At 42.9% G+C, this 142,038-nt stretch overlaps 6 protein-coding genes, 1 long non-coding RNA gene, 2 other non-coding genes and 1 pseudogene across 10 annotated transcripts; 5 read left to right on the forward strand and 5 right to left on the reverse strand.

The window, feature by feature from the left end:
- Window positions 1–2,181: 2,181 nt before the first annotated feature.
- On the reverse strand, window positions 2,182–24,144 carry Pnldc1 (PARN like ribonuclease domain containing exonuclease 1). The gene is made up of 19 exons (XM_074071123.1): window positions 23,214–24,144; window positions 22,754–22,811; window positions 22,365–22,438; window positions 20,220–20,259; window positions 19,505–19,628; window positions 19,120–19,208; window positions 17,361–17,461; window positions 15,151–15,227; window positions 14,815–14,958; window positions 14,210–14,279; window positions 11,991–12,076; window positions 10,674–10,729; window positions 8,127–8,179; window positions 7,644–7,697; window positions 7,440–7,482; window positions 5,952–6,051; window positions 5,310–5,485; window positions 5,072–5,170; window positions 2,182–3,928 (listed from the first exon to the last, which is right to left on the reverse strand). Exons 1-19 carry the CDS (start codon window positions 23,287–23,289, stop codon window positions 3,865–3,867), a joined length of 1,584 nt encoding a protein of 527 aa, XP_073927224.1. The 5' UTR covers window positions 23,290–24,144; the 3' UTR covers window positions 2,182–3,864.
- Window positions 24,145–24,876: 732 nt separating this feature from the next.
- On the reverse strand, window positions 24,877–29,101 carry Mrpl18 (mitochondrial ribosomal protein L18). Of its 2 annotated transcripts, XM_020158612.2 has the most exons (5): window positions 28,883–29,101; window positions 28,424–28,598; window positions 25,820–26,051; window positions 25,346–25,397; window positions 24,877–25,236 (listed from the first exon to the last, which is right to left on the reverse strand). In XM_020158612.2, the coding sequence occupies exons 1-5, from the start codon at window positions 28,932–28,934 to the stop codon at window positions 25,169–25,171; spliced, it is 579 nt and encodes a 192-aa protein (XP_020014201.1). In that variant the 5' UTR covers window positions 28,935–29,101; the 3' UTR covers window positions 24,877–25,168. The 2 variants fall into 2 exon arrangements, with proteins under 2 accessions (XP_020014201.1, XP_020014202.1); XM_020158613.2 differs by lacking the exon at window positions 25,346–25,397 and having other exon boundaries at window positions 28,883–29,099.
- A 690-nt stretch (window positions 29,102–29,791) lies between these two features.
- On the forward strand, window positions 29,792–38,047 carry Tcp1 (t-complex 1). Its single transcript, XM_020158616.2, has 12 exons — window positions 29,792–30,008; window positions 31,300–31,385; window positions 31,590–31,718; window positions 32,524–32,621; window positions 33,021–33,131; window positions 33,486–33,667; window positions 33,954–34,080; window positions 35,169–35,344; window positions 35,725–35,848; window positions 36,155–36,347; window positions 36,493–36,656; window positions 37,290–38,047. The coding sequence occupies exons 1-12, from the start codon at window positions 29,945–29,947 to the stop codon at window positions 37,504–37,506; spliced, it is 1,671 nt and encodes a 556-aa protein (XP_020014205.2). The 5' UTR covers window positions 29,792–29,944; the 3' UTR covers window positions 37,507–38,047.
- On the forward strand, window positions 32,793–32,930 carry LOC141416630 (small nucleolar RNA SNORA29). Its single transcript, XR_012441260.1, has one exon. It is a non-coding gene; the product is annotated as a small nucleolar RNA SNORA29 (small nucleolar RNA).
- LOC141416575 (small nucleolar RNA SNORA20) lies at window positions 35,908–36,039 on the forward strand. The gene has a single exon (XR_012441225.1). It is a non-coding gene; the product is annotated as a small nucleolar RNA SNORA20 (small nucleolar RNA).
- Window positions 36,902–50,846, reverse strand: Acat2 (acetyl-CoA acetyltransferase 2). The gene is made up of 9 exons (XM_020158618.2): window positions 50,689–50,846; window positions 49,960–50,094; window positions 46,511–46,692; window positions 44,848–44,965; window positions 41,755–41,898; window positions 40,215–40,337; window positions 39,415–39,569; window positions 38,272–38,382; window positions 36,902–37,887 (listed from the first exon to the last, which is right to left on the reverse strand). Exons 1-9 carry the CDS (start codon window positions 50,741–50,743, stop codon window positions 37,717–37,719), a joined length of 1,194 nt encoding a protein of 397 aa, XP_020014207.1. The 5' UTR covers window positions 50,744–50,846; the 3' UTR covers window positions 36,902–37,716.
- On the reverse strand, window positions 41,905–44,652 carry LOC109683000 (cytochrome c oxidase subunit 7B, mitochondrial pseudogene; annotated as a pseudogene).
- A 4,927-nt stretch (window positions 50,847–55,773) lies between the features above and the next one.
- Window positions 55,774–85,097, reverse strand: Wtap (WT1 associated protein). Its single transcript, XM_074071144.1, has 8 exons — window positions 84,846–85,097; window positions 77,028–77,065; window positions 74,336–74,391; window positions 71,009–71,067; window positions 69,688–69,815; window positions 64,376–64,554; window positions 58,183–58,337; window positions 55,774–57,043 (listed from the first exon to the last, which is right to left on the reverse strand). The coding sequence occupies exons 2-8, from the start codon at window positions 77,055–77,057 to the stop codon at window positions 56,475–56,477; spliced, it is 1,176 nt and encodes a 391-aa protein (XP_073927245.1). The 5' UTR covers window positions 77,058–77,065; window positions 84,846–85,097; the 3' UTR covers window positions 55,774–56,474.
- LOC141422597 (uncharacterized) lies at window positions 62,016–67,080 on the forward strand. Its single transcript, XR_012447276.1, has 2 exons — window positions 62,016–64,209; window positions 64,465–67,080. It is a non-coding gene; the product is annotated as an uncharacterized lncRNA (long non-coding RNA).
- Window positions 85,098–114,972: 29,875 nt separating the features above from the next.
- On the forward strand, window positions 114,973–128,109 carry Sod2 (superoxide dismutase 2). Its single transcript, XM_020158620.2, has 5 exons — window positions 114,973–115,131; window positions 115,354–115,556; window positions 120,308–120,424; window positions 123,110–123,289; window positions 125,153–128,109. Exons 1-5 carry the CDS (start codon window positions 115,109–115,111, stop codon window positions 125,296–125,298), a joined length of 669 nt encoding a protein of 222 aa, XP_020014209.1. The 5' UTR covers window positions 114,973–115,108; the 3' UTR covers window positions 125,299–128,109.
- Window positions 128,110–142,038: the final 13,929 nt, after the last annotated feature.

Below are 142,038 nucleotides of genomic sequence, written 5' to 3' on the forward strand. Positions count from 1 at the left end.
GAAAGGCAGCCTTCATGGTGAGAGTGTGACTCTCAGGAGAAATGGGCTCAGAACTAGCCTGGCTCCCTGGGAATGTGTCAGCCTTGGTGGACCAATGATGCAGAGCTCAAGCTCTAGCCAGGATTTAGAATGTCAGCAAAGGATGTCAATGCATGTCTACGAGGACCAGATGAGACACACATGGTCTCAACAGAGGCCAATGTGGAAGGACAGAGGACCAGGTGCCCCTTCCCTAGGTGGGAACAAAAGCTACCCTATTCTCCCCAGAGTTGAGATCACGTCCACAGAAACATGGAAAAGAGAGACAGAGGAAAGAGACTACAGAGAGACTAGCTTTTAAACCTCAAGGCACTGAGCTAACTTGGGGTTTTACCCACAACCTAGAGGAAATGGGGGCTTCCAGGGAGTCCCATGTCACAGCATGGGGGTCACTTCCAGTAAGGCTACTCTGCTTCTCTAGATTAGACCTGTCACTCTGTGTAGTGACACGCATTGTGTGCATTTCCTTCATAGCATTTGTCACAGTTTGAAATGACTTTTGTGTTAATGCGGTGACAGTTTGCTCCTGTGGGCACAGAGCCTGATGGTTTTGCTTTTTGTTGTTCCCAGTACTGGTCACTGCCTCACCATGGAGTGCTCACTCTGCACCTGTTGAAGGGAGTAAATCAGTGAGTGGAGGATGGGAAGTTGTGAGCTCTATCTGTCCACAGACATCCACGTAGCCCCATCCTTCATCTCAGCCAGCAACTTGTCGAAAGCCCCTTCACTCACACCACCATGACTCTTACTTTCTTCTTGGCAGAGGGCGCCAAGACAGAGACAGGGAAGGAAGCATCAGGAGCTGGGCTGGGGATGGGGGAGGCCTTAAGTCCAAGCAGTGGAGCCCCTTACACCCGAGGGACCTCCATCACACAGGCAGCTGAGGCCACAGGCCCAACTCCAGAAGCAGCTCTGCAAACACCTTCCTCACCTGCTCAGCACTTCGTACACTTCTGAGAGGTTGGACACACGTGGGAAATGCAGTTCCTGAGGTTATGGAGAACAAGACATTTGGGCTTGTGCACATCATCTGCTTCACGGCTTACCAAGTGGCCACTGAAGTGACCTGGAAAACACCGACTCCCACAGCACCTCCTCCTCCTCCTCCAACATCCTAACTGCCCAGTCCTTAATTACAGTGTCAGGGGACCAGGATCCTGTGGCTTGCTGGAAGGGCTCCTGATAACCCAGGATGGAAACAAGGGCCACCAGCACAGCCCACACCATCTCCCTTAACAGATGTGGTTAAGGGATTCTGTAAACACAGGATTATGAGGCACTGGATGGAGGCCCATGCTATAAATGTAGAATATCAGGCATTCCAGGGAGAAGAGGGCCTTGGGACAATGCCAGGACACCAAGTCCTAGGAGTTCATGAAACCTGGAAATACATGAAGCACAAATGCAAGATCCTCTGTGGGCAAAGCTGCACGAGGAAGCTGTTCCCACTTCTGTGACTCCCTTTAAGTAATAATGTAAGTGGTGCAGTCCCAGCAAGAGTTCAGTGCATTTTCTCCCAGTTTTAAGTCCACTGAAATAAATTTTAAGATAAAAGGTTATACAGTGGCATCTAATACTCTTACAGCTTAGGCATAGAATAAATTTTGTGTGCCCTTTTTCCTCTTAAAAATGGTATATAGCCCAGCAATAGTGGCTCACACCTGTAGTCCTACTCAGGAGGACAGCAGTTCAAAGCCAGCCTGGGAAAATAGTTCACAGGTGCACATCTTAAAAACATCCAACACAAAACAGGTCTAATGGGGGGGCCTCTGTGGTAGAGAACCTGCCTAGCAAGCAAGCATGAAGCCCCGAGTTAATTTAAAAAAGCAGCTATACAACTTTTTAATATGACTGTGATCACTCATATACTTGTTATATGTACGGATTTTTTTCAAAATAGCATGTTTCTCATTTATGTGGTCATAGTGTAAAAATCCTTCATGTGTAAGAAAGTATGAGAAAAAATTTAAAACCTCCCTGAGATACATTTTCCTGCATTTTGTTAGTCTTTTCAAAGGATAACCTAGACGGAATGCACACACCTTTCTTTGCCCACACAGCAATAGTCCTAGGTGTTAGAGGAGGGCACAGCGACAAAATGGACCACCATCCCCTACATTCCAAAGTAACAGTTCAGGTTATTTAATGAGAGGTTTAATTAAATCTTGGTGGTATGGTGCAGAATCCACAGGACTGGATAGAAAGGCTGACCAGATCTGCCTTCCAGTCCTGCTAATGTCCGTGAGGGTCACAGCAAGAGGGAGAAGAGGCAGGCACAGCTTGGACTGTCCCGAATGGCGACCAGCAGCAGGGAAGTGAGCAGGGCTGGGTGGAGAGAGGAGGATGGAATTCTGTCAGGGTGGGGCAGGGAGCTGGAGTTTCTTCCGGTGGGGACACTCACTGCCCTCAAGGTACCTTGGGAGGGAAACACTCCTTCTGCTGTGTGGTGTCTGTAGGACAACCCAGGAAGGCTCCACAGGACACCTGGGGCAGGAGAGGGATGCCAGCTAGAGGAGTTGAGTTGTGCAAGCACAGGCCTGGCAGTGCCCAGTCTTCAAACGTGAAGGTTTGACAGCATCAGAGAAAGAAGAGATGTCCAGAGAGTCAGAGCATCAGGTAGGAGCAGAGAGATAAGAAGTGTCTTGCAGACTGGTGTGGATCCCAGAGCACCGAGGAGCTTGCTGGGTCATTGGTGGGCAGCAGACAGAGCCCACTTGTCCAAATGTGTGTCTGTATGGAAGGGAAGAAGGACCAGAGCCAGGGTAGGGGTGAAATGGCTGAGGAGGAAGAGCGTGTGGTTTCTCAGATCTTTGGGTTTTATTCACTTAATGATAAGAACAATGATCAAACGGGAAACACAGACAGGCATAGTGAGAGGCAGTGAAGAACAGGGGTGGGGGAACAGCAGCTCAGTGGGTTCATGACAAGAAGACCTAGAGCCTGCTCAACAGGCAAGACTCTTGTTCCACGATGAGGAAGGGGGAGGAGCTGGCAGGGCACGAAGCAACATCTGCATCCCTGAGCATGTTCTCTGGGTCCAGATCACCAGCACCTAGGTGAACTCATGCACAAGACTGGGCTTGCCACTTGGGTCTACAGTGCCTCCAAGGACACAGCCTGCCTCCCCCCCGTCATCCCTCTGGCCTTCCCTACTGGAAACAGTGACACATTGTGGGTTGTGTGCTGCAAAGGACACAACCTTCTGGCAGCGCCGTGCACCCGACACCCACAGTCGGCTGTCAGTAAAGATTCACTGAACAGAGAAGAGGTAAAGTCACCACAGTGTCTTTTTGTCTCGAACTACAGAAACAGTCACCAGTGCTAAGGTGCTTCCTCCTGGAAAACAAGGGTCCTACAAGGACCACTGACCATTTTAACAGCTTAAGGTATCTATCAAAAATGTCACCACACTGATGCTTTTCTGAAAACAATGACTCTGGGAGCAACTTCTCAGGCCTAAGACTCCAAAAGCCCGTTGGCTATTTTTCTCCCAGAAGTGACATAGCCTTTTGTTCACCTGGTGTGCAGCTCCTGTCATAACTGTTTTAGACACTCTGGAGCACTGGCTGAAACCCTCAGAGGTTGTGACTTCTCCCTGTTGCTTACAGGAAGGAAAACTTCAGCCACACACAAAGGTAGCAGGTGTAAGGATTTTTCTGGAATCATTGATAGTATTTACAGAATTTCACATTCAAAACATAACACATTTCTAGTAAGGAACATAACAGGTTCACTGCAAACAGTATGATTTATATAAACAAAACCCAGGAGGGCTGTCCCAGGAAGGACTGGACACAGGACGAGGCTGAGGGAGACTGGGTGCTCTCAGAGGCTGGCTCTTCCCAGGAGAAATGCGAAAAGGGCCCAGGTGGTGACTATGCTGCAGACTCTGTAAGACAATGACACAGGTCAGGACCCTGGATGAGGCAGAGTCTGCCTGTGGACCTGGCAGCTGACAGCAACCGACACAGGCTTGCCTTTATTTCTTCCCAACTTTGTTCACACAAAGATCCTGCCTTTCGTTAATTTTCCTGTACCAACACTGGACTTCTGCCTCTCAGGGTCAACGGCTCTGGGACACAGACAGTCCACCTCCTCTAGAGATTCAGCTCAGAGGGTGGCAGGACAACGGTCTGCCGAGGAGTGGTTTTCCCCTCCACAATGCTGTGCACTGTAGTTACAGCTGCTCTAACAAGCATGCTGGAATCTTTGTAAAGCTTGTAACTGGCAAGTCCGTCTTTCTAGTCACTCAGGCCCTAAACCTTGAATGCACACTTGACCCCCTCAGGTCTGTCCTGGCTCCTCCCCATCACTGCTGAACCAGGCCATGGGCACACTGTCCCTGCTGCCTCACTTGCTTCTTAGTGCTCCTTGCCCTCCACCTCCTCTACAGCTTGGCTCCACAGAGAAGAAAGCAATACTTTGCAAATGTGAGTCGACTCTTCTCCCTCCTCCTCCCAAATTTCTGTGACCTCCAGGAAAGAAGCCCACAGTCCTCCCTGTGCTGCCCCTATGGTGACCTCCAGGAAAGAAGCCCACAGTCCTCCCTGTGCTGCCCCTATGGAGCTGGGATCTGGCCCCTTACTTGTTCTGTTCAAGATCAGTGGCCTTCAACTCACGAGGTACCTCCTGCTCAAGGAAGTAGTAGAGCCTAGCTTGCTACTGCTTCGCTTAGTCCTTACTGAGCCGCTCTTCAAGTCCTTTGAGCGGCACCTTCCCTCTAGGCTGGGTCACCCCCACCCTCCTCCCTTTTGATAAACACTTTCATCTATACTATGTACACTGTGTTCATTTTCTCCCATTAGCATGTGAGCAACACAGCACGGGGCCCTCTGCTCGCTGATGAATCCCCAGAACCCACAACAGGACCCAACACTGCAGAGGCTCGGTATTTGTGGAATGTATTGAACCTTTGGCTCAATACACTTGTCAACAACTCCTTGACAACCAACACCAGCCAGTAATTGGGGTCCGAGTCAGACCAAATGGGGGCTGCACAGACAGAAGGGCAGCCTTGCGCTCGGTCACTCACTGTAACATGCAGGTGATGTTAGGGGAATGTCTCCAGTACCGGTACAGGGAGACCTGCAGGGTTGGGTGGCACCTATACTCCTTCAAGACACTGCGGGCACTGTGAAAAGAAGTTTGCCCAGGTCAGCAAACAACCTGACTGCTGCAGCTGGGCTCAGAGCAGTGACAGCAAGGACACAGTGGGGAAGGGGGAAGGGGGAAGGGAGAGGGGGGGCTCCGAACCGAACCGAGGTACCTACTCCTTAAACTTATTGGTCAGGAGCAGGAACTGGCTCTGAGTGAGCCGCCTGACATCGAACTTGCAGAGATTCTGGAACTCACGATAGACTTGCTGCTCACTGGCCCCAGGCCACCTCCTAACAGTGAGGATGAGGACAGGCGGCCGGATGCTGGGATAGTCTGGGCCAGAAAAATTCTACAAAACATGAAGAACAAGAGAGATTTCTCCCAATTCTTACTGATGTCTCACACAATTTGAAAATGCTAGAAGGAACTAGGAGAGGCTTTGGTTAGGGAAAGGGGGGCAGAGGGAGAAGAGGGAGGGAGGGGAGGAGAAGGAAAGGGGAGAAGGAAGAATGGAGGAAAAGAGGGAAAGAAGGAAGGAGGTGGAAAGAATAGGGAGGGGAAAGGGGGAAGAAGGGATGAGAGGCAGAGAGTCAGAAAGGGAAAGGGGAGGGGAAAGAATTGGGTAAGAGAAAGGATGGGAGGAAGAGAGAAGTCCATGTGGGTTTTGACAAGAGACATGCAAGAATAAAAAGCGTAATGGGGTGTGAAGCCCCTCTCCAGCTCTTACTCTATTGGTTAGAACCAATCTAGCATATCCCAGGGAGCACCAGACTGCCACCCACTATAAACCTCTGAGCAGAACAAAACCTACTCACAACTTTAGGGACCGCAGCTCGGATAAGATTCACTTGGTTCACGTAAGGAGCCAGCATGTCAAGGTACAGAGAGAAGGAGGGCTCAGGCATGGGACCATTGCTACATGGACAGAGAGAAGGCCAAAGCATTCAGGCACACAGGCTCTTGGCCATGACGAAGGCCCTGGGTACAAAACGGGAAGGACAATGCCCCAGGCCCCTCATCCTTCTCCCCTCACAAGTGTTGGGCCATGTGAGTGGGTTTCCCCCACATACACAAGCAAAGCACTCAGACCAAAAGCTTCTAGAAGGTCACATGTGTTGGTGAGAGACTGATGAAGGTCATCCACTGACCACACAGGCAACAGACTCAGAGGAATGAAGCCACTGTGCAGAGGAAGCAAACTTCATCGTTCCTAATGTGAGGTCACCCTTGATTCCAAATGGCCACCTTTGTCCACAGCCTCTTTCTACCACCAGCCATCACTGTTCGGGGGCCACCCCCTAAGAAGCATGGGCCAGGCAGCTAGTCAGGCCAGGGAAGCCACAGACTTCTCTAAACCAAGGGTGGGCTTTCATGTCTTGAGGATTGAAGAAACAAAGTATATAGGTCCCAGACTCTGAGATGCTCTGTGCTGGTAGCCCCTTCCCTGCTCAGTACACACCACCTACCAGTGGGAACTTGAATGCTGCCAAATCACAGAGAAGGGGAGGTGGGCTGCTAGACTGCTCATCTGAGTTATAAGCCACAGATCAATGTGGCATGCAGTATTTGTATTTATCATATCCACTGCCCAAATGGACAAAAACAAGTGGTACCCAAGTTAGCAGAGAACACTCTAAAAATGTGTTTCTGAGTCAGTTGTAAAGAAGCAGGTTACAAGGGCAATTAGCTCCAGCCCCAGATCTGCTAAGTCTTATGGAACAAATGCACACCCAGGACAGTGCTATAGAACACACGAGTCAATCATGCATGTGACCTTCGTGTACCAGTGCTGGAGGGGCAGGGATGCTGCTGCCACGGGGAAGGGTGTTTAAGATTCCAATTTGGGGCTTAATGAACCTCTTCACAGGGTGTCACTCCCAGCCTAAAGATAGGAACCCCAGTGATGTATCCTTCATCAGCCTGACCCCTCGTCTCCTCCCTCCCTGTTATCTATGAGAATACATGTATACAGCACATAACGCACCAACGGGACATTCTGAAGCAGGTTAGACCCCAAGTCAAACCGTACCGCTTGAGTCCCTGACAAAAAATTCACATTCTCCCATTGCCAAGACAGCAGCGGGATGCAGGACCCACCCAGGCAGGAGGTGGGGGTGGTAAGAAAGGGTCCCTATGGAGGAAGACCACTTGTCTGCAGCACTGTGCTGGCTGCTGCCCTGGCAGGAATGAGATATCCACACACATTTTTCCTTTGGAGATTGCACATTTTCCCTTTGGTGTCCCTGGGACCTAGGAGGTCCTGCCTACTCATAGTGTAACAGGATGAAAGAAAGGACACTCACCTGTGTACCCTCTGTAGGAGCAAGTGAGCCACTTTCAAAAGAACTGGAAAAAAAAGCTAGAGATATAACAGATCCCAAGGCCTTATGGAAGTATGCAAACTCAGGCTCCAGTGCAACCCAATGGGAATGAATCAGAACCAGGGATGGCAGGGGCTTAACACAGCAGACGACAGAGTCTCGTTCCAAAGGAACAGCAATTCTTACCTGACCCGCAGAGGAAGGCGTCATATGCTGCTTCATGAGGGCACTTTGTCTTGGCTGAAGCAGTTTTCCGTAAGTAGGAGAGACACCGAGCAGCCATTAGAAACAGGGCCTGGGAAAGAAGTCTCTCTCCCCACCCTAGTTCAGCGGCATGCATGATCACCAACTGCTGCATGGCCACTCTCCTCACTCATAAGCCCGGTTCACCCTGGTCCTCCCCACAGAGAGAGGTCAAGAGCTTCCACACAGACCACAGACCACAGACCACATCAAGGAGGAAACAGACGGCAGCCTGGCCTCGCACGTGCCCTTGGATTACGTACCTAGAAGGTAGCAATGTGTGGAACACAGCCAGGAAGGCCGTGAGTAAGCACTGTGCAAACCTGCACAGCCTGCTGCCTGGGGGACCAGGTTGAGGAAAAGCCTCAGTTTGCCCCGAGAGTACTTTGCCAAGGGCTCCAGGAGCCAGGGCTCATGGGAACGTACCGTATTTTTCACACTGCCTTGCATGAACAATCTCTGGTCCAGAATTCAAGTTGCTGTTAGAGAAGAAAAATAGGATAAAGAACAACTCATGAAAAATCATCCCTTCTTGCTCTCCCCTAAGCACCTTAAGTTATAAAGATATGTCCATGGCATGAGATTTTTTTTTTTTTTTAAAAAGGTACAGGACAGATAGGGTCTTGGTGATGAGGCAACAGGGGTAGGGAAGGACCAGCAGGCAAGAGTCCCCCACTGGATCACTTTGGGCATTTAGTAGATACTTAGCCTGAACCCAGGCACTGAGACACACAGAAAGTCTCTGCCCTCTGAAGCTTGCCATCTAATGGCCTGAGCAATAAAACACAGAGATGACCTTATCTGTGAGACGTAGGCTTCCTGAAGCTGGTGTTCTAAAGGACAGTCCCCAGCCACAGGAACGAACATGGCTGAAGAAATGCAGGGAGGACAGGCATTTCAGGTCGAGGGGAGAGCAAGCAATAACAGTGAGGAGCAGAACGGGTCCTTGTCAGGGAAAGTGTGGCTGAAGGGTCAGGATGGATAGAGAAGGAGCTCCTATAACATGTGGGGGCTCCAGGGAGCACCAAAACATCAAAATAATGGCAACGTTTTGAAAAGATCACTCAAGTGGCAGCATGGGAAATGGAGTAGGACAGACACAAGCTTACCAGTGAGCTACGACCATGCCTGGAATTGAGACGCTCAGGCCTGAATGATGGGGGCGACCCTCAGGATGTAAAGAGGCTTATGGAGTAACATCAATTGGACATGACTGATTGGATAGGTGTGGGCAGCTCAGCCCTGAGGCCACTTGGCTCTGGGTGTGGGGGATGGTGACACCATCCAATAATAAGAAAACCTCCACCGCATTTGCTTTCCAGGCAGCTTTCAAACTCCTGTGTGCTGAGCCTCCCTAAGCCTAATTTTCTCATCTGTGACTACCCTACAAGCCAGCTAAGAGGGCTACAGGGATCAATGGCAGTTAGGGCAGCTAACATTTAACAGATGTGGACCAGGTGCATGGCCCGGTTCTAGTCCTGCCATGCATAACTAGCAGCATCCGGCTAATTATGGCAACCTCCAGCAACACAAGGTTATTTTCTCATTTCACAGATGGTGAAACTAAGGCACAAGGAGATTCATTTGCTCAAGGTTACAAAACCACTGAGGGGAAAGCTGGGACTTAAATCTGGGAAGTTTAGACTTTATGCATTTAAAAACAATAAAAATCAAACACTTCCTGTGTCTAGTCCCCCACCTCATAAACACACAGCCCCAAGTCTCACACCAAGTATCATAGAGACTTAGCAAATATTCCAGACACTGGAGAGAGTCTAAGGAACAAAGATGAATGTCAAAGTAACTGCAGGTCCCACAAGGCAGGAGTATCAAGAGGGCAGCTGTTAGATAGAGCCTCCCAGAGCCACCTGATCTGACCTGCAACTGCACAGGGATGATGGTAGCTGAAATAAGGGAGTGGGTGAGGTCTAGACAGTCAGGATAACAGACAAGAGGAGGGCCAGCGCAGAATTTAAGAGATGAGGAGAGGAACACACAGGAATGGTGAAAAATTACGTGTATCCACACGTCCACTCCAACCCATGAGAAAAGGGAAATTCAGAGGGTGCAACACAACAGAGAGAGAAAGAGAGATCGCAAGAGAAAGAGAGCAAGAGAGAGAGAGAGGGAGGGAGGCAGGCCAAGGGTCTCCTAGGCCACAGTAAGGCAACCTTTACACAGGTCTATGTGCTATGCCCTGTTCCAAATGTTTTATGTGCAATGTCCTGTCAAAAGCAACCACAGATAAGTGTGTGAACAGCCTTGTAGTAGGCAATTTGTAAGGAGAAAATCTGATGGCAGTGGGCACATGGGAAATGGAAGCTGGTAAAGGGTCTTGCTATAAAGAGAACAGCTACCTTGTCTCTGGGTAACACATGCTAGCAATTTTTAGGCACCTCACTGGTGCTTTCCCACTAGTCAAGTGACACTAACCCTCTCCATCTGCCTGCTCATCACACACAAGCCCCTGCCTGCACCATGGAGTTACAGTGGCAGCCACAGTGGAGAGTCAAAAAAGGGATTTTGTTTGTTCTTTAAGTGTGGATACTGAGAGAAATGAGAGAGGTTGAGAGCCCAGGGAACGAGGCTGCTGAGAGGAGGCAGCTGATGGGGAGATAGGCAAGCAGTTGGGGATGGAACCCCGTGGGGGAAGGAGCTCGTGCTTGTGGTGACAAGAAACCCAGTGGGAAACATGACAGTGACTGCAAAACATTCAGGAGGGCAGGCAAGGGGCTGACATATTTCCTGCCTTTGGTCTTTTTTTTTTTTTTGCAATGGGCGCCAAGAGGGCTGTCCAAGACAGGGACAGTGCAGGAAGTATCAGGAGCTGGACTGGGGATGGGGGAGGCCTTAAGTCCAAGCAGTGGAGCCATGAGTGGCAGAACACCCCTTACACCCCAGGGACCTCCATCACACAGGCAGCTGAGGCCACAGGCCCAACTCCAGAAGCAGCTCTGCAAACACCTTCCTCACCTGCTCAGCACTTCGTACACTTCTGAGAGGTTGGACACACGTGGGAAATGCAGTTCCTGCAGTTATGGAGAACAAGACATTTGGGCTTGTGCATATCATTTGCTTCACGGCTTACCAAGTAGCCACTAAAGTGACCTGGAAAACACCGACTCCCACAGCACCTCCTCCTCCTCCTCTAACATCCTAACTGCCCAGTCCTTAATTACAGTGTCAGGGGACCAGGATCCTGTGGCTTGCTGGAAGGGCTCCTGATAACCTAGGCTGGAAATCATCTCCCTTAGCAGGTGTGGTTAAGGTATTCTGTAAACACAGGATTCTGAGGCACTGGATGGAGACCCAGACATTCCAGGGAGGAGAGGACCTTGGGGTAATGCCAGGTCACCAAGTCCTAGAAGTTCATGAAAACTAGAAATACATTAAGCACAAATATAAGATCCTCTCTGGGCAAAGACACACTAAGGAACCCAATCCTATTTTTATGGCTTCTTGAATAATTCGTTGTAACACTCCAAGGCTTTCAGACATAGATCTGATTCCCTTTTCTCTGCTCCTAAGTGCTATAAAGCCCTTAAACCAACTGAGACCTACCCTTCTCCATGTGTAGCGCATGACCAGATTACAAATCACCTAGGGACATTTCAAACCACCACCTTCTCCCCTCTAGACAACATAAGAGGAGGACAATGAGGCCAGGGTCGGCTTGTGCCTTCCTCCATAATTCTAATTTGCTGTCAGCATGAGAATCCATGACTTCAGAGCTTTGCAAAAATGATGTATTCTCGCTGGGTGCTGGTGGCTCACACTTGTAATCCTGAGATCAGGAGAATCATGGTTTGAGGCCAGCCTGGGCAAAAAGTTTGCGAGAACCCCATCTCCAAAATAACCAGAGTAATGTGTAGCTCAAATGGTAAAGAGCCTGCTATAAAAACACAAAGCCCTGAGTTCAAACCCCATCCCACCAAAAAAAAAAAAAAAGTTTTCTCAAGGCTTTCAGAGGGGAGGTACCCTGGTGCTCTATAAGCAGGTGAAAGTTTACAAAATATGGGTCAAGCTCCAGAATAAATTGCCCCATTTTCTCATCTAAGGCATACGATTTATATACCAATAAGTCAAAACCTTGGAACTTGAATGTGGGAAGGAAAAAAAATTAATCCCATACAAGCTCATATGATGACCCATATGTGCCCAAACACAAAGGGATTCTGGTGCTGGTTTTATAAGGGTTCAAGGAAAAAAAATTTTTTTAAGTTGAGAGAAAAGCTAAGTGTTACCAGGATGGACAGCACAGTCCCCACTCAAAGTAATTCCATTCTTTACCTTCCAGATGTCCTTTGTCACATTCTTGGTGTCAATGAGAACAGGAAACAGGCTATGGACATTCTGCTTAAACTGATCATAGCTTTCTGAGGAGAAAGATGCAGACAGTGGAAAGTGAGCTGGCAGATTGGTAAAAAATGAGAAGGAACTATTGCCTTCCCTAGCTATCCACCAACATTGATTAGTAAAGCAAAAAGAAAACAAGAACTGAAAACAACCCCAATTAATCTCAAACCAATCCACCATCATCACTTTTGATTGGAAAGGCCACATGGTTTTCCAAGTGCTTCCTGCTGCCAGCATCAGCTAATGAAGTCTGAGAAGCTCTGGCCAACGGAATGAAAGAGGGAGAAACAGGGTATTTTGGAAAGGCAGATGTGAAATCAGTTATAAATGACTGTTCAGAGAAAAATCAACTAAATGTAATATTAATGAGATAAAACACCCAACAAAAGAAAAAAATTTAAATCAACTATTAATTGGTGAGTTTTTGAAAGTCATACCCGCATACAGTTTGAAGAGATTTTATTGCAAATAAAAGAAAAACACCCAACACGTACTTCCCAAACAAAAAGTCCTGTCACCCTCTTCCCACTACCCTCCCATTTCCTACCCCCCAAAGGCAGTTACTTTCAGTTTCTCCCCCTTGGGTCTTTATTCCCACAGCTCTCAGTGACGTGCCTATGCTGCAACTTTAGGCACCTGGCCACTGATTTCCACCAGTGAGCAGGGCGGAGCCTCTGGTTCTGCCGACCCCATCGCACACATTTCTCACCTCACCCTCACCCCAGGGTAGCAGCCTCTCAAAACTACCACAGCACAAATCTGTGAACGGCCCTGCAGCAGCTACAAGAATTGCATTTATTGCATCCCTTTTCCTTTGTTCTAGTGAACATTTTGTTCTGCTGTTTGCTCAGTTCTTTGTTGAGTGCATGTTGTTAATTCTGCTAATTATCCTCCTATTCACTCGCTATGCTCAAACACAGGTGTTTTATCAATTCCCGTCTCACAGAAATCTCAGGGAATCTCTTAGAGCTTCCTCACCCCTTTTATCTAGTACTAACTGTACATTTACGAATTCACTTAATGCTACGGGCACACTGAGGCTGCCACTGTCCATAGGTAACCAGGGAAAGTAAAGGAACTTGCTGGAGGTCACCCAGGTAATGAGAGGCGGAGGAGGACTTCCCTCACAGCTCTGGAGCCTTGGCTTTTACCCACAACAGTGCACACTTTATATCAAACAACAGAAATCAAATGTGGAAAAGTTTTGTTTGTTTGTGCTTTTTGGTTTTTGAGACAGGGACTGCCTATGCAGCCTAGGCTGGCCTCATGTGTAGCTGAGACTGTACCTGAACTTGCAATCATCCTACATCAGACTCCCAAGTACTGAGATTACATGTGTGCACCATCACACTTGGCATTTGTTAGGGTTTTTTTGGGGGGGCAGTATTGGGATTTGGCAGTTCTCAGGGACTCATGCCTGCTAGTCAGGAGCTCTACTATTTGAGCCACTCTGCCAGCCCTGTTTTTGTGTTGGGTATTTTCAAGATAGGATCTTCTTGAAATGTTTGCCTGAGGCTGGCTTTGAACTGCAATCCTCCTGATCCCTGCCTCCAGGGTAGCTAGGATTATAGGTATGAGTCACCAGTGCCAGGCTAAAATGAGCTTTTTCAGGGGGGCAGGCAGTAATGGGGCTCTATCACTTGAGCCACTCCGCAAGCTTTTGTCAGCCAAAGCATATCTTTATGTTATTAAAAACCTAAGAGGAAAAAAACCTCATAGAATCAAATATATAATATATAAAAACTCACAACAGGATAAAAGCAAAGTCATTAGGATTCTAGCCAAGTTTACAGATTTTGTTGTTTGAGACAGTCTTACTATGTAGCTCAGGCTGGCCTCAGACTCTTGATTTTCTTAACTCAGCCACCCACACGCTGTGATTATAAGTGAGCACCACCATGCCTGGCTTCCTTCACATATTTCTGATTTTGCGATTTGACACAATGAGCCTGAGCAACTTCAGTAATGGAGGGAAGGGAAAAAACTTAAATTTAGGGTTTTTCTCCCTTGAGGAAGTCTCCTGGTCTCCCCCTGAAAGACGGTACACACACGGACCAGAGGACACGACTCTGACCAACCTGTATAGCCCTTTGGGAATAAACAGGCCTGACTATAGACTATGATAAAAGGGAGGATGGCAGGTTTGTCCCTACCTGGGAGAGGTCTGAAGAACTTCTCATGGAGATGCAGCAGGTCCATCATCATGTTATGCCCTACCAAGGGCTACTTGGAGTGAACCCACAGGTGAGAGAAATGGAATTTAAAAAATAGTAAGGGCAGACACAGAGACTAACAGTTTCTTACCAACAATTTAGATTAGGACCCACTGCAAGTCTGGCCACCCAATATCCCATCCTTACCCATTCTGCTCTCATATAAATAGTGGGACTGTCTTAAGGACGAGGTGAGGAGGAAGAGATGGAAAGAGGGAGAGGAGGGGGAGGGAGAGAATGAGTGAAAGGTAGACTTCGGGGATCTCGACTGTGAAGTAGGTACACATAGCACCGCTAAGCAATTTTAGGTAATAAATGTGGAGTTCCTGTGTTACCAAAAAGGGCAAAGACATATAGTATCTCACATGCAGTCTTTCCCCAAATGACCCCAGCATGACTTGGAAAAAGTTTGAAGTTGAGAGGCCAGTTACCAATGAGAAGGCATCACTTGTCTTAAGAAATCTCATTTTACTGACAGAGGATCCTTCGATATCTACATCCAAGATACAAAAGACTAGAAAGGCCCAGAAAAGATATCTTCCTACCTTCTGGGCTTTCACCAACATCTGGAAAAAGACAGAAAAGCCCCTGGCAGAGAGAAGAATCTGCTCTTTCCAACAGCTGGCCCTGTCACAAGAGGCATGTTCAAGGTACCAGCGGTGCTGCCGACTCACCTTCTTTACCACCACCTGAAAGGAAAGCACAGACAAGCTCCCTAGATCCTGGGTTGCTGGGAATGAAGCCTAAAATAGTGGCTCATCTCAAAATGTAAGGAAGACAAAAAAAAAAGCAGCAGCACATGAGAAAACCCTTCAGAGGGCAGATTTGGCTGAATGAGTGACAGAACTGGTGAGGACGCCCATTCCTACATGGGAACTCACCCCCTCATTTTTCAGCACTGTCCAGATGTTGGGGAGGGCCTGCCTCAGCACCAATTGGACCTCAAAGGCCTGGAACCCTGCAGCAGGAATCACAAGGCACACACAGAACCTGGAAAAGCATTGGACTTTCCCGGCAAGAGGAAGAGAAAATGAGAAACACAAGGGACTGGTGGATCACATGGAAAGGCTGTGCTAGGGGTGCCCAACAGCGAGTCTTGTGTCAGGGCACGGGTTGCACTGTGACATTCTAGGATAGCATCCTTAAGGTTGTTGAACTCAGGGATACCAAAGTAATTTTGTTTCTGTGGGCTACAGCTATTGATATTAACCATGTTAGAAACTAAAATGCCAAGTTTAGAAAACCTACAAGTTTTCTTTTAAAATAAATGTTAAAAACATTTATGAAAAATAACTGTTCTCCAAAACAAAAAGATGTAAGTGAGGAGAGTGACATTGTTTTTACATTTTCCATCAATCTCTGTAACATCTGGTTGAAATTACATCTACTTCTACTTTCAAACTGCTGTGATACATTGTGGACACTAAGCAAAAGAATAAAACCCCCATCGATACATAGATGGAAAAGGGAAAAGAGTTACCAGTATTATCAAATGACTGACTTTGGATTTTCTTTTTTTAATATGTGTAACATTCAACAAATAGTAATTTTTTTTTCCAGTGCTGGGGCTTGAACTCAGGACCTACAGCATGAGCCACTTTACCAGCCCTTTTTCTGTGATAGGTTTTTTCAACTGTTTGCCCAGGCTGGCTTCGAACCACAAATCCTCCTGATCTCTGCCTCCTGAGTAGCTGGGATTACAGGTGTGAGTCACTGGTACCTGGCACGGTAGTTTCTTAAAGACTGGTTGTTATGCAGAATCTGAAGTCATAATTAATAAACTTTCTAGCACTGTTACATCAGAATCGACTAGTCTGCTGGACATGATGGCTCACTCACTCTTATGATAGCTACAAGGGAGGCAGAGATTGGCAGGACTGAGGTTACTAGCCAGTTCAAGCAAACAGTTCTCAAGACCCCACTTTGACCAATAAGAAGCTGAGTGGTGGCTCAAACTGGTCATCCCACATAGCTGGGATGACATACATATGCAGATGCATAAACAGAAGGATCACAGTCAAGACTGGCCTGGGCATGAAACAAAACTGTACTCAAAAAATACCTAAAGCACTGGGTGCCACTCACAACTAGCTATTCAGGAGGCAGAGATCAGGAGTATCATGGTTGGAAGCCAGCCCAGGCAAATAGTTCGAAAGCCTCTATATGGAAAAAATCCTTCACAAAAATAGGGCTGCTGGAGTGGCTCAAGGTGAAGACCCTGCATTCAAGCCCCAATACCGCAAAAATAAAATAAAATAACTAAAGCAAAGAGTGCTTTAGTTGGTGGTGTGGCTCAAGTGGTAGAACACCGAGTCCAAACCGCAGTATTGGAAAAAAAAAAAATGCTAATCCAGCTCTCAGCTCAAAAGCCTATACAGCTCTTCCTCAATATAGCAATGCTGTCAGCATAATTACTTTTCAAACACTTACATTGATGCATAGAATTTAAATACAAGATGATCAAAAGGTTGTGACAGAAAAGGACTAAGATTACTTCTTTACCAGAAGACCACAGTGACTACCAGCAGGTTTAACCCCTATTGCTACTGCACCAGGGCAAATGGTGCAACAGCAACAGCCAAGTCACAGCTGAGTGAAGCTTTGACTTTACTAACCAGACCAAGGGTTTTAGAGAGCCCTCCCCCTCCTGGGTCCACAGACCAGGCTCTAAGAACTGCACTGGTTCCACACTGCACTGTGGGGAAAAATTCAAACTGGGCACACAAGAGCTGGAGGAGTGGTTCACAAAGTAAGAGTACCTGCCTAGCAAACATGAGGCCCCAACTTCAAACCCCAAAAACACACGCATACCAGGCACACAGGTAAGGTCAAAGGTGGCTCATGGATGGAAGTTGACTACCTCAGTCTTGAATTCAAAGTAGGTTGAAAAGCCTTTGACTACTGCGTTCAGGTCAGGGCTCGCTCTAACCCCAAGAACTAAGCACTGAAGGAAAATGCTAGCATCAGATTTAGTTGTGAGGTATTTGGCACCAGGATCTATGGGAAAGAGAATGTGCGCCCCCCAACTCCTGGCGCACGGCCACGACCTGGCCCCATGCTTCCAAGCTGGGAGGAGTGGCCTCCTGCCTACCAGCAATACCAGGCAGAGTCATCCGGTCACCTTCCTCCGCCAGGTCAAGCCATCGTGTCACCTCATCAATCACAACCTTGATTTGGTCTTTATCCAGAGAGCTGAAAACGGGCACAAAAAATGTTGGAGAAAACCATACCAGAATCCTAAGACAGTCTTAAGAGAGAGGTTTCAAGAGCCGTTGTTTTGTTGCTTTGTCTTCTGTTTGGTTTTGGCAGTATTAGAGATTGAACTCAGGCCTCGAGAGCCATACCCCTAGGGCTTTTTTGCATTATTTTTCAGGTAGTGTCTTATGTTTTTGCCCAGTGTTGGTCTCAGACCCTCACCCTTCTACCTACAGCCTCCTGTGTAGCTGGGATCATAGGTGCAGGTTACCGTGCCCAGCTTATTGATTGAGATGGGGAGGTCTTACTTTTTGCCAGGGCTGGCCTGGAGCCAGAATCCTCCTGATTTCTGCCTCTGCATAGCTGAAATTATAGACATGAGCCACTGTGCCTGGACCAAGATGCCGGTTTTAGTATTGTGATTTCATGAGAAAAATGAACCAAAAAAAGTCATTTGTCCTTTTTACACAATAGGAAGGCAAACCTTTGGCCAGTATTCTTTGCAGGTTTATAGGAATCCATTTAATCCCTGTCTGCTTCGCCGAGATAGGTGGAATAAAAGGAAAATGCTCTAGCCAATGCTAAACACTATTGCCAGGACTGTCTTTATGTGGCTTCCAAGAGGTAAAGTGTCACTGGGAACATAAGGAAAAAGATAAGGACTTTGGTGAACCCTCTGCTTCTGTGTCAGAAATATAATATTGTATTGAAATAAAAGATCGTTCTCTGATTTTTGAAAACAGAAGGCTAAAAATTCAAATTGTTTTTCCTTCACAAAAAGCTACATTTTTATATGAAAATCAGCACTGAGAATATAATCCAAAACAAAACAATTCTCTAAACATTATACGAGCTCATTACCTGGGCCAGATAATCAGTCAGCACATTTTGGAGTTGAAAGCTATCTGATTTATTCCCCTTTCTGGTGAAAACAGAAAAAATCTAGAGCCCAAAGAGCGTCAATGACTTGTTCAAAACTAACAACTAGTTGGTAGCACTGGCTGACTGAGACCTGGGCTGCTGCCTCACTTTGGTCACTCCTAGGAGTATGCAAAGCCTAAGAATAACATAAAGTACCAGAGGGGGGAGAAAAATGCAACAACCCCTTGGGGATACAGGCAAGTCCTAGGCATAACAGGTCAGGCAAGCCAGCACCCACACAGTATGCCACATGTCTGGCACAGTCAGTGTAGCCTGTGAGTGACCCCTGAAAATCCCCAGAAAATCCTCAGAAAGTGGCACTGAGACCAACAGAACACCTCAACAAGTCTAAGACTAGAATGGAATTCCTCTTCTTTGAGTTACAAATTAAGAGGCACTTTTGTTTTTGGTGGTATGGGGTTTGAACTTGGGATCTCACGCTTGCTAAGCAAGCACTCTACAACTTGAGGTACTCTGCCTTTTTTTTTTTTTTTTAAACACTAAAGTCACACTCAAAGCAGTTATAGGTTCACATGGAGCTGAAAGGCTAGTTTCTCATCTGCGGGTGGGAGAGAACCCTAGTGTGACGGGCTGCCCCGTGTGGCTGAACACAGGCAGCAGAAGCCAACCCAATGGTATGAATGTCACCATACTCCTGGAACCAGCACATCCACCACAGGAAATACAGAAAAAAACAAAGAAAACAGAAAGGCAGCTGGAGAAACAGACCCTACCTGCGAACTCTCCAGTTCCCCGTCAGGATATTGTGCTTTATTTTCTTCTCCTGCTCTTCATTCATATATGGGATTCCGTTTTTGAGAAACTAAAGAGAGGAGCAGAACAAGAAGACAAGCCAGAGGTATCCTGCGAGCCAGGCAGCAGAATGAAGGGAATCCTTCTGGTCTCACATGGACAAGTAAGAAAGGGGACAAGAAAGGCTGAGGAATATGGCTCAGGTGGCGAGTGCCTGTCTAACGAGCACAAAGTTCTAAGTGTAACTCCCAGGATTACCAAACCAAAAAAAAAGGGAAGAAAGGAAACAACAGTGGTGAGGGGAGAAGACGGTATTATAGCCCAGTTAGACTTTAACTCATTCCCATCCCTACTCCAGTACCATACCTTGTTATAGTTGAAGCCATACTGATTCAAAAACTGAACACTAGAAGCTTGGAAAGAGAATTCTGAGTCCAAAATCCCAAATGTTGTAGGGAAGAGAAAGAAGTTACACGAATGAGCTACATACCTATAAAAAAAAGATTAAACATAAGGATAAAAACTCAAAACCATTAAAAAACAAACAAAACCACTGTGGCTCATAAAAAGCAGGCTTCAAAGTGGACTCCTCTCATTTAAGAAGTACTTGAATGTCTACAGTGTGTTTCAGGTAAAAAATAAATAAAGGAATGGTTTGGACAAGCCCATCAAGGCTGGTACCAGAACAGCAGCTCAGCCCCTCATCCGCTTCCAGGTGGGGCTGTCTCCATAGATGGAGGATTCTTTCTAACTGCTGGTACCTGTAAGCTACCAAGTAGCTTCAACTTTACTCTCATTACAACACACTGCATTCCTTGCTCTCATGAAGGTGCACAAAGTACAACAGAAACGAGGGCATGAGTGCTTGAGGTACAGGGGTGGCAGGAAAGGCCCACAGAAAAGTTACTGCTTTGAGAGAGACTTCAAGGAGAGGACAGAGTGAGTAGGAGAGCCCAGAAGTAGGAAAAACTCGAGCATCCAGGACAAAAGTGACCCAGGCACCTGAGGCAGAATTTGAAGGGGGAAAATTTGTAGAACACAGGCAAGAGTCACATGTTTTGCAAAATTTCTTTATACATACTTGTTTGACTCTCCTTCAATACTGGAAAACACAGACAATCCTAGAAGAATGACAGCAGAAGTAATAAATACTGAAGAAAAACTACCTAAAGTTAACTGTAAAGACAAAACATTTCCAACAGTGCTTTGCATTCACAGATAACTGTGTGGGCTGTAGAACAGGATAATATCCTTACTGAAAAAACAGACTTCAAGCACGAAAACTGTCAAATTGTAATTTGCATTGAAACTAATAAAATATAGTTGTGTTGGTTCTTCAAACACAGAAATATTGACATTTTCATAGTTTTTTAAAAAAGAAACACCAAAAACCATAAAAGGCTTAAATTTAACTGCTTTACAGTATCTGCTGGGCACGGTGGTGCATGAGTGTAGTCTTAGCACTTGGGAGGCTGAGGCAGGAAGATCTTGAGTTCCAGGCCAATATGGGCTACACCATGAGACCCCTCTCAAAAGATGAAAATGTCTAGACAGGTGCCAGACATAAGGAGGATCGAGGTTCGAGGCCAACCCAGGCAAACAGTTCAAGAGAACCTATCTGGAAAAAATCCTTCACAAAAAAAGGGCTGGTGGAGTAGCTCAAGTTGTAGGCCCCAAGTTCAAACCCCAGTACCACAAAAATAAATAAAAGTCTGTTACCAAAAAAGACTATATTCAAAATGAAAGATTTTGAAATGGGAGGAGAACAATAGAAGCACAACAGAGAGCCATTTCCTATACTTCCCAAAGAGGTCTTATAATTAAGAAAAACTGGGGGTGAGGGTGGGGGAGGTGGCACAAACAATGTATACACATGTAAATAAATGTAAAAATGATAAAAAGTAGAAAAGAAAAAGTTTTGGAATGAAAAAAAAAGGCCTATTAAAATGTATAAAAGCACCATCAAAAATATCTTCTCTTTAAGCAATAAATAAAGTTCATTTATGAGTACTGGAAAAAAAATAATTAAGAAAAACTTCCATGGGCTGGGGGCATAGCTCAAGGGGTAGAGCGCTTGCCTAGCAAGCATGAGGCCCTGGGTTCAATCCCTAATGCAGCAAAAAAAATTAAAAAGGGGGGTATGGGGAGAAGAAAACAACTAACACCGCAAATAGCAAGGGTAGAGAGAAGCACACGTGTTCGTGCAGGCACACACGTGTATTTGGCCTGTTTTTGTAAATAACATTTTATCACAATCACATCATGATCAAAGGCAGGATTGGTAGCTATAACAGAAATCACATTGCTGGCAAAACCTAAAATAGTTACTTTCTAGTACTCTACAGAAAAGTTGTTGACCCCTACAGTAAAAAATGGAACTCGGAACTAAACAATTAGCAATTAAGATTTTTTTTTTCTTTTGGTGGTACTACTAATCAAATCCTGGTCCTCCTGCAGCTAGGCAAACCCTACATCACCGAGCTACATCCCCAGCCGTGGATCATTTTTTCTTCTACCAGGTGGGCAAAATTTTTCGGACTGAGGGAAACAGGCACGATCACAGTGTAAATCACTGAAAACTCTGAACGACTGTTAGGAAGAGGAATAGTTTGGCTACATACAACAATTCTGCATTGCACACACCCTCACTCTGCAATGCTACTATGAGAAGTAATCCAGATGCATACATGCACTCAAGTACAGTAATATAAATACCAAGGCAGTCAATGCAAACTTGCTCAACTGTACACAAAGGGTCACCAAAGCATGCATTAAGGAGGTAGTTGCTACATTTGTGACCGGTAATACTAACATGCAGCAGTTAAAATGAACTGGTCTGTGTGTGTTGATACAGAAAGATCTCCAAACTCCATCAAACCCTGGCATGTGGAAAACAAAATCCCAAGGTACAAAACGTTTGTAGTATCTTGTTTGTGTAAATTTTCTTTAAAAAAAAAAATCTCACACATTTTTACTTGAAAGATTAAACAGGTGACAGTGATTATTCTTAAGATTGGTTTATTGAAGCATAGAAAGGCTAAGATTTCTGCGTCCTCCACAGTGTTGGTCCCATAAGAATAATGCCCCAAACAGAACAGTGGATATCAAAAATGATACCCAGTGTCTTTGAAAAAGGCCGAAGCTTTTCCTTCTTTTTTAACAGGAAACACAAACAAAATACCTTCCTGAATGATTCATAACAGGACAGGTGAACCATCGCACTCACCAATCTGACAGATCGTAAATTGCTGAACACTCCGGCGGGTCTTTAGATACCACTCCGATGGCAAATCAAAAAGACTGTGAGAAAACAGACATCTCATTCTACAGGCAATTCCATGGGATCGAGACACCTGGCCTCCAGGGCTGGCTCAGCCACTCTCAATCAGGGCCACCTATTTTTTTTTTTTCTTGTTACAACTAGAGAACACTACAGCATTAAGTGGACCACAGCCAGGTCCCTCAACAAATAGGAGCAACCCCCACGAAATGTCCTCCCCCCAGAAAAAGCCAGCGAGTGCTGCTGAGAAACCACACTAGTCTGGCCAGGTTCTCATCCTGAGGACTCTCATGAGTGGCCTCTCTCCCTGGGCTCCAAGATGGCTTTATCATTACCTGATCTGCTGAGGCCCCGACAAGTCTGAACGCAGGCCAGTGAACTCTATGTCCAGACCTGCGGGAGAGCAAAAGACAAGGGTCCCTGGGCGCGGAGGGTGCCAGCCTCTTGACACTGCAATGCCACCGGTGGTGGACAACACACGGACTCACCTTTGCGCTCAGGAAGCCAGATGACGTCAAGAAGGGAAGAGAGCCACAGTAGGGCCCAGTCAGGCCGCCCAGATTGTACCTGGGCCTGGTACCCACAGGCAGGGGTTCAGGCCAACGAGGGCGTGAGGGCTCGCGGGGTGTTTGCTGCTTAACGCCCCCCCGCTTGGGGCTGGAGCAGGGAGCCCCCTGTCCTTCTGAGCTGCTGCGGCCTGGGGACACATCTTTCCCTGACCAGCTGGCACTGCCCGTCCCAGGCCCCCCTGGGGAGCCGTCTCTAGCGACCAGGCCTACACTCCCGGCGCCTTACCCACGAAGTCCGCGTCCAGGACGAGCTCCTGCAGCAGGGGGAGGGTCTGCTCAAACTCGTCCGCACCGACGTCCATGGCCGCCGGCCTACGCCTACGCGCTGGTGTGGCCACGTGCTGCCCACGCGCTTCCGCAGCGCTGGGCCTTAAAGCAACCCCACCCGCCCCACGCGCTGACCCTTAGGTGTGGGGCGCCCGGTGGCGCCCACACCTGCCCACAGCCTTGATCTTAACGAGGTGAAGGCTGTTTGCAATCAAGACCTGCTCCGTACGATTGAAGCCGTCCTTGCTTATCTGGTGCACGCCTTCCTACCCCAGGCAGAAATTCCCACCTACCACACCACTAATCAGTGACCCGATTTTTGTAACTGTCAGTTTTCCAAAGTCACTAGTCCAGGATCTTCCATCTACACCACCCGCTGAATTCTAGGCTTCTACGTGAAGTTTTCTAGAATCCTGGTCTTCAAGGGAGGTGTTCCAATCAGTATTTAAGGTGAGGGAATTAACAATTGGAACTATGTACATTAACTGTCTGCACTATTTAAAAACAAAACACTGGATGTCAAAGGCCTCAGAATTAGTTTTAATTAAATTTTTTTTCTATTTTTGTGATACTGAGGAATGAACCTAGTCCTCCTACATACTAGGCAGGTGGTCTACCACTTGACCACACACCATCCTCAATGGTCTTTAAAATGCTGGTGCTACAGACTGGTGTCATCTTTCTTGAATGACTGAATACTAACATTGTCAATAATAATTATCACATTCCTAAATAATGTATAGTTTAGGTGGGCGCTGGTGGCTCACACCTTATTCCAAGCTACTCAAGAAGCAGCGATCAGGAGGATTGCATTTGAAGCCAGCTCTGGGCAAATAGTTCTTGAGACCCTATCTGGAAAAAAACCCATCACACAAAAATGAGCTGGTGTAGTGGCACAAGTGGTAAGAGCACCATGAAGCCCTGAGTTCAAACTGCAGTGCCTACGCCACCCCCCCCACCCCCCAAAAAATTGGAAAACTGTTCTGAAGGCCACCTTAAGTGCTTACAGGTTCTTCTTCCTCACGTTTATCAGGTAGCCAAATGTAGATGATGCCTTAGTTTGATTTAATCACCTAGATGGGTCATGATTCCCATCTCCCCAAGCACCAATTTAGATAAACTTGCGGACTGGTGGCTTGGTTCAAGCGATAAGAGTGCCTGCCTTGCAAGTGCGAAGCTCTGAGTTCAAAACCCCAATGCTTAAAAAAAAAAAAAAGAGAGAACCTAGATCAACTTGTTTGTCTTTCAAGCTTCATCTCCTAACCAATTAGAATTCTCACTTCTTGGCAAACTGAGCACACGGTGTCCCTCAGTTTCCATCTCCACTTACAGTTCCTCACTGTACTCCTCTTTCAGATCTGGCTCTCTGCCCACTAGGAACTAAGAGCCCAAGGGAGCTGAGCATTCGATTCTATCTTCACTACTGTGATTGGTTCTAAGTTTACACTGACATCTATTAAGAGTCAAAATAATCAAAAACAGTCACTCACAATTTCAACAACCTCATTGAAATGATGAGCCACGAGCCACCCATGGGAATCAGGGCTTTACACAAACCTCACATGTGCCCTTGTGCCACAAGGAGCTCATAGGCTGGAGAGTTCATATAACCAAAAGCTAAGTGTTTAGAATATGCCTTTATTATATAACTTACAAACACGTTAAAAGTTAAATTGTAGTTTGTGACTGCTTTCCTTAGTACTTTGCTTGTGTCCAAGAAAGTGAAAGAATTTATTTTTTGATTAAAACAAAGAAAACAAAGCCACATACACACACATAAGGGGGAAAAGGATGCGAAAACTACAAGTATCCTGCACTGTTACATTATTGTTATAAAACGTCCACGCTGGTTCTTCCAGATGCTCTTGTGATGGCTGTAGTGGCTGAGAATTTTCAACACCTCCACTCTATCACTCATAGATCCTCCGAGGCTCCCGCAGCACCACACCACCTTTTGTCATAGCACTTTGGAGGCGTTTTATCTAATTTTGAGGATAAGAAAAAAAGGAAAAGATTAAGTCAGCCCTCAAGAAAGTCAAAAATATTTTGCTTTCCAAAAAAAAAATAAACAACTGATTTGCTGTTGCTGACCTCCCAGCCAATGCTGGTTTTCCTGAGTTGTCTGCTGGTTTTCCTGAGTTGTCTTAATGGCATGAGAAAAAGGAAATAGAGGTGACAGCAATCAGATGCATGTCCAATATACGAACAGAAAGTACAATACTGACGTTGTGGTACTATAGAACCAGTGACCCTGAATTTGAAATCCACCACACACCAACTCTTGACTTTGTTTTGTGTACAGAGCAGGAGCACTAGTCAGTACCCTGTCGATTACTATGAGGATTAAATGAGGTGATGCTGTCAGATTACTTACCACAGGGTCGAACACATGCAAAGTACACAGAAACTGGTTTCCTCAAGAATTAACACAACACTTTTTATCATTTTTTGCATGTCGCTGGGGATTGAACCCAGGGTCTTGTAGCTGGTAGGTGAGTACTCTACCACTGGGCTACACCCCAGCCCTACAGTATCTTCTAAGTAAGTACACAAAAACAGAAATACCGAATCTGAGGCTGCCTCCCAAGGGGTTGGTTGGTAGACCATGAAGTTGATGCCTGCCTCTAAGCAGCGCTGTGCCAATGCTCGTCCTACACTCTCACAAGCCACCACGTTCCTGGTACTGTACAGGTGCTTTTTAATAGCCCATTCACGAGTAGACGCAGAAACCACAACCTGGCCATTCTGATGCTCCACAAGTGCTTCTATATGATGCTGAGTCCTTATAACTCGCAACCTAAATGAGGCAATAGGAGAATTAAGTCATAAAACAATATATCCAGCCAAATGTCTACCTAAATATTTCTCAATTTAATGTTTGGTGGATTTACTTCAACATACGTAATCTAGATTTTCTTGGGAAAAGTAAGCATCCTTCTGCCTTTGTGCAACTATACCCGATAATAATAAACCAAATATTTCCACTTAACTTCAAGTATCAAAAGAGAAACTTGATACTTCTGAAGAGCTGAGTTTTATTTACATAGATGCCTCATAGAAGGACTTCAAGAGGCAGAGCTGAAGTACAATGTACACTGGATAAGGACATATTTACTATATGCTGAGGCTAGAAGATCACTGCACTACAAGGGTAGTCTGGGCTACACAGGGAGCCCCACCTCAAAAAACAGGCAAACAACAAACAGTAAATTGAAATCAAAAGATAAGCAATGAAAAAGAAAAAAAAAATTTAAACATGTTTTCAAAGGGCTAATGTCCATAAGTTAAAAAAAAAAAAAAAACCTCCTATTATCAATGAAAAAATGATCAATAACTTAATAGTAACAGGCAAAAGATTTGAATGGATTTTGTCTTAAACTATGTGTTTAAGGATTAGAGCTCAGTGCCGAAGGTTACTTACTACTGGAATATTCCAAAATTCTCTACCGATAGTACGATAAATATGGCAAACAGAGGGTTGGGTAGGATAGGTCTATGGTTATTTAAATGATCCAAATACTGAGATCCAGATTTTTTTTTTTTTTTTTTTGGTGGTACTGGGGTTTGGCTTAGGGTCTCACACTTGCTATGAAGGCACTCTAACACATGAGCCGCTCTGTCAGCCAAGATCCAGATACATTCAAAGTGAACTGACTACTCCCTTTAACTTCTTCCTATACACTAGGTAAAAATATATCAATATGTCATAGCAACTGTAACACATTATCATCCCTATTCCACCTTCTACCATGAAACTGTCAAAGACTTTTGGTGGCAGGGATGACATCCATTGTATCTTTGTATTTCCTATATCTGGCACAATCCCTAGAAAGTGTATAGACCCAATGTTTACTGAATAAATATATTACCTTTGACTTCTAATCTGCTCTTACAACTTTATAAAGTCCTTAAGAAGTATTCTACTTTTGGCCAAGCATGGTGTTTCACCTCTGTAATCCCAGCTACTTGGGAAGTGAAGATCAGGAGGACCATGGTTCCAGGCAGGCCCAGACAAAAAGTTAGCAAGACTCCATCTAAACAAATAGGTGTGGTAGTGCACACCTGTAATCCCATTGGTGCAGGAAGCACAGATAAGGAGAAAAGAAGTCTAAGGCTCGGGCAAAGACCCTATCCAAAATAAATTAAAGGAAAAAAGGGCTGGGAGAGGGGCATGACTCAAGTGATAAGAGCACCTGCCTAGCAAGCCCAAAGCACTGGGTTCAAACTGCAGTACTGTCACACACAAAAAAATTCCACTTTGACAAATCTGCACCAAGGAAACAAGCAGCAGATAAATACCTACATGCTGCAGCATGGTGGTAATAATTTCAAGTCCTGGCTCTAAGGTCATATAAATCATGTTTCAATCTTTGTTCTGGCATTCAGTAATCTTGTCTCCCTCAGTTTGAATTTCCCTGCTCCTGTAAAACGGAGAAAATTACTGTTCCTGGTCCATAACATAGTTTTAAGAATTAAATGAGAATATATATTTAAAATAACCAGCACAGTTTCTGGTAAATGGAAAGCTTTTGGGGCTGTGGATGTAGTTTAGTGGTAGAGCCCTGGCCTACTGTGCTCCAGACCTGGGCTTAATCCCTCAAAATAAAATAGAAGACCATCTTTATAACAAAGTATCTCGTGTCTGTAACAATACTCTTTTAACCCCCTACCTTAAACATTTATTCTTCCTGAAGCAGATACAATGATCATTAGGAACCAGCTCATTCAGGCTTAAACTTTAAATCATCTCATAGATTTCCCGTGGCACTGAAAATGCTCTTAACTGTGTACCTTAACCTGCAAAGCTCAGGACCTATCTCCCACCTCTCTCTCCATTTTCATCTTACTTCATTCACCCCTGTGCCCGTTGAACTCGGCTCCTCAAGCACACCAAGCTCACTGCCATCCGAGCAGCTTCGTCTGCAGGAATGCTCTTTCTAGCAGTTGCCTTGGCTTCCTCCTACCTCTCAGGTCTCAGGGATTTAAGTGTCACCTCCACGGAGAGGCCTGGGTAGGCACCCGGTCCCCCACTCTGACGTCTTCTCCAGACACCTGTCAGCAGGCTGTCCGTTCCACTCCCGCCCTGGCGTCCCGAGAAGACCGGCGTGCGCGGTCAGTGAACGCACCGATGAAGAAGGTTCGCGCGGCACCACGCACTGACTTAATTACCTGTGCCAGAACTCACGCGAGGGCCACACGGTCCCCCAGCCCCGTTCCTTCCGGGCTACACCTAAAAGCTCCAGATTCCGGGGGTTCCGGTTGGTGAACTCGGGGGCAACAGCTTCATTTTCCAAAGGCTCCACTGCCGGCGTGGAACTGGTAGACAGGGCCGCGAACCCACACTCTAGGAAGTGGAAACGAGCACACGGACCTCAAAGAGCCGCTACTGCGGTCACAACTCCGTCCCCAGCCCACCCCGACTGCGGGCTCTGGACCAAGGGCGAAACGTCCGCCTGACCGCAGGCTCCGGTCACCACAGTCCCCGGTCCTTCACTTTCTACTGCCATCCCAGTGCCGGTAGCGCGTTTGCTTTTTCAAGGGCTAGGTCGAGTACGAAATGGACTTGCAAACGGACACGCTCTGTGCAAGCCCCGGGGAGCAGGCTGCGAGTGGGGCGAGATGAATTACCCAGGCTCCTGCAAATCGACCGCAACTTCCAGAACCGCGGTTGAAGCGCCATCGCCAAGGAGACCTCGGGCAGAGCCTCGGAGAGCCTTGCCTCCTTTCCTCACGGTCGTCTGGGCGGCTAACTGTCCCCGGCCAAACGAGCTCAGGAACCAAGCTATAGGATACCGGAGGCCACGGAACCTCCACGACCCGGAACTAACGAGGCCGCTACCGCCGAGTGGCCGAGAGCACAATCTGTTACCTCGGCTCCGCCAATCGCCGCTTACGTCGAGGCGCACGCCGGCGCGGAGCCCACCAACCACCTCGTAGCAACTCCCGCCAGAGGGGGCGGGCTTCGCCCAAGGCCACCCACAAAGCTTAGCTGATCACTGCTGGGTACGCGCAGATAATTGGTAAATGGCCATTGGGAGGAAGTAGGGGCACAGCATGTGCAGTTTTCTCAAAGTGCCTTACAGGGAAAAGCTTGCCCCATCCCACCTGGGTGCAGAACCCCAAGCTTATACTCGTTGAGTCCTGCCACATATTCCGGCCAATTTGCCTGATGCTCCCTGAGCAAGCATTTAAGGAAGACAAGAATATAAGGACAAAAGACTCGCTCACAATCCGACCCCCACCTTGGAGAAGAGCCCACCCCCCGGAAGCCCATCACACTGTAACTTCCAACTCTGCCCTAGCGACCACCTTTTCTAGAAGGCACTAGAATGTCCAAACGCGCATGCGCATCCTTTCCTGGAGCGAGTTCTCCAAGATACTGACTTCCGTCCTCTACTTTCGCGCGTTTCTCACCAGGTCACTAATTTGACAAAAACACTTGAGTCCACCCACTTCTGATGCCTCACTTCCGGCAAGTTCGTGCGTCTCTTCCGCTCCTCCATCATTTCCCGCCGTGCCTCGCGGCTGGCTCTCGGCTGCAGAGGAGTGGGCGGGGTGTGTTACCCAGCAGCCCCCGCGGTGTTGCTCGGGCCTCTTCACGCCGTCGCCGCTGCATTGTGGCCGCCGCCCGTCTTAGGGGCTAAGATACTGCGTTGCCCGCGGTGTGAGTGAACTTGGACTGCCGTGAACATGGAAGGGCCTTTGTCCGTGTTCGGAGACCGCAGCACTGGAGAGGCGATCCGCTCCCAGAACGGTAAGGGCGGCGGAGGCCTGGCTCTGGCCCGCGGGCGGCGCTGGGGCGGCGCGTGGCTGCCCGCCTGCCAGCGGTCAGTGTCCCTCGGCAGGAAGGCCTCTCGCGGGGATGGGTCATCGGCCGATCGGGGCCGACCTGGCCTGGCGGGTCGAGTCAGCCTTTGGCCTTGAGAGCAGGCTCGACTGCGCGGCCCGCGGGCGACCACGTGCCTGGCGAAGCTGCGGACGTTCGCGCTGCTCCCCTCCGCGCTCCCCGCAGTCCACGCCCGGGGCCCCGCGTCCAGAACGCGCGGCTGACGGGTCCTTACCGTGGAGCAAGCAAGCGTCGAGGGGATGTTAGGAAAGCCCTGTCACCTGTGCTCGTCGCTTGAGCTGTTCTGGGAGGTGTGCGATTGGCAGTGTTGGGCTTCTTTTCTTGGTGTTGGGGATGGAACCCAGGGCCTCGCGCTTGCCACGCTAGCGTCTTCTTTCCGGTTTGTGATCGTTATTCTCCTTTAAACGAAACTGAAGTCAGCACCTTCCCCTGCTCATTTATTCACATCACAAACAAGTACTCTAATTAAATAGGATTGCTTTTCTAAACACCTGCCAAGGTATGAAGGAAAAGGCTAGTATTACCCTTTTTATGAAGCAAGGAACCGTTTGTGGGTTTTTTTTTTTTTAAGCATATAATAGTTGTACAGGGGGATTTATTGTGACATTGACATATGTGCTTACAGTATGTCTTAATTATAGATTCACCACTTCCATCGTTCTTCCTCATGCTTCCTTTCTACAGGTCCTACTGTTCCATTTTCATACGTGAATACAAAGTAACGCCCACCATATTCATCCTCCACCCTTTTCTTATATTCTCCTCCTTTCCACGGATACCCTCCCCTAAGGACCTGTTCTACCTTCCTGGCCTCCATTTTTTCTTTCAGTGTATATTGATAGTTCAAGGGGGATTTGTCTTGGTATTTCACACATGTATACATCATGCTTTAATCAGATCCCCCCCATTCCAATCTCACCAAAAAAAAAAAAAAAAACCAGCAATGAACTGTTGATTTCACTTGATATCCAAGTGAAAGGCCCCAAGTTAAATTCCAGTACTGCCTCATCCAGAAAACACTTCACATCAGGTTATGCAGTACATTAACAATTGAAATGTGCTAGCGTCCTTCATTAGACTTTTTAAATTAGTGCTTTTTAAAATAATGTTGTATTGATTTGGGCTACTGAGGTGCTGTGTATGTTTTTTGGACATAGTTTTTAAATTTTTGTTTTTTTTTTTCATTGATTGTCTACAGTTATGGCTGCAGCTTCTATTGCCAATATTGTAAAAAGTTCTCTTGGTCCAGTTGGCTTGGATAAAATGTTAGTGGATGACATTGGTGTAAGTACATCTCTGATTGTTGGTTGCTTTAAAGAAAAAAATCTTAAATATTTTGCTCTGTAAATTCTTTATGTTCATTTAAATCCTGGTATTGGAAGGCATATTAAAGCTCAATGTGTGTTATCATAGTGCTTTGTTAATACAGGGAAGAGCATGTTTCTGCAGGCCATTTATGCTGACCTCTTTCCCCTTCAAATTCCTTAGGATGTAACCATAACTAATGATGGAGCAACCATCCTGAAGTTACTAGAGGTAGAACATCCTGCAGCTAAAGTTCTTTGTGAACTGGCTGACCTGCAAGACAAAGAAGTTGGTGATGGAACTACCTCAGTGGTAGGTGGTTACCTGGGGAATAGGTAAAGAATGGCTATTTTTCCAGAGTTGAGTGAGGCTTTACGTTTTATTTCTGGGTCAGAAACAGTCTGTAGAATTTAAACAGGAAAGGAACTTGAGATAATTAAAAATAGCCCCTCATTTTAAATACTCAGGTTTGGGGTGCTTTCTGTCTTCAGTATCACAATGTTTATTCATTAGAGAAGGGTTTTGTTTGTTTTGTGGTACTGGGGTTTAAACTCAGGACACTTGCTAGACTGCACTGTACCACTTGAGCCAATGCCCCTAGCCCCAGACAAAAGGGTTGTTTTTTTAATGGTTTCTGAATTGTTGTCTCCTGTCCTCCTCACTACCTGCAACTTGGATTTTTTTTTTTTAGACTTTTGCTTTCAACTTGTATTTTAAATGCACTTTCAGGAATTCAGAATGTGAGCATGAGAAAGTAATTAATGTGACTGAACCAATGAACAGCATAGATACCCCCCATACAGAATTTTTTGCCTTTTTAATTAAAAAATTTTTCCTAGTCAGGAATTTAAATTTTGTGGAGCATTCAATCTCTGAAAGTAATGAATAGGGAGGTGTGTTTTCTTCTGTTGTGCTGTTGAACTAGTTTGTTAGACTTCTTCTGGCTTCTGTCTAGTTTTGGCCATTTGTATACAGAATATTTTGATTTTTTTCAATAGCCTGTTCATTTCCCCACAATTACCTTTGTGGTTATGTGACCATTTTAGTATTATTTTTATGTCTGCATTGCATGTATGGAGTCCTTATATACTTAGAGCAATGAATGTTTTCTCAACAGGTTATTATTGCAGCAGAACTTCTAAAAAATGCAGACGAACTAGTCAAACAGAAAATTCACCCCACATCAGTTATTAGTGGCTATCGACTTGCTTGCAAGTAAGAATGTTTGTATTAAGGGAAAATGTTTTTGTTTGATATAATTATTGTAAAGGGTCTGTCTCTTACTGTTTTGACTAAATTTTGATCAAATGGCAAAATTTTATTTGAGAAAGTTGTGTTTAGCATTCAAGTAGCAATACTTGAAATAAGAATGAGTGCTAGTGTCTTTTTCCCATTTGACTACCACATTTTCTCCTAATAGATTTTAGTGGCTATGCTTATGGGATAGATTAAAGGTGCCATGATCTGAAGAGGGAGGATTTTTTCATTGTCCTCCTTCTATATGAAATGGCTGAACAGAAAATCATTGCCTGTGACATTTTGACATTTAAATGTGATGAAATGAAAAGGTTTGAGTGGTGAATTTGTGTTTTTCTTTCCCACACTTTAACACAGGGAAGCAGTACGCTATATCAGTGAAAACCTAATTATTAATACGGATGAGCTTGGAAGAGATTGCTTGATTAATGCTGCTAAGACATCCATGTCTTCCAAAATTATTGGAATGTATCCTTGGATGGTCTTTTCTCTTTCCCCCCCTCAAAAGCATTGTAAAGTATGTATAAAGGCAATTTGAATTGCACACAGTGGTAAAAACTAGTAATTTGGTGGTCTGTGCCTTTTTTTAACAGGGTGACATATCTATAATCCTAGCATTTGGAAGGCAGAGGCAGGAAGACTGAGAATTAGCATGTTTCTAGCCAGCTTGGGCTACATAGGGAGACCCTGTCTTGAAAAACAAAAGAAGCTTTTCTTTGATGAATGAGCTTGCTAAAACAAAGTCCCTTTGAATTGCCTTGGATCTTCATATGTATTCTTTCTTCATTTGGAGTCTGTTCTTATCCTTAATTGTTGGTGTAGAAATGGTGATTTCTTCTCTAATATGGTAGTAGATGCTGTACTTGCTATTAAATACACAGATGCAAGAGGCCAGGCTCGCTACCCAGTCAATTCTGTTAACATTCTGAAAGCCCACGGAAGAAGTCAGACAGAAAGCATGCTAGTCAATGGCTATGCACTCAACTGTGTGGTGGGATCTCAGGGTAAGTCTCAGGATTGTTCACAGAATGAGATTAATATAGTCTAAGACCAGCTTTTTGTTTGTATAAAACAAACAAGTCAAGTATAGCTTGTAACTTAAGAACATATGAAATGTTAGAGTGGGTGTAAGCAAAAAGAAATTACATGCCACTAAACTTTTCTAAGGTTTAATAAGTTGCCATCTAAATTGGGTTTATGTGTTTTTCTTCTACTCTTACAATTTTAAGTGTAGGTGTATTTTATGAACCATAGCATTACAAATTAACCTTGTATTATGTTCACTTATAGGCATGCCCAAGAGAATAGTTAATGCAAAAATTGCTTGCCTTGACTTCAGCCTGCAGAAAACAAAAATGAAGCTTGGTGTACAGGTGGTTATTACAGACCCAGAGAAGTTGGACCAAATCAGACAGAGGTATATTGGGCAATTTTTGGCCTTCAAAAGGGGTGATAATAAATTACTCTTAGGTTGGACCAGTTGATAGTAAAAAGTGCTATCTCCCAGAAATTTAGAAAATGTGATGTTTTTAATAGAAATTTGGAGTGATACCCTTATTGTGAAATACGGTTTTATGAGGATATTGAGATTGAAGAGGTAAAAACCAGGATTCTATTTCATCAAAAAACAGTACAGAACACAGCAGTTAAGTATTTGACTATGCCTAGGGTTGCAGGTGGTGTTCCTTAGTTGACATGCTGAAAGATTTTGCATGCCTGCTACTGTGTGACCCTGCTCATTCAAATCTTGTGGATATTTCTATTTTTAATTGACCTGTAGTAACTGTTACAGAGTATATATATATATATATATATAGTGTTTGCAGGTTGGATCAGGATGATCTACGTATCTGTCACCTCTGAGATTGAGGATTTACTTGAATTAGGAATGTTCCAAGTCCTTCCTTCTCTACTATTTTGAAGTATTCAGTTGTCAGCCACAGTTACCCTACTGTGCTATAGAACATTGAAGTTATTCCTGCAAAGTTCTTCATTTTTTTGGTCTTGCCTATTCCTGCAGGCTTTCTTTGTAATACTGGGGTTTGAACTAGGGTCTCATGCTGGCTTGACAGGTGCTCTGCCATTTGAGTCACACTCCAATCCTTGTAGTTTCATCTCTGAATCCCTTTCTTGACTAATGGTTCTACTTCATAGGCTAGATTCATACCTCGTACTAATCTCTGCATATTTTCAGTGACACGTGCCCAGGAAGTGTGATTAATAATTCCTTTCCCTATTAGATCCTTTGAGGCAGGGTCCCTGTTTTCTTTCTAACCACACTTCATGATTAGAAACTTGAAGGTGGAAGAGCAAAGTGATTGGTTTTTATTCCTTAAATTTTTCCGTGAATTGGACTAATTTAAATTGTGGTTGTAGATGGGAAAGAGCTATTGTTGTGATTTAGCCTACAATTATTTTGTGAAAAATACTTAATGGAAGTTGTAGCATTTTAAAAATACTGAAGGTAGTTTTGGGTTTCTTAAAAAAAAAAAAAATACTTTGTAGGGAATCGGATATCACCAAGGAGAGAATTCAGAAGATCCTGGCAACTGGTGCTAACGTCGTTCTAACCACTGGTGGAATTGATGACATGTGTCTGAAGTATTTTGTGGAGGCTGGCGCTATGGCAGTTAGAAGAGTTTTAAAAAGGGACCTTAAGCGCATTGCTAAAGCCTCTGGAGGTATGTCTTCTGCGAGCTCTCAGATAAAATATCTCACCTTAATATATGTGACTGTGTCAAAGGTCTTCTTACATTGGAATATTGACACTAAGCTTCAAAAACTTTCACTTGCCATGTTTGGGCAACAAGTGTATTTATAGAGCCGTTTTCATGTAACTGGAAAGGTTATTTACTGAGTTCATTGGAAATTTATGAACTGATTTTGTTTACCTCACAAATGACAGTTCCATCTTAGTATAAGACAGTTGCATGTCTGATTCCTAACTATAAACCTTAAACTTAAAATGGATGGGTCACTTTTACGTGTTTCTGAATCTGAGACAAGATATTTAATTAAATCATCACTAAAGAAAACACTTACATATCTTTAACTCTCTTAGCAACTATTCTGTCAACCTTGGCCAATTTGGAAGGTGAAGAAACTTTTGAAGCTACAATGTTGGGACAAGCAGAAGAGGTGATCCAGGAGAGAATTTGTGATGATGAACTCATCTTAATTAAAAAGTAAGAACTACTTTCTAAATTGTAAAACTATGCAGATTTGTTGAGTAAAAATAAATTTCCTTCCCATTTATTTGCTGCTGTAATCTTTCAATGATATGAGCAGTTATACGCATGGGATAAAATAATATTTGGCCGTTGTAAATTGTGATGAAGTAATTATATTTCATCTCTTCTGCATGGTCTAGACATCGTTTTTGTACAGTATGTGTAAATGTCCTGCTTAAGTGAGATTAATCAAGGGTTCTTGCAGTGAATTAATATGTGACCTTATTTTATGAAAATACTAAGAATTTTTCTTCTTAATAGTACTAAAGCTCGTACATCTGCATCAATTATCTTACGTGGGGCAAATGATTTCATGTGTGACGAGATGGAGCGCTCTCTACATGATGCTCTTTGTGTAGTGAAGAGAGTTTTGGAGTCGAAATCAGTGGTCCCAGGCGGGGGCGCTGTAGAAGCAGCCCTTTCCATATACCTTGAAAACTATGCAACCAGCATGGTAAGAGTTGTTTATTTTCAAAAAGGGTGTGGGAGGTGAGGATTAAGCTTGTGTTTTATTAATACACTGTCTAAAAGCTTAGCTGCTGGTGTGGGCTTTAATTTTTTTTCTTTTGTGAAAAGATAATGTTTTTTTTTTTCCTTAGGGGTCTCGAGAACAGCTTGCTATTGCTGAGTTTGCAAGATCTCTTCTTGTCATTCCTAACACACTGGCAGTTAATGCTGCCCAGGACTCCACCGATCTGGTTGCAAAGTTAAGAGCTTTTCATAATGAAGCTCAGGTTAACCCAGAGCGTAAAAATCTAAAATGGTAAGCATACAATTTCCCTATCTCTTCCTTCTTTCCTCCTGCCCTCCTTTGTTTTTCTTTCATCTCAATCTCAGCCTTTCAAGTAGCTAGGATTTTAGGCCTGTGCCACTGACACCTGATTTCCCTGTGTTGTTCATTTATTTATTTATCACATATGGTACCTTGGTTCTGTGACAAATTTTTTTAGCCCTTCCTGGTCTTTGGAAAATAGCATTTTAAAAGATAATTAGACTTGGCACAAATACTTAGAGCATCACAAGTGTTTATTATTCAGTCACTCATAATTTACACTGGTATATCTTGGTTAACAACTGATTCTTAGCCTGCTTCACTTGGTAGTCATTTTACTACAGGAATGTCCAGGAGAATAGGATTTTAGAATGCTCCGTATCTGTTTTCAGCCGGCCTCCTTACACAGTCATGCACAGCTTACAGGGGATACATTCTGAGAAATGTGTCTTTACGCAAACCAAGACAGCCCCATATCAGCCTCTTCGCAATACTCAGTGTTACGCTTGCAGGTCCTAGCATTTCTCAGGACTAAGGTTTGAATGGAATAGCTATAATAAGCCTATCAAATTAATCTGAAGAGGTTAATCAAGTACTTAATCAGTTTTTTTCCCCTAATTACAGGATTGGTCTTGATTTGATCAATGGTAAACCACGAGACAACAAGCAAGCAGGGGTGTTCGAACCAACCATAGTTAAAGTGAAGAGCTTGAAATTTGCAACAGAAGCCGCAATTACCATTCTTCGAATTGATGATCTTATAAAGTTACACCCAGAAAGTAAAGATGATAAACATGGAGGTTATGAAGATGCTGTTCACTCTGGAGCCCTTGATGACTGATCTGATTTTCCTCTTTATTTATAACAATGTTACTAGATGCAGTATCTTACACCTTGGTACACATTAAAGTACAGCAAGCTGTCAACTTGGATTTTTGTGAAGTAGAAGATGGTTTCTGTCCTTAGCTTTGGTCCTCTGATCTCACATATTGTAATTTAGTACTTCATTAGTTTCACAAATGAGGTGCAAGAGAAATGACTGTTGAGCAGTTCATTCTCTCTGAACACACATTGCTATTCCTATCCCACCCCCAACACACAGAGCTGCAACACCACGGGTTCCGCCTATTCTCTCCAGCGTGTATAGCAGAGTCACAAGAATACGACATCCAGATGCTCCAAGAGGATGGCCCAAAGCAATAGCCCCTCCCTGAATGTTGACCTAAGAGGAAAGAAAAGATTTAAAGTCATTTATTCTGTGGATGGAGCTTTAAAATCCCAGGTTTGTCTTTTTCCTCTTAAATGTTACGCCAGCACACCACCCTTTCAAGCTCAGTTTTCACTGTAACTGCTTAGGAATAAACTCATGCCTGTGACATCTACTGCTGACTACCTTCCCTTGTTCTTTTCACAATGCCCTGCTGAAGTAAACTGTTTACTTCATGTTCTCAGTAAACTGAAAATAAGTGAGTCCCAGTAGAAACTTTACTTCATCCATTACCAAGTGTCCAAACCTGGAAAACACCTAATTTAATACTGTTTACAGCTGTAAGAGCATGTTGTAAATGGTGATTGTAGACTCTCAGGACAACTTGCTTGTGTTTACCTTCTCTGGGTTTAGTCCAAGTTCTTTAGCAACTGCAGCAGAAACAGCTGCAAAGGCTTCATTGATTTCAAATACATCCACGTCCTCCAGAGACCAGCCAGCTTTTGAGACCTAAAGGAAAAATGAATGAGAAACTTAGGTGGGAAGGATGAACTTAAGCCATTTTTTTGTTTTTTCATGATACTGGAGTTTGAATGTAGGGCCTCCTGCTTGCTAGGCAGGCCCTCTACCACTTGCGCCATGTCCTCTGCCCTGTTTTGTGTTGGGTATTTTCCAAATAGGATGTTGCAAAGTATTTGGGCTGGCTTCCAACTGCAATCCTCCTGATCTCTGCCTCCGGAGTAGCTAGGATTACAGGCATGAACCATCGGCGCCTGGCAAGCGATTGTTGACAGAAAACTGACATTAAAGGACCAGAAAACCATAAGCCACGTGCATGCCTACAATCCTAACACTGAACTCAGGCTGAAGCAGGAGGATCTCAAGTTTAACGCCAGCCTGGACTACATAGACTAAAATAAGAGGGCTGGAGATGTGACTCACGTGGCAGAGCACTTGCCTAGTATATATGAGTCCCTGGTTCAATCTCTAGTACCACCAAAAAAAGAAATGCCACTGTGGAGTGTTCCTACGTGATAAACATTTTCCCTTAGCAACATTAATTCCAAAGAATGTATTCTAAAACAAGCCTTAAAGGAGAAATTGTAACCGTCTAACAATACAGTTGGATGTATGTGCAGGGTATGAATAGCAGAACGGTTTGTAGTATGGCAGAGTGGCCCAAGTGGCAAAGCACCTGCCTAACAAGTGTGAAGGCTAGAGTTCAAATGCTAGTTCCACCAAAAAAGGATCCAGCTCAAGCTTTACAGAGGACCTACCTACCTCACAAGGGCCAAACCCCGTGTTCAAACCCCAGTACTACCAAAAAAAAGTGATCCAGATGTTCTTGGCTACTCTTCACAATAGGGAGAAACTGGAAATAGAACTAAACTCACTTAAGGAGAAGACAAGTCATTTTACAAAATACAAACAGCAAATGAGACCTAATAGGAATAACAGCACAGAATTACAAGTTATTAATCTGATTTCAGAGTTCCTATCAATGTAGCGGAGAAGAGAGAATGTGTAAATAGTTACACTCACAGCTTGCTTTATGGCTGGAATTGGACCTGTCCCCATAATGGAAGGTTCCACACCTGCTTGTGACCAGGAAACTAATCGTGCTAAAGGTGTAAGCCCACGACTATCCGCTTCTGACTTCTTCATAAGAACCACAGCCGCAGCACCATCATTTATGCCTGTAAAACATGAGGGAGTTGTGCACAGTGCTCTTTCAGTAGCTTATCTGTATCTGCCTGCTTTCTTGCCTAAGACACTGAGTTACATTCAGCAGACTTCACAGTGTAGCTAGAAATGTTAGTTTGGAGTCTGATTTAGTTGACCACAGAACATTACAACCAGATTTTCCCCCATATCAGTGGGGGAGGGGAGACCTAGTAAAGAAAATGGAAGAAATAAACTCAGGCCTCACAAGGAGTACTGGGCATTTCTGATACTGGAAAGTATAAAGGTAGCTAGACTCGAATCAGGGCCTCCCGAGTAGTGGGATTATGGTCATGTACCACCATGCTCATCCTGAACTCGAGTTCTTAATTTATTCTTTTTATATGTGTGTCTACTTGAGATGTCATGAAACTAAATCAAGCTGGGTAAGCCCAGCACTTGGGAGTCTGTGGCGGGAGGACTGTGAGTTTGAGGCTGGCCTGGGCTACACAGCAAGACCCTGTCTTCCCATGTCTAAAAAAGAAACCAAATCAATTCTTAGTATAGGTTAAGTCAATAATCAAATGCAGAGAAACTACAAGATATTTCCTAAAGAAGTATTTATGAGGTAGACCTTAAAAAAGATGGTATTCCCCTCAAATACCCTTCAGACATCAAACCTGAAGCATTGGCTGGGGTGACTGTTCCTGTCCCATCTGTTAGAAAGTAAGGCTTTAGCTTGGACATGGCTTCGAGGTTACTCCCATGGCGAGGAAACTCATCTGTTTTAACTTCAGTTAGACCTGAAAAGAGTAAAACCAGTTCCCCAAGATTAGTGCAGAGATGGTGGTGAATGTTTCTCAAAAACAGGACTCACATTTGGCAGAAAAGTGTTAGCGTCTACCTACTTTCATTCCAATAGGAGGAAAATACACACAAGAATTACTATGGAAGCACTGGTAGAGTGGCTCAAGTGGTAGAGTGTGTCTGCCTAGCAAGTGGAGGCCCTGATTTCAAACCTCAGTACCACCAAAAAAATAGGTAAGTAAAAAAAGAAAGGACCAGAAAAGAGACACTTAATTTAGCCGCGTGCTGGGGCTCACGCCTGTAATCCAAGCTATTTAGGAGGCAGCGATCAGGAGGATCCCAGTTCATAGCCAACGTGGGTGAATAGTTTGTGAGACCTATCTCAAAAAAACCCTTCACAAAAAAAAAAAAAGGGCTGGTGGAGTAGCTCAAGGTGTAGGCCCTGAGTTCAAGCCCCAGTACCACAAAAAAACAAAACTGTGGACTGGGTACCAGTGGTTTATGCCTGTAATCCTACAAGCACGGCAGTTCGAGGCCAGTCCTGGCAAATAGTTCTCAAGACTCCATCACCAAAATACCCACAGCAAAAAATGGACTGGAGGTGTGACTCAAGCAGTACAGTGCCTGCTTTAAAAGTATAAAGCCCTGAGTTCAAGCCCCAGCCCCCCACACAGAAAACAACAACAAAAAAGTGTTAAAACATTTTAGGAGTCTGGTAAAAGGAAAATGACATTTCTGACTCAAGCGCTTGTTCATAAGTTTATAATAAGTATCTTTTGTATATCTTGTGGGGAAAAAAAACCATTTTGTGAGAATTGCCGTTGTGAGATGTTTTGAATGTTTTCCCAAACCCTTCCCAAGGAAAGCAGTTATGAGTTGTACATGCACAAGGTGCTATGGTTTGTAACAGCCTTTGGCTTGTTACATCTGAGTGGATCAGGACTCTCACAGCCTCCCATATGAGCTGGACCTGAGATGTCAGTTATCCACAGGGAACTTGACTGCAGCATTCTGTATTAGATCACAGCAGGTGACTCAAAAAGACCCACCTCTAGAAAAGTGAATGTGAGGTGCACACATGAGCAACAGGACACAGTGGAGGTTAAGCATCCCCCACCACTACCCCTTTGGAGGGCAAACAGGCTAGCTGTCACCTCCTAACAACCATGAGCCAATACACCATGAGACTTACTGGCCATACAAAGCAGCCATGGACACTTACGTTGACTGTTCCCCTGTTACCATATCCCACTTTTTCATCATCCCTTTCCACATTCAGATGCATCCAAGACCCATCTTTGCAACCTAAGAAAACCAACTAAGATAAAATTTATAAACATTCCTACTTATTATTGTTTTAGACATTAACTGTATATAAGTCAATATTTAAATCATTACAGTTTATACACTCACCTTTTCTAGAAGACACAAAGACTGGTACGATCTCTTTGTCAAAATGGCCGGCTTTCTGTGCACTCTCTGTCCTATTCTGGGACAGAACTGCAAGCTTGTCTTGGTCTTCTCTACTCACTTGCCATTTTTTGGCAACATTTTCAGCTAAAGGGGAAAAAAAACAGCAAAAACTCAACATTTTCACGAGCTGAGTTTTGGTAGCTCAAGTTGCTCACATGCTGACTGCACACACTAGCAGGATCTCCAGTGAGCTGAGGGGCAGGGCTCTGCCAGGTGCGCCTCCTCCCCTAGCAGTGCACCAGAAAACTGCAGTGACTCTAAGGACACCATTTTCTTTCTTCCATCACTCTCTCTTACTCTTTCTAGTGCAAACTTGAAAGTGTAAACTTTCACCTGTATCAAGACTAACCATTAATATTTTTGCTCTGTTCAATGTTGTCTTTCTGAACCACCCTAAAGATTCTCACAGGCGCCTTACCAGGCTCCCTCACCCTAAAGCATTAATGTTCTGATTCTTTAACTAGAGACTAAATGCAACTCAGCTTCTTTTATTTAGCATGTTTGTAGGACTCAGTCATGTCTGAGTTTATCAGTAGTTTTTCCCTTTTAATTCTGAGCAGTGTTCTGTGGTACGGACATACCACTCTTTGTTACATTCACCTGTTGATAGAAACCTGGGCTATTTCCAGGGGGTTTTTTTGTTTGTTTTTATTGGTACTGGGTGTGAACTCAGAGCCTGACGCTTGCTAGGCAGGCACTCTACCACTTGAGCCATACTGCTAGCCCTGTTTTTGTGTTGGTATTTTCGAGACAGGGTCTCAGGAACTATTTGCCCAGGCTGGCTTTGGAGGACCTCGATCCTCCTGGTATCTGCCCTCCTGAGTTGCTAGGATTATAAGTGTAAGTCACTGATGCCCCAACAGAATCTGAATTTGTAATGACCACCCTGGTGATGTTGAATCAGTTGTCTGAGTATTACGTCAGAAACTCTGGCCTAGACACTAGGGCACTAAGACCCAGCTAAGGTCCTCAGCACCTTCCACAGTCTGCTGGTGTTCTTCAGCCTTGTTTACTGTGGCTCTCATTCATGCACAGATGCCTTGAGCTTCTCACTGCTGGCCACATCTCCAAGACCTACTCTTCTCCCTGCATTTGCACAAATTGTCCCCTCTGCTGGGACTCTCACCTTTTCCCCCCATTATCTTTTGCACCTGATTTATAACCACAGCCACTGCTGCATGCACTTGAGCAAGGTGCTTAATTTCTCAAGAGCTGTTTCCTTAACCCTAAAATCTAATGTCCATTCTATTTGTTAAGTTTAACATTTATATATAATAAAGATTTGGGTCCGGATTCTTCCAAGGTCCCAGTTGCACTGTCAGTAAATGTAGAACACAGGGGCCTTCGAGACACATTACTTCTGACTCAGTTGTGCAGTACCAGAAATACTGGTTCAGCGCTGATAATGCCTCTGCCACAGAACCACTCTTTGTGGGCCCCATTTCCTCATTCGTAAAATGTAGGGATGGATTCAGAAGAACTGTGAGGTTTCTCTAACTTCTACCATTCTCTAATGTCAAATATTCACAAAGTAGACAGAATATTTATTTGCTCACTTTAGTTCATCAAAGAGGACCTATGTGAAAGCAGGGCACCAGGACATGGTCTCTGCCTGTAAGGAGGAACACACCTAAGAAGGAGACGACATGACGCTTTACTGTCCGAACAGGCTCCTGGGTTTCTTGCCAGACGCCTTTGGAGCAAGTGCTTTCTGGGCTGAGGTGTTCTGACTCTTCTGAGTTCCCAGAACTTCTGGCCTGTGGCTTTCTGGGCAGGAACCTCTAGCCTGCCTCAGTGGTCATCTTTTTTCCCTGTTATTTAGCTTTAGCAGCCAGAGCAGCGGCCGCATTTGCTGCTTTAGCAATACGGAGGCACTTTCAGGAGCTGTTTCCTTTCTTTTTAAATTAAGGTTTTAAATGTGCTTTATTTCTTCAATATACCATCTTTTAATGGGTATGCAGTGCTTTTATTTGGCATCAACTATAAGTTGGTTTTGAAACAATTTAGTGTTATACCAGCTGGCATGATTACTGATTTCTCCATTCCTTTGGGGTGACTCTGCCAACAGGAGAAAGGTTTCACTCTATTCCGATCTGTGTTGCTGTGTATGTCCACACAGCAATACAGAAAGCGGCCCACCAGCTAAAACAGCATTACCATACTTGTCATGGAAATCAGATCTCCTTTTCTGGTGGCTCTGCCTTACCATTGTTTGCTGAATGCTTCGAACTTGGAGACAACTCTAGGCAGTTTTTGGCCAAGGAAAACACTGTGGAGCTAAAGACAGAACTGCCACAACTATAGCTGTTGGTTTGGTGCAAACTTGCCCCAGATAACCCTTAAAAAAGAGCTGGAGAGTTACTCTTTAAACTTTCCTAATTTCATCTTGATTATTCTATTTTTTTTTTTTTATATATACAGTACGGGGGTTTGAACTCAGGGTCTACACCTTGAGCCACTCCACCAGTCCTTTTTTGTGATAGGCTTTTTTGAGATAGGGTCTTGAGAACTATTTGCCCAGACTGGCTTTGAACCGCAATCCTCCTGATCTTTGCCTCCTGATTAGCTAGGATTATAGGTGTGAGCCACCAGCGCCTGACTTATGCTGCTCATTTTCTTTGCCTTCGTAACTTTTAAAATGATCAAAATCTGTGATTTTGGCTTTCCTGTCTCTGGCTTTTATCTTCTTGACCAATCTTGTAGCTGGCCCAATTTGTATTGATATCTGTGCCAGCTTGTGGGTGACACTTCTGGCAGACACTGTGTGGGAACTTGAGGATGGAGTCAGTGAGCCAACATGTATTGAAGCACACAGACTGTCTCCTTGCCTAAGTGCATTAGGCCTGAAGCAAATGCTGGCCACCTGGCCACCCTTCACGAAGTGCCTGAAAAACACGCACTTACTCTCTGGGCACCATTTCACACCTCAGCTTCCTTGCCAGACCTAGAGCATGAGACAACAAGACTCACTGATATTATGTGCTTTTTGTCAACCGTTTTAAAGTTAGTGCACTTTCACCTACATCTGCCTACCTGTGATACCCATATGATAGTTGTGAAATGCATCTGTAAGGCCATCGTGGAGTATACTATCAGTTAGTGACATCTCACCCATCTTCACTCCTGTTCTCAGATGAGCCAGGTGAGGAGCCTGGAATAAGAAACAGAAATGGATTTAGGTTTGGTTGTGATTAGTCCTCTCATCAGGATTCCACTCAGAACCATCTAGCACTTCCCCAGGCTTCATTTACTCCCCTTTGTATCCCTTTCCTGACTACCAGCTCCTCCCCAGGCCAGGACCTGAAGATCCCTGGGATTGGCAGACAACCCCTTCCTCCTCTTAGGAATCCATTACTTTCCTACATGCCCATTTCTGTATCTTATTTCCTTAGGAATCCTATTTATCTTTCCAAACAGGCAACTAAAACTCTATTAAATAAAGAGGTTAACTAAGGGCTTAAACAGTGCTACCAATGATTACTTATGCTCACGACATATAACCCTACAGGGAGAATAATCACATGGCCGAATTAACTGGGCAGGAAATTCTGAGTAGGTATTCTTAACTTCTACCAACTCAGTAACATCTAGAAGAAAATGGAAAGAGGAATGGGCTTGGAGCCCAAATGGTCGCATTTAAATTGGCTTGGGAACTGGTTTTCTTACTGGGAAGTACACGCTTTGGTGATGTTGGTACAATGCCATCAGAATCGCACTGACCATTTCTGCTTTCTTCAACTTGGCCTCCTCCTGAGCCTCTGCAATGGCTGCGCTGAACTGGTCTCTGCCTAGCAGATTCCTAGGTCAGACCCTGAGCTGCCTCACTAGGAAGCAGAGATGTATTTTTTACTATTGTGCCAATGTGAGGGACAGAACTTCGCGAAAACAAATCCCACCCAGCAAAGCTACTGAAGAAGGGCTCCACCCAGTCCCCGGGCCCTCCTTCCTACAATCATTTTTGTGTTTTAGTTCTTGTCATGAGACAAGGTCTTGCTATGCTGCCCAAGCTAGTCTCTTCTTCTGGACTCAAGTGATCCTCTTGCCTCAGTCCTCTAAGCAGCTGCAACTATAGGCTACCACCATGGCTTTTTTCATGTTCCATACCTCCAAAAGGTCAACAAAGTCTGATTCCTGGGGTCCTCCTTATCATATAACTGAAGGTAAGTGGCAACAACTGACTGTTAAGTTTTCCTCACAATGGGAAAGAAATTTAAAATCAAGGATATTGCCAGGCATGGTAGTTCATACCTGTAATTCCAGCACTCAGGAGCAGCGACAGGAGGATTGTGAGTTCAAGGGCGGCCTGGCCTATATCCCAGGTTCCAGGCTAGCCTGGGCTACAGGGTGAGACCCCCTCTCAAAATCAAAACCAAAAAAAAAAATAAATAAAATAAAATCCAACCAAGGAAATCCATCAACTAATATTATGGGTTTAATTCAGAAAATATTGCATGCCTCAGAAACAGCAGTTTAGAAAAAATATATTCTGTTCTACTGGCACTGGTTGATAGGCTTTTTTTAAATGGGACTTCGCAATCAATCTAAGAATAATAAACATTCAGGTAGGGGTCAAGGTAAAATCCAGTTTTTGTTCACCGTTTCATTTAAGCTCTCATATGCACCATCTTGCTCAGCTGTGACAGGGCCATGAGGTGACCACAGAGGCCAATGGGAGGCATCTCCTGAGAGGCCTTACCTTGCTCATACTTTCCATGCCTCCTGCCACCACAATGCTGGAGTCACCTGTCCGTATGGACTGGGCTGCAAGGCACACAGCTTTGAGGCCTGACCCACAGATCATTTGGCAGGCCCACGCTGGAACAGAGTAGGGGATCCCTGCACCCACACTGGCTTGTCGAGCAGGATTCTGCCCACAACCTGGAAGAAAGAACACAGAGGCCTCTCAGCAATCAAGGAGAAAGGTACGCTATCAGGGTGCAAGTGCATGCAAAACTGCCAACTAGGTCACCTGCCACTTGTGAAAGCCTACAGCCAAGTTCTCACCAAAGGCAGAAAGGCCTAAACACTTCCAACTTCACAGTCTAGCCTGTGCTTATATCCTGCCTTGTGGTACTCGCTAGGTATGTCAGATACACACCTTCACCTCCACAAAAAGGTAATACCTTAAGACAGAGCTGTAATATCTGTCTTTTGATAGAGCTTGACTTTTCTTCACAATGGGAAACTTAAAACCAAGTGTATTAGCCAAGGAGTATTACCCACACACTTCTTACACACATGAAGCAGAACATAGGCATTAACATTTCCAACTGCAGCCTTTTGCTCCCATGAGAAAAGGAGAGTTACTTAAAGAGGAAACCCTCTGAAAAGAAACAGGTCTTTTCTTGCTTATTATTCATCACATTATGGATTAGTGGTTACTTAACAAGTTATGCACAAAATCAGAACTAACAGATGCCCTCAGTCAGAACTGAGATGACTTCCATTAGTGGGGGAGTAGCAGAGAAGGGAGGGGATGGAGTTAAAAGTTTCAAACATCCATGCACTACTGTCTGTTATCAAACGGTCAACAGTAAATATTTAGAGTAGTCACTCTAAATAAAGTTTCAGATATACCCAATTCTAGGACCTTCTTTGGAGTTTGTTCAAAAAAGAAAAAAATCTAACAAAGTCATACATGGTGCTGGCATACCTTTAATCCAAGCACTTGGGAGGAAAAGGCAGAAGGAGTTTGAGTTTCCGGCCAGCCTGAGCTACATAGCAAGATTCTTTCTCAAAAACCCAAGGGCTGGGGATGTAGCTCAGTGGTAGAGTGCTTGCCTAGCATGTGTAAATTCCTGGGTTCAATCCCCAGCACCATCAAAAACAGAACAATACAAAAACATCTAACAGATGGTTCACTGACAAAACTTAAAAATTATATCCATCACAGTGTTATTAATCTGGGATTAGTCTCAAAGATAAAAACTGATAAAGTTAGACTGAAAAGTCATTATCAAAATATTTCCTGAATTAAACTCATATCAGACACTTAGAAAATAATATAAGGTTCTTGCTTTTTAAGCTACAATGAACTTACATTTGCATTTAGGCAAGTAACTCCTTTATAAAAATTTGCTTTGTGGATTAGAGATGTGGCTCAAGCAGTAGAGCAACTGCTTTGCAAGCGTGAAGCCCTGAGTTCAAACCCCAGTTCCAGCCTGGGAATGCAGCTCAGTGGCAGAGCACTTGCTTAGTACACACTAGGCAAGTGAAGGCCCTGGCATTCAATCCCCAGCAGCACACGCACAAAATTGTTATAGAATCAAATCCCAGTCCTGCCAAAAACAAACAAAAGGATGAATTTTTTGTTTTGTGGGGTTTTCTTGGCAGTACTGGGGTTTGAAATCTGGGCCTCACATTTGCTAGGCAGGTGTTTGTTTGTTTTGTTTTGGTTTGGTTTTTTTTCCTTGAGATGCTGGGGATCAAACCCAGAACCTGTGCATGCTAGGCCAGAGCTCTACCACTGAGCTACATTCCCAGCCCAAATTTTATGTATTTCTTGTATACCCTCCATCTTGAAGGCACTTAGGGTTAATAAAGAAGCACTGAGCTGGAGGTAGCGCTCAAGCGGTAGAGTACCTGCCTTGGATCTGTGTTCAAGTACTAGCTCCACTTTGGTGACCTTGGTAAGTTACCTCATCTCTCAAAGTTTCATTTACTCATTTCTAAAATGGCAACAGGATTCAACAGACTTATGAGCAGGATTCAGTGAGCCAACAAAAGGGAAGCACTTCAGTTCCAGGATGGGACAGCCTAGTCAACCCTCACACACACACAAAAGGCAAGAACAGAAGTTTTTTTTGGGGGGGGTGGGGTGAGGGGGAACTGGGGTTTATACTCAGGGCCTTGTGCTTACAAAGCAGGCCCTCTGCCGCTTGGGCCGCACCTCCAATCCATTTTGCCCTGATTACTTTGGAGATGGTGTCTCATGAACTTTTTGCCATGAGAACCTACTGATTTCAGCCTTTCACCCTCCCAAGTAACTGAAGTTACAGGCGTGAGTCACCAGTGCCTAGCAGCAGTTGCTTTTAAATGTTGCTAATGATAATTACAATTAATCGGCATTTATGCCACTGAATGCCCATGTAACTCATTTTTATGGTTTGGGGGTTTGGGTGGAGTACGCCATGGCCACATGAATGCTTAACCATGCACTCTCCCGATCTACACCCCGAGATCCAACGCTCGTTATTAACAACTAACTAGCAAGGGTCACCCATCAGGACTCAGAAGGAAGAGGGACATCCTCAGGACTCAGAAGAGGGACATCCTCAGGACTCAGAAGGAAGAGGGTTACCCATCAGGACTCAGAAGGAACGAGGGTCACCCATCAGGACTCAGAAGGAAGAGGGTCACCTATCAGGACTCAGAAGGAAGAGGGACATCCTCAGGACTCAGAAGAGGGACATCCTCAGGACTCAGAAGGAAGAGGGTCACCCATCAGGACTCAGAAGGAAGAGGGTCATCCTCAGGACTCAGAAGGAAGAGGGTCACCCATCAGGACTCAGAAGGAAGAGGGACATCCTCAGGACTCAGAAGAGGGACATCCTCAGGACTCAGAAGGAAGAGGGTCATCCTCAGGACTCAGAAGAGGGACATCCTCAGGACTCAGAAGGAAGAAGGTCACCCATCAGGACTCAGAAGGAAGAGGGACATCCTCAGGACTCAGAAGGAAGAGGGTCATCCTCAGGACTCAGAAGAGGGACATCCTCAGGACTCAGAAGGAAGAGGGTCACCCATCAGGACTCAGAAGGAAGAGGGTCACCCATCAGGACTCCCCGTCTTCCTCCAGGACCCTGCCGGTGAGGAGCAGCTCTCCCCAACACAGGTGAGCCCGAGGGGAGGGCACTGGCCGTGCGGTCAGGGCCAGTGTCCCGGCAGCGAGCCCGGCACCTGGCACATACATTTCCACCGCAAGTGTGACACTGCGGGGACAGTCACGCGTGGCCGCCTGCTTCTAGAGAGCGAGGGCAGTGGGCCAGGAGGGCAGTGGGCCAGGAGGGCAGTGGCTGAGATGAAGCTGGGGAGGGTGGGTCTGCAGGAAGGGCTGGAGCTGGAATCGAGCAGGGGAGGCCAGCGGGCCAGCGTGCGGTGACAGGGTGATCGTCAACAGCCGGGGGTCCACTGGGTCCACTGGGTTACCTGCTGCCAAAACGTGTCCGAATATGACCTCGGACACCTCCTCCGGAGCCACCTTGGCCCTGGTCAGGACTTCTTTGATGACAGCCGAGCCCAGGTCCTGGACAGGCACAGCAGACAAGGCACCATTGAAGGAGCCTGCGACAGAATGGCGGAGAGAGACAGAGACACCTGAAGCCCGAGGACAATGCAGAAGCCACCTGGCCCCGCACCCAGCAAGACGGGCGTCGTTTGGGAAGAACACCGACGGGGGGGACTGGGCGCCATGCTTCCCAAACAAAAGCCGCCGGCGCTCGGGCGGGCCGAGGGCTTGCGGAACTCTGCGGCACTAGAGATGGGGCTTCGACCGCTAATTGCTGTTTGACCAGCCCGACCCCCGTACGGAGTTGGCGCTCAGGCCACCACCCGCAGATGGATAGCGCCTCGCGGAGCCGGCCAATCAGGGATCTCGAAAGAGGGTCCCTGCCTGCGGCAACCAATGGAAAACCGGGCAGCGCGGTGGCTCTACCGCGGGGAGCCAATCCGAGCACGAGGGGCGGAGCCGGCACACCAGGCGAGAAGGGGGCGGGCCGGGAAGCAACGAGGCGCGGGGCTCCGGAGATCCCGAGGATCCCCACCCGGCCAGGCCCCGCGCTCGCTCCTCTTCACTGCCCCTCCCCCAAGTCCGGCCCTCCGTGAGCATGCAGAGGGGCAGGTAGCTGGGACCCCGCGCCGGGCACGCCGACCACTCACCTATGGCGGTCCGTGCCGCCGAGACGATGACCACGGGATCGGAGCCTGCACTCATCCTGCCACGACTGCTTCCGCCTCCGTTGTCCACACTGCACGGCTTGCGAGTGAGGTAAAGCCCTTCCCGGCGGCTCGCAGGCCCCTCCGGGGGGCGGAGCCTCAGGCCGCCCGCCCCCGACGCCTCCGCGCAGTGCGCAGGCGCGAGGCTGGGACGTCCGGGTGGGTGGCTGGCGCGGGGCGGTGCTGCAGGGGGCCGGAGCTCCCGGGGGCCTCTGTAGTCACGACTCGGAGATCGGGGAGGGCCCCGGGCCACAGGCTGGGATGCTCTTGGGGCGAGAGGCTGCGGTGTACCGGGCTGTGGGGTCGGGGCTGCAGGGAGGAGGGTTTGGGGTCCCATGGCTGCGGACCGAGTGCCCCCTCCCCGTTATGTGTTCGTCTGGACCGACGGGTGTAGTGCACCGTCTCATGTTTTGAGTTTGGTTTCTCGTTTTGTTTTCTAACTTGGAGGTTTTCGAAATTATGAAGAATGGGGGTGACGAAAGAAAGAGAGGGGGGAAGGGGGAGACATTTCTCGTCCAGCCCAGGACTTGAATCCCACCGGGGGTTTGGGCTCGGCTCCCGTGGGCCAGCACCACCTCCCTCTTCTGGAGGGAGTGCGAGGAGTGGGGGTCCTGGTGTCCTGAAAGCCCTGGACCGTGAAAGGCGAGGGGCAGGAGTTAGGTGGGGGCCAGTGCGGGCTTCGTGTTTACCTCTACGTGCAGTGCGGGTCCCGTCGCAGCCTCAGCTCGGCGGTTTGTCCTGCGGCGCTCCTCTGCAGGGGCTGCCTGCAGCCTCCCTCTGTTCTGAAGGGTTACCCATCGGGTCTGCCCACTGGGAAAGGCAGAATCCTGTGCTAGGAAGGAAGGGGTTTGTAGGCAAGCACTGCAATTGGTTGGGAATTCTGGATCGTGAAGCAAGAGAACGTTGTCAGAAGGTTGTGGAGGGGACAAGCTGGAGAATCCTGAACTTTAAAGCAGACTGAAAAAGTCATTAAGTCTTGGGAACCTACCTTAATATGTTACAGAGATGTAGGTGGGTGGGTCAGATAAACCAGAGAGTGTTGGCACCCACCAGCTCCCTGAGAAATACCAGTCAATTCCATGATTGGATTACCACCTGACAGCTTTGAAAGTCTTCTATCCAACCTGGCTATCTCCTGAAAAGACTGGCCCTTTCCAACTAAATTTCCTACAAACACATCAAATTTAATATATCTAAACCAGACTCATTATATTCACCCTCTTCCAGCCTTTATTTCTTCCCTCTTTAAAATCTCAGTGAATAGTATATCTTCTGTTAGTCAAGCCAGAAATCTCTTAAACTCCACTTAAGACTTTAATTCCTCAGGTCTTCTTATTTAGTGCTTTCTCAGCACCTTATACCTACCTTATCTTTCTTCTTACCTTTATCCCATGTTGCAATTCCTAGTTTCATTTGTCTCCTACTAGACTATACAAACTTTCCATGGTGAGTGACCTTGTTCTGCTTTAGAAACAGCTCCTAGCACATTATACAAATCATATCAAATATAAATAAATACTAATAATATACTGTGACCTGGGCATAAGAATGAATAGAAATATATTCTTCTGGAGGCCCTATCTAGAACCAGCTTAGGAGAAGCCTTGAGAAGTAACTGCTTTTGTTAAGTGGTGCACGGCCGCACGTTTTCTGCAGTTCTCATTTAGCTACTCAGTATTTGCTCAAAGCTGTGTATGGGCCAGATGGGGACTAAGAATAATGAATGGAGGAAAGAAGAGGAAGAGAATAATTCCTTAAGTTACACCTAGATCTGTATAATGCTACTCAGGCTGATGAGCAGAGGGAGTGGTGAGTAGTCTTAAGTGCTTATGTGGGGCCACCATAGAGCCAATTTGTTCTAAAGGGACCATTATTGAATCGTTTTATAGGTTAGTCACTAGGGTTTAGCCACAAGGCAGAATTGGCCAACCTGCCATGTAGCAAATTCCTTCCTTGGTCTCTGAGAGAGCAGTGAATCCCTGTTGCCATGGGATCAGGTTAGCAGTGCACTCCTCATGAGGGTAGCCCAACACTGCCTCACAGCTGCCCCATAATGGGTCCAGGGCTCTAAATGTTCATTATCACCATGGGATGCCTGGCATGGTGGCCCTCACCTGTAATCCCACCATTCAGGAGGTGGAGGCTGAAGGATCCAGAGTTCAAAGCCAGCCTGGACCACATAGTTGAGGCCCTGTCTCCAACAACAAAAAAGAATTGATAAATTCCCAGCCGAACAGGGAACATACTCATTCACATGAGAAATGGGCACATCTGAAAGAAAGCTGTCAAAGAGAATGACTGCTGAGATGCCAAGACTTTTGAGCTCTCTATAAAACAAGTTCTTTTACAGAAATGGGTTTTTTTGGGGGGAGGGGGGTGGGGATGGGGGAAGGGCTGTTCTTGAGACAGGCTCTATGTAGCACAGGCTGGCCTAGATCTTTCCAGCCTCACTTCAGCTTGCCTGGTACTGGGATTACAACAGCACACCACCATGCCTGGCTTACATGTTTCTGTTAGTCTTCCCATTAACAGTATTCACTGGAGTTTATGTAAAGATATAGCAACTGATCCATCTTCCAATACTGCCTTCATGTTTTTATTCCTTTTGTAGACAAATTCCCTTTTTTTCCTTCCCCTGTGCTGGGAATAACCAGGGCCTGCAGCATGAAGATTACTTGAGACTGTCCTTCACTAAACCTGATACATTAGCGTGTATCTTTAGCTGTATGCTTAAAACCATTAAAATCTGCATTTTTTTCAGTCACTGCATTGTCATTTCATGTGACTATCCCCAACTCTTAGGTGTTTGGCAGAGCAACCATTGTAAGCTGTCATCTCTAAGTCAGGGACATTTCTTTCATTTATTCAGGTGAAGGAAGGCAGAATAGCTGTAAGAGCTTTGGCTTTCAGAATTAGTTGGTTGAGCTGCCAGATTTGAAGTGGAAGTTATAGTGGGAGCTTTAATGATAACACTTTGAAGGATAGCTCCAACACTTACCAACCTTTTAATTAAAGCTATCTCTTCTCTTTCAGCACAAACTATCCAAACAGTAAGCATTTCTATTTCAAATGTTTGACAAAGGGAGGGCAGGTGGTTTGTCATCAGGACTGGTACTTCACTTACTTGGCACTTGCTATGGACTGAAGTTTTCAGGTTCTGTCTCTTGTCCTCTTTCGTATGTTGAAGCCATCATTCCTAATGTGATGGTATGAGGCAAATCCTTTGGAGGTAATTAGGTTATAAGGGTGGAACCTTTGTGAATGGGATATGAGAAATGAGAGAAATGAGCTTTCTTCACCCTGTTGAAGGAGGACATATCAAGAAGGTAGCCGTCTACAAGCCAGGAAGAGAGCCCTCAGGAGGAACCAGACCAGCCAGCAAATCAGACTGATGTGTCTTCTCAGCCTCCAGAACTGAGAGAAATAAAGTCTGTTGTTGAAGCCACGCAGTCTATGGTATTTTTGGTATAGCAGCCCAAACTAAGACAGCACTATGATAAGTGTTTCACCTATATAAACTCCCTTAATGCTTCTCTTGGGGGGGTAAAAAACAAAACAAAACAAAAAAAACAATCAGAGAGATTAAGTAGTTTGCCAAATCATGTTAACAGATTATTAGTAGTGATACCAGGATTTAAACCCACTACCTCCAGAAAGCACTTTCCATCTGGACATGGTCTGCCACCTCTTATCTTAACATCAGTCATACCAGCAAACGAGGCATCCAATTCCAGAAACAAAGAATACTGTCTCTATGTGCAATCATAAACCCTCTCTAAATTATTCAAGGCAGATTACACTGATATATGTGAAAACTGGTAGTCCCAGTAATAAGTCTGTATTAAATTTAGTTATAAAATTACATTACTGGTTGAAAATTAGTTTCCTGTTGCACACCAGTGATTATATAACTTCAACACAAAATTTCTTTTATTAAATTAGATGATTGAATGCATACCTCTTAACAAAACTAAAGCCCACAGCATTTGCTAAATCAAGGGAGTATTTAATGCACACCAAAATGTTTAATTATTTTAAATTGTATAGACTTTTTATTCACTTGAGAAGACTGCACAAAAGATTAATGAAACAGTGCAGTATTTTTAACATACCATTTAAGACATCAGCCAAACAAGCAAAAATACAGCACTTATTTTCAAGTAAATTGTATGTCAATTTTAAGTGGCACACTTCATTCCGAGGTTCTGTGATTGTATTACTACTTTGCTTTTAGCAGAAATAACATGCTGTATCTCAGCTATGTGCAAACAGCTAGCTATAGATTCTATAGACATTTGATGCCACAGACCTTGATATTTAATTGCATTGGGAATAAATGAAGTAAACTCTGGGTTTTTTGATGGAACTCAAGTTTGAACTAAGGGAGGGCTTCATGCTTGCAAAGCAGGCATCATGACTTGAGCCATGCCTCCAGTACAATTTGCTCTGGTTATTTTGCAGATGGGGGTCTCATGAACTATTTGCCTGAGCTGGCCTCAAAACTTGATCCTCTTGATCTCTGCCTCCCAATTAGCTAGGATTATAGATGTTAGCCACCAGCACATGGCTGAAGCATACTTTTGGCAGTCTTTTCTCCTCCATTCTAACGCCTGATAGACTCACCAATATAGTATACACAGATCTGCTAGTCAAAACCATTAGTATTGGCCAGTGTTTTAAACAAACATCCCTGACTGCATAGATACAGTAACATCCTAAATAAAGGTCACAAAAAAGTTTTTCAATTAAAACCTAAAATACTTGAATGGCTTTTATCTTTAGATTTTTCTGTATTTCCAATTTTTTAAAATAATTTTTATAAACCAGAAAAATAATCTAAGTATAGTTAAGGTACAAATTCATTTTGCAAAAGAAAATGCAGATTAAAAATGAGGTCCATAATCAAAATCAATACATCGACTTAAATCTCCCCTTTGTGGTATGCTTAAGGATAAGTAGAAATTCAGAAATTTAATGAAAGTAAATGACAAGTACTGAACACACCCAAAACAAAATCGAAAGCTAACGAAGGAGTTACAATAAAAATCTTTATTTAGGTTTGGTCAGTACAGGTAAGGTATACTGGAGTCACAGAGCAATATGCACTAACAGGATACAACAGTTCATAAAAACTGAGTAACTATGCACACAAATTCTTAAACATTCAGTCACCTAAAGATAAATGCACAGATGTATGGTGGAAAAAACTGTATCTAACATTGAAACTACTATAGGACTCCATCAACAAGTCCAACTTTTAGTGATAAAAACTACTGTACTGGGCAAACCTGGCAGTCATAAACCCACAGCTACTCTAACAAGTCTGAATGGTGTGTTATGTATATAACAGCATGGATAAGAATGCCCTCACACAGCACAGGTTCTAGATAGACACAGATATATACAGATACCATTGTTATACTTTATGGAAAGATTCCCATTTACAACTTCACATTAACTCATATAAAAATAACTTGACCCTACACAAAATGTCCTTTTAGCAACATTCAAAGTAATTAACTGTTACAATTTTCAAAGTGGCAGAGGTATTGAAGCAGGGGGTTGGGGAAGGGAAAAAAAAAAAAAAAAAAGAACCAAACAAAACAAAAACACACACCCACGAAAAGGCAAATTGTGACAAAAGTATGCATTAATTTTCTGGACAGTATCCTCTCCCAAATTAAAGACACTGTATAAAATTTGTTGGAAAAATATTACAAAACTGAACCCTATACATTTACACTTGAGTCCAAGCCATTCTGAACGTGGCGGGAACCCACAGTTCGGTTACCTTTCCCACTCACTGCTTTCTCCTCTTGAGGGTCAGGATTGGAGTCTGTGTCATTTGAGTGGTGTGTGAGAGAATTTTCACTGCCCGTGGGAGAGTCTACACTTTCATACCCCGCACTGAGTTGGTTTACGTAACTACTACCTCCTCTGCCAGTTCTCTCCTCTGAGCTGTTGGAGGCCTTATTACCATTCCCTGGAGAAGAAGGAAAATCATCCTCGGTTGTGTTCCCCTCCCTGTGAAATCCAGACCCAGACGTCCTCTGACGGGAGGAGCTTCCATTACTTGGTCCGTTTGCCAGACGACTGCAGTCTTTACTTGTGGCCTCTGCCTGTTCTACAGGTTCAGAAGATGTAGTCCTGCTAGTACTTGGGGCTGGAGCTTGAGACTGCTGCTGTTGGTACTGAGCCAACTGCTGCCGTGTTTCCTTCAGTTGTTGCTGAAGAACTAGAATGGTACTCTGCATACCCTCTACTTCTTCGTCAAGTTGAATGATGAAGTCATTCAGTTCTGTGCAAAGGAAAGTCAAACCTACTTTAATATTTCTTTTAATATATTTAAGTGCCTGCCACAAAGTCAGACAGTCAATAAACACCTGATAAGTGAACAAATACAATTCTAAAACTGTAACAGTGTATTTTTTAAGTTTTACTTAGAATTTTTAAATTGCCATTCAGGAAAGAGTTTGTTCGGGGAGTAGTCAGATGCCTCAAATAATATACTACAGCAACCAAGCTAAAATTGATTCAAACTATCCTGCCATATACAACTGATGACAGCATGCAAACTTTTGTCCACCCTTACCTGTGGTCCTACCCTGGCTAAGCCCCCCTTACACTTCACCCTCTTAGCCAGTCTCCACAGCAGGTTCAACACTCAGGACAGTGTGGCTCTCACTCTTAACTCTCCAAAGAGGCTTATACTATAATCAAAGACTGTTCTACAAGAACAAAATCACCTGATTCTCAGAGATTGTTAAGATACACAAGCCCATTAAGTTTCTAAAGAGCCTTTGATAAAACATTCTCACCGCTACATAAAATTCTCCTACTATACATATGTGCAAGTAATAAGAGCTAGTAACTATCACTTTGAAAAGGTAGCTTTAAAGATAATACTTAGGGTACTGGTTTTCTTTGCAATTAACCTTCAGATATACTGATGGTTTAAATTTTTCAGTTTGGCTATGTTCCTTACCTACAATTAATCTTCACAAATAGGAGAAACAGCAGAGGCAGCTACACTTACACAAAAAAGGATGGAAGGCAAAATTCGGTTTTGTCTTAGCAAATTTTAAATATTAAATCTCACTTACTAATCTGGACCTTAGCAAGGACACCTAATTATATTATCTTCAGGCTACTGAAAATGGCTAAATGTTTCCAAGATTTATACTTAAGAGAAATAAAGGTATACCTTCTCTTAAGCAATTACTAAAATTTTAAATATCCTTATCCTAAAAACAAAAACTGACAAAATGCACAATAAGCAATTAGGAGAGTAGGATAGGCTTTACTGACTCAACAAAAACCGTTTCATTGACAATTTCATATAACCATCAGCTGAGAATAGCACGTACAGAATCTAGCCTATAACATTCATGCCTGACAGGTTTTTATTAAGCCAGTGCAAAGGCATCAAAACCTTACCATCCTGACTGCTTTTAAGCTCCTCACTGTATTTCTTCTGTAAAGCCAGCTCTGCTTCAAGCTGTGCAATACGGCCCTGGGACAGCTGCCTTCCAAGCTCTTGGTTCTCCTGGATAAGCATTCGACACTTCGCCATTAACTTTTTGCCTGTTTGGCTGTAAAGGAAAGGAGTCAACCATCACAAAATGAAGACTAAACTCTCTATAACTCTTTTTGCTTACAAGTATTACAGCAATAGATACAACATGTACAGAACATAGCTATGTCACAGAAGATGCCATCCTATAATTATCTTCTTTCCTGGAACACATCCATCTTCATTTCAGTATTTTGCCAGTACCGCAAAGTAAAGCCTAAACAACAAGGGCCATATGACCACCTTTTGTTTTTATTACATCACTAACCTATTTTCCTCCCAAATTATCACTTGCAATACAAACAGACTAGTTAACACACACCTTGGATATACCAGCACAAGATACTGAGCTTTACCAAACAGAAAAGTTCTTTAAAACATACAATCACAAATGTATACTACTTTATTTTGTGGGTGAACTCAGGGCTTCATGCTTGCAAAGCAGATGCTCGAGCCACACTTCCAGTCCATTTTGCTGTTTATCTTGGAGATGGGGGTCTCGTGAATTATTTGCCCGGACTAGCCCTGAACCACAATCTACCTGATCTCAGCCTCCCAAGTAGCTAGGATTACAGGCATGAGCACCAGCACGCAAATGAATATATGCCTCTCTATACCTATAAATGAATTAGAATACATTTATTCTTTTTAGAAAAATGTATATAAGGGTTCCACTTAATAAGTAATTCTCTGGTGTATATATGTATCTTCCACACTTCTTAATATATCTAACCCATTAATAAGTGAGGCACTTTCAGTATTTATTTTTTTAAAGCCTTGAGACCGTACAGAGGGTCCTCAGTGATCATATGCTTGCCTATCATGTGCTATCAAGAGTCAGGGTTTGATCCTCAACACTCAAAAAAACAAGTCTTTCTACTATTCTACTAATTAATTCTTCTTTTAACTTCTTTATATGAGACATATACCTTTGTGCTGCCAGACTGGGGTGTAAGTTTTCTAATATTGAAATATTTTATTGATTTTATTAAAGACCAAGTGTCCAAATAACAGTTTCTCAAGAAAACATTACTGCTTTTCTTTAGCTTAAGCAACAATGGTAGAAATTAGAATCACATTTGAAGGGCTCTGACTTAAGTATATGATACTAATTTGGATAAGGGATAGTTTGACATGCTTGTCATTAGGTTAAGTCCAGAATGGCTGTATTGGTTAAAAACAATTTGTTATTCTAGTTCTTTTTTCCTCTAATGGGACTTGCACGTGCCTGGCAATTACCTCAGAATACATCTGGATCCTAGAAAGCCTTAGTACTTTAAATGGGGGCACTATGCAGCTAATTCTCATCCTTTCAAGTAGTGTTACAAAGTTCTTTTGCTCTACACCCTGTGTTCTAACCTGATATAATTTAACAATGTTTGTAATTGTTTCCTTACAAAAATCTGTGCAACAGTAAACCTGGGTTACTACTATTCAAAGCAGCCCAAGGGTGAAAGAAGTTTAGTTGTTTTTGTTTGTTGGTACTGGGTTTTGAACTCAGGGTCTCAGACTCTCTAGGCAGGTATCTACCACTTAAGCGAATCCACCAGCCCTGTTCTGTGTTGGGTATTTGGCCCAGGCTAACTTCAAACCTGGACCAAAATGTTTTATTCTTTAAATGCCAACTTTTCTCTGCTCCTGTAGCTCCAGATTTCCCCCATTTGCCATCAGCACCTTTAGACTTTGCATCCACTAAACACCAGTTTAGAAATCAAACAATGAAGAAATAAGATGTAGACAATATTTTCAAAAACAGAGTTCTTTTCATTTAGTGACCTAGCTCCAACGATTTTGCTTTTTGCAAACTTACAGCATCTGTGTTTTCCAATTAACCTGAAAACTCTTTTATATGAATTTAATAGACAATTGTAAAGTACATCAATTTGTGACCTGACTTAACCTCATATAAAAAGCATCAAAAATCCTACAGCAAAAAAGTTTCATTTAAAAATTTACATTGGGAATGGGAAATAAAGGAGAATGATGGAGGGGTAAAGTCAACTATGATATATTGTAAGAACCTTTGTAAATGTCACAATGTACCTCAAGAACAACAATAATATGGTAATAAAATAAATAAGAAAGAACTCTGCAAAAAAAATTCACATTTTCAGTGACATGTGCCTGTTATACCAGCCCTCAGAAGGCTAAGGCAACAGAATAGGGTTCAAGGCTGCCTGGGCTACATAGCAAGACCCTGTCCAAAAAAGAAATTTCATATCATTTTATAATGCCTGTTTGAAGATGACTTTATTACCTCTAAAATTAAACTAAAAGAGCTAATGACAAAACCATCTTAAAACTGTTTTTTTTTTTAAACACTATAAATTTATGTCATTAACTATACCATAAGGAATTTTTGTTATGGTGCTGGCAAAATGCCTCAAATGGTAGAGAACCTGACTAACAAAAGTGTGAGGCCCCCAAAGTCCAAACCCCAGTACCCCCCTCCCCTCAAAAAAATTATGTTATGGTCATCACATAGCCAAAAAAAAAAAAAAAAAAAGATGAGTGGGCAGGGCGTATACTCACTGGTGTAGTGTGTGCTTAGCACGTATGAAGTCCTGCATTCAATACCCAGCACCTCCCCCCAAGAAAAAGAGGGTATGTGGGGGTATTGATGTAGCTCAGGACGATTACTTGCCTAGCATACCACTAATAAATAAATAAATGAAGTTTTTTAAAAGAAGAGAATTTAATTACACGTAAATATTTGAAAAAATATGAAAATCGAGGGTTTTTTTCTTGGGAGGGGGGAGCAGTACTGGTCTTGAGCTCAGGGCCTACATCAGCTCTACCACTTCAGCCACACCCCAGCCTGAGGATTCCTACTTTCATTTGAGTGTTTTTGAAATAATTTTTAATTACACACACCCCATTCCTAAAACAAAGTAACACATGAAGTAAATATAATGGGACTTAAAGATTTATGAAGAAAAGAATGCACATCAAACATTGCTTTTTTTGTGGTACTAGGGGTTTGATCTCAGTGACTACACCTTGAGCCATTCCACCAGCTCTTTTTTGTGAAGGATTTTTTTCAAGATAGGGTCTCACAAACTGTTTGCCTGGACTGGCTTCAAACTGCAACTCTCCTGATCTCTGCCTCCTGAATAGCTAGTATTACAGGCGTGAGCCACCAGTGCCCGGCCAAACATTGCTTTTAATAATCAAGGAATCACATTATTTTGGAGTGCAGTACACACAATTACCTAAGTGATTAAATGTGAACTGAGAAACTGCAAAATACTGAAAACACACCCCTTTGAATACATTTGCACTGTCAAATGAATGATTTATTTTAAAGTGGACAAGATAACTCAGGGAATCTCTCACTTTCTTACTGCTTTTTTGTTTTTGAAGCAGAATCTATATATGTAGCCCTAACTGGCCTTGAACGCTGGTTCTCCTGCCTTGGCCTCATGAGTGCTGAGAATATAGGCATGTGCCATCATGCCAGCTAGGGAATCTTTCTTCCTCAAAATTTAAACAGAAATAGCAAAGGGGGAAAAATATACCACACACGTACACGCACAAATACACACGCCCACACGCACGTGCGCGCACACACGTACACACGCCCATTCTATTTGACTACTATGGATTGATATTGACTGAGCACTGCTTGTTTCAAATTAATAATGTACTTATAGTACCCAATATACTCAGGCCTATCGCCTGAGTTAGGTAACAGAAATCCATTTGTAGGTGTTTAAAGTAATGTATGATTCATTAATATAAAGGAGATACTATGCAACCATCAAAAATGTAGTAACCTAGATGTACTAAAAAGAAAAAAGGCCCAAGAAATAAAATGGAGGGGAAAAAAAGCTGCAAGTCATCTGTACATGTGGTATGATCACACTTGCTTAAAACCTATATATATATGCGTACAAATATATATGCATGAAAAATTATCTTGATGACACCCAAAAAACTAATAGCAGTTACTGCTCCTAGAGAGCCAAATATGACAGGCTAATGTCACATCCAGGCGTGACACTTCTCATGTCCTCCTTTCTCCAATGTTTCAGTTTTATACACGAGCACATATCTTATTAAGAAAAAAGTTTAACAACAAGAAAAAATGCCCACAGACCTCAAAATGACTATCACCTATGTGGCGAAAAAAGATTCTGGCTAAATTTGAGTATATGTTAATAATATACTTAATGAATTACTTCTTGACCTACTAAAACTATATGTCAGCTATTTCTACTGTGATATTAAAATACACAGGATAAATATGAAAGGTTTAACTTGGGCACAACAAGCTAATTTCAAACAAATTTGGTTATACTTACCCTCCAAACCCCACAAACAGTGAGAATTTTAGAAGCAGATTTCTTCCTGAAAAGTCACACAGATTACTTAGTCAACCCACCCTCTGCCCCACAATCAGTTCCCTAGAGCACAAACATACAAGATACTTACAATTGATTTGAATGATTAAGAGAGAACTTAAGTCACCCTTGTTAAAACTGCACTTAAACGTTGGGACAAGCTGGAACATTTATCTTCCACTCATCTCAGACTCCATTATCACCAAGCGAAAATTCAAATTGGTGACTTATAGAATGATCTGACGAAAAAATTCACCTCCAGGTTTGGATGGAAGCATGTAGAAAATAATGCCTCATTTATCTAAATGATCAAATGATCACTATACCTTTTTTTCAATTCACAAAATGTCTCACTTAGGCCAGCCCATAGTTCCAGCACATTACTTCCCCCATTCTTCTGCCGGGAACTTGTGAGACTGTCCCACAGTAATTTCTACTGCAGTATCCTGGGACAAAGTGTCAGAAAGTAACAGTGGCAAGTCTCCTTGTCTTTTATGATACCAGCTGGAGTAAAGTCTTTTTTTTGGACAGCCTTTTCCTTCACTTTGAAATGCACAGAACAATTCTTCCAAAATGAATCTGCTCTCCACAGCCCCTCCAAATTAAAATGTTAAGAGTACAACAAAATGAGAATATTCCTTAAACTTAAAAAAAAAAAAACAAAAAAAAAAAAACCAACTACTTGAAGGCACATTTAATTTAATATCAAGAGTGTAATACAAAGGGCTCAAATACAATGAAGGAACACATTCCCCCACTAACACCAACAATGCTGCTTTAACATGTGCCTGTTGGGTGGGATGAGTTTCATAAAAGTTCACTACTGAAAAAAATAATGCAGTGAGTCTCATCACAGCCAATATCCTTATACAATCTAGTTGTGAAATGAATGTTTATAATGCTTCCAACAGTTTAAACCTGAAATTTGATACCACACCTTTATGTTTGTACATTCCTCAGTTAAGAATATCTACAGTTTTCAAAACCATTCAAAGAACAAACCATTGATTTAAACCACATTGATTGAAGGCTCCATCCAATAATACAGAGCCCTAAGCTAACTGGTTAAATAGATGCACTACTTGTACTGACATCTACTATTTGTCTGATGACTATTAAGTTGGTTCTTATCAAGTAAATTCTTTAAAGGCAAATTCACCTTTTGACCCAGTAGTTCATTAACAATCATGAAGTCCACAGTCTTATTGGCAAAACTGGTATACAGTGTCTCTAAGTCACTATGCTCAAGGTTAAGAGCGATGCAATTCCATGTTTACATTTTACTGGAATTTTACATGTTCAATTCATGATTTAAAAATCTCTAGGTTTTCAATCCTCCAAACTGTCTGAAGACACAATGTGCCACAGACTTAAGACTTCTGTTTCTCCCTCTATTTTCTTCAAACAGAAACATTTCTCAAGTGTCTACATGTTCTAGAAGGGGAATTTTTCGGAGGTGGCCTCTTCTTCGGAATAGTCCGACGGCATCAGGCCTTTGAAGCAAGGGGAAGGGGAAGAGAAAAAAAGCTGAAACACAAGGTTCATCTGGTAAGTTTTACATTAACCATTACAAGCTGGACAGTGTAAGAATGTGGCTTTTTTGGCTCAAAAAGTCTGAGTCTTGGTGTGGAAACGAGTACTTGGCTGTCCCACCACAGCTTTCTCGTAGTGGGACTGTCAGGGAAGTCTTGACTGGGGAGTATGATTTGTTTACCTATCAGGCGTAAACTTCCAGGCACTCAGTTCATTTTGGGCTTGTTCCAGTTTGTCTTTAGTCTGTTCCAGTTCACCTTTCATTTTTAGGAAAAACAAGTTGATCGCTGGATCTACCATTGTTGATCTCAGTTGGGCAACACTCGGCTGCTGGACTTGCTTGAGGTACTGGATTTGAGTCTGCGCAAAGCAAAAGAAACAATTACTACCAAACCAAAGAGTGCACATAAGAAGATGGGGGAAACTCCCTTTCGTTATTTTGATTCACCTGCTCATTTATTAAGCTCTTATCCCCTTGAATCTTAAAATTCTCTCCAGGAGCTTGGGGAATTACTCCACAGTATAGCAAATGTGAACAAACCCATAGGTTGTGCTGGAGCACACACACACACACACACACACACCCCAAAGATGTACTCTAAAAAAGTACAAATCAAAGCTGAGTGTGGCGGTGCATGCAAGCAATCCCAGTATTCAGTAGGTGGAGGCATGAGAATTCCATGTTTGAGGTCAGTGAGACCCAAAAGGGGAGGAAAAATAAGGGCTGCAGATGTGGCTCAGTAGTTGTAGAGTGTTTGTCTAACATGTACAAGGCCCTGGGTTTGATCCCAGCAGTGAAAAAAGATAAAGAAAAGGCACAAATTAAAAAACCAACTGTTGCCAAGTATGGCAGCACATGCCTGTAATCCCAGCATTCAGGAGGCAGAGGCAGGAGGATTGAAGCGCGAGGCCGGCCTGGGCTACATAGCCAAGACTCTGTCTCAAAACAAAGCGAACACCAAATTTAAGGTTATCCACGTAGGATTTGTGGAAATCTGAATGCACCTTCATATCTGGGACTTCGAAATAAAGAGGTTACATCTCACTTTGCAACCAAAACAGTTTTATTTAAAAAAAAAAAATCTACTTACTAAACATGCTGACATACACTAGATAAAAGCAAAGTTTAAAATATTAATTATACTCAGTGGGATCTTAGTTTATTTTTGCCTGTAGAAATTATCCTACATAAAATTTCCCTAAAATATGCCAGATATAGAAAAGTTTGTACTTCTAAATTTAAAAATATATGATACTGGCATTACATTTTCATAGAAGCAAAATTCTATGGCACCTTAAGCCAAAAAAAGTATGCTCCCCCCCCTTTTTGTGTAATGTTAATCACAGAATTGTAAAGCTAAAAGGTAACTGACCTAATTCACATTGCTGTGATTAGAGTTGTAGCTCTCAGGCCTCCTGACTCCCAGTCTAGAGCTTCTACCACCATATCACAACCCAACTTACACTGAAACCTTAAAATTTCATCTTCAGTTGTACCACTTAGTAGCACACTACAAATGTATTTCAAGAATATGAAATACAGTTAGTAACATTAGATTCATCAATTTCTTCATATCCAAAGTAGAAGTGGTTCAAGATCCTGCTCCACACTCAGACTTAAACAGAAGGAAAGTTAAAACTGCCTACCATAAATTTAGTACAAGACACAATACTAAGTGGAAACAGAAATAATATTTAACTTAGATATATTTTTAAGCTATTCATTTTAAACCAAAAAACCCACAAGCTTCTAAGGTAATTTAATACAGGAAGAATAAAGTGTATCTTTTTTTGAGGGGGGGTTCATGGGGGTTGGGGTGCAGTGGGGAGTGGCACAAGCTTGAACTCAGGGCCTCACACTTGCTAGGCAGGTGATCTACCACTTAAGGCACTCCACCAGCTCTGTTTTATGATGGGATTTTTCGAGAGGATCTCACGAACTATCTACCCAGGCTGGCTTTGAACCATAATCCTCCTGATCTCTGCCTTCTGAGTAGCTGGGATTAAAGGCGTGAGTCACTGGCAGCTGGCATAAAGCAACTTTAATAGTGTTTATCATGTGCTCATCTCATTAATTACAACAGTCTCCACAACAGAGTCAGACTTGGCTTTGCAAAATCCCTACAGTCAATACTTTTTGTCATGAAGAGACACAAATATGACTAGAATAAAATTCCTTTGTTAGAGAAAAAAGCACTGAATAAAGTGTCTTAAAAGTCAGGCTGGTGGAGTGTGAAGTGTTAGAGCGCCTGCCTTGCAGGTGTGAGGGCTAAGTTCAAACCCCAGTACTGACAAAAAAAAAAAAAAGTTTTAGCCTGTAATCCTAGCTACTCAAGAGGCAGAGATCAGGAGAATTGTGGTTCAACGCCAGTCCCAGGCAAATAGCTTGGGAGACTCTATCTTGAAAAAACCCATCACACAAAGGGTTGGCAGAGTGGCTCAAACAATAAAGACTGCCCTGCCTAGCAAGTGTAAGGCCCTGAGTTCCAGCTCCAGAGTTGCCAAAAAAACACAGTTTTACTCCTAAGCTATTTTTGATTGGCAAATGACTACATAAGAACTAGGAAAACAAAAACAATCGATTTTGATTGATAAACAGAGTTAACCAAGTATTATAAAAGTCTAAGAACAGAGGGCTGGAATATACATAGCTCAGGGGCATGCCCAGACCCTCAGTTACATCCTCACCACTGCCTCCCTTCCAAAAACCCTCCAAGAACAATCATTATTTCTTTGGCTACCTTACATTCAAAACTTGCTAAATAAATGGAATGGGTAGACTTGGCAAAGACTGCATGTAGACAAAAAAGAAACAATTACTTAACAGCATGTCAGACCAACAGAAGATCTATATATACAGAATAAAAAAAGATTCCTAACACCATATTAATTTGTTCTATGTTTATCTTAATTTGAAACACTGAGAGTAAAAGTGCCAGCCCCTTTGGAAAAGGTAGGTATCTAATACAATCCTTACCACTTTTCCTCCATTCTCACGAGGGTATGGAAGGAGAGCTCTTGTTCAAGGTCAATCCCTCCATCTATCTGCCTTCTCTGGTATCTTACTCCCATTCTTTCTGCTTCTTAAATTCTGTATGTCTGAACTCTCATTTAATAGTTCCTCTACAGCTTGTACATTTTCCAAAGTGTCTCATCCTAAATCCTATCAATGTGGTACATCACCTAGTAACACAAGTATTAAATTAAAAAACTACCTCAGGAAAGAAATGTTAGCTATGTCTCTAAATGATGTATCACCTCCTCAAATCATTCAAATCTTGCTTCAGCCTCAACTGAAACAGGTTCCACTAAAGTGACCCACAGCCTCCTAACCGCCAAACCCAGTAATTTAACATTCTTACGTTACTGAAACTTACTTTTGCTGCTGACACTAATACTCACTTTCTTTGCCTTTAGAGGGAGGAAGGGATTGCATTTTCTCAGTTTTCCTAACATTATATATACCCTGTTCTTCTTAAATTTGGTCTCCTTTATAGGTTCTATGCTAGTAGCATCATTGCTCATGGTCACACAAGGCAAACCTGACAGCCATCCCTAAGTTTCCTCATTACTTCTCCAACAATTGACCAAGTCCTATTTGTTGTACCAACAAAAGATCTATCCACTTTCTGGCCACCAATGGCTTTACCTCACTTGAACTCTTTTCCTCTTTTTTTAAGAGCTTCCCAACTGGTTTTCTTGTTGCAAGTCCTTTTCTTTTGAAGTCTATCGTCCATATTCAAGCCAGAATCATACACCTAAGATACCTCCTGACCAACCAAATAAATTTCCTTCTTAAAAATTCTCCAGTGGCTCCCTCACACCTAGAGTAGTATCTATGAACCCAGGCCCTCATCCTCTTTTCATCCTTATCTAAAACAGTGACTTTACTTCCCATATATAATCTTGCCCTTTCCTTGTGTTTTTGCTCCTGTGGCTCTGGTCTGGAAAACTTCACCCTTTAATGTAACTGAAAGAACAACTGGCCACACTTTGCAGAGGAAGGATATAAAAAAGAACTAGATATAAAATCCAACTAGAAAAGGTTGGATTCTACCTGAAATAATCTTTAAATCCAGGTTGAAAAGACCAAAAGAGTGATATGATAGGAAATCACCCACTAAAGGCTCTGACCAGGCATGACACTCATTTAAACTGCCACTATGTACAGAACATCTGGAGATTCTGACATGAGTCAATAGGACATATTGTCTAGGCAATTGGTAAAAAGTACCTGAGCTATGATGTCAAGAGTAGGAATAAGGAAGAAAGGATTCAAGACACTTTAGTGACAGAAGACACTGCACTATCCATTCACACTCCCGACAGTTGTTAGCATACTGAAGGTAAGATTCATTCTTTGAGTGAAAGGGAAATTTACTAAGGTAGTCGTCCATGACTACAGAGGAAAAATTAAGTATCATATCAGTGCTAGTGATGACTGAAGTAAACGTAGAAACAAAAGGAGAAAAAGTGATGACCCAGTAAAGAAAATGGGTTAGTAGAGTGGCTCAAGTGGTAGAACACCTGACCAGCAAGTGCAAAGCCCTTAGTTCACCCCACTATCACCAAAAGGAAAAAAAAAAACCAAACAAAATAAAGGGTACTCTTTTTCTTTAGCAAAGGAAAAGGTAAAAAGTCATTTTGTGAAAGTGAAGTGAAAAAGAATAGGGACTTTTGTGGAAATACAGACAGACTCTGAAAAGGAAGTGAAAGGACTGTGAGCCCTTAAGAACATTCTACTAGTGAAATAAAATAATAATAATAAAAAGAACATTCTATATGTACATTTGTTTTTACTGTCTTCAACAATCAAAATGCCTTACACATTAGAATATTTTACTAAGTAGGGATCAAATGAATGGAGAGTAAACAAACAGTTGAAATACTCAGATTTTAAAACTTCAAACAAGGATAGACCTATAAAATTTATATATAGATAAATACATACACACAAGCTTTAAAAAGAAAGGAATGGTTAGGTCTATCAAAGACAGCATAAGACTGAGTCTAAATTACCAAAGACAGACAATCAAACATGTCATTAGACTTCAGATCTATGTAGACATGGCAAATAGTACAAATAAGAATTCTAAAAGAAAGCAATGTAGAAGTTGCTCACACTAAGATAAATAGTCCCATGCAAAGACTGAGAGGAATAAAAGATAAACTATGTTAAGCAATCTGTACTGCTTTTCATTCATTATTGAACCCTCAGATATCAGCTATCTGAAAAAATATTTGGATTGATACACCAATTTTCACAAAGCACTGAAATTTCAGGGAATGCTTTCTTGGCCACCAAAGAAAATTTAAAATCTAAAGATGAGATGTTACCTACAAAAATTATACATTCAGCATATTTACAACTCTAAGCATATATATTGTAACAAAATATGCATTTATACTTTCCAGTACCATTAAGTATTAATGGTAGTGATTTATATTCAATCCAATTCCTCGTCACAGCGGTCAACAGTCTAAAATACTTACCGTACACTCTTGCATCTCTTGTTCCTTGGTTGCTAGTCGCATTACAAGGATATTCTCCCTGCGTGCAGACTCTTGCTGCTGTTGCTTTAGTTTTTCTTCCGACTCCCTTAAGCCAGTTACATCATTTGCTGAATTAAAAGAAAAATAATCCAAAACATTACTTCAAGATCAAACTGATCTAATCAAAAGAAAGTTCTAACTATCTTTGTCAAAAACAAAAACAGAATTCATCAAGCCATTAGTTTTTCATCCTATTGTTTTAATTTTTTTCTAAGTGGTATTGGGGCTTTTCTAGGCAGGGACTCTTACCACTCTACCAGCCCTTTTTTTGTGATTGATTTTTCTGAGACAGGGTCTTGAAAACTATGTTTGGGCTGGCTTCAAACCAGGATCTTCCTGATCTCTGCCTTCTGAGTACTTAGGATCACAGCACAGGCGTGAGCCACCAGCACCCAGTAATGACAAGGACATTTGTTCCTGATCATGACAGCTCTTTCTGGAGGCAACTGTGTTATAGTGTTCTACAACTACCTAACACTAGACTGAATTATGTTGTTAAAGTCTAATGTGTTCCCACCAGAACACAGGAAGTGGCATTAGCTACATTTCTTTAGAGTATTCACAAAAATCCCAATTGAACTTTCTAACCCATTCAATATAAAAATGCCATTAACTGCATGGACAAATAGCACCTGAAACTTTATAAGATTCATGATCTTTGTGAATAATATTGTTCTGTAGTAATCAAAATTTTAGGATATTAAGCTTTCTGGAATTGGCAAACTATATTGGCTTCTATAGTCTAATGAAAAGTGACAAACTAGAATGGTTTAAAATTATGAACTTCCTCAATATCGTTAGCAAATGTTGAAAAAAAATCTGTATCTATATCCTAATGTTACAATTTAAGTGTTCATAAATTTGTAACTCTTTTCTTGACTATTAACTCATACTCCAATTCAAACTCCCATACAGAATGAGTTAAAAACAAATCAAGAAGTGTCAGGCAGCTGTAAGTCACCTAATACACGCTGCTAAGAGTCCTGCACTTCATTTTGCCAGTCATGCCATTGTATGACCACTGCCCATCGTCTTCCTCAATGACTCGGAATTCCTAGATTCCTTTGATCAAAAGGGATCAAATGTCACATGTGATTATATTCTCCAATTCCTAACAGTGCCTGGATATAGTTCTTATAAGAAAATGATTGACTTAAAATTACATTTGCTCCAATAAACCAATTATTTTATGTTTATTACAACAATGTAATAGGAGACTATTCCTACAATCTTTAGGAAGCTACCACTCAAATGAACTTACAGTTAAGATCTGTGTACTTTCCCTCCAAAGCCTGGACATATGCTTCATATTGTTTCCATCTAGAATAAAGACAAATGCATGTTAGTACTTACATTAAAACTGGTTTTATTAAATATGAGAAAATCATATCCATAAATCTAAAACATTACAACTGAGAATTCTGCTAGACGATTTTTAATTTAGAGGTAGATTCATTTTCCTAAATCTCACAGGAAAATGACAATCTAGGCTTAACACGATGCCTAGATTACAAAAGCTGAATAAAAACCCTACACTACCTTTGACAGTGTTGCCTGGAAAATATGTGCCTAATTCCATGTGTTTTTCTCAAAGCAGTATTAATTTTTTTCAAGTTAAATGGCACACAACTGTACACATATTTATTGGATATAGTATGATATGATACATGTATACAATGTGTAGTGACTGAATCATCTCTTTAAACATCTGTCATTTTTTTCATGTTGGAAACCTTCAAACTTCTACTTCTTTGTAAAGTAATAAATTTATTTTTGGTTAAAAAAGGGAGAAGAGATAATATTTGTCAAGACTATTTGTAAAACTGTATCTAATTGGTAGGAACCTGCATAAATGTCAGATGCAGATATAAGGACAGCTTATATTTCTCTACGCTTAAAATACACAAACAGGTCATTATTCATTATTTGCCTTGGGGAATTACTGCAGATAAACCATAAAAATTTCCCCAGTCTTATGTTTAAGCAATTCCTAATGGAAAATAGCCTTCCCTGAATGATTGCTATCTGGTCATTTAAGAGCTATGTTTTCTGGTTGCTGTCCTAGTTATAACTAATTCAAATTAATTTCACAAAGCTATTTTATAATCTTCAATCAGATATGCTATAAGAATTATTAATATTACAATATAATGGGGGGAACTAATCTACCTTCAATATAAAAACTACTGTCCAGTCAAAGCTATGCTTATCATTATGACTCCTACAACTTAGGACACATACAGGAATTCATCAAATGTTTGAGAATCAGTAAAGATCTTTTGTGGAGGTTGTGTAAGAACTATTTTAGAGAAATAGGAAAATATAAAATCCCAAGCAAGAAAATCTTACCAAGAGGATAGAAAAAAAAAAAAAAAGACTAAATAAACAAGTACTTGATTTTAAATCACCAAGGGAGTTCAAGAGGAAAAGAATACCTCACCTAAAAGTCTTAAGTGAAAATCCCCTAAGAAAGACCTTTAATTGACCTCAAAGGTATAAACCGTACAAGATTTAGATATCCGAGAGATTACTTAATGTAAAATATTCTACTATGCTTGTTATTAAGATTACTGATTTTTTTCCTCCTATAGTTCAATCAAGAAAGACTGCAAGCCTGGTGCTGTGGTGTGCACCTGTAATCCCAACTACTTGGGAGGCAGAGGAAAGAGGACTGCTTTAGCCTAAGAGTTTGAAAGTCAGCCTGGGCAACAATCAGAGAACCCATCTCAAAAAAGCTGGGTAGGAGGCTAGGCATGACTCTAAGTGGAGAAGCATTTGCTTAGCAAGTGTGAGGCTATGAGTTTGAACCCCAGTATCACCAAAAAAAATAATAAAATATATGGGCAGGGCATGTGTGACTCATGCTTGTAATCACAGATACTCAGGAAATGGGGACTGGGACAATCGAGGTTCTAGGCCAGCCTGGGCAAAAAGGTAGTGTGAACCATCTCAAATAAACAGGAACAGCTGTCTAAGGCCAGCTCCAGGACAAAAACACAAGACCCTATGGGAAAAGCAAAAAAGAAGTCCTGGTTCAAGTGATAAAATGCCTGCCTAGCAAGCATGAGGCCCTGAGTTCAAACTCTAGCACCACAAACACCACACACACACACACACACACACACACACACACACACAAAGATGAGCATGGTGGTATTCTCCTATAATCCCAGCAGTGGGGAGGCTGAGGCAGGGGGATCACAAGCTGTCTTTGGCTACATAGCTACAACAAGCCTGTCTGTACAATAACAAAAAGGATTGCAATCAAACCAGAAATTACCATCTAAGGGAGTGCACCATAAAAAATGCACAAAAAATAATGCCAACATCTAAGTTAGGTAGTAGATGTTTTTCTTAGCTTTACAGGACAAAGTAATAAAGATACACAATGGAAAATTTTTTGTAGTACCTTATGGGAAAGAAGAGAAAGCTTCAGGCCACGATAAAATAAATCAGTATAAACTCTAGTTAATAATGAAATGCACCACCTGTGTCTCTTTAGCATAAAAAAATCCTTTCCCGCCCCCATTTTTCGCTTGTTAAATGGCTTAGTTCTTCAAAATAAAAATAAAAATCCCATGAATTTCTAAAGAAAGTAGAGTTCAATGAGTTTCTAATGTTTGCTCTGAAAAATCATGATTTTAATCTAAAAATTATCAAGTCAAAATACAGAAACAACTTTAAGTTACAAAACACAAAATATTCACTTTCTGATTCCTTACACCTAATTATTAGATTATTAGAATGCTAATAATCTGTCTTTGTAAAAAAAAAAAAAAAAAAACTGTAACAACCACAGTAAACCTTAAAAATAATTTAACTCAACCCCTTTGACTTACAGAAGAGAAAAGAAACAATAACTTCATTTCATTAGTAAATAATGCATTTCTTCCTTAACTTGAAATCATCTTTCAGATTAGAACTTTTTCAACTGTTACATGTAAAAAGAACTATACTAAAATAAGCCCAATGAGCTGGGTATAGTGTACACATTTGTAGTCCCAGCACTTGGGAGGCTGAGGCAGCAGAATGGCCACTTCGAGGTCAGCCAGGACAACATAGCAGACCTTATCTCAAAAAACAAAAAAAAAAAAGAAAAAGAGCCTACTAATGTATTCAACTTAATGTATCCTGAGAGGAGAGTCTTTCCCTATAGCATGTTGCACAAAAAGTGCAAGTGCTTCCCAAGTAACAAATATGGACATCTAACTATGAAAAAAAAAGTTTAGATTCTGTGTTGGCCTAGAAATTACCTAAGCTAATGCTGTAGTTCTTTAAAGTGTTGTATTTTCCTCCATGATTATATAATGAAGAAACAGGTCACAGCAAATATGTCCAAAGAAGTACACTGAGTAACTTGAGGCTGTATTATCATTAAAAACATGCTGGGTGTGGTGCTGCATACCTGTAATCCTACCACTTGGGAGCCTGAATTCAAAACCAGACTGAACTACACAGCAACACTATCTCCAAAAACCAAAACCAAATCAAAATAAAACAATATATGGCATAAAATTGAACACTACAGTCGAGTCAATCTTTCTACAGGAAAACTTTTACATTTTTTTTTGATGAAAGAACATTTTACCTTAGAATTAACTCGTCTCGTGCCATCACTTTGAAGTCTGTTTCACTCAGACGAACCTATAAAGAGAATTAAAAAATGAACCCAGTGTTCTTCCTGAAGACATACATTGCCAGGCCTGGTGGACCAAGCTTGTGATCCCAGCATTTGGGAGGCAGGGACAGTAGGATCATGAATTCAAGGCCAGCCTGGGCTACATACAAGACTCTGTCTCAAAAAAAAAAAAAAAAAGGGGGGGGGTGAAATAAAGCATACAAAGCTGTTTCTACAAAGAGCTCTGTACTGAGAAATAAGAAACATCTCTCCCAAAAGAAAAAATAAATAAATAAATAAAAGAAACATCTCTCCAGCTTGAGACTTAAATGGCTCAGTACTTATTATGATTCAAAAACTACTTTATTGAGGTGGGTATGGTGGTACATGCCTGTAATCCCAGCCCTATCTGGGAGGATTGTAAATTTGAGGCTAGTCTCGGTTATGAGACCTTGTCTCAAAAAAAAAAAAAAAAAAGGACAAAAAAAAATTTACTAGAAAGTAGTTTATAAAGTGAAATAAGTAGCTTCATAGTAAGTATCATCACTAGAAACTGCCAATTAACATTCTAATGAGGTATCACTAAGAAACAGTGGTAAAGCCAAACATTAATGAGGACACAGAAAATGAACTTTTACATACTGCTGGTGAGAAAGCAAAATGGTACTGCCACTCAGACAAATAATTTGGAGAATCCTTTAAAAATGAAAAACAAAAACTAAAACTGGATGTACCATATGACCCAGCAGTTACACCCTTAAGAAATTAAATTATAAACACATTAGTAATTGCCAGGAGTTTGGATGGAAGGAAGGGGAAGAAGTGGTTATAATGGAGTAACAACAGAGCCTTGGGTGATGGTTCACATACTTTTTTTGTTTGTTTGGTGGGACTGGGATTTGAACTCAGGGCTTCACCCTTGCAAAGCAGGAGCTGTACCTCTTGAACTACACTGCCAGTCCATTTTCCTCTGGTTATTCTGGAGGTGGAATCTCGAGAACTATTTGCCAGGGCTGGATGGGAACCACGATCCTCCCAATCTCAGCCTCTCCATAGACAGCACTTCAGGTATGAGCTACCAGCACCTGGCTCAGCTATGACTCTTGATTGGTGGTAGTTACATGTGTGATAAAACTGCATAAAGTTATACATGCTCAAAGTGTATATATAACTGATGAAATCTGAGTAAGCTCTGTGTGTTATACCAATTTCCTGGTTTTCATACTGTTATTTAAGATGTCTGAAAGATATACAAGATGTTAACATTGAAAGAGGGCTCAGTAAAGGGTAGAGACCCTCCCAGTACATTTGTTTGTAACTTCCTATGCATCTGTAATACCGTAGAGTAAGAAGCTAAAACATAAGGACTGTGGGAATGGCTCAAGTGTTAGAGCAACTGCCTAGCAAGTGTGAGGCCCTGAGTTCAAACTCCAGTACTGCCAAAATAATTAAAAAATAATTCAAGGCATAAGTTGAAACTGTTTCATAAATTGAGCAGTATAAAGTGTTTTTTCCTATATCAAACGAAGATTTTTAAAGATGACGTACTGGTCCTAGTTAAGCATAAGCTTTATCAAGTTTCCTTAAATTTCTCCCCGCCCCGCCAGGGTGTAACTTGGTGGTAGAGCATTTTACTTAGTATGCATGAGGCCCTGGGTTTGGTCCCCAAGAGGACCACAGGGAAAAAATATATTTCCTTAAAAAATATTCCAAATCATACTATTAACCAGTAACATAGTAGTATTACAAAATGGAAGAGGAGAAAAGCATTAGACCAGAATTCAGTTCATGAATAAACTGATCTTATAGCTTAAGATATAAATTTCCAGGGGGGAAAGGAGGGAAAACATGAAGGGAGTAAATACAATTAAGATATTTTCTAAGCATATGTAAATATCACACTGTATCTCCCTATACAGCTACCATATGCTAATAATAAAATGTACACATTTCCGTAACATTATTTAATTGCTGACTTAAACTGTTTAATAAGCACATACCCTCATTTCTCAACTGTATTGCCTTATCTCTTACGGACAATGTTACCCTTTTCTAATACTAATCCTAAATCATGTCTATGGCATATATGTAAGAGTGACTAAACTCAAGGTAGGGATATAGAATAGGTAAATTTGAGGTTAGAAAATAAAAACTTCAGAAAGTAGATTGAAGAACTAACTACTGTAACCCTGAAAAATACAGACGTGTTTATACATGGAGATTTGAAAGCTAGGCGAAAAAACAAGTATAGGAACTTGTGAAGTAATCTCCTTTTTTGGCATCATGTATGTATGTAGCCAGAAACATTTATATAAGAAGGCTAAGAGTAAACCATGGAAATACTATTACAATATTTTCCAAAAGTTGAAAATATTCTAAAAATAGAGTGCATATTAGATGCAATTATTTGCAGACCTCTAGTGTATCTGTTGGAAAAATAAACAATACCAAATAGTCCTTCAAACTTTTATTTAAAGTGAGCCACATGGGTGCTCGCACCTGTAATCCTAGCTACTCAGGGGGCAGAGATCAGGATGACTGTGGTTGGAGCCAGCCCTATATCAAAAAAACCCAACACAAAAAAGGCCTGGTGGAGTGGCTCAAAGTGTAGGCCCTGAGTGAAGCTCCAGTACCACTATAAATAAGTGTTGAAAAAACTTACTTTTTTGGGAAGAGGTTCTTCGTTGGTCATCTTGAGTCCTAAAAAACAGTTGGAGAAAAGAGGTTCAATTTCTTTTCTGAAAAAGTAGAACAAAAACCACTCATTCTTTCAAACCAGTTATTACCACGAAGTTATGGTAAAATCATTAGATTTTTAAATTTAAATAAACCTTTTATTTTAGAATAACTTTATCCATCTATCTCTTTTTTGTGATGTTGGGATCAAATCCAGCTATACCCCTAGTCTAAAATAGTTTAATATACAAAAAAGGTACGAAAGTATTACAAAGTTCCTGTACAATCTACACCCAGTTTCCTCTTTGTTAACTGCTTCCATTAAGCAATTTTTAAAATTTTCCTTCAAAAAAATGGTTGATTCCTTTGGATGTTGCTAAAAAGTGTCAAAATTATAATTTTTAGCACACCCTCCTCCCCCATGAAAGACAAATCTTGCAGCAGAAGTGGTAACTCTGTGCTGCAGTCAGATACAGACCTAGAAGGCAGCCTAGGCATGTTGCTGAAGGGATACAGAAAGGTAATATCAGAGCCTGCTGTGGTGGTACATGTCTGTAATCCCAGCAGCAGGGAAGGCAGAAGGCTGGCCCTGGGCAAAAGCAAGAGATACTACCTGAAAAATAAACTAAGGCAAAAGGGCCAAGGGAGTATGCCTGAAGTGGTACAGCACTTTTCTAGCAAGCACAAGCCCTGAGTTCAAACTCTAGTACTACAGGAGAGGAAGACAGAGGGAGAAAAGAAAGGTAGTACCTATTTTTAAGGCTTTCCTTTTACAACATGATGTTACATTACAAGGTAGAATCTATATGGAAACAATGGCACTATATAAAGTACATGTCTGCTCCTTAATAAAAATATTACTATACTATTTAATTTTGTGTCACAGAATAATCTGCATTTCAAAAAGTACTTTAGATGCATTTATACAAAATTTACTTGACTCTGTTGGAAAAGATTAACTCAAGAGAAGAGCCCATTTATAATGCTCACTGTCTTTTAGAATGAATGCCAACAGCAGTTATTACTTATTAAGCCACAAACTCACACTAAAAAAAGCAACCAAGAAAGAGAAGCATGTAACAAACATACCTTAAATGTGTTAAAATACAAGGATGGAAAAAAAAGTATTGACTAGAAACAGCTAACCTGACAAATCTTCATGAAAATTCTATGAGCACTATATTATTTGAATCAGTATTGGTACAAGCACTTTAATTACTCCCATTATTAATTATAAACTACTAGAAATTTAACCAGAGAATTTATATATTAAACTGAGTTTTTAAAAGGTACTTAATTTCTTAGTAAATACCTGAGATTCCTCAAAAGGAAATGATTTTCCAATATCATTTTTATATAGTCAGAACTCTATAAATCAAATATTCTAATCCTACCATAATTCAACTCTTGTTTCATATTAGGTCTGTTATGTTGATGAAAGAAATAATTGTTTTAGAGAAAAACTAACTGCATCATAAAATCACTGGGTTAATTCTTCTCTTTTTAAAAAACTTTTTCTAGGGATGCAATACAGTGGTAGAAGCATGCCTTGCACACACAAGGCCCTGGGTTTGAGTCCTAGCACCCAAAAGAAAAAAGAAAAGAGAGGGAGGGAGTGGGGAGAGGAGAAAGGAAAGAAGCAAAAGATCCTTCTGTCTTATAGCATCTGGAGTAGCTGAGACCATGGGACTACATGCACCTGCCGTCACATCTAGCTGTATAACATGTTTCGTTAATCAAATTCTCTGTTCTATGATGTCATGATCATACTCCTACATTAGACAGTATTTATTTTCTATTTTTTCTTCTATTTCTCTGGTCACTGGCTACTTTAAACCTGGTTGTCCAACCTATAATCTCTGTCATAGAAAGCTGCTTAGGGACTATCCTAATCTGATAGCCATCATTCCAATCATCTGGGAAACCCTCTCCATGCTTCTCTCCACAGGTGTCTACCTGCTTCTAACTTCTCATGATTTAATGTGTCTTCACTCCATTAGACTACAAAATCTTAGAACACAGATCTCCACACAGCATTTCTGAAAAATTTTTCATTTTTTCAGAGCTAAAGAGAGTAAGTAAACATTAATAATCTCTTTTAATTAAAAAAAAAACTCAGTCACTTGAATTGTCAGGGCCTCATGCTTGCTAGGCAGGCACTCTACCACTTGAGTCACTCCGCCAACCCTTTTTGTGTTGGGTATTTTCGAGGTAATACCCAGGGCTGGCTTCAAACCTTGATCTTCCTGCTGTCTGCCTCCTGAGTAGCTAGGATTACAGGCGTGAGCCAACAGTGCCCAGTTTGACATTTTATATATTTACCTGTTTTCCCAAGATACACAATCATAAGCTCCATAATAGAATCCGTTTCATTCACTGATGGTAGCCTAGTACTACTAAGATACCACATTAAATGAATGAACAAATGAATTTGCTTCACTTAGCAGTAAAATCACAAAGGTGAATTTATTTTTTAAAAAGCCAACCTAATTCTTTTTCAGAATTACCTATACCACTACATAAAATTTTGAGACCTTAATATAACAGTGCGTTAACATTCTATGAGTGACATTTTGAAAAAAGCAATTAATCACTAAGGACAGGTAGTCTACATGTTACTTAGCTACTACCAATGCACTCTACTAACTCGGTACATAGAATTTTAACTATAAAACTTAAGTTGCTGGGTACCAGTGGCTTGAGCCTATAATCCTAGCTATTAGGGAGACTGAGATTTGGTGGATCATCGCTCAAGGCCAGCTCAGACAAACAGTTCATGAAATCCTATCTCCAAAATAACTAGCAAAATGGACTGGAGGTGGTGTGGCTCAAGCAGTAAGCACCTGCTTTTCCAAGTGCAAAGCCCTGAGTTCAAACCCTAGTCCCAACAGGAAAAAAAAAAAGTTAAGTGCATGAATTTATTCAATACAGACTAAATTCCACTTCAGACTTTATTATATGCTTCTACAACCTGACACTCTCCCTAGATTTATTTATCCTCTTAATAGATAGGATCTCATGTTCTTACTCTATAAAAATACAATTAACTGCAAACAATTAGGAATAAGTTAGATTAAGGACACTTTTAAAGGTCTGGGAAACATACGAAAGAAGTTCTGATAACCCTGGTTTTCTAGAAAAGGGTATCAAACTGAAAATGTAAAAAGGTGCTGAACCTCTCTGCCTCAGTATCCCCATCTAAAATAGATTACCACCACTATGGTCTAAAATTATTGTGCTATTTTTAAAGACAAGCATTAGTCTTTAGTATGATAACTGGCACAAAATGGACATTTAATTATTAGTTCCCTTCTCTAAAAACTCTCAATCAGTGTTTCTTGAAAAACCTGAAGGAGTAATTCATGGGTTGAGGACATCAAAGATATTCCTATTTCTAACTCTTAGTGAAGAATTCTTGGTGATTTTCCAATTTTCACAATTCTAAACCATCACTTAAATTTCTAAGGCTGGCTTACGTTACTTTTACTTTAAAAGTTTGATAATGGGCATGAGGCCCTAAATTCAAGAGATAAAAAGCTTAGTAATGGGCCAGATGTGGTACACAGCTATCATCCCAGTAACCCCAGTACTTGGAAGGCTGAGGCAGGAGATCACTAGTAGTTTGAGGCCAGCGCAGGTTTTGCAGCAAGACCCTGCCTCAATGAATATCTTTAATTTTTATTTATTTTGTGGTACTGGGGTTTCAGCTCAGGGCCTCACGCTTGCTACCACTTGAGCTACTCCACCAGCCCTTTTTTGGTGTATTGGGTATTTTAGAGATGGGGTCTCTACAACTATTTGGGAGGACTGGCTTGGAACCTTGATCCTCCTGATTTCTGCCTTCAGAATAGCTAGGATTACAGGCATGGTCCACAGCTTCAATAAATGTTTTTTAAAATCTAAATCTTCAATGTAAGTCAGGGATAGATACGTGTGCTTCTTTTTTTTTTTTTTTCTATACCGGCATTTGAACTCAGGGCCTCATGCTTGCTAGGCAGCACTCTACCCCTTGAGCCACTCTGTCAGCAAAATGTGCTGTCAGCAAAATGTGCTGACAGAGTAAGTCAACTCAGTCACAGGTCATCTCTTGGCAATTCAGTCTTAACATTTACAAAGAAAATGTTCCCTTAACCTTAGCTTATGAAAAGTCAATCTTTGCTTCAGAGTCTATGATATACCACATAGTTAACTGCAGTATGACAAAAGGCAAATTAGAATAGGCATAAGTTTTAAAAGAGTATCTATCTACAACATTCAACTGAGGTAAAATAAAACCTAATTCTCATTTTGACATTCACATTGAATGAATGTGCTAAGAAACATACCCCAGGCAATTGTTTTAGCCCCAGAAGCTCAATAACCACCTAAAGTCAATTCTAGACACATAAAGAGAAAGTATATTCTACTTAAGAATATTGTATCGTGGCATTAGAAAAACTGAATGACTGAAATGGCATTTGGAGTCAACTAGAGTTGAATCCTGAATCTTGAAGAGAAAACAATGAATGTACTCAGTGCTTATGAGTCAGACTTATTTAATAATCACAACTTTTCAAAGTCAAAGTTACTCCATATTTTCCAGGATAAAGTGACCATAAGTCATTAGGTGATTTGCTCAGGTTAAAACTGCTATTAATAAATTGGAGGTTAGAACCCTAAAATCAGTGCCTCTCAAAAAAGCTGGCAATTAATGAACGTGGATAGTTCTTCCATTGTCCCCATCCTCAATTCTGATTAAACTTGGCTAAATTACAGAAGGAAGATATAAAGAAAGGCAAAATTCAAAAAATTCAAACTTAACCAATTTAACAGTCTTTTAAGCAGGTTAAGATTATTAGTTTTGGCCTGGAGCTGGTGGCCAGCCCCAGGCAAATGGTTCAGGAGACCATATCTTGAAAAAACCCATCAGATACACCTTGAAGTGGCTCAAGGCAAAAACCCTGAGTTCAAACCCCAATACCACAAAAAAAAAAAAAAAAAAAAAGATTAGTTTAAAGATTATGTAAATTAGTACCGGAAGTGTAGTTCAAGTGGTAGAGCACTTGCTTAGTAAGCATGAAGCCCTGAGTTCAAATACCAGTACCACAAATAAAATAAAATAAAATTAGGTAAAGGTTGCGAGTATGTACACAATTCAGTTAAACTATATCTCGAATTTAAAATGTCAGAAGCACTCTTGATCCCTTAACATACAGAGAAAGAACTTGAGATGTGGAGTAGTTGTTTTGGTTGACTAGATGCCTAGCATCCCAGATCCCAATAGTTTGCCAACAGAGTCTAAGTTAGGCAACTCAGTTTTCTCTATGCAGAGGCAAGCAACAGTCAACACAAGGTAAGCTGGGAGGCACATATATATACACATATATATGTGTGTATGTGTGTGTGTGTGTGTCTGTATGTATATATATACACACCTCAATAAAATGAACCACAACTGTATGTAAGAGCTCAATCAGCTAATATAAGCCTTAGCACTGTGGTAGAAAAAGGGTACTGGCTACATATTAGAAGACCATCTTTCCCCTACTCTTCTATCAGTCAGTCTTACATTATCTTGAGCAAGTCACTTAACTCCCTAGGATGCAGTTTCCAAATCAGCAAAAAGAGGATACCAATTTTGCCTGGTTCACAAAGTGCTGCAGTACCATAAAAATACTATACAAGGGCTGTAAGCGTGGCTCAATGTGGTGGGGGCAAAAGGCCCTCATTTCATACCCCAATATCACAAGAAAAAAATTTAAAAGGTTGTAATAACTAGGATTTTTCAAATAAAATATGATCAAAACATGAACACAGGGCTGGTGGAGTGGCTCAAACCTAAGACCGCCTGCCTAGCAAGTGTGAGGCCCTGAGTTCAAATCTCAGTGCTGCCAAAACAAAACAAAGCATGAACATAAAACTTTAACATTTAGGGAAGTAAATCTCACCAGCTACATCCAAGTAACATTCACTTACAACATTGAATTCCAGTCTGATAGAACACCGTGTCACAGCCAATGAGCTATACTATTATAGGAATATTGGAAGTTATTCTCCAAGCTTAGTAATTACAAATAGAAAATATTTAGAGGCAGAAATGTAGAAAATACTTTAAAAGAGGAAGACAATTTTAAATAAAATCAAAATGATATCCTAAGTTCTGTTTTGCTAAAGGATCCACCCAAAGCAAAGTTCTGAAGAACAAGATACAAACGTTACCATTATATAGCAATGGTTAAGATTGCTAAGTAAACAATCATGAGATTCTATACCATCTACATGAAAGACACAAGTGACCTTGAACTCTGAGAAGTACTGTACAAATACAATTGTTACAACTCTCATCTCCATACCAAAATACTACTAAAACAAATCATCCTTTAGACAGACATTTTGGTAGCTTACCACGCCAATGTGTGTATGAAAATACTGAGCTATCTACCCAAGAACCGGAAGATCTAAAAGCACTCTTGGAGACACACCTACTCAAACCCTTAAAATTTAACCTCGACCACACAATAAACTACCTAGTGGATTACAATCTTTCCCCAACTTGCTTAATCAGATGATACTAAGAGAATTATGTAAGTAAACAAAATTTAGCCATCCTGAAAAGATTTTCTCATAGCTTGTAATGGACTTTCAATTGTCTACATGCTTACCAACTACAGAAATGGTCAAACTTTTAAATCAAAACACAGGTAGAATTTGTGGCCTATCTGTGATCCCCACTTATCTTCCAAGGCAATAAAATAACTAATGAAAAAGCTAGGCAAAAACTAGATAAAAAGAAGCACAAACACAACACATGACTTTACAAGCTCATCCAAGTATTTTTTACGGGGCAAAAGAATCGGTTTTTCCTTTACCATTACAATTAAAATTTGCACAGTCCTCTGAGATCAAAGAAATTATCTTCCTTCGTTATCAAAACAAGAAGCCTGGGCCGGGGACGCAGCTCAGCGGCAGAGCGCTCGCCCAGCAAGCACCAGGCCCTGGGCTCCATCCCCAGCACCGCAAGGAGAAAGGAACGTGGGCCTCTCGGCTGTCTCCACTCACTCATGAAAACGGTTTGAAACCGTCTATCGCTCTCCCAGAGATCCACGAGACTGGAAGTTCACGAAGCTGTCAAAATCAACACCTTCCCTCACAATGCATGCACCGGTTAAAAATGGAAGTCCGCCAGAGAACGCAGTAACAAGCCCCTGCGTGACGTGAGGTCGGGTAAACGAACCCTGCGTTTCCCCCTGCAGAACTCGTCTGCACCGCCGGCTCCCGGGCCAGCCAGGGAGGCCGGAGGGGGCACAGAGGCGGGGAAAGGACGAGCGCGGCCGCGGGTCCCGGGCGCGACGGTCTCAGGACCGAAGTGTCCCCGCAGGCTGCAAACGGCAGCGCCACGGGCGGGGGCGGGAGCGGGAGCGGGAGCAGGCGCGGCCCGGGGCCCGGCCGCCCTTCGGGCCCTGCGCGCCGCCTCCCGGGCTGGGGCGGCCGCGCTCCAGTCCCCAGGCCCCGCAGGCCCCGCGGCGCTCCCGCCGCCGGCCGCACCTACCTCTCCCGACGGAGGCCGCGCGGACGCCGCCAGTCACATAGGCCGAGGCCGCGCCGCCGCCCAGGCCGCCGCCGGCCCCGCCACGCTCCTCCCGCCGCAACCCCGGCGCTCCCCTTTATTTGCGGGTCTCGCTGCCACAAAATGGCGCTGAGGGAGGAAACCAGGCCCCGCCGCCCGGCCCCGCCCCGCCGCCGGCTCCGCTCCGCCCCGCCCCGCCCCGCCGCCGATCCGGACGCGCCACCGCCTCCTCCCGCCATGACCGTCCGGCCCACTCACCGACAAGTCGCCTCTCGGGCGCGGCCTCAGTCACCCGCCCGCGGCTAGGCCCCGCCGGGGCACGAAAGGCGAGGGGAGGCCGGCCGCAGGCTTAGCCCGATCGGGACCTCGACGCGTAGTGGAGCAGCTGCACCCCTGTGGCGCGCCGGGGTCCGTCCCCGGTCTCTGGCGCGCGCCCCGCAGCCGCAGGCTCGGAGGGGGTGGGGAAGCAAGCGGCCGAAGCGAGGGGACGGGCGGGCGAGGTCGGAGGTCAGCGCGAGGCATCACGGGACGGCCGCCGACGCCGCCGCCGGTGCCTGCGCTCGCCGCGGCGACCTACGGCGCGGCCTGGGCGGAGGGATCTGGGCAACGCGGCGCGCGATTGGCCTCTCGGAGGGAGGATTCCGTCCGGGATGCCTCCGCGCGCGGACGGCCAGGTGCAGCCTCGGGAGCGGGCGGTGGGCGGGAGCCCTGCTCCTTCACGCCCCGGCGGACCTCACCTTGCGCGTTTCCAGAACGTCGGACGCCGCTGCTGTCCTCGCAGCCGCGCGTGCGGCCCCTGGACGACCGGTCCGTCCCGCCTTGACGTCTCTCGAGGCGAAGCCGAGGAGCTATTGTTCTCTCACCGAGGGAGCTTGTGCTGGAGCCCGCCGTCCCGGCAGCACCTTGCAAAACAAGGGGGAAGGCGAAGCCCGTGAGGCTTTATGAACCCAATAAAATAAGTTCTGTAAGTCGATGTACTCCCTTAAGCAAGACTTTGAGTCATCTCGATTACTGGGCAAGAAGGACTTTGTTACCTGGAAGACCTGAAGCCGGTCTTCACGCTTCCTAGGGGAGGCAGGTGGTTCATAAGATTGGTCCACTTAGCAAGCTTTACCAGAACTGTTTTTCTTCAAAGAAGGCGTCCTGAAGGAAAGTGATTCATAAGATTAAAGAATAACCCAGATGATCAAAGTAGTCATGTATAATCCCAATCAGTCTGGAGAAAATATTTGCAATTTATATCACAGAAACTATCGAAAACTGGGATGGAAAAGATATGAACAGATGATTCTCAAAAGGAAAAAAGAAAAAAAGCAGTGTCCTTAAACATAAAAGTATATTCAACCTCACTTATAATGGAAATGCACATTGAGATTTCATTTCCTGGTGAGAATGGAATAACAGAATTATGTTGTTTTCCCTTGTATCTTGCAATTTCACTTTTAACCCTAGCTTTATTAAGAAGTACCTCCACAAATGGAACATATGTAGACAAGAGTATTCACTGCAGTGCTATGTGTCATAGCAAAAGTTTAGAAATAACCCAAATGTCCATTAGCAGGGAACTATTGGCTATGGTACATCCACACAATGGAATACAGTGCAACCATGGAAAGGAGTGAGAAAATAGTCATGTGTTGCTTTGAGATGAATCTGAGGTTATAGTAAGTGAATAAACCCAGGTGGCACTGGTGGCTCACGCTTGTAATTCTAGCTATTCAGGAGGCAAAGAACAGAAGGATTCAATTCGAACCCAGCCCAGGTAAATAGTTCAAGACACTGTTTCGAGAAAAAAAAAAAAAACACCCTAACAAAAAAGGGCTGGTGGAGTGGCTCAAGGTGTAGGCCCTGAGTTCAAGCCCCAGTGCCACCAAAAAAAAAGCAAGGTGCAGAAATAGATATACATACACATGGACAGAAGTAGAAGGAAACCTAATAGCTACCTATAGAGGATGGTGGGGAAGAATTAGATAACAGAGATAAAAGACTTCTCTTAGACTTTCAAAGTTTTACATTTCGAAAATGTAAACAACAACAAAAAGAAATTAAATCCTGAAGCTGAAAGAAAATTGAAACAAATCAACCTAACTCTAACTCAAATTAGTAACATCGAGGAAAGAATTATCCCCTAGGGCTTTTGGACAACTCATTCTGTTAGTGTATCTGTGAAGGGATATATTCTATTGATGAAAAAGAAGTGCCAAATTATCTTCTTTTTATTCAGTGGTTTCTAATGTAATATTGTTGCTATGGTTTTGAAATTATGTACATTGTAGCACAACACAAGTGTTTTAATGTTACTGTGTACAAAGACTCAGTGTGAGAGAAAATGAGATACAAATAGAACAAAAAGTTCAAGGGGGGGAGAAAAAAAGTAATATCAAGCCAGGTCTGGTGGCTCGTGCCTGTAATTCTAGCTACTCAGGAGGCTGAGATTGGGAGGATGGAGGTTCAAGGCCAGCCCAGGCAAACAGTTCCTAAGAGCATCTCCAAAATAACCAGAGCAAAATGGGTCAGACATGTGATCCATACTTAAGCCATAGAATGCCTGCTTTTCAAGCATGAAGCCCTGAGTTCAAACCTCAGTTCCACCAAAAAAAAAAAACTAGTATCAAGTTTAAATTTGAAATCCCAATTTGAACACGATTTTAAAGATAAATGTTCTGGAAGAGAGGAAAAAAAGAGAGGGTAATGGGGGGGTATGATCAAATTACGTTATGTACATGCATAAGTCATAATGAAGCCTATTTGTACAATTAATATATGCTTACTTTAAAAAAACTTTTTTAAATGACCTGGTTCTGTGCACTGAAAGGATGTGGAAGCAAGGGTGACCAAGTGTCCCTGCTTGCCAGAAACCGAGAGGGCTTCCCATGATAACTGGCTTCCATGTTAAAACTCCCAGGCAAAGCAGGATGCTTGGTCCCTATATGGGACCTGGGAACACATGGCACCTAGATCTTGTTTTTTGTTTTTGGTGGTTCTGGGGTTTGACCTTAGGGCCTCACTCTTGCTAGACAGACACTACCATTTGAACCTTTCTGACAGCCTTGTTTTGTGTTGGGTATTTTGGATATAGGGTCTCTCAAACTATTTGCCCAGGCTGCCTTCAAACTGTGATCCTCCTGATCTCTGCCTCCTGAATAGCTAGGCATGAGCCACTGGTGCCCAACCTAGATCTTGGCTTCTGTATTCCATTTCCTGCTAAAAAGATGGCTGGGGGGTGTGGCTTAAGTGGTAGCAGGCACAAGGCCCTGAGTTCAAACCCCAGTCATGCAAGATTCAGACCTCTTTGGCAAATTAGCTGATACAAGTTCCAGAGGGACACGAATCATATATTTTGTTGTCAAATCAGGTATTTTGTTGTGCCTGAATGCAAATGAAGTTCTTAGGTTAGGGGAAGCCATGTCAACAGGATTTAGAAGAAAAGGCAAAGCTAATCCATGGTGATAGATTTCAGATCAGTAGTTGGCTAGGAAGGGAAGTGAGGAGGAATCAATTGAAAGGAACATAGGAGAACTTTGGAGGGTAACAGGCTCTGTGTCATGGTTACCCAAGTCTACACAGGAGCCAGCACTAAACTGGATGTGTTTTATTGCATTTAAATTATACTTCAATAAAAATTGGAATGAAACCACAACAAACCAAATGAGAAAAGCTATCTATTGAGCTTGCCATAGCAAGGAAGTCAGCCACTGACACTTGTGTTCTGGCAGATGCTTAGGGACAGAGGAGGGGAAGCCTTTCCATCTGTACCTGATTGGAGGCTGAGGACCCAGGGAAGCTGGGGCTGGGTTAATTGGAAGCACAGCATCCAACACGCTGTCTTACAAGAATGTATTTGGCTTTCTCTGGTCCTAAGTTGAAAGCAAGAACAAAATTAGGAAAGCTGTTAGTTTTTAATCAAGTCAGGTCCATTTTGAGCTGACTGTTACAGATGTTGTTGTTTAGCTTCCTGGATAGAGATAACAGTCTGACTTCCTACAAGTCTGACTTCATAGCTGGTTGAATTCTGGGGTTGGTTATTGGTAAGGGTTTGGTTTCTTAGGCCAGTTACAAGTTATGGGTTAGAATTTTATTTTTATACAATATATAGTCTGGTCATTGTTCCTTAGTATATTCAGCCTCTCGAAAATAAATTTTAAAGTTATAGGAGCTAGCTTGAAGGATCTCCCACTGGCCAAATTAGGGGCAATTTTAGCATCAAAAGGAAAATTATTGCAATTGATTATAAATACTGAATAAATAAAAATCTATGACTCTAAAGTCAGGTGTGATGGGACACACCTGCAATGTCAAGACTTGAAAAGTTGAGGCCCAGGCCAGTCGAAGACTCTGTCTTAAAAAGAAAAAAAAAAGCTGCGCTCTGGTGGCACATGCCTGTAATCCTAGCTACTCAGGAAGAAGAGATCAGGAGGATCGAGGTTCAAAGCCAGCATGGGCAAATAATTCATGAGACCCTATCTTGAAAATATCCAACACACACACAAAAGGCTAGTGGAGTGTCTCAAACGGTAGATCACCCAGCAATCATGAAGCCCTGAGGAGTTTAAACCCCAGTACCACCAAAACAAAACATACAACCATTTACAAGAGCCAGGTGTGGTGGTATACACCTGTGAATCTCAGCACTCCTGGGCTGCACAGCAGACTCTGCCTCAAAAAAAAAATTTTTTTAAGGCAACAAAATGCACCTGTTACAACACAGGCTGTAACCTAATTGAGAAGAGAGCACATGTTTCAGTAGAGCCATCTGGTGGTCACCATCTGAACCAAACCGTCAAATTTGATAGGACAACTTCAACTTACAGAAAATAAAGAGTTGTAATGCAAATCTAATAATACTAAAATTGTTCCAAAAACTTCATGAATAGACAGGCTAGTACAGGGAAAATAACCCACCATGGGACTCCCTTATCTTAAGCAAACAAATATCCCCACAGTAGACTTTTTTTCCACTCCCCCAGCACCGCCCTGAGCCATCTCTAGAGCAATAAATCCCCTCTAAATTGTAAATACCCTAGCAGTGTAAATATCTTTGCAAGCTAGTGTCCAAAGGGGCGCCTCTGAACTGGGTTTGCCTAGTAAAAGGGAGAAGGTCTGCCCCCAGTTTGAACTCTCAAAGTCCTCCATTTAAGACCTTATGAATATTGGTCACATCTCATACATAAAATTAAAGACCTGGAAATTAGCATGAGCACATGTGCAGAATACCCCAGGTAGTGTGATAAGTCTGGGTTAATTGAACCTGCCAGCTACCCTAGCCTCTCCCTAAGGACTGCCCAGATTTTCTTAGCCTTACAACTTATAAATTAGTCTTTAAACAAAGAGATCAACGCTTCCATGCCACCTGTCAGGAGCCCACTGCTTTCTCTCTTGTGGTACTTCCTCTTACTCCTCCCTTTCTTTCAATAAAATTTTGCTGTTTTACAATTTGTGTGTTCTAGTTCTCTGTTCAGGTGACACAAGAACTTGGAATCTTCTGGGCTAGTGTCTTCTGAGACCACTCAGCCTGGTAATAATGAGACAATAAGCAATAAATATTGATTGAGCAGTTGAGTTAGGCCTACCACAGTATCAATATACAGTATCAATATCCAACCAGCTTCAACCTAGCATTTCCAATAAGATATGAAGGTATAAGGAAAGTTACTTATATTTTTCTGTATTAAATTGCATATACTGCTTGTTAGAAATGAAAGAGGCACAGAATGGATAGATGGGTAGACAGCTCAAACACCAGCACAGGTTTATTGTGGAGAAGTGGTCCTGCATAGGGGTGAAGGACTGAAGGACAGACTGCGGGAGGTCCCAAAAGGGCGATAAGTGGTCAAGGAGACACTTCTCCTCCCTAGGAAATGCCTGTTTGCATTTGAAAGGCATCTCCACCCTCAGGCAATGCAAACTAGGCTATAAAACCCACTCCCCACCCTGACCAACGGGATCACCGGTTTCCGGGTCCCCCTGCGTTCTCCAATATGCAGTCTTTCGCATCTCTTTTCTCCAGCTAAGTTCTCTATAAATAAAATCTTTCCGACCTCTGCTGTTAGAGTCTGTCTGTGCTTTCATTCTCGGAGCAGGCTCAAGAACTCTGAGCATCTGAAATTCCTGCGCGTATCATCCGTGTATCAGGGGGTCCCCAGCAAGAGAGTTGGAGTCCACAGCTGTTTACAGAATAGGGGTAGATAAAAGAGAGGGTGGCAGAGAAGTCCCAGGAAGGTCAGTGGGTGGGGTAATCATCAACGTCCCTCTGACTCTCCTGATATAATGGCTTAAGGGTGGGTCATTCCTTCCAGGCCAGATGGGGAGTTTCTAGTAAATGGATGTCTATTTTTCTTTAGGCTGGGTGGAGAGTTTTCAGTAGATCACCTTCAAAGGGGAGGGAGTCCAGTTCTAACATGGCTTCCTTTTGTTCACCCTTACACTGTTGAGTTAGATTAATATTAAGTAAATTGGGCATTTCTTTCCAATTGGCCTAATATTTAGCCACTTACATTCCCACTGTTTTGATTTGGGAATCACCAAGATATAAATAGGGAGGCATTTACTGCATTCAGGCAGCTGGTGGCTTATAAACAATAGATCTGTTTCTCACAGTTCTGGGGGGCTGAGATCAGTGGGGGATTTTAAAGTCAGGTTCTGATGAGGGCTCTTTTCTTTTTTTTTTTTTTTCATTTTTCTTTTATTATTCATATGTGCATACAAGGCTTGGTTTATTTCTCCCCCCTGCCCCCACCCCCTCCCTTACCACCCACTCCACCCCCTCCCGCTCCCCCCCTCAATACCCAGCAGAAACTATTTTGCCCTTATCTCTAATTTTGTTGTAGAGAGAGTATAAGCAATAATAGGAAGGAACAAGGGGTTTTGCTGGTTGAGATAAGGATAGCTATACAGGGCATTGACTCACATTGATTTCCTGTGCGTGGGTGTTACCTTCTAGGTTAATTCTTTTTGATCTAACCTTTTCTCTAGTACCTGGTCCCCTTTTCCTATTGGCCTCAGTTGCTTTAAGGTATCTGCTTTAGTTTCTCTGCATTAAGGGCAACAAATGCTAGCTAGTTTTTTAGGTGTCTTACCTATGAGGGCTCTTTTCTGAACTGCAAACTAGTGAATTCTCATTTTTTTGTTTTTGGACAGTTTCACTATATATCCCTGGCTGGTCTGGAACTTGGGATTTCTGAGTGCTGAGATGGTAGACATGTGCCATCACTCCCAGCCTTCATTCTCTATGTTCATTTGGCAGAAAGCATGAGCAAATGCTCTATGGTCCCTTTATAACTCCACTAATTCCATTTATGAGAGCCCTAGTCATCTCTCAAATGCCACACCTCTAATACCATCACACTGCGGGCTAGAATTTCCACATACAAATTTTTAGAGGACAAAGGAAAAAAATAAAAGACAATAGCAAAAGTCTAGCTTTTGGTATTTGCACCCAAGAAATGCAGGGAGACTGGAGGTGGTCCTGAGTTGGTGGTTGAAGAAGTTGGTAGATTCACAATTCTCTCCTGAAGTCAGAGCTGGTACTGTTAATGGCACTGGTGCAGTCTGTGATCAGAAGACTTGCAAATTCTTTGTCCCGTGTAGAAGAATCCATAGCAGGACGTGTGGGTTTGTGTAAATGGAGTTTATTAAAAGTTAGGGAAGGGAAATGCAAAAGGGAGCATTGTGGGGCCCAGGCGGGGTCTGCCAAGAAAGCATGTTTCTGCTCTTCAGGTGCTTCATTTCTTTCTTTTTTTTTTTTTTTCTTGTGGTACTGGGGCTTGAACTCAGGGCCTTCACCATGAGCCACTCTGCCAGCCCTTTTTTGTAATGGGTATTTTTGAAATAGGGTCTTATGAACTACTTGCCCAGACTGGCTTCAAACTATGATCCTCCTGATCTCTGCTGCCTAAGTAGCTAGGATTATAGGCCTGAGCCACCAGCACCTGGCTCTTCAAGTGCTTTTGAAACCTATGATTAAACAAACAAACAAACAAACAAACACCCTACAATAACCTATGGGAAGGGGAGAACAAGTTAATTCCCATCCAAAAATCATTGAGTGGGGGTGGGGCATGGGTAGTTCCCAAGCCAAGTGAGGGCATAGTCAATACCTAGCTCCAATGACCTTAGAGCTGGGCAGACCCTCATATACGCCTATGTTAGTTCTTAGGTGCCCCACCCATGGGGGAGGATATTCCCATTCTTTCTAACTTACTATAATTACAATGGAGCTCTTAAGGCATGTCAGGGAAGAGTCTCAGTCCTAAACCTTCCCTAGTTCTAGCCTGCCTCAGTGCGAGGATGACTACATCATGCTGTTTAGTGAGTCAGCATCTTTGTTGTTGTTGTTTTTGCGCTGCTAGGATTTTGATCTCAGGGCCTACACCTTGAGTCACTCCACCAGCCCTTTTTTCTGATGGTTTTTTTTTTTTTTTTTTTAAATAGGTTCCTGAGAACTATTTGCCTCTGGCTGGCTTCAAGCCATGATCTTTCTGATGTCTGCCTCCTGAGTAGTCAGGATTACAGGCATAAGCCACCAGTCCCCAACTTCTGGTTCATTCTTTCCATGTAGAATGCCCTTTCTACTCTTCCTTACAGGAAAGAGATATCCTACCCATCATTGGTAATTGCCTTAGGAGACAATATTTATTTTAGCAGGGCACAGAAAGATGAATACTGCATATTGTCACTTATACATGAAAGTTAAAAGTTAAAAGTAGTAGAGAGTAGAATAGAGGTCACTAGAGGCTAGGAAGTGGGGAGTGCAGAAGAAGGCTAAATAACAGGGGCCAAACCACAGTAAGGCAGAAGGAATGCATTCTAGTGCTCTATGCACAGTAGAGTAGCTATACTTTATAACTTATTATGTAGTTTTGTTTTTTTTTTTTGTGGTACTAGAGCTTGAACTCAGGGCCTCACACTTGTTAGGCAAGCATTCTACCACTTGAGCCACCCTGCCAGACCTTTTATATTTTATAAGGAACTGAATGAGAGGAGTTTAAAGATTCCAACACAAACAAATGACCAATATCTAAGGAGATGGAAATGCTAATTATCTTGATATGGTAATTATATGTTGTAAACATGTACAATGTATGGTGCATGTATAATGTACATGGTACATGTATAATGTATGGTCTTTATACATTGTAAATGTGTAAACAAATTATCTGGATGTGAGGCAATCTGGCTGTGACATCTGTTACCCCATTGATCGCCAGGGTTGATTTGGCTGATCTAGCTGGGTAGGTAGCTGTCTCCTTCCTCCCTCACCTTTCCATCTGTGTCCGTCCTGAAGCTGCCACTTGGTGGAAGAAGACTCTTCTTCAATCAAGGGTATACAAGTAACTGTGCTCCCCTACTAGAACCTCCAAACAAGCTCTCAAATTATCATGCTGTACCCCATAAGCATGTATGATTTTGTGTCAATTGATTACAGATTTTTTTTGGTGATACTAAGTTTTGAACTCAAGGCCTTGTGCTTTCTAGGCAGGCATTCTGCCACTTGAGCCACACCCCAGCCCAATTTTGTGTCAGTTGAATCTAAAAATCAAGAGACAAATAGGAAAAGGGGAACAGGTACTAGAGAAAAGGTTAGATCAAAAAGAATTAACCTAGAAGGTAACACTCACGCACAGGAAATCAATGTGAGTCAATGCCCTGTATAGCTATCCTTATCTCAACTAGCAAAAACCCTTGTTCCTTCCTATTATTGCTTATACTCTCTCTACAACAAAATTAGAAATAAGGGCAAAATAGTTTCTGCTGGGTATTGAGGGGGTGGAGAGGGAGGGGGTGGAGTGGGTGGTAAGGGAGGGGGTGGGGGCAGGGGGGAGAAATGAACCAAGCCTTGTATGCACATATGAATAATAAAAGAAAAATGAAAAAAAAAAAATCAAGAGACATTATGTTAGCTTTATTGCACCATGATGCATACCTGAGATAAATCCTCTTACAAGGAGGAAAGGATTTATTTCAGCTCACGGTTTCAGAAGTTTCCATGTGTGTTCACTTGGCCCTGTTGCTTCGGGCCTGGAGCATGTGATGAAGGAGCTGCTCACCTCATGGCAGTTGGGAAGCAAAAGAGGGAGGAGAAGGGTCCAAATATCCCCTTCAAGGGCATACTTCCAGTGACCCAACTTTCTTCCATTAGGCCCCACTTCCTAAAGGTTCCACTCCCTCCCAATAGCACCATCCAGGAGGCCAAGCTAAGCCTTCACACATGAGCCTTTGAGGGACAAACATTCCAGATCCAAACTATAGCATCCAGTCACTGGGAAAATCCTCCTTCAGGAAAGATAAAGGCATCCTTTCCAAGCAATTCCCCTATTCTGATTCCTTGTCACCCAATCAGAACAAATAATAACAACTTTTTGAAAAGAATTTGAAACTGGAGTTTTGGACCTCAGACCTAAACTTTCACATGCCAGGTTCAGCCATTCACCTCTATACACCTAATAAAGAGACGTAGTAAAGGGCAGAGAAAGGAGATTTATTAAACGACCTAGGACATGCCTTTAGAGGAGGCAAAATAAGCAAGCAGACCATCGTCAATGTAACTTTTTTTTTTTTTTTGGTGGTACTGGGGTTTGAACTCAGGGCCTCTGCTTGCTTAAGCAGCACTCTATCACTTGAGCCATTCCCCATCCCTCTCAGACCATCTTCAGCCATCTTCAAGATACAGATACAAGCTTCAGCTTTAAATAGACAATTATGGTAGGGGACAAAATGTATGCATAGTTAGAGTCCCAATCACAGGTATGACTTTTTTTGTGGAACTGGGATTTAAATTCAGGTCTTCCTGCTAGCTAGACAGGACTTCTACCACTTGAGCAACTCCACCAGCCCTTTTTAGGGTTGGGTATTTTCAAGATAGAGTCTTGTGAACTATTTGTCCCAGCTGGCTTTGAGCCTCAATCCTCCTGTTCTCTGCTTCCTGAGTAGCTAGGATTACAGGCACGATCCACTGGTGTCCTGCTTGAACAGTTTTCTTCTGAAGCTATCCATTGACTAATCACTGTGGTTTCACTTTAATTGTCCATCTCATCCTCATTGGCAGAATGTGATGCCCTGGATGGTCTGATGTGATCCCACATAAGGGGAGAAATGACAGGCTGAGTCAGCTCCAATAAAACACTTTTTGGCCAATTTTAAGCAACTAAGAGTGATACTGGAGTGTTGTTCCTGAGTTCGTGTCCTGGCATAGCTAATGATTGAAGATGCTGGACCAGGAATTAAGAGTTAAAGCAAGCACAAAGTTCATTGAAAGGGTAGCAAAGCACCCTGACAGGTGGGACTTAGTGAAATAGCTAAGCCAAAGAATGGCTGCAGTCTAGGAGATGATATAAGACTCGGCCTGACTTAGGCACCCCCTACTTTACTTTGAAGCCGCATCTATAATTGGCTGTCTAATTAACTTCTTGTTGACCCCACCCTTACTAAACTGGGCATTTCAGGAGGGCCTTGTTAGTCCATCCTGTTCTTGAGATCTGTCATGTACATTTTATGACCACTGCTCACTATTTTGGTGAGATCCCCTTTTTGTTTATCTTGGGAAGGTTAGCTGTGCCATCTTAATTACGGGGTCTATGTTTCATCTCTTTAGATGTTTGTCTTTAAGAATGTTTCTTTGTCTCCCTTTATAGGAGAAATACCACCGTTCTTTATTATCTGGGTGAGAAGCTGCTCTCAGGTCTCCTTAGATGTTTGCTTTTAAAGGATGCCTTCCCATCTCCTTTATCTAAGTCAAAGTTACTTGTACCATTTGTTCCTATGTATTCCCAGAGCCATTTCTGCTGTTTATCCCCCTCACAAAGCAAAACTTATGAGAGCAAATATTTAAAGAAACAGATGTTTGAAAAATAAATACTAGTTGAGGATGTTTTCTATAAGTTTGATTGTAAATGCCTTAAATAAGGATCCAAACTGCCGATGACAAAAACAGGATAGTTATTGTTAGAATCGTAAATGTTTACTAATTGATAAAACACTTCAGTTATTTCCATTACACATGGCATTTTAGGGTAATAATTGTGATTGAGAGCATTAGTTAATATTACTAAGCTCTCTTTATTATTCTTTAAATATATACTTAAACTCTTATTTTAGTGTAAGGAATGACATAGCATGCATATATATGTATATAAACATATATCTTGCCAATTATAGATTACTATATATATTTGTATTTAATTTTCCTTTTAAAATAGATGATTTTAAAATAAAGTACAATTATTTATTACTGATCCACTTTGTGGGTGACCAGTATCCATCCTTTTAATTAAATATACATCTTAGAAAACTTATATACTTAGAGAACATAAATACATTTAACATTTTTAAAAAGGTAACAGCAACTATCATTATAACTACACAGATATACATGTATTGATTTAGCCTTTACTTTTGTAGTAAAATTTAGTATCTTTGGTTAGGTAAGGTAATAGGTTATCTTTGGTTATAAGATAATAGATTGCAGCACTGCCAAAAAAAAAAAATCAAAGCTTTTGGACCTCTTACAAGTTTAAGGGCTTAGTGGCAATGACCCCAAATAGACGTGCTCAGTTTATTGTACACAAGAAATCACTTGCTGGTTACTTGCATTACATTTTTATACCTCTAGCCCTGTAAACTTTGTGTAGCATTTAAATAAAGTTTAGACACATGGCCCACGCATTTCTAGCAGGGGGCTAAGTGTATTAAAATCACTTAACATAAGATTTACATAAACAGATACTTAATGAACTTTGATTTAGTTAAGACTAAGTTTCCTAAATAGTCAAAGTCTGATGAAATTAGCAGTAAACAAGCAACTATCTTGATAAGACATAAAATCTCCCCTTTAAACTAGTTTTAAGCAAATATTACTAAGAGCAGAACATTTTAAAGATAGAATTAGATATTGGTTCTATTTTTCATTATTTTTTTTTTTCAGTACTGGAGTTTGAACTTAAGGCCTCAGGCTTGCTAAGCAGGTACTCTACCACTTGAGCCCTTTTTGTTTGTTGGGTATTTTTTTTTTGAGATTGGGTCCCACTTTCTTTTTGCCTGGACTGTCCTCGAACCATGATCCTCCTGATCTTTGCCTCCTTATAAGTTCATTAATTTTTGACCTTAGAAAAAACTTTAGCTAACTCTTAAATTATGGCCATATTAATCACACACGTCAGCTTTCCATATGCTTCATCTTTTATATACTTAAGACCTACTCATACATTTTGTTACTTTCTTGAACATTCTGGGGTTTCCGTCCCTAGGCTTTTTCCAATTAGGAGCAATCCTTTAGGACAAACCTTACATGTACAAAATCATTCCTAATCTAAAACAATTTTCTTCCCCCTCTAACTTTCTTTTATAAAAACATACCCCCAATACATTTGTATATCTTTCCTACTTCTGATTCCTTATAATTTGCATTGAAATACTTTCTTGAATTTTTAAAAATTTAAATAAAATTGGTTTTTTTCCCAATAAAATTAAGTACTCTTTTTAGTGGTCTTATATTTAAATGAAGACCCAGGAAGGAAGCAATTTTAACTAATTTCTTTATACAATAACAATTTAAATATATTTATTAATTGACCCAAATATATTTTAAGAGAGTAGAATCCAAATTAGAATTATGGTGGAATGAAACAAATTACAATTATAATGTCCATGTCTAGTTAGGCAGGTTTAGACAGCTTCATTTTATATATTTTTATGGGATTTTTAAATTATCATATTATTTTATACAGGGGGTACATTGTGACCTTTACAAAAGTTCTTATACTACATCATAGTTGAATTCACCCCCTCCATCATCATCCTTTATCCTCCTTCCCCCCATTCCTGGAAGTTTCAACAAGTCTCATTTTTCCATTTACTACATAAGAACATAATATTTTCACTACATTCACCCTCCTGCACACTTTCCTTATATCCTCCCCCTCCCACTGATACCAACCCCAGTCAGGACCTGTTTTGCCTCCCTGTTCTGTTTTTGAAAAAAAAAAAGACATTTTTTTTTTTGTTGTTTAAAATAGCTATGCAAGGTGTTTCATTGTGACATTTCCATGTATATATGTATTATAACCTGAATTGGTTCATCCTCTCTATTTTTCTCCTTTCTATTTTAGTCTCCTTCTTATGGTGATTTCAACAAGTTTAAAAATTGCAGACAGCTTCATTTTAAAACGATCTTTTTACTTTCATTCCAAGTGTTTGAAAGTTACCTCTTTAATGGCTGCTTTTTAGTTAATATGGAATATCACATTAACTTTATAATAGTAGTTGAAGGACCAGTTTAAATGCTCTAGGCTCCTGTAGTCTCTGATTAGAAGATCTCCAAATTCTTTGTGTCTGGCTTAGAAGCAACCAGCAAGACATGTGGATGTATGTTGTAAGGGAGGTAATAGAGTGTATCAAAAGGTAAAGAAAAGGCATCACAAAAGCAGTGAGTGGTGGTGCCATCTTGCCAGGTGGGATGGAAGCAGGAAAAGAAGGGTGGGCACTGTGTTTCAAGGCATTTACTGCTATAACCTGTGAGATGGAAAAGCTTTGAGTTGTTCCGAATGGATTGCAAATAACCAGAAAGTGGGGAGAGGTTTGGGCAGTCCCTGGGGTAAGATGATGGATCACTCTGTGCATATTTACAGTTGAAAAGGAGGTTCAGAGAAAGAGAGAGAAAATATGTCCGATCTGAAATGCAGTATGTCAAGTCATATGTTTATGTGTCCTGATTTTTTTTTTTTTTTTTTAGTACTGAGTATCAAACCCTGGGCCTCATGGATGCCAGGCAAACACTAAACCACTGAACTATATCCCTAGCCCCAATCCTTTTTTCTAGCCTGCCTCATAAAGACCTTCTCACACACACATATACATACACATGCACACACAAAAAAGTTTTGAATTAATGCCGGCACCAGTAGCTCATGCCTGTAATTCTATCTACTCAGGAGGCAGAGATCAGGAGGATCATGGTTTGAAGCCAGCCTGGGCAAATAGTTCAAAAGACCCTGCCTTGGAAAACCCTTTACAAAAAAGGGATAGTGAAGTGGCTCAAGGGGAAGGCCCTGAGTTCAAGCCCCAATACCACACACACAAAAAAGTTTTGAATTAGGCATGCCAAAAAAAGGTCAATTTAAGTGTGTATAAAATGAGCTGAAGCTGGGCACCAGTGGTCACGCCTGTAATCCTATGTATTCAGGAGGCAGAGATCAGGAGGATTGTGGTTCAAAGCCAGCCCAGGCAAACAGTTGAGAGACCCTATCTTGGAAAAATTGGACAGGGAAATTGTGATTTTCTCTTTAGTCCCTCGAGCCCATGTGCACCTTTGCAGACCGCCACCCAGGCATAGGTGTGAGGTCCCACTGGCGGCCGAAGCACGAGCCACAGGGCAGGTGACAAGCATGAGCTAAATCATGGCATGGGAGGGTGGAGGGCATGGGTTCACACCCATGACCATGTGGTGCCTTGGCCCTGAGAGAGAACAGGCTGGCCTGGGCCAACATCCGAGGCTACTTGGACATGATCTGTTGCCTCCCCAGGTCTTGGTACGTCTGCAAAGGGAAAAACAGCTCATCTCCAAAGCAAGACTTAAAAAGTGAAAACTGGAGCAGAAAGTGGAAAAAACCTTGAGAGGTGGGACAGAGAAACCGCTCCAGGCCTCAGGTACACGCCATTTAGAGTCCCAATTGATTTTAGTTTATTTTTTGGTGGGATTGGAGTTTGAACTCAGGACCTTGCCGGCAGTCTACAACTTGAGCCACACCTCCAGTCCATTTTTTGCTCTGGGTATTCTGGAGGTAGGAGTTGCGAGAACTAATCTGTCCCACTGCCCTGGAGTCAGCCTCCAAGATAGTTAGGATTACAGGTGTGAGCCGCTGACATTCAGCAATTTTATGTTTTTAATCCACTGATTGTATTAGTTACTTACTCAGGAGGCTGAGAAAACCAGCTAGTGCCAGGATTGGCTGGAGCAGAATTTCTCCCCTGCCACCTTAATCCATCTTTCCCTCTGTTGTCCTCAATTGGGTAGAAAAGGAGTCAGGACAGGCTGTGGAGTAGGAGAGATGAAAGAAACATCCCCCCCCCACCACCACCATGGCTGAAAGATTCAGAGAGAAAAGTTCCAAAGCTAAACATTTTCCATACTTGTGAGACTGAATTCCTGGCTCAGGCTTGCCAATTTTCTGCCATGCAGTCATAGGTGCTTGGAGTTCATACATGAAAAGCATTTCAAGGTGCCTCACAAGGAGAGTCTCGCAAGGTGGAAATTTGGCATAATAGAATAAAGTAGAAAGAAGTGGGGAAAAGAGAAACATTTCCTGCACAGGAGTAAAGGCTCCAGGGGGCCTTCCTCTACGTGACAGAGTTGAACAGCTTTGGCTGGGACAGAGGAAACCTCCCTGGCTTCTGAGAAAGATTTCCTTTTCTCATAAGAGAGGCACTTGAAGAGAAAGTGTTTTTCCTCACTCTTCCTTCTTGGGTTTATTTTGTTTGTTTGTTTGGTTGGTTTTTTTTTGTGGTACTGGGGTTTGAATTCAGGGCCTCACACTTGCTAAGCAGGTGCTCTCCACCACTTGAGGACCCCACCAGCCCTTTTCCTTTTAAGACAGGGTCTTACTATGTAGCTCAGGTTGGCCTTGAACTCTCCCATCCTCCAGTCTCTACCTGGTATTAGAGGTGTATGCCACTGTGCCAGAGCTTCATTCTTGTTTGTTTTTGGCAGTACTGGGATTCGAACTCAGGGCTTCATGCTTGCTAGGCAAGCGCTCTACCACTTGAGCTACTCTGCCAGCTCTGTTCTTGTGTTTTAATAGGCTTGGAGAGGCTTGGTGCTGACATCCACATCACATCCCCAGAAGCCTTTCAGTAACCTTAAGGCAGGAAATTAGAAAAGTGAAGCAGGCTACAGGGAATGCTGAGTCAAGGGTGGAAAGTCCCTGGGTCCTGGGAGATGGAGTTAAGCTTCCAGACCTGCCCAGCACTTGCTTTTTTTGGGCTTTTATTAAGTAAAACAGGAAAGTCATTATATTTAAAACCACTATCCATCATAGTTCCTGTTACTCTTAGCTAAACACATCTTTTTTTTTTTTTCCTGTTTTTGCAATACTGGAATTTGAACTTATGTTTGCCAAGCACCCTACCATTTGAGCTGCACCCCTAACCCCCACCCCTTTTTTGCCTTAGTTATTTTTCAGATAGGTTCTTGAGTTTTGCCCAGGCTCAACCTTAGACTGTGATCCTCTCACCTACGTCTCACTTGTAGCTGGGAATGCAGACATGGATTGGTTAAGATGGGGTCTTACTAATTTTTTTTTATGTGTGTGTGTGGTACTAGGGTTTGAACTCCAGGCCTTACACTTGCTAGGCAGATACTCTACCACTTGAGCCATTCCTCCAGCCATGTTTTTTCTTGCATATTTTTTGACTCCTGATCTCTGCCTCCTGAGTAGCTAGGATATACGAGTGAGGCCAGGCATGAGCCACTGGCTTCACCAACTTTTTGCCCAAGCTGGTCTCTATCCTCTTGCTCTCTGCCTCCTAACTAACTGGAATTACAGGTGTGTACCACTATGTGCAGCCCATAGCCAAACACATTCTAATTACACAGTGGGAAGGAAATATCATTTCATGGCCCACATGTAAAGAACATGGAAAAGGCATGGAAACATGCCAGCAACGCTAGCCTCTTCCAAATGTCTGTGACGCTGTGACTCACTGTTGTTTTACATTGTGTTATAACATCACAGAACTCATTGTTTAGCAGTATGATAAAAAGAAAGTTTGAAAACCACTATTTACTTCCAGAAAACCAAACTTTCATGACATAGACTTAGCTATATTGAAGAGTGGGTGAAAATTTTTATTTTCAGGGTTGGAGGGTTGGCTCAAGAGGTAGAGCTACTTGCTTGCCTAGCAAGCACAAAGCCTTGAGTTCAAATCCCAGCACTGCAAGAAATAAAGTAAAATAAAAGCAAAGAAGAAAACAAAGACCAGGCATGGTGGCTCAAGCCTATGATCCTAGCTACTCTGGAGGCAGAGATCAGGAAGATCGATGTTCAAGGCCAACCCAAGCAAAATGTTCAGGAGACCCTCATCTCAACCAATGGCTGGATGCAGTGGCCAACACCTGTCATCCCAGTAATGCAGGGCAGCACAAATAGGAAGATTGTGATCCAGGCCAGCTTGGGGAAAAAGTGAGATTCTTTCTCAAAAATAACAAATACAGCTGGGTGCTGGTGGCTCATGCCTGTAATTCTAGCGGCACAGAAGGCAGAGATCAGAAGGATTGTGGTTCAAGGCAGTCCAGGCAAAATGAAAGCAAGACCCTATCTCAACACAAAAAAAAGAACTTGTGCAGTGGCTCAAGCGGTAGAGTGCTTGCCTAACTAGTGTGAAGCCCTGAGTTCAAGTCTCAGTACTGCAAAAACAAAAGAAAACAATACAAAAAGTTAACACTGCCAGGTGCCAGTGGCTCACATCTGTAATCCTAGCTACTCAAAAGGCAGAGAACAGAAGGACTGTGGCTCTGAACTGTTTATTCAGGCTGTTTTTATATCTCAAAAATAACCCCCAAAAGGAAGGGATGCAGAGTGTCTCAAGTGGTAGATCGCGTGCCTCGCACTCACGAAGCCCTGAGTTCAAGCCCCAGTGCCACAAAAAAAAAAAAAAAAAAAAAAGACCGGGAGCCTGGGAGAGTTTAACTCCTGAGGAAAAGGAGCAGGTATTGTCAGTTTTCCTCTCCCTAAGTACAGCTAAGCATCCTGGGCATTGCATATGAAAAAAGCACAAGAAGACTGAAAGGTATACAGAACGTGGTAATTTGGCTAGGGACTCCAGGACCCAAGGACTGGCATGGTGTGGGCTCCCTGGGTTTCCTTTTTGTCTCAGTTTCCTAGAAGCTGACAATCTGGAGACACCATCAAGCACAGACCAAAACTGCACCCCGTCTTAGAAACCTACTTTCTTTAACCAAAGGACCAGCAAAAAGACCACCTGCCAAGACAGAACAGTTGTAGAAATAACTGCTCTACTCTAGCCAGACATCAGAAAAAAACCAATAACCCACCCCATCCATTCCAGCAAAGGCTTCTGATGAAAGCACCAGTGAGCTGGGATTTATTAATGTTATTATTAGTAGTAGTAGTAGTAGCATTTGAGATAGAGTTTTGCTATGTTGCCCAAGCTGGCCTGCAATTTGCCATCCTCATACCTCCGCCTCCTCAGCCATGGGATTTCAGGCATGTACCACCACACCCAGCTGTGATGTGGCAATTGGGTAATACACCAGAGTAGGATTATTTCACAACCTGGGCACAGGGAATTGCCATCATTTGTCACAATTTTTTTCAACAAAATGCAAAATAAGATTCTGGGAAAGAGCACAACCTGGTGATGAAGCAAAAACAAAGCAGCTAAGTGTTGTGCTAAGTCTGGGGCTCAAAGTCAAGACACGTGGGTTCTTAGAAGCCTAGGGAGGGAGGGAGGAGACACGACTGATGAAGCCCAGATGGAATGTGCTAGCCTATTTCCAATCAAAGCCGGGCTCATCCCCTTGGGATGGAAAAGTGTGAGGTCCATCAGCCAGCATGGGGTTTGGGGAAATCTGAGGTAGCTGCATTTCTGGAGAGGAAAAAGAGTGGGGAAGGAGGAGAATGTAAAGGCAGAAAGAGAAATGGTCCATGCCAGTAATCCTAGCACAGGGGAGGCTGAGGTAGGAGGGTCAGGAGTTAAGAGGCCAGCTGGGCTAAATAGTACACACTGTCTCCAAAACAAAACAAAACAAAAAGCCCATAGACAAACAAGAGGTGGTGGCAAGGGTGGAAAATGAGGTTTAGGCATCTAAGGAAGTAAAGGCTTATTTAGTTCCATTTAACAGATAGGACTGCTGAGGCACAGAGAACTTACTTGATAGCTCAGCTGGTAAGAGGTAGATCCATGACCTGGATGAAGTTAAGCTGATTCCAGAGCCCAGGAATAGGCACAACAGGTTTCCCATAGGGACACAGAGAAGCAGAAACCTTGGGTAATGTAACGATACAGTACTTCAGGGAACGTGACAACGCATGTTAGTCTATTCACTTATTTGAGATAGGGTTGTGCAATGTAGCTCAGGTTGGTCTAGGGCTCCAGATCATCCTGCTTCAGCTCCAGAGTGCTGGGATTGTAGGCATGTACCACTATAACTGGCTTGATTTAGCTTCTTGATGTCACAACTAGACATGAAACTGAAAACGTAAATTAAGAACTCCAGAGTTGAGGCCAGGCGTTGTGGTACATACTCATGAAATCCCAGCTACTCAGGAGGTTGGGGCAGGAAGATTACTTGAGCCCAGGAGTTCAAGACCAGCCTGGGCTTGTATGCATGCACACACACCTACATAAAAAGTGAACCAAACTCACGAGAAACACCTCTTCACGCTCAGCCCCTGAGTACAGCTGGAGCTGGTATTGCTAGTACCCAGGACCAGATGAAACAGAGCAGGAGCCAGCTGAGAAGAGCCATCACTCCAGAATGCAGCTGGTTGCAAGCAAGTCTTCTCAAGGAACAGGGAACCAAGAGCAGGAGAATGCAGGGAAGACGTTCCAGTGGGAAGAAAGCTCTATGACCTCACGTGATTACATCAACAGTGGCTGAAATTCTGATAACAAATGAGATTGCAGAAAGCACTGAACTAGTGTATTAGCTTGCTCCAGACGCCATGACAAAATACCACAGACTGGGAGGCATAAGCAAGTGGTATAGATGTCCTCACAGTCCTGGAGATGAGACATCCAATGTCAAGGTGTTCGTAGGGTTGTTTCCTCATTAGGCTTTCCTCTTCAGTGTGGAGATGGCTGCCTTCTTGCTGTGTGTCCACAGAGTTGCGTGTCCCTGTGTCTGAATCTCCTTTTTTCATAAGGACTCCAGTCATATTGGATTGGGGCCTGTTCCTCTCACCTCATTTTAACTTTATTACTGCTGTAAAGATCCTGTCTCTAGTAAAACGTAACGTGTGAAGGTAGAGGATATAAGGATGTGTATTGAAAGCTGATGAAAAAGATAGCATCAGAATGTGCACCAAAGCAATGGACCCTGTAGGACTAATGATTTTTCTAGTGTCCATCCATCTGAGGATAGAAATGCACTTCCTTAAATTTCCTACATAAGCCTTTGGATTGCGGTCCTTAGCTAAGTTGTTCTTCAGGCTGGCATCTTCTGATTAGCCAGCTTATTTGGTTTTTGGTGGAACTGGGGTTTGAACTAATGAGCTAGTACTTGCTAGGCAGGCACTCCACCACTTGAGCCACACTCCCATCCCCAGTTAGCTTTTTGTAGCAGTTTTTTCTCTATCACTTGCCTGGTCTCTCAACTAATAGTCTTCCAGTGTGATGAGCCGGCCAAAACTTTTTCACCAGAATAGTTCCTTAAACTAAATAAATGCTGATCAAAGCACAGAATTACAGTGTAAAGATCTTGATTGGTTTTAATTCCTTCCTTCCTTCCTTCCTTCCTCCCTTCCTTCCTTCCTTCTTTCTAACTTGCCATCCTCCTGCCTTTACCTCCCAAGTGCTGAGATTATAGGAGAGTACCACCCTGGCTTTATTTTTAATTCTAGAATTGGGCAACACTTCATTCCATAAAATAGGATAAGTGTTCCCTTGGACCAAACAAAGGAGGTTGATTTTTGTTTGTTTGTTTGTTTGTGAGATAGGGCCTTACTGTGTAGCCCAGGGTGGCCTGGAACTCACTATGTAGCCTAGGCTGCCCTCAAACTCACAATCTTCCTGCCTCAGCCTCCCAAGTGCTCTGATTACATGTATGTAATCAGAAATGACCAGTCATGTACCATGACTGGCTAGGATTTAGGTTTATGGACAAAGGTTGAAGAAAGCAAAAGCAAAAAGTAGACTGGTCATTTCAAAGTCATTTTTCTTGGAAGTCAGGGACAGGGAGAGAAAACATTAGGAACATGACTGATTGGTTCACGTCAAGTGACTTCAGATTAACACTTTTTGTATATGATTTAAGCAGAGGGAACTTCATTATCAGGCCAAGTGAAACTGGTCTGTCTGGGAAATCTGGCTGTTGTGTCTCTAACCCTGATTTCTTGGGAAGTCAGATGACCTGCTTAGTTTCTGCTTGGTGGAACTTTAGCTAATGTGACTCCATTTTGATTTTTAGATTGTTGGGGCCCAGTGCAGGAACTTAGTCCAAAATGAAGGCCTTCTGTATTTTCTACTTAATTTATTTTTAGTGTGAAAACCCTTACAGCCTTATTTTACATGATTTTATCCAGTTTCTAAAACTGAGCCCTTGCTCGGTGGGCTACAGCCATCAACTGGGCATCACTAGAAAAAGGCTTGTAATCATGATTACATACGAAGTAGCTCAGAAGCCCCTCTCAAGGACCTGAGAGCCATTCTCAGAGATGAACCATCAAAGGAGTAGATCCCTAGTCTGGGGGGGCAGAATCCTAACTTGATTATTACCAGTCAACAAACAGAGCTGGCCTCTGACTCTAAGCCCCTGTACTGTCATTAGTTACTTGCTTTTGACGTTAAGAATCACTAATTTTGGAGGTCACACAGCTGAGCAATATAGTAGCTTTGCTGAAGATAACACCTCTGGCTTATGGGTGGTGATGATCATGGTTACCTAGGTTACTTTTCAGGGACTTGAAGGTCATTTTTGTTGAAATCACCAACTCTTCTCTTGGGCGCAGGTGTCTGATGGGTTACCTTTTAACAGCAGGAGGCCCAAAACTCTACCCTCAGGTCCTGCTACACCCCTCCCATCTTCCTTCCTCCCTCCCTTCCTTCCTTCCTTCCTTCTTTCCTTCTATCCTTTTTCTGTATTTTGTGAGACAGGGTCTGTCTGTGTAGCTCAGGCTGTTCTGGAACTTTCTCAGTTGCCCAGCCTTGCCTCAAGTTCAAGAGTCTCCTGCCCCAGCTTGCCACTGTGATGACAGATATGCACCACCATTTTGAGTTCAATGCTCTCCATTTTCTGAACATGTGTCCCATGAAGAGCCATGAGGATTGATTACACATGCATGGATCACTGATCACTTAATCTCCAGTCACCTTTTCCCAAGTCTTAAATTACCCCACTCCTTCTTGTCCTCCTCATCCTCTTTGTCCTCCTCATTCTCCTCTTCCTTCTTGAGATACGGTCTCACAATGTAGCCCAGGCCAGCCTCAAACCCCAAATCCTCATGTTTCAGCCTCCTGAGTGCTGGAATTACAGGTATGTACCACACTGGCTTCATCTTGCTTTTTTAATCCCATAAAAGCCCCCAACTCCTAACCTCAAAGAGGCAGATTTGAGACTTGGGTTTTCAGTCACACTTGGCTGCCTTGTGAATAAACTCTTCCTCTTTTGTAAACTCATGATTTCAGTGCTTGGCCAGTGGGGTGGGCAGCACAGGCTCAGTCAGTAACATTCTTAGCAGAGGACCAGTACACACATATGCTGGCAGTAGGGTAAGATGATGTGGGTCAGGATGGGTAGAATTCTGGGACATGCCTGAGATGGAACACAGGTTCACACAAATGGTCTGCCATCCATACTGTTCTCAGTGAGCTATATTCTGGCACAGACCTATGTAGTATGTGAGACCATGCCTCCTGTGTCCAGGGGGAAATACAGCCAGCTCAGAACCTTATGTCTAGTTACTGCCTGCAGTGGTCTGGCCACTGTTGAGTACCTTGAGTATCTCTTGAAAGTTGTTCTTAGAACTGTGCCCATGAATTTAATCTCACTCCATGGAAAAATCTGGGAGAGGTGGTGGTTCTGGGTGTTAAACTCAGGGCTTTGTACTTGCTAGATAGACATGCTATCACTTGAGCCATGCCCTATCCTTATAATTAGAATTTGAGAGCCAGGCATGGTAGCATACACCTGTAATCCCAGGACTCAGAAGGCTGAGGTAGAAGGAAAGAATTGCCAGGGCGACATAGTAAGACCCTATCTCAAAAAACCAAAACCAGGCCGGGTGCCAGTGGCTCACACCTGTAAATCCTAGCTACTCAGGAGGCAGAGGTCAGGAGGACTGCAGTTTGAAGCCAGCCCAGGCAAATAGTTCAAAGACCCTATCTTGAAGAACCCTTCACATAAAAGGGCTGGTGGAGTGGCTCAAGGTGAAGGCCCTGAATTCAAGCCCCAGTATTGCAAAAAAAAAAAAAAAAAAGAAAGAAAAAAAAAACCCCAAAACAAACAACAACAACAACAAAACCAGGACTGGAGGTGTGACTCAAATGGTGATGCACCTAACAAGTACAAGGCCCTAAGTTCAAACCCAGTACTGCCAAAACCAAACAAATCAAAAACCAACCAAACAAAATAACAACAACAAAAAAGAATTTGGTAGTATAATGACGGGCAGAGCCATTGGCCCATTCAAATGATGCAATGGTCATTTTTTTTAAACCTGTAGTAATGGATAGGAGGGAAATTTGTTCATTTCCCTAAAGGAGGCAGGGCACTGGCATACTCCCTAATGAGGGATCTTGTGAAAGAATCTGCTGGATTCTAAGTATGGGATAACCCTTCTCTTCAACGTCCATTGTGTTCTGTTCTCTGCAAGTCTGATTCCCCTTTAGACTAGGGTGGGAAGAGTCAGGCAGGTGGGAAGAGTCAGTCAGTAATGGGAAACTCCAGGAAGCTGGAGCTTCGCTGAGGCTGAGAAGCAAATGTAATCTAAGGGACAAATGGCCCAAGGTCATAATGGAGGGGCAGCATCAAGCTTTGGGTCCAAAATTGATGACCTGACTGGAGATGAGACAAGAGGTAAGTTGGGCAGTTGAATAGAGGCAGAAGGAAGGGGGAAGTTTCAAAGCTTACGTTACATACAAGACAGGGTTGAATTCAATATTTTGGGGTGTGAGGTCCATTCCACATGACTCATATCCACATGATATGACCTGTTGTGATGTTGTGACTGAACATCAAAAGTGTGTTCTTAGCCTACTATGCACCAGTTAAGTGACTTTGCTGGCATCTTTATTTTTTGGTGATACTGGTGTTTGAACTTGGGGCTCTGTGCTTGCTAAGCGGGTGCTCTACCACTTGAGTTATGCCCCTAGTCCCTTTGCTGGCTTCTTCAAGCAAGTGTGCTTGGACTAATGGCATGGAAACCGTAAAAATGAGACCAAGCTACGTATTATGTACAAAACAGGCAATGCTCTTTTATCCTTTACCTCGGGCTGAAGTGATACATCAGTGATCAAGAGGGGTTCAGGTTACTTGGGATACTGAGATTGGGAGAATTGTGGTTCAAGGCCAGCCTGGACAAATAGTTCAAGAGACTCCCATTTCCAAAATAACCAGAGCAAATGAACTGGAGTTGTGGCTCAAGTAGTAGAGTGAGCACCTGCTTTGCAAGTACAAAGCCCTGAGTTCAGACTCCAGCCCACCAAAACAAACAAACAAATAAACAAAGAGAGGGGGTCAGGGACTGGCTCAGTTGGTAGAGTGCCTGCCTACCAAGACCAGTACTACAAAAAAAAAAAAAAAAAAGGGTGGGGGCATGGAATCAGGCTGCTTCTCATTGAACAAAAGAGAGCAGCAACAAGTTTTCATTGATTTTGGGGGCTGTAGAGTTGGTAATTGTCTCTGGGGGCATGATTGCAAAAGGTGTTCTTCTTGTAAGCAGCATTCTGGCCTTGAGGTTTTCAGACTAACAGGCAGTGACTTAATCAGGAACTGCTAAGTTTCTCCTGTTGATGACATCATCATCTTGCATAAATGTTCTGGCTTGGTCTAGGCTGGGTGATTAAACTAAGGGACTTTAAGTGCTTGAGTTGCTGGGAAAGCACCAGGGCAGGGTAGAAATAACACATACCCGCTCCAGTGGGTAATGGGACAAGTTAACCCTGTATTATAATCTAGATAGAACATTTCTCAAATGATCTACATGTCTACATGGAGAGCTAGGTAGTCTGACTCAATGTTTGAAGCAGCAGAGGAGACAGACACAATGTAAAGACAGAGAAGCCAAGCCTTTTATCTCATTTGAGTCATCCATCAGATATCTATAGGCTGTAGTAAAGAGTCTTTTTTTTTTTTAGCAAAAGTGGTCTTCAAGTTTCTGCAAACTAGCCTCTGTATATTGTTATCACAGTCTAAACATTAGTTATCGTAGATAATGGGATGCTAATAATGTTTTGTTCAGTTATGGTCCAAAAATTGATTTTTAAAGTTAGCTAAGAGCAACTGAAGTTAGAGGGCTTATTTAGTTGATTTTTTCAGGAACAATTCGCCCTTGTCTTTGTTGTTTAGGTAGCCCTACTAGTTTTTGCTTAGTCTGGTCAAAGAGGCTGCTACTCTGTACACATTTTGGCCTTGTAAGCCTAATCTGATATTTTATGCCAAAGCTGTTTTAAGCATGCTTTTTTTTTTTTTTTTTTTGGTTCTGTTTTGGTGGGTCTGGGGTTTGAACTCAGGGCCTCACATTTGGTAGGCAGGTGCGCTACCACTCGAACCATTCCACCAGCCCTAAAACATGCTTTTAATGGGCAACAGGTTAAGGACCCAGAGTTTATTTGCCTTTTGTCCCCCTGTGGCGGTCTCTCTCAGTTTCAAGTGCACCTCAATTCATTAAAAGCTCCTAAATTTCACCAGTTGTAAGGAACGTCAGTTGTTGCCACATGTTGTAGCAACACCTAGAATTTGGTTTCTACTCCTCTTACTCGGCACTTTCCCTTCCTTCTCCCATGGGAATTGAAGTTTTTGGAATTTCAGCTTTCAGAATTTCAACAGTCAGAATTCTAATCTTTCAGGATTGTGATTATCAGGATTTTATACTTTATGAAATTGTAGATTTTAGGGATTTGGATCTTTGGGATTTCAACATTAAGAATTATGACATTTGGAATTGACTTTTTAGATTTTTTTTGGTGGCACTGGGGTTTGAACTCAGGGCCTCACACTTGCTAAGCAGGTGCTCTACCACTTGAACTACTCCACTAGCAACTTTTGAGATTTTTGATTAGTTCCAGGTACAAGGCATTCTCTCTCAGATTCCTGTCTGGGTAAGATGTGTGACACACAAAATAAAAAAATTTTTAAAGAGAGTGTAGCTAAGATCATTCTACCACTGATTATAGAGTTTTTAACCAAGCATAATGCCACATACAAGGACATGGTGCAAACTGTTTCCAATCCACTACTCACTTCCCCTTTTGTTACACAATTACTCATTTTTCAGACTGAAAATGTGCATGGATAAATCACTATATTTCCCAGCTTCTTTTATGGTTAAGTGGAAACTTGCACCTAAATTTTGACAGTGAGTTGTGAGTAGAATTTATTGGGTGAATCCACCACAAAGGCTCCTAACAAGGGAGATAGCTGGGCCCAATCTTTTGTCTTGCGGTTTGCACAAGCTAGTCCTAGAAACCTAACTGGGAGTGATGGGAGACTAAGAAAGGACAAAAGACAGAAGAAAAACATGCAGAAAGCTGGGGTCAGGTGGGTGGGCGTTCAGAAGGAAACACACAACAGCTGTGTCCACCTCCAGCGAGTTTATTATACACAGGGGCAAACAAGGAGGTGGAGCAACAGTTCTCAGGGCAGCATGACATTGCAGTTATTGGGAACAAGAGGAACCTGCGATTGCTACTCTGGATGTAAACATCTTAGGAAAAACAGCTCTGCTGCATTTTGCCTTGGCCCCCTTCTGTGGCTGAGGCTGTGCCAACTCAGCCTGCAGATTATTTGACACAGTTGTGCTTATGTCAAGTTCTCATAGGCTTCTCATACTCTGCTCCCCACACTTTTGTCCTTTCCCCTTTCTGGAAAGGAGATTGGATGGCTGGTGCTCTAGAAGCAACAATGAATTATAAGGCAACTCTTTTTCTTTTTTTTTTTTTTTTTTGGCAGTACTGGGATTCTTTTTTTGGCAGCACTGGGGTTTGAACTCAGAGCCTCACACTTGCTAGGCAGGCACTCTACCACCTGAGGTAAGGCAACTCTTAAGCATAGAGGATTGATAATTTCATAGAACTATTATCCCAGCCTTGACTGGCCTAAGCCAGATATTTTACACAGGAGGGACTCTTCTGTGTTTAAAGCACTGACTGGATCTGTTACTGGAATATAAATGCAATTAAAAGCTAGCTCAAAATGATTTTGTCTCAACCCACCGTTGGTTGCCATTGGTTACCTCCTCCAACCAATATATAGGCATAGACTATGGTGGGCCTCAGAGTGGCTTAGAAGCCTTACAAAGTTTATCTGAGGGACATGCATATTTTTGATGCCCTGATGTTGCAGAGGACACCAAAGATGGCTGGAGTAATTTGGAACAACTGCCATTTAACTCTTAGAGACATTTGAATTGGGTACTCCTTTCAGAGGCCACCTAAAAAAGAAAATAAAGTCTATTTATTAGGTGAGATAGGCAAAGGGGACGCTTGGTTCTCAATCCTGTATACTCCCACAATTGGGGCAGTCTTCTGGAAGTACACAGCTGACAGATAGGATACTTGTCTTTGGCCGTTGCTGTCACTCCCTGCTCCAACATTTTCACTTGTTCTAAAGACTGCTTTAAGCCCCAGAGAATCATCTGTGTGATTTGTTCTCACTTGCTCAAACCCCTTCATACCTGGACTAACTCACCACTGATTTCTGTTGTTTCATCCTTCAAAATGCTGCCCACCCCCCCATTGCCATAGCTAGTACCCTAAAAATGACCCATGGTACCTCTGGCTGGGATTAACTTAACAGGCCTCTGACTAGCCTGCTTCTTGTGATATCAATGCCAGACTACCTCGCTGGGAGAACTACTTTCAGGGTGCTTGACCTCAGCTAACAAGTCTCATCTGCCTGTTCCTGACCATATCAAATGCATGCTGTATCCACCTGTTTTTTGTTGTTGTTGTTCAGAGCTGGGAATGAACCCTGGGCCTTTCCCATGCTAGGCAAACACTTTACTACTGAGTTATATCCCAACTTGAATTTCCACTTTCACTCCAACACATGCCCTGAGTTACATTCTCCTGATATCTTTCAACAAGCTCCTTTTTGCCTGAATACATCCTCCATTCCATTTACCCAAAGTCTGGTCATCCGTGAGAGGGCAGCCAAGTGGGAGAGGGTGGTGATGTTGGAAGAAAACACTGGAAACTCTATCCAGCACCTGCTTTCTGCTTCACTTGATATTGTTCTGGCCAATAAAGTCCCAAATCATGTCAATGACCAGGCAAAGTTTCCTTAACTCCTGTATAGGGAGGATTCACAAAATTCAGGATTTTTTTTTTTTTTTTTTTTGGCGGTACTGGGGTTTGAACTCTGCCTACACCTTGAGCCACTCCACCAGTTCTTTTTTGTGATGGGCTTTTTTTTTTTTTTTTTTTTTGGCGATAGGGTCTCCCGAACTATTTGCTAGAGCTGTCTTCGAACTGTGATCTCCCGATCTCTGCCTCCTGAGTAGCTAGGATTACAGGGGTGAGCCACAGGGCGCCCTGTAGATTTTTTTTTTTTTAAATTGTTGAGAAAACATTCAACTATAGGACAACAGAGGAAAGAGTTCTCTGGAAGACAACTCCTGAGTAGTTGGTTCACGGAAGTCACTCTGAACAAATACACAAAATGTGGTAAGCAGGCTTTAGTGGTCAGAAAGTATGACCTTTTTATTTCCCCTTAGGGAAGTTCAAACTTAATGTCTTGTGCTTGTGAGACAGGCACTGTGCCGCATAAGCCACACCCCCAGTCCTGAACTTTGGGCTTTAATTTTCTGACTTCTTACTTATTAACTGTGTGACAGGGCAACCTGTTTCACCTCCGTGAGAGCTCATCGTCACCTGCAGCGACCACCACCAACTCCAGGAGAAAATAAAATCCTGCGCCAATGTAGTGGCCGCTCATCAGCACTACTGTAGGTGGAGAGTCGGGACAGAGTCAGCCCAGGCTAGGTTTCTATCAGGGCTCCGGCCCGGAGGCCCCAGAGCCAGCTCACTGCAAAGCAAGGTCACTGGGGGTAAGGGCTCAACACCAGCCCTGCCCTTACACCCCTGCTAACGGTCATTAGGCCCTGACCAGCAGCCAGGCCTTGTCTTCTCCAAGGACAGTCACCGGGCGGAAAGGGAGGGCTAACATAGGCACAGACTTTTCTGGTAAAGGCCTCCCAGCCCCGGGCTGCCCCAAAGCTGCCGGGCAGAAGTGCAGACGCAGCAGCCGGGGTCCGGCTGTCCGCGCGGGCGCCGGAGAGGCGGATACAGGGCGGGGCCTGCGGGCCGTACCAACTCTACCCGGGGGGGGGGAGGCGAGAACTTCTCTTGGCGACACGCCACAGGACTACAGCTTAAAGGCACCGAGGTTGCATACCCGGGAGCAATCCCCAAGCCCTCTTTCCCGCGTCCTCTGGGCCGAGAGCTTGGGGCGAGCGTGGGCGGGACACGCCCCCGCCGACCTCGAGTCTCCCCCCCACGCCGAGTTGGATGCGGCGGGGAGGGGGCGGGGCGACGGCTGCCCTTGCGCGCGGTGGGGACGCCGCTGTTAAAAACGCTCGGCTCCGCGCGAAAGGCAGCTTGCGTTCCTGAGGTTGGGAGGTGACCGGTACACCATGTTGTGCCGGGTGGCGAGCAGGTGAGAGGAGGGACCCGGCGGCGGGACTCGGTCCGGACCCTAGGCGAGGGGGCGCGCAGAGGCGGCGTCACTGGCCGCGCGGGGCTGGGCAGGTCCAGGTACCTGGGCGAGGGGCTGTCGGGAAGGGCTGTGGACGCAGGTGTCCCCGTGCAAGTGTCCCAGGTGACCCTGCGCCGCGGCGTGATGTCCGCGCGTGACGCGGCGTGTGACTCTGTCTCCCAGCGCGGGCCGGAGTTTGTCCCCAGCGTTGGGGGCTCTGGGCTCCCGGCAGAAGCACAGTCTCCCCGACCTGCCTTACGACTATGGCGCCCTGGAGCCGCACATCAACGCCCAGATCATGCAGCTGCACCACAGCAAGCACCACGCGGCCTACGTGAACAACTTGAACGCCACCGAGGAGAGGTACCAGGAGGCGCTGGCCAAGGGTAAGTGCGAGGGCCTGGTGGGCGAGATGCCACCCGGGAGTTTGTACCAGCTCTGAGTTTTCCAGGCACGAAAGACCACCCCACCCTTCCCCAAAATAATGATCTGTCTTGATAGTAGAAAAGCATCGTATTCGGTTTGTATCACCTTTTATTATCTTGGAAAACAGGCCCCCAAAGCAGAACTTGTTTGTGAATTTTATCATTGTAAGTCTATTTTTTTGTTACCTGTATCGCTGGCATTGGTGAATTGCAAAACCTGTAAAGAATGTTGTAATACTTAACTCGTTTTTGCCTGTGAACATTTAAAATTTGCTCTTGCTATCTAATTTTTTCTTTCAGTCCAGAGGTTTGAACTCAGGGCCTTGCACTTGCTAGGCAGGCACTCTCTACCACCTGGGCCACACCCCCGGCCTTTTTCCCCTAAGATTTGTTCTCCTTATGTAATGTGCTCTTGGAAATGTTTGGCCTTTGGGGTAGGTTTGCCAGCTTTTTCCTGGAGGTCTAAAAGAGCCTGCACCACAAGTGGACAGGCTGGGTCACACAAGTGTCCTTGAGTGTCAGGGTAACTCCTGATAGAAGTGGACTGGGGCTTTGCTGTGAGCAACCGGAGGGAGGGGGTGCATGCCTAGGCAGCGGATGGGGGAGGCCAGCTGACTGCCCCCCTTTTCAAGTGCACTTGTAGTCTTGAGCCAAGAGTCTCAGGTAGTGGTCATGCTGACAGTGGGAGACCTGAAGGAGACTGGTAATGGGAACTGTGGTTATTGTCATGGTCCTGGGAATCGGTGGACTAGAGTGCAGCCCCATACTTGAAGATTTTTTCCTGTACCCTGAGCTGCCCCTGCATGGTGACTCGTTTGACTTTAGGTGGGAGAGGAAGAGGCAGGATTAGCAATGTGAAGTTCATTACCAAAAGGCACTTACCTAGCTGTGGAACTGGTCAGACCCCTTTAAATTTGATACTCTCTTCGAGTTAATTTAGGCATCAAAGTTCACAACAAAAAACCCAGCCATTTTGTGGGAAACTGGATATTTGTAATTCAGTTAAAATAGAGGGTGGGGTTAAGTCTTGTCAGTTGACAAAACCAGCAGTATGTGGACTTTTTGTGTTTGTGCCTCTGGGATGTGTATGGAAATTCTATGTTTTAATGTTTCTATACAAAATGACATATTGTCCTTTTAATCCATTAGTAGTTTGCACAAGGAAAATAATTGATAGTCGTGTTTCCAGACTATCTATATTGCTTGATTAGCTATCCAGTAAAATTGCTTACTTCTTAAATGTGTTTTCCTTGAGTTTCAGGCTATAAAATTTGTCAGGTAGTTTTAGACAGTGACATCTGGCTGACTAGGGGCATCTGGTGGGAAAATGTAGTATTTCAGCATAGTTGTGTTTTGAAATGAATGGCTGCCAAACACAGGAGGAAGTTACCACATTCGGGAAGATTTTCTTGCAGTAATTTGATGAACCTTGAGGACGGGAAAAGGCTCCTGATTTAGGAAATAACAAATGCATGCAGGATGTTGTAATGGTGAAGCCAGGGAATGTCCCAGTTGTGAAAGTATTTCCTGAGAGGTAGCATCTGACACCCGAGAACTTTCAGTACTGTAAACAAAACCTTCATTTCAGTTCTGTTCTTCTGGAATCAGTTTTACTGCTTAATGAGAGCCACTGAAAGAAAGCTTTATGTTTCATTGTAGTACTTTTTTGTCAATTGTTAGTAAGTACCTGTAGAGCTTTCTTTTATTAAAATTATAGTTTTGAAATTATTGAAATTTCATATTTAAAAACTTGCAAAAAGAAGAGTATAAGTAAAATAACATAACCTCATCACACATACATAACTAGCATAAATACCTTTCAGCCCCAATTTTTTTCCTTTTCTTTCTCTTTTTTTTTTTTTTTTTTTGTGGCACTGGGGATTAAACCCAGAGCCTCGCACCTGGTAGGCAAGTGCTTTACTACTAAGCTATATCCTGCTCTTTGTAAAATTTTACTTTGAGACAGGATCTCACTAAGTTGACCAGGCCAGCCTGGAATTTGCAGTCCTCCTGCCTCAGTATTGGGGTTACAGGTATGTACCACTGCACTTGGCCTTTACTTTCATGGTATTTAAGCAAAAAAAAAAAAAAAAGCCTGAACTGAAACCAAAGAAAAGGTTGAACTTCATAAAGGGCAGCTATTAACAAAAACTTCTTCTTGTTTTAAGGTCTGGCTATGTAGCCCAGGCTGGTCTGGAACTTGGGATCCTTTTACTGAGTGCAGTGTTTACAGATGTGCTGTAACCAGCTATTAGCCTCCCAAATTTCTATTAAAAATTTAAAATGGTTAAGCATACTCTCAGATGTTGTGATTATTAAATTATCTCAGTAAACATGTTTCTTTCTCATTTAGAAAACTTAGTTACTATTGATTTATTAGAAAACAATGTAAAATCTATTTTTAGGGTGACTCCAAGAAATTAATAAGGGAAACACTGAATTGTAAGGAAATTGTTTTGTAAATATATTAAAAGAAGAAAGAAGTGGGTAGCTAAGCTAAACCCTAAGAATCTCTCCCTATATTCAGCTATTACTTGGTCCTTTCCTTTCTGAATTACTAAACTGGAAATTTGGACTTGTTTTAGAAAGCAACATTTCTTATTTATATAGGTTTTGGGGTTTTTTTGGCAGTACTGACATTTGAACTCAGGGCTTCACACTTGCAAGGTAGTCACTTTACCACTTGAGCTACACTACCATCCCCTTATATAGGTTCTTTTTAAATTTTTTTATGTTATTACTTTATTTTATTTATTTATTTTTTGGGGGACTGGGGCTTGAACTCAGGGCCTTCACCTTGAGCCACTTCGCCAGCTCTTTTTTGTGGTGTGTGTATTTGAGATAGGGTCTTGAGAACTGTTTGCCCAGGCTAGCTTCGAACTACAATCTTTCTGATCCTCTGCTTCCTGAGTAGTTAGGATTACAGGCATGAGCCCCTGGCACCCAGCAGGTTCTTTTGTTAAAAAGTTGGCTTAAGTTTACTATATTTATGGGTAGTACTGGGGTTTGAACTCATGGCCTCAGACTTGTTAGGTAGGTGCTCTACCACTTGAGCCACACTACCAGCTCTTAAGTGCAGAGCTTTTCCAAAACAAAAGCTCTTGAGAACAGAGTCCTCATTGGTTCTCTGTCCTTTACTTTGCATCTCAGAGTCATAGTGCTCAATATTTATTGAACAAAGGAATTTCTATCTTTTCCTAATACTTTAGTTAGTCTGTTTTTTTTTTAACCCCCTTCTTTTGAGATGGGGTCTCTCTGTAACTCAGGCTGGCTTCAAACTTGGAGTCATCTTGCCTCAGCCTCTTAGTACTGGGATTACAGGTGTGCACTTCCATTCCTGGCTTAATCAGTAGCTTCTTAAAGGCATGGAAAAGCTGGTGGAGTGGCTCAAGAGGTAGAGTGCCTGCCTAGCAAGTGTGAGGCCCTGAGTTCAAACCCCAGTGCCACCAAAAAAAAAAAAAAGGCATGGAAAAAAATGATCTTGTTTATGTGTTTAGCAAAGTAGAAAAAAGTCTTTTTGTTTTCAGTTTACTTCAGCCAGTGTTTTGAGACTATCTTCAGTTCAAACACAGCATCCTTTTTAAAAAAAAAACAAAACAAAACTATAAATTAAAGAGAATTTCTTTTTTAGAATTTATATTCAGCATACTCAGTCATCTAGAGAATTTACAAATACTTATGCAGCCTGCTGTGTGTGAGGCAGTAGATGGAGACTTGAGAACACAGCAGTGCGCTGGTACTTAGAAGCTAGCGAGGAGACATGAGCAAGCACATGTGCAGTGTCCTACTGGGAAATAGTGATGGTCTGGGAGGGGTCTGGGAGTTGCTGATTTGTGTGTTCTGACTGCAGAAGGCTTAAGTGATTAGGCTGCTGTTGGAGGAATGGAGCAGAGTGCTCCAGCAGAGGCAGCTGTGAACATCCCTGAGGGAGCTTGCCGAGCTTGCCACCTAGAGCAGGCTGGCCTGCGTGGCTCCTCAGGAACAGGGGCTAGTGACATGACTGTTGCTGTCTGGAGGGTCTTGGGCTGGCCCCAGTGAGAAGGGACACCTTTTGGAAGGAGGGCAGTGGCATTGGTACAGGTGGGAGATGCTGGTGGCAACAGAGCAAGGAGAAGGGATTGGATCCTGGGTGTTTCATGAAGGTGGAACTGGTGGCTGTGCTTGACATACAGTTGATGTGGCTGTTGTGAAGTATGCAAGGAGACAAGTTGAAAATGACATCAGGATAATGTCCTGAGGGACAGAGCTGGCATTCAGTGACATGGGGAAGGCCCTGGGAACAGTAAGTTAGGGGTTGAAATCAAGAGCTCAATTTGAATATATTGAGTTTCTTGTCAATGTCACTTTCAAATATTTCCCAGTGAAGAGTTATGTATCTTGAAATGAGAGTTGAAGTTTTCCATAGACTGTCGACTGAGCCATACATTTTAGCATTATATTACTGTACTGTATTTTATTTATTTCTTTTAGACAGGGCCTCATGTCACTTGTTGTCCTACATGTGGCTAATTGAACTGAGGATCCACTGAGACAAGTAGTTTGGAGAGGGTCCTTTTTTTTTTTTTTTGATAGAATCTGAAATTGCTGTTTTAACGTCAAACAGGGATCTTAGAGATAAGGTGGTGCAATTGTCTAATGTACTACAAAGAAAATAGTGGATAGAGTGTTTAAAGAGTAAGAATTTTAAAATGTGTTTGCATTGTACATTTCAGGAGATGTTACGGCTCAGGTAGCTCTTCAGCCTGCACTGAAGTTCAATGGTGGAGGTCATATCAATCACACTATTTTTTGGACAAACCTCAGCCCGAATGGTGGAGGAGAACCCAAAGGTGGGTATATGTTGATGCAACTTTATTTGTATTTTGTGCACAGTAAAATTGACTGTTCATTGTCTTTTACTTTTCTTTTTTTTTTTTTTTTGGTCCTGGGGATTGCTCCCAATGGATTGTTGATTTTCTTGTTATCTTAATTCTCCCTGAGGTATCGTAGTGGCATTTTTTTGTAGGTGGGCAGTACTGGGGTTTGAACTCAGGGCTTCACACTTGCTAGGCAGGCTCTGTACCAGCCTTTTTGAGCTGCTCTGCCAGCTTTTTTTTTTTGTGTGTGTTGGGTATTTTTCGAGATAGGATGTGGTGAATTATTTGCCCAGGCTTATCTCTGCCTCCTGAGTAGCTAGGATTACAGGTGTAAGCCATTGGCACCCCACCGCAGTGGCATATCATAGCAAGGGTATAACAAAAGTGTAACTTGCAAAGCAAAAGAGTAGGAGTGGAAAACGCATTCACCAGAGTTTGCACACACATGATATCACATCCATTGTCCCTCTTGCTTTACATATTAAGGAAAGACTGACAAACTTGGGTTTTACTTAGCAAAGTTGAACTTGCCATTTACCTAGCCCTAGGACCTCTGGGGTGAGGTACTTAACCGTCTGTGCTGAGCTTGCTTCATTTGTGCAGTACAGCGGGAACAATGGCGCTGATTTTAGAGCAGTGTGTAAAGTGCCTTTGGGTATTATTCTTCCTCACAACAATCACCTGTCCCAGAAAATGAGTTTTTTTTTTTAACTTCTGTTTAACTGCAGCTAATGAGTAGTATCCAGGGGACTTCTTATGTGGCCTGTGGAAGCTTAGATGACCCAAGGGAAGGTGTGGGTCATAGCACAGCTCTCCCACCTCATGTGTGGGCTCCTTGCAAGTCCCCTTAAGTTTCTGTGACTTTGGTTTTTTTTTTTTTTTTTTTTTTTTTTTTGCAATGCTGGGGATGGAACCAATGTCTCCTGCATGCAGGGTCAGTGCTCTGTCCCCGAGCTACACTGCAGCCCTGATTGTTTTAACCTGTGCTGTACAGACAGCCTTCCTATGCACTGGAAATAAGCACTTCTCTTTGGAGCGATATTAAGTGGAGGAGTAAGGGAGGAGTAAGAGTGGGAAACCGGACAATTTCTTCTTTCTGAGTTAGATCTGCAGATCATGGCTTGTTATTTTTTCGATTTTGTTGGTTATTGGAATATTAGACATATCCAGTTCAACCAGAGGTGCTGGCATTCTCTGCTAATTTGCATTCATTATTTGTATCACTTGTTCCCATTAGTTGCACTTCTAAAAAATGGGTATGGTATGTTAGTGCTCACCTGTGATCCCATCTCCATGGGATGGGAAGATGTGAGGAACACAAATAGTGAGATCCTATCTCAAAACAAGCCAGGCATGATGGTGCATGTCTATAATCCCAGCTATGTGGGAAGCAGAGGTAGAAGGATTGTGGTCTGAGGCTGTTCCTAGGCAAGAGCAAAAGAATCTATCTGAAAAAAATAACTAAAGCAGCACTGGTGGAGTGACTCAAGCAGTATTAGTGCCTGCCTAGCAAGCATAAGGCCCTGAGTCAAACCCCAGTGCTGCCAAAAAAAAAAAAAACTAAAGCAAAAAGGGTTGAGGGTCTGGCTGAAGTGGTAGAATGGTTCCTTCTAAGCACAAGGCCCTAAGTTCAAACCCCAGGACCAACAGAAACAAGAAGGATAAAAAGATTACTTTTTAGGCAATAGGATAAGGGAAGTGAGATTTTTGACCCTGTTGATTTAGTTGATATACTCAATCTAGAAGTAATTCTATGTTGCTATAGAATAAAAAAATTGAGCTGGGAGTGGTGGCACACAGCTGTAATCCCAGCATTTGGGAAGCTGAGGCAGGAGGAGTATTCTTTCTCTTGCTCTTTTGCAATGCTGAGGATAGAACCCAGAGCCTCATGCATGCCTGGCAAGGGCTCTACCACTGAGCTACACCCCCAGCCCAACTATAGCACCTAAAGTGCACCTTTAGTTCCATAATAAAAGATAGAGTAATTCTTTTTAAGGCAGTATAATCAAGATAGGAAGATCTAGGCTGCTTTGGAGAAGATCTGAGGAAGAGCCATAACTTTTATTCCTAAACAGGGACATAGAGCAAGTAGAATAGAAACCAAGTTAAGGTTTTAACGGGGAAAAAAATAGCCAGTGGAAAACATTTCTATCGTGATGAAAATAGCACAGTGAGTGAAGATGTCCCTCGGTGCATTAAATTACCTTCATTAAAAAATGATAGAAGTTGCCTCTAATCCTGGCTACTTAGGAGGCAGATATCAGGAGGATCACCGTTTGAAGACAGTCCAGGCAAAAAGTTTGCAAAACCCTATCTTGAAAATACCCAACACTCAAAAAAAAACCAAAAACAGTACTGGTAGAGTGGTTCAAGTGGAAGAGTAACTGCCTAGTGCAAGGTCCTCAGTTCAAACCCCAGTGCTGATCCCCTTCCCACTCCCAAAAAAAAGAACATTTGCCAGAAAGTTAAAACTGAAACCTGAGATACTTGTGTTATGGCCAGAGGAACACTGGTATTGTGTTTAGTCACTGGATTAGGTATATTAGCTGTATGTAGGCCAGTTGGTTCTTGGGCTCTATGATAAGAATATTTAAATGTATGTATGTAATATCTTAGTGTAATTGTTGAAATCTGTTTTTTTGGATTTTTTTTCGATAGGAGAGTTGCTAGAAGCCATCAAACGTGACTTTGGCTCATTTGAAAAGTTTAAGGCGAAGTTGACAGCCGTGTCTGCTGGTGTCCAAGGCTCAGGTTGGGGTTGGCTTGGCTTCAATAAGGAACAGGGATACTTACAGATTGCTGCCTGTTCCAATCAGGATCCATTGCAAGGAACAACAGGTTAGCTTTAACAATTGGTACTCAATTCATTTGCAGATGCGGTTTACTGTAGAGCACTTCATCAGAAATAAGAAAAACTAGCAGTGTTTATAATCATGAACATGTAATAATTTGAGCAAATCTTAACAGATGATACCCAGAGTCGGTGTAAGTAAAAATGCCTTTGAAGTCTTTGATATTTTATAAAATAAGCATATGTAATTTTGTGGATGCACTAACAAAAATGCCTTTCTCATAAACTCTGCTTTGTTCTTCAGAGAATTAGTATCAGTTTAAATAATTATATGTACTAAAATGAAAAAACAAAACAAAACAAAAACTAGACAGGCAAGAAGAGGAAAGCTGAGCCTGACTTTGGAGCTTGTGCTCTCGTCTTTCTTTTCTTGAGCACTTGGGGTTAAACCGAGACCAGAACTCAGGTCCCCAGATTTCTGCCTCTTTGGAGTTCTTTGGTATATGAAGATAATTTTGCTTTGAAACTCCAACCTGGGCTCAGTAAAATTTTTTTTTTCCCCCTGTTGAGACTTACTGGATTAGAAACCTTTTTAAAAATGTCACTGAATAGCGTAGGAAGTAGACTCCAAGGTGTCTGAGGGGTAGCTGGACTCTGATCTCTGATACGATGATCTTCAAGGGAGGTCTTAGCTTTATGTAATAGAAGTTCTCTGCAGCTCTCTGCCTCTGCTCTGCCATATATAAGACTCTGCTTCCGTGACTCACTTCCCTGGATGTACTCAGATTTTGCTGGAATGAGAGTTCCTTTGAGAAAGTGAGATGCCACAAGAATCTGTAAAAGCCACAAAAGATCTGTGAGTACCAGATGCCACAGAGTCTGGTGTATTTCTCAAGATACCTGACAGAAAGGTATCCCAGCTACACTTCCTTCTCTCTCACTTGAAGAAAGACCTTGGAATGAAAATTTATGACTTTTTAATTATGGGCACATAATTTGCTATTTATTAATAATAAATTATTGGTGAGATGCCTTACAGGTGCTGAAGATATACTGGTTGAGAATTTTTTCCTAGGAGAGTTTGAGGCTATTTTTTTATTGTTTTGTCTTTGTTGTTTTGAAATATATAGCCCAGGCTGGCCTTGAACTGGAGAGCCTCCTGCTTTAGCCTCCTGAGTGCTAAGATCACAGGCCTGTGTTACCATGTGGCTTGAGGGTTTTTGTTGGTTTTTTTAAAAAGGAATATTTTATAGATAGAGCTAAGTTCTTCATTTATAGCATTTGATTTCTCAAACCAGTGTGTCTTTTTCTTTGGTCCTGCTCAGCTTGGTTGTTAACTTGCTCTTTCTATTAGTGACTCATAACTAGTGCTTACTTCCTAAGACTAAAATTAGCTTTGGGGTACATAGCAAACCCCCATGAGTGCTCAAGCCTTTTGGAAGAGACACTCGGGGCTTCAGCCATCCCCAGACATAGCATGCCTCACTGTGGCTCCCGAGACATCCAAGAGGCTGGGGACTGGCTCTTGGATGAACCTATTGCTGTTTTAAGAACAGGTATTCAAATTCTGTAGTTAATTCATTTTCCCCTATCTATTTTAATTATTTTTACTTTCACATTTTCTTCCAAAGTAGAGTTTAAAATGCTTTTATAAGTAGTGGCTCAAGCAGTAGAGTGCATACCCTAGCAAATATGAAGCCCTGAGTATAAACCCCAATACCACCAAAAATAAACAAAAAAAAAAAACGCTTTTATTTGTTCTTATGTGGATTTCCTATTATATGAGAAACAAATGGATGACTGTTACATGCTAATTTTGTATACATAGAATAATAAAAGTTTAAATTGAGAGCTGCAGTATTTTAGTTTGAAATTTAAAGTTTCTCTTTTTTCCCCATCCTTTCTGATAGGCCTTATTCCACTGCTGGGGATTGACGTGTGGGAACATGCTTACTACCTTCAGTATAAAAATGTCCGGCCTGACTATCTGAAAGCCATCTGGAATGTAATCAACTGGGAGAATGTAACTGAACGATACATGGCATGCAAAAAGTAAAACATTACCATCATACTGTGTTCAGCTCTTTATGACTACTTTTGTAGTAGCATAGAGCATAGAGTACTGAAGCACACTAACCAGCTGCTGTGTTGTAGCATTTATTAATGTTGCTTATCCACATATTTCATAAACATAATGTAATAATCAGTTCTCATTTAAAAATTTTATTATTAGTCAACTGTTTGAGAATAGTAAATGCTCTATGTGATTTAGTCTTCAGCATTTTCTTCAGAGAGTCAAAATTGGTAGGAGGTTATATGGTCCTGATAAAATCATCCATTATATTCCATTCCTATATTTTGGGGTCTGTATGGAAGCTTTTGTTACCCTGTTCTATTGAGGATATAGAAAAATCTAGTCTTTTGCCTAAGTTCAACAGTAAAGTAGAAAACTGATAACCCTTTCTGTTGAAAATTGCTCTTTTGTGAGTCATCCTCAGTCCAGTGATACTTCTGGTGGGTATCACCTAGTGGTCTTTATTTTTGGTCACATATACACATGGTTAACATCATTTTGTCACTTAAAAATCTGTAATTTGGGGCTGGGGATGTAGCTCAGTGGTAGAGTTCTTGCCTGGCATTTGCAACACCCTGGGTTTTATCTCCAGTACTGCAAAACAAACACACAACCCCCTCCCCAATATGACTTGATTGCTAATTGAGAACTGCTGTATGATGAGAAAGAAGTAATTGTGTATCTGAGTTTTTCTGTAAGCAGAGATATAAAAACTTCAATGTGAAGTTTTATCCTTAAACATAGAAGTATGTCTTGTATAGAAGTGCTCAAGATGGGCAAGTTAGGCCTACCTGGTAAGACTACAGGTAGTCTGTGGCTACAGGGAGTAGGCCACAGGGCATTCTGGCCATTTTCCTTTTCAGTTTATATCTCTCACGAGAACAGGGCCATGAGCCAGATGCCACCTTCCCAGGTAGAGGCAGACTGATTTCTGGTTGAGATCACCAGTAGTGTGTCTTCTATAGGGACATTTGTTTTCAAAGACATGTTTTTCACTTACTCTGTGCTTTCTGATTTTTATGTTTTGTTTTCTTCTAGAGAATTTGCAGCCATATAGAAGCTTTATATTGTTTTCAGTAAAGGGAGATTCTTTCCACGGACAGTGACAGCATTTCCGGTTATGTTCCTGTGTAGTTTTTACACATGGAATTACATAGCATTTAAATGTAGCAGGGATCCTTTTTGTATTTGGTTTAACATCATCACACATCTTCACATAGTTTATCATTTCCCCAATTCTCTTTAATGGCTATATCATATTTTCTCAATTGCACATTTCCTGATTTATTTTACGGTTCTGTCATGAATATTTCATTCGTTTCTATTGCTACTTATTACTAACTAGTAAGGCTGCAGTGAGCAAACCCGGCACATAGGTTTTACCTGCTATGGCAATGTTCTCTTTACATATTTTTCTTACACCTGTTTGGTAATATTTTCCAAGTTTATTTTTTACTTTTTGTCCCTCATCTTCATTTTTCTATTTTTTTTTTTTTTTTTTAGGGAAAAATGGAGTAACTTAGCAGTTTCAATATTGAAGACTGAACTTTTTTAAGAAAAAAATTTAAATTCAAGGCACTTTTCTTTTAAGATTCAGTTAAGAAAGTATGTAGGTTTTCCGATTGTCAACACTGTTGATGTGACTGTTGATAACTGTGGGTGAGTGTGTGTTGTTTATGCTTTTGCACTGGAGGACTTTGAAGGCTATGATTACCATCCTTTATGTGCCTCAGTAATATATCTTTCCTTGAGCACAAATGGGAGTCTTGTGGTTACTACTTAGCCTCTATTTACAAGGCAGGAAGCTTGTTTTAAACAAACCTAGGAAAATGGGACCTTCTGAAAGATGGGCTTTTGAATACAAGTTGTCTGCTAGCTCAGGGTTTGTCTTGAACTAACAGAATTACAGAGACTACTAACTTTTATAAAACTTTGACTCCTACCAAAGTTTCAGGTTTCAAAAAATTCAATGTTGAAATTTCTATGGGGCTCTAATTTTTCTTCAGCTTTTGTTGACAGAATTGAGGAAGCACACTATCCTCCACCAAGTTTGTGTCTCCTCTCTGCATAGATGTTCAGAGACTAAGAGAATTTGCAAACTAAAGACCTTAGTCATCTGTTAGAAAATGAGACTAAGATTGTTTAGCCTTGCTTTCCATAATGCAAAAGAAACAGAAACAAGTGAAACCATCATTTCTTCTGAAAAGAAAAAGCGTTGTTCATCCAGGGAGGACTTTTTGTGACCAGACCAGCAGTGCCTGCTCTCGGTATAGTTGTGCTTGAAAAATGTTAGTGTGATTATTGCTGGAGGGAGACAAGGAAGGACAGTGTTTTCTTCAAAATAGTGTCTGTTGCTTGAACTATTGTGTGATGATTAAATTTCATGTTGAGAAATTACTTTATTGTACACCTGAAACCTATGGTCTTTGGTAAGATTTGAATTTCTTTGTGCACCTTTGAAAAAGTATACAATTATAAACCATGAAATTAAGATTGATGTATGTTGTGGGTCATACCTAAAACTAGGTATAGACATAAGTTTTATTTGCTATTCTAATTTCATAGGTATTGCTTTGGGGGAAAGCTGTTAGGTAAATGTTTTGTAAAATACCCTGCTGATCCCAGAGAGCGAATGCCAGTCCTGTCCGCTAAGATGCACCAAATCTAGTGTTCGCTGAAAGTCCTGAAAGGGTCCTGAAGAGCTTTCATTTCATTATTCACGAAAGAAACATTTTCTTATTGTAAGTGTGAAGTTTTTTGTTTGTTAATAAAAAAATCTGTCAACCATCAAAAGAGGCCTATGTGGTGCATGTGTGTCAAAGCATGAATCCTACTTTTCTGTGGGGAAGGAATAATAAATAATAGGCTGTTGAAATCTTACTCTTAGAACCCAGAAGGCAGGTGAACCATAGTCATATCTGTAGTAACATCACTTACGTAAAAGCGTGTAGTAAGCAATATTAGCGATATAGAAAAAAAGCACAATACTTCTGGCTTAGATTCTCCTGCGGATACCAGCCAGGCACTCTGTAATTCACTCTGACACTGTCTAACTGGAGTTAGAGTCAAACCTCACAGACGAGGGTTCAGTCCCACAAGACTGTTCCCATTCAGGTTCTAGTTTCAAGTCCCAGGTATGATCTGTACTTCATACTGTCATCTGGCTGTTAATCGGGATCCCCATGACTCCAAACTTGGGTTTGATTAATTTGTTGGAGTGGCTCACAGGACTCAGGCAAACACATTTTTGTAGGGCTGTTACAAGGGGTGCAGATGAGCAGCTACACGAGGAGACAGGGTGAGGAGGTGGGGCGGCATGGAAGCCCTGAGTATCACTCTCCAGGGACCTCCAGATATTCAGCTATCTGGGTGCCCATGTAAATGCTCCTTTCTGGAGATTTCATTAGTAGGGGCAGGTAAGTACACCATTGGTCATTGGTACCTGGAGACTGAGGGGGTGACTCTGAAAGTCCCAGCCCTTTAATCCTGCCTGAGTCTTTGGTGACCAACTCCCATCCTGAAGCTGTCAAGGGCCCCCAGCCACCATTCATCTCAACATACAAGAGGACCCTCTCCCCACACAATATTTGCTAATTGTTGAAGGAAACTCCCTCAGCCCACACACTCACCTCCCTTAGTTCTGGAGCAAGATGCTCTTCACTGGAGATTCCAAGTGCTTCAGGAGCCCAGAGTCAAAGCCAAGGATGAAGACTAAACGTACTTCCTAATGTAAATCGTGCTATTGAGATACAGTATTTTATAGCATTAGCTAAATATAGAATATTGCCTTCACTCTGGAAAGAAAAAGTAAAACTTCTGTCTCAGATGCGTTTTACACAAAGTTCTGGACTGGTAGCATTTTATTTGCTCTACTGCTTGCCTTTTTCCCTAGAGGACAAGTATACTGTTCTTGGAAAGGGAATTGAGTTTGGCATGACCTGTTCTGTGATGTCATGCTGTCTAATAGACGTGTACTTAAGCTAATTACTGTTGTTAAGATACTTGTGGAACATTAAAAAGGTGTCTCATCCTAGTTTGTGAAAGGGAATGAACACAAATGCTTCCCAATTCCTGTTATGATGTGGTCATTGTACTTTTAATGTGCGTTTATTGCATCCAGAGTCTTCATGTGCAATACCATGGTCATTTCACATATGTCCCTGTGGCCACTAGCACAAGTATTCTCTGAGGGCCCAGAACATGAGGCTCTTGCTCACTTGTGCATCTTTGGATCTGAGCGTGTGAATCTGGACCAGTACACAAGATGTGATTTATTATATTTAACACAATATGAATAAACTGTCCCTCAGGCTCAGAAGTTAACATGCCAAAACCACAAAAGTCACTTGGAGCACATGTGTGGACCTCTCCCCAGATCCTGCAGCCCCTTCCAGTGAAGAGAGGCAGTCTCCTGTCCCCCTGGACTGTGTTCTGTCTGTATAGTGTCCTCACTTCTCCATCTACACAGGTTGCTCCAGTGGGTGTGTTTTTTACATGAAGCAATAGAAGTACGAAATAGTTTTGTTTTGTTTTTTCAGTATTTAATGTGTTCCATAAAAACCCATTGGCAACTCCCTTCCCTCCATTTAAATTCTTTTGCTTTTACTTGTTTGTGTTTTTGTTTTTTGCCTCATGTCCAAGGACTCCTAAAGAATTAGCACAGACACATTCTGTCGTTAAGTAAAATAGTGAGTCTCGGTAGTGGTAGCGGGCATGGTATTCTGTTGTTAAGAAGAATGTGTGGAGTTAGTCGTGAATGTTCAAAGTGCTCGAATCTTGCTTCATTTCACGTGGCTGTGTCTACATGATGACAGACTTTCGGATAAAGCTGTGTCTAGTGTCATTAGTGCTAGTGTGCCCCACATTAGTGTCATTAGTGCTTCAGTGTTGGCCCCAACCATCCTTTCCTTTTAAGCTGGGGGGAGGGGCATATAGCAGCAATCATCAACCAATGGGATCCACTTAGTGGTGAGAATCCTAGTCTGACCACACCACTGCAGGACCTCTTGGGTTCCTGAGGAGTTGGCTTCAGTTCCCACCCTTCCCCCTAAATGTCTGTTTCTTGCTGGATTGGGATTGAAGGTCGGACAGTCCTCCCCCTGGCTGGCAGTGGAGCTAGATGACTCTGAAGTGGGGGTGGTGCCCAGGGGCTGTTGCTGTTGGGAAGTCCTTGCTGCTTGTAGATCTAGACTTAATATTTTTCTGACATCCTAGTAAGAGCAGATCCTGCACAAAGTGGATATTAGAGTCAATACTGTGAGGAGACAATGAGAACAGTTTTACCAAAGGTAACAAAATATCACATAATGTCTGCATTTTACTGTTGATTCAGTGTATACTTAGAAAACTGAATGTAACAAAAACCCAGGACATTTTTGGAAATTGTGTTCTCTCTAGCAACTTCACGTGAATTTTTATGCAAGCACTGTTTTATGAGTTATATAAAATATTATAAAAATAGGGGAAAAAAATCACAAATCTCAGCTTGTCAGCACCTTCAGCTTGCTTTGCCCCTGCTGCTTGCCTTTGTGTGGGACGTGAAGAGAACATTGAATTAGGTTCTGGGGTGGGGGTGGGGGGCAGGGGGAAGGTAGTGTGTGTGTGGTGGAGGGGGAGGACTTGGTGTTTTTGTAAATCGCCTGTGGGATGTTGGTCAAGGTGCCTGGTTTTAGTCCTGTTTCTTTACTGGAAAATTATGGCCCTGGAGAGAAAATCTTGAGGTGCCATATCCAGCGTTTTGTGTTCTTCCCTATTGACCAAGACTGTTGTGGGTGAGTGACACTGACTATATTAAATGGCCATGTCATTTACAGGAGGCATACAACTCTAGCCTTTAAACAGGGATACTTGCTGCTCATTCTTAAAGCTGGCACCATCTTCCACAGGAGTTCAAGGAAGACACCAGGAAGAAAAAAAGATTTTATTTATTGTGGTGCTGGAGATGGAACCTAGGGCCTTCCACATGCTAGGCAAGCATTCTACATTGAGCTACGTCCTCAGCCCCGACTGGAATTTACAGAACACAAGAAGCAGCAGCTCATGGCACCTCAGGTTTGTGCATTGGTGGGGTGTAGCCCAGATTCCGGAGCCAGGCTGCCTGAGTTCCACCACCCAGTGTCCTTTTGGCTAAGGTGAGGGCTAATTGCTCTACTAAGGACTCTAAATGAATAAGCCCTACACGAATAAACTACAGAGGGTTATGTATCTCACGAAACTCTAAGGGCTTTACCTGGCCAGTCACCAACTCTGCTCCTACTAGTGATTTGGACACTGGTCTGTGCTCCCAGTTTGTGGCTCCCAGGGTTGCTGTACTTGTCAGCACCCAGGTGGCATAAGGGGAGAGTGTCCCGTTCAGTTCATTGCTCTTGGGAAGTTGCTTTGGGCCAGGTCTGGCACACTTATGCTCCTGTTTTATTGATTCGAATAAAGACAGCATCACCAAACTGCTAGGGACACTGGGAGATCTAGCCTTGCAGGCTAGGGAAAGAGAAAACAAGTATGCTGAGCAGGTCTCCAGGCTCAGCTCAGTCTGCCTCTGGACATAAATCTGTGTCGCATCTTGTATCTGTCAGAAATAAGAACCACCAGGGACCCACCGGGGTCACAATTAAGGACACAGACAAGATGAATTGTCTTGGTGAGGTGGTATTTACTCCTGCAGAAGGGTGCCCAGGTGCAGAGGCCAAGCAAGCACACAGAGTGGGATATCTCCAGTTTTATCCCCAACACAGTGGGTCCTGCCCCTCACTCGGATTGGTTGGCGCTTGGGTTCACAATCTCTTTCCAATTGGCTGAAACTTCAAACCAGGGGAGGAGCAGCCATTTGTGGTTTGGTGAGGAAATGAAACAAATTTACAAGAATTCAGAATTTACATAAGCTAAAATGGCCACCTTATTACAGAATGGCTGTTTGGCTATTGACATATGTTTTGACAGAAAAGACTCATTTCTCACATCTTTCAAATGCTTCTTCTCTTGCCTGGAAGACAAACCTAGTCCCATGTTGTCCCAGTGTCTAGACCCAAGTCCCAACTCCAAATAACGTACAGTCCTCTCCATTAGTATTGAGTGTGACCCACACGGTCTGGTGACTTATGAGCCTGAAAGTCAGAGTATCTGCCTAACCTCCCCACCCCAACCCAATGTAAATGGAGACATGGGGACAGAAAAACTGCAATAGAAAGTCCACTAAGAAAAGGCAGAAGGCTGCTTCTTATGCAATGGGGTGCTGAGATATGGGGTGCTGAGAAGGTGCTCACCCTGCAGTGAGGGAAGTTCTTGCATGCACTAGTCCACCTTCTGTTGCTAATAATACAATGCCACTGAGTGGGTACGTTATGAATAGAAGAGGTTTATTTTGGTTCGTGGTACTGGCGGTAGAGAGTTGAAGGGTTGCATCTGGTGATGGCCTTCTTGTCGGCCAAGCCCCAAGGTGGCACAAGACATCACATGGCAAGAGACGGAGTGTGCAGGTCCATGTGGCACCTCACTCCTGTTAGAAGCCACTAGGATTCAGTCATGAGAGCTCCTCTCTGATGACATATCTAATCCTAGTCATCCTCAAGATCACTTCCAGACACATAGTTATGGAATGAAGTTTCAACACGTGAACTCTTGAAGGACGCTCAAACCATATCCAAATAGTGACAATGCACCAGCATTCACTCTAAAATTCCTTACTAGTCATAATTCTTAAGATTGACTTACTGCCTTACTCCTCACCCTGACAACATCACGGCAGCTTCCTCACCTTTATGATGCTGCTACACTTTGAATCTGTAATCTCCAAGGCCCATGTATCAAATGCTTGGCTTCCAGCCTGTGACACTATTGGGAGGTGGTGGAACCACCCCCCCACCCCCCAGAGAGCACTGCTGCATTCCTGCTTCCTGAGGAGGAGTTGTAAACCTGCATTCCTGTACCCTGAAGAGGAGATGCAAGGTCTGATAGATCTGCTACAGGGCTGATGAACAAAATGCTCGCAAGATTGTTTCCCCTCCCCCAACAAGGGGCAAACAGACCAGTTCATCTAAGAAAGCCCATGAATCCACTGCCAATGAAAAGAGCCCACCTAACCCTTACCCAAACCCGGAGTTAAAACATCCATAAAAACCCCAGCCTTCACCTGAGCAGTGAGCTACTGGTATCTGGGCTCCACTGCATGCTCTAGCTGCAGCCTTTCCTTTCTCTCTAATAAATCCTACTTCCTCTACCAGCTTTGGCTTGTAAGTCAATCAACTGCCTCATGAGCCAGTTCTCTGGCCTGTGAAGGCAAGGACCCTCCACACAGGCCTGCAACACTTCAAACCAGCATGTAACAAACCTTTAGGAAGTAGAGCCTAATAGGAGGAAGTGAGGTCATTGGGGTCATGCTCTTGAAGAGGATATTGGGAATCTGGCCCCACCCTCCTTCTCTCCCTCCCCTTCTCTTCACTCTCTCTCTCTCCCCACCTCTCTCTGTCCCTCTCTTTCCCTCTCAGCTATCTGGCCACTAGCGCTCCTCCAAAGATACACTGCCTCCACCCAGGCCCAAAGCAACAGGGCCAGCTGATTATAGACTGGAACCTCCAAAACCATGAGCCAGAAGAAAACTTTCATTCTTTTAAGTTAATGATCACAAATAATTTGTCACAGATATTTTGTGATTTGCAGCAATTTGACCACTCTCTGCTTCAGTTTTCTCAGCTGGTGATAATGGGTTATTATGGTTTAAAGGCCTTAATATATGTTTTAGAACAGTGTCTGGCATGAAATAAATGCATTTCTAATTTGATTCAATCACCCTGCAAGGAAGGGTAGGAGAACACAGACTCAGTTACAGACTCACCCATGACCAGATGGCAGGTTCCGGAATCCACCTCCTGCTTTAGCGTCCTTGCCTCAACAGTATGTGATATTCTGACTGAGTCCTTTCATTTCCTCCCAAGTCCCACAGTATGTAATTGTTTACAAAACAGTTTTTTTTTTTAAAAACCCTTTTATTTGGTTAAACCTTCTGATAAGAATGCCAGGGAGATCATATGCAGATTATAGACATAAAACAAATGCAGTAATATTATTGGACATGGGTCACACACTAAGAGGAGACCACACACGGGAGGAATAGGGAAAGGGAAGGAAATCTACAACTTGAAAGTGTTTGATGTGCTCACTGTAGAGGAGTGAATAAAGTAATCTTAAACAGCAGAGGCCACTATGGGAAGGGGACCGGGAAGTAGTGAAGAGGTCTGGTAGAGATGACCTAATGGGGTTTTAATACACATGTGTATGGAAGCAATGCTAGGAATCTCTCTGTACAGCTATCTTTATCCCAAACTAGCAAAAATGCTATGTCTTTCTTATTATCTCTTATGTTTTCTCTTCAACAAAATTGGAGAAGAGGACAAAACAGGTTCTGTCTGGAAGCTGCAGGCAGGAGGGGGGTGGTTGGTGGGGAGAGGTAGCCCAAACAATGTATACACACATGAATACATGTATAAACAACAACAACAACAACAACAATAATAATAATAATAATAAAAGAATGCCCGGGAGAAGCCAAAAGTGAGTGTGCTCCATGTGGGAAGATGGGGAGAGAGTATGGCTTTAATTTTGGATATTTTTTAGACTCACCACCAATAGTTAAGGAATAAGATTCTTTACATAGTCCTTGAAAACAAACTGTGATTTTTGGGGGAGATGGGTTGAAAGCAAGATTTTAATTTTATAGACAAATTGGGAAATTTTGGGCAAAAGTTCTGGCCTGTGCATGATGTGTACTCTGTGTTGGCAATAATGGTGCCAATAGGTTTCAGTTCTTACTGCACCCTTAAGCTCCTGTTTTCCAGGGTCACAGTCCTGCCTCAAGTCTAGCTTGAACCCTCCTTCTGCCCCAACCTCCAATCAGCATGAACCATAAGATCCTAACCAATCAGATGATGCCGAGTCTCACTGAGGGGTATTTAAGCCCCTGCCCCTCTCTCTCTCTCTTTTTCTCTCTCTCTCGGCTCTCTCCCTCTCCCACCCCACAATAAAGAATCTCTTGGCCAGATCACTCCTCTCCACGTGGTCACTTTTGGGGCCTATATTTCCTTACATTTGGTGCCATGACTCGGATGAGGCTCCCCACTAATCCTGGTGGGACCCCCATTCTGACTAACCCCACGACCACCCTGAGGATGTGACTGGCCAGGACTCATCTGCCCAATCGCCCTCGCTCGCATCCAACACTGGACATTCTTTGGTGAGTCCACCTACCCTTCTTGGGCTCCCTTTGCGGTCTCTCCCTTCGGTGTCTCTGGGTTTTAGAACACTTTCCCTGCTTTGGGCTATCTCTGGGTGGCTCAGACGGTAGAGGGTTCCCCTTCTCCTCAGGGTTTGGATTTTACAGGGTCCGGGACCCTACAAAACCTAGGCCTAGGTAATCCAAGCCGCCGGCCTCTGGCCTGCAAACCACCTGAACTCAGCGATGGCTGATTCTCATGTGCTTTGTGTTTTCTCAGATATTTGTGCTGTGCGAGGACGCTCCACAGTACATAATACCCTCCTCTCCCATTCCAGGACTGGGTCCCTCATAATGGGTGCCTCTATGTCTTCTCTGTTGTCTGACTCCCCATTGAGATGCCGCCCCAATAATTTAGACACCTTGGGTTTGACGCAGACATAAAACCAAAAAATTTAATCCACTTTTGCACTCAAATCTGGCCCACTTATCCTTTAGACAACCAAAGGCACTGGCCCCTTTTTGGGTCTTTAAATCCCAACCTTTTACAGGACATATAACTACTGTGAGCGATTGGGATGATGGGGAGAAATTCCATTATGTCCAAGCCTTTTCATACCTCCGTCTAAATCCGGCTCTCTGACTTCAAATCATCCCTCTGTACTTTCTGTTCCCCTGGGCAGATTCTATCAGCCTGTAAACCAGTTTCTAAATCAGCCAATTCCTCTCCCAAACCTCCTCCTTCCCATGTAAATAGACTTCTTGCACTGCTTACCATACCTATCTCCTCCTATCTTCCTGAAAAACTTTCCCTGTCATGGAGTTAAGCAAGCCACTCCTTGCCAATTCTGGCCTCAAGGTGATTCTAGCTCCGAGAAAGCTCATGCTTTATTTGGTGACCGGAGAGTGGAGGTTTCGTTTCCTGAAAGCGGGCCAGTACCAATCAATGGGAGCAACCTGGAGGCACAGGTGATGGTTAATCCCTTAACCACGTGTCATGACTCCAGGCTCTGCCTTCCCCTCCCTTACCTAAGATGTCATCTCACCTTTTCTGCCTCCTCCATGGTCTCACCACGTGTTCTTTGCCTCTGTCTGCCTTCCCCTCTCTGGGCTTACTGGGACCCTGCCTCCCATGAAAAACTTGTAGCATGGTACCTTATGACTTAAGTTATTCCAACTAGTTTGCCAGGCCTCTCAGTCTAAAGTAACTTTAAGTCAGCTGTTTTACAAAAGCGCTTGCAAAAACCTGCAGCTGCCATGCTCACGTTGTAACTCCGCCCCCACAAGGGGAGGAGGGAAAGCAAACAGGCTCACCCTGGACACAGCAAAAACGCCTGCCTTAGTTAGGAAAATCCATAAAGAGGACCCAGCAAATCCTGGGCCACCAGCCACACGTGGCAATAGCTGTGGCCTGCTGCCACTTCCCCTAGAATAAATGCATGCAGAGTACACAGGAAGAGGGGAGGGGCGACAGGCTGTAGGATCAGGCCTGGGCAGACAGGGTCATTTGTCCCAGGTGTGTGTGGAGGGAGTGGCACCTTGCACAAGTTCTGCTCCTACCCCACCTCACACCTCAGGGCATCAGACCCTTGTAAGCCAATTGTTAGCTCAAGTTTATAGTTCCAGAAATAACAAAATAGACATTACTGGGGTCTCTAAACTTCTCATTTAGAATTTTCTATACCTTTGGCCTCAGCATAAATTTTTCCCTCCAAATATTAACACTAGTTGTCCCGTATGGCCCTGTTATTGGCCTGCAATGCCCTCTGAATGCCCTTCTCTAACTTTACAAAGGATTTCCTTGTTAAAAAGGTAGCCTTTATTAAAGAGGCTGCCTGCTGTTAGCTAAAAGACAGGATCCTAACGTTTTGTTCTTTCTAGATGGAACCTGTACCTTCCAGTCTTCTGACTGGTAGATATTGGAAGCTTTGTACTGAGGCCTGGCCTCACTATGCCTTGGGTGACCAAGAGAGGTGGCCTTCACAGGGTTCCTTAAATTACAATACCATACTCCAATTAGACCTTTTCTATAAAAGTAAAAAAGGTAAACTGAGGTCCCCTATACAAAATTCTCTCATTAGAAAAGCAATGGGTTCTGGCCCAGGCCACTCAGGTTGGAAATGATTATATGGCTCAAGCAGTAGAGTGCTGCTTTACAAACATAAAGTCCTGAGTTCAAGCCCAGTGCAGCCAAAGTAGAAAATAATAATAATATTTGGGGCTGAGGAAGTAGCTCAATGGGAGAATGTCTGCTCAGCATGTGCAAAGCCCTGGGTTCAATTCCCCAGTATTACTAAAAAAAAAAAAATGGTAAAGAAGATAAGTGGCATTAATGTCACTTCAGCCATCTCATAGTGGAAAAACATAGTTTAACCTGGACCAGATCCCTCATTCTTCAAGTGAGGAAACTGAGGCCCAGAACAGTTCAGAGACTTGCTCTCCAGAGTGTCAGGTGTCAATGTAAAATAACAACTTTACTTTACAGCAACAACCTATCAGAAAGCATACCACGGTGGACTCAGAGTCACAGGTGAGAGAGGTTCTCCTCAAAGATAAATTTCTAACAGTCAGCCCCAGATATTTGTAAAAACTGACTGTGGCTGAAGGGAAAAAGTCATTGAACCAAGTAACACAGCTAGCCATGTCTGTATTTATGGCTATGTCTGTATGTTCGGGACCTTACTAACAAGAGAGAAAAAGATAAGAGACACCATGGCCTCATTGCTGCTCTCAGAGAGGACCCCACCTGACTGGGGCCTGAATCCTGAACTTGATACCATGGTGGACAGGAGGGGCACTTCTGCAGAGAATGCTTAAGGGGGGACAGCCCAGGAGACAGCCCCGCCCCCAACCGGGACCCTGCCCTCTGCAAGGGTAACCACTGGAGGTCTAAGTGCCCCCGCCTCCAGATGGAAGGCGAGGTGCCTCCTCCTATGGATTGATGGGTCCCCACCTCCTGTCCACACTCTACTTCTTGGCATCAATGTTGAGGAGCCATAATGGCAGAAAAACAAAAGACCATTTTCCTCCTAGACGGTGGAGCCCGTTTCTCTGTTTTACCTTTTTCTCCTGGTCCCTGGTCCAATGACAAAAGTTATCATTCAGGGCAAATCTGGCCAGCCCCTAGAGCACTAGTTTACCTGGCCTCTGGTCTGCTCTTGGGGAGACCTCCTCTTCTGTCACTTTTTCCTCACAGTACCTAAAACTCCAGTGTCCCTGCTGGGACGGGATTTACTATCTCAATTAAAAGCTCAAATTCGCCTCCCCCCCAGACAGCTATCTCTGCTGCCCCCTCCTTCAGGAACAAATAGATCCCACAGTGTGGACTGATGAGATGAGTGTAGGGTGAGCCAGGACAGCCCTCCCTATTCAAATAAAACTCAAAAATCCCTCACAGTTTTCACACCTAAAACAATATCCCTTCAAGCCTGAGGGACAGGGCTTATGCCTATTCCTAAAAACAACAAGGGCTACTAATTAGTTGCTCCAGCCCCTACAATAAATTTAAAATTCCTATAAAAGTTAATTTTAAAATACAAGTTACAAAGTAAACAACTGGAAAGGATATAGATAGGTAATAAATGTATTTTTTTGAAAAGTTAAAGGAAAAATAAATGTTTTTGGATAAGAAAGGATTTTGTAAAAAAGGGTTTATCCTAAAGATTGTTTCAAATAGGAGGGATAAAAACAAACCATCAAAGGGTTTAGTATGTTGTATAAAGGTCTGAGTAAGTTTGAAAAGTGTATAATAAAAAACTTCGATGTGTAATAAAGTCAAAGTTGAATATAATCTAAGAGTTGCCTAAAAGATTTTTAGCGTCATGTCAAACTAAAATCAAATCCTCTATGTCTATAAAATAACAAGGTTATCTTAATATTGTTCTGCTCTGAGTAACATCTACAAAAAACCATTACAGACAAAGATTTTATCAAAGAAATTATTTGTGTTTTCTGATGATCTTGTCAAGCTTTAAGAACTACTAAATCAGAGTTCATTTATATATTTGCTTATGTGTCTTAAATGACCACCTTGTAACAGTGTTATACTTTATCTAAATATGGTACATTTAAAAGGTTAAAAGTGTCAATTTATATAAAATAATGAGCTAAAGCTCTCTTTTATCCAAGAGTGTTACATTTAAATCCTGACAGCCCCTGCCTCCCACAGGTCACCTACCTAGGTGTGGCCTTAAAGGGACAGACTCACTCCCTGAATCATAAATGCATCAACCCAATCTTCCGTTTCCCAACCCCCATACCATAAGATAGCTTACAGCTTTCCTGGCAGTTATGGGATTTTGCAGAATTTAGATCCCTAGGTATGTAGTCCCTGAACAGACACCTTTTTATGCTCCTCCTAATGTTCCTATTTGGGTCTTAGATAATGTATGGCCACCCATTTCTCTCTCTGTAGTTGGAGGACTCTTGAAATTGTCTAGGGAACAACATTTCACAGTGGTTCTCCTGGCCAATGCCCTTCCTAATGCCTATGTTTCTTGCTCTCCTACTCTTAAGCTTCCTCTCTTGTATCATACTGCATGTCTGCTATTGCTAATCAAAAATTTAACCCGTTGTACCTCCAGAGATACCAACCTCTCCAAAACGCGAGGATAGTTAGCTGACACCCACCATGTGGAGGTCGGAGGATTGGCTCAAGACTCTTTATGACCTGAGGCTACAAGGGAACTTCATCAACTTCAGGGAAGAGGAAATCTTCATTTTTGGAGCCTGGGTGTATGCCATCACCAACCCCAACATTGTTTGCCAACTGACCCTCCCTTCCCCTACGCCACCCCTTGCCAGCTTGAAGAAGCCAGAGAGAACACAACGCCCCCCTTCCTTAACCAACAAAAAAGGGAGGAATGTTGGCAATAATGGCGCTGATGGGTTTCAGTTCTTACTGCACCCTTAAGCTCCTGTTTTCCAGGGTCACGGTCCTGCCTCAAGTCTAGCTTGAATCCTCCTTCTGCCCCAACCTCCAATCAGCATGAACCACAAGATCCTAACCAATCAGATAATGCTGAGTCTCACTGAGGGGTATTTAAGCCCCTGCCCCTCTCTCCCTCTCTCTCTTGGCTCTCTGCTCTCTCCCTCTCCCACCCGGCAATAAAGAATCTCTTGGCCAGATCACTCCTCTCCACGTGGTCACTTTTGGGGGCTATATTTCCTTACACTCTGAGTGTTAAATTTTCTCCATCAGGCATTTCAAACCCTCTGTCACACAACATCATCTTGTCTTCTGCAGGGCTTCCCCCACTCCTCCCACCCCCTCCGGTTGTGGCTCCTTTCCTGTAAACATCAACTTCTGTCTGGGAATGGTCTCTTAGGTCACTGTTCCCCTCTGGGTCAGAGGCCTTGGAAGTGCTGCGCTCACTCGCACTGCTTTCTCACCCCTCCTCTGTCCACAGTATTGCTGCGAGTGGGGTCCTGTCCACACCACATCTCACATGTGCTCAAACACTGCTCTGAACACTCATGGTTTTGGCTGATGTACTTTTCATGAGCTCACGCCCCAGCAATGGTCCACAGTCTAGTGATGGCGTCTTGATCCAGGTGAGCTCATCAGAGTTCTTCCTTCACATTTGAAAGACTAGAATTTTAAAGACAGTTGGTACCTCTCTTCCTTATTGGTTAGCTATCTTTCCTTTATGTAAGCCAAATGGTTCTCAGTCCTGGGTCCACATTAGTCACTTCAGAGGAATATTGCCCAAATAATGATCCCCAGGCTCCATCCATGAAGGCATTCACTTACTGACCCAGGCATAGATATATTTGAGAAAGCTTTCCAGGTGATTCAATATGCATCTAGTGTGGAAAACCATGAGCCTATTGTGACAGATAGGAGAGCAGTCCAGAAAGCACGTGTTGGGGCAAGTCCTCACTGATGACTGTGCAACACTGGGAGATGGATGCTGGAGATGGACACCAGCTACCTTGGCCTGGGCAGAATGGGCTCCTGTTCACCAAAGCCCTGGACTTTCTCCCCTGGCAGAGAGGTTTGCTCAGCCAAGATTTCCTTCCTTACAAGTGGCCCCATGGCCAGTTCTGTATTGTGACTGAGAAGGGGCGTGTCTTCTCAGCTTTCTCATTTCCCTTCTGCTGGCTTGATGGGCATGAAGTCATCTGTTCTACAAGCCACTTGTTGAAGATGGCACAGACACAGAAGAGAAGAAACCTATGTCCTTGCATTGTTTCAAAGAGAGCTATATGATCAAGAATGCACAGATTAGACTACATGAGCAAGAAATCACTCTTCAATGGGTTGCGTAGAAATGCTTCTCTAATAATCTAACAGCCATTGGAACTCTGCTGGCTATTGTTCCCTGCTTAGTCTTTGGGGTAAACAGCTTCCATTCACTCCACCAGGGCTTGGCGAGGCTGTGTGGTCCTTATGCTTGGCCCAGTTTCACTCAGAACCCAGATTAGTCAAAGTCTCCATTTTCTTGGATGATTTATAGGTATCTATGGGTTTATGACTCAAACTGGGTCAAGAAAATCTCTAAGCTTCAGCATTTGGGAAG

The sequence above is a fragment of the Castor canadensis genome, chromosome 1, assembly GCF_047511655.1.
Source record: "Castor canadensis chromosome 1, mCasCan1.hap1v2, whole genome shotgun sequence".
In the NCBI taxonomy this organism is placed as follows: Eukaryota; Metazoa; Chordata; class Mammalia; order Rodentia; family Castoridae; genus Castor; species Castor canadensis.

What these genes read in the sequence shown, in the direction of transcription:
- Mrpl18 (XM_020158612.2), bottom strand. Translation starts at nt 28,934, where the DNA reads ATGGCGCTTCAACCGCGGTTCTGGAAGTTGCGGTCGATTTGCAGGAGC. An exon ending in TCGCGTGAGTTCTGGCACAG is followed by an intron (nt 26,052 to 28,423) that starts GTAATTAAGTCA and finishes TGCCTCATTTAG; the next exon opens with GTTGCGAGTTATAAGGACTC. An exon ending in AAACCAGCATTGGCTGGGAG is followed by an intron (nt 25,237 to 25,345) that starts GTCAGCAACAGC and finishes CCTCAAAATTAG; the next exon opens with ATAAAACGCCTCCAAAGTGC.
- Sod2 (XM_020158620.2), top strand. Translation starts at nt 115,109, where the DNA reads ATGTTGTGCCGGGTGGCGAGCAG. An exon ending in TGGTGGAGGAGAACCCAAAG is followed by an intron (nt 120,425 to 123,109) that starts GTGGGTATATGT and finishes TTTTTTCGATAG; the next exon opens with GAGAGTTGCTAGAAGCCATC. An exon ending in TCCATTGCAAGGAACAACAG is followed by an intron (nt 123,290 to 125,152) that starts GTTAGCTTTAAC and finishes CCTTTCTGATAG; the next exon opens with GCCTTATTCCACTGCTGGGG.
- Tcp1 (XM_020158616.2), top strand. Translation starts at nt 29,945, where the DNA reads ATGGAAGGGCCTTTGTCCGTGTTCGGAGACCGCAGCACTGGAGAGGCG. An exon ending in TCTTCCAAAATTATTGGAAT is followed by an intron (nt 33,132 to 33,485) that starts GTATCCTTGGAT and finishes TTGTTGGTGTAG; the next exon opens with AAATGGTGATTTCTTCTCTA. An exon ending in GAGCGTAAAAATCTAAAATG is followed by an intron (nt 36,657 to 37,289) that starts GTAAGCATACAA and finishes CCCTAATTACAG; the next exon opens with GATTGGTCTTGATTTGATCA.
- Acat2 (XM_020158618.2), bottom strand. Translation starts at nt 50,743, where the DNA reads ATGAGTGCAGGCTCCGATCCCGTGGTCATCGTCTCGGCGGCACGGACC. An exon ending in CGGACACGTTTTGGCAGCAG is followed by an intron (nt 46,693 to 49,959) that starts GTAACCCAGTGG and finishes TCTTTCTTCCAG; the next exon opens with GTTGTGGGCAGAATCCTGCT. An exon ending in CTATCATATGGGTATCACAG is followed by an intron (nt 41,899 to 44,847) that starts GTAGGCAGATGT and finishes TTTCCCCTTTAG; the next exon opens with CTGAAAATGTTGCCAAAAAA.
- Pnldc1 (XM_074071123.1), bottom strand. Translation starts at nt 23,289, where the DNA reads ATGGACGTCGGTGCGGACGAGTTTGAGCAGACCCTCCCCCTGCTGCAG. An exon ending in CGCCTTCCTCTGCGGGTCAG is followed by an intron (nt 7,483 to 7,643) that starts GTAAGAATTGCT and finishes TTTTTTTTCCAG; the next exon opens with TTCTTTTGAAAGTGGCTCAC. An exon ending in AACATCACCTGCATGTTACA is followed by an intron (nt 3,929 to 5,071) that starts GTGAGTGACCGA and finishes ATTGTCTTACAG; the next exon opens with AGTCTGCAGCATAGTCACCA.
- Wtap (XM_074071144.1), bottom strand. Translation starts at nt 77,057, where the DNA reads ATGACCAACGAAGAACCTCTTCCCAAAAAA. An exon ending in AAGAGATGCAAGAGTGTACG is followed by an intron (nt 64,555 to 69,687) that starts GTAAGTATTTTA and finishes TGCTTTGCGCAG; the next exon opens with ACTCAAATCCAGTACCTCAA. An exon ending in GCTTAAAAGCAGTCAGGATG is followed by an intron (nt 57,044 to 58,182) that starts GTAAGGTTTTGA and finishes TCCTTTGCACAG; the next exon opens with AACTGAATGACTTCATCATT.